Raw genomic sequence first — 144,179 nt, 5'->3', positions numbered from 1 at the left:
ACAGCAAGGCACGCCTGTTGCTTGGTTAGTTATGCATGTATTCATTTATGGAAGAAGGAATAGAAAAGAGAGAGAAGTAAAAAAATTAAAAGTGGGGCGCCTGGGTGGCTCAGTCGGTTAAGCGTCCGACTTCAGCTCAGGTCACGATCTCCCAGTCCGCAAGTTCGAGCCCCAGGTCTGGCTCTGGGCTGATGGCTCGGAGCCTGGAGCCTGCTTCCGATTCTGTGTCTCCCTCTCTCTCTGCCCCTCTCCCGTTCATGATCTGTCTCTCTCTGTCTCAAAAATAAATAAACGTTAAAAAAATAAAAAATAAATTAAAAAAAATAAAAAGCTAACTTTGATTAAGTGTTTACTGTCTCCCGGGTCCTTACTCTTCATGCTACCATTTGTAAATTATATCGTTTAATCCTCTCAGTATCTCAGGTTATCCTATACCTTTAACTGTCTTCATTTTACAAAAGGAGTCATGTTCTCTAAGGAAAATCTGCTTCTCTGCACCACTGAGCTCTCCCCTATCCCATTCACCCCCAGGGTTGACTTCAGCCTTGCCCAGGGTTTCTGTTGAATTCTAACAGTTCTGTCCTACCTGAAAATCTGGTTCAACTGAAAATAGTCTTATCAGCCTTGTTTCTAAGCCATGGGGCAAACACAAGTAGCTTGTCCTACCTGTTCCCACTGAAAGATCTGTGGCCAGGAACCATAAAAAATATCAATGTTAATAGGAAGGCAAACAAATTCTACTTTTAAGAGAAAAAAATGTCAGAGCATATATCATATTTTGCATTAGGCAAAATACTTTGACTTAACTAAAACCAATTTTCAGGATAACCTCAACTAAAAAAAAAAAAAAAAAGCAAGCATTTATTTGATGGACAAATATTTGATGGACAAAGCATTTATTTGTGTATGTCAGAAACTCCAATGCAATCGCAAGTTCTGCAAGGAACTTAAACTGTCCTAATCAGCATAATAATAATCATTAACTATTTCCATCTTTTTTTTTAAATTTTTTTTTAACGTTTATTTATTTTTGAGACAGAGAGAGACAGAGCATGAACGGGAGAGGGGCAGAGAGAGAGGGAGACACAGAATCAGAAGCAGGCTCCAGGCTCTGAGCCCTCAGCCCAGAGCCCGACGCGGGGCTCCAACTCACGGACCGCGAGATGGTGACCTGAGCCAAAGTCGGACGCCCAACCGACTGACCCACCCAGGCGCCCCATCTATTTCCATCTTAAAACAAAGCTAGTCTAAGCTCTAGAAAGCCACGCGAGAAAGCAAAAACTCAACTGTAGTCATAAATACCCGGCTACGAGAAGAGCCTGTACAAAACTAAGCCGAATTAAATGAATTGCTCTCTCCAGCTCTCCTTTAGGGGATATCCTAGGACATTCATAATTTATAAGAAAATTAATTACGAAACCAATGCATCCAGGAGTTGCCCAATATTCACATAAAAATTAACATTAATAATGATACTGTTCCCTTCTACGGCACCTGCCCCTGGCTGTCCCAGTTAATTAAGGCTTACACAGTGGCTTTAGCCTTGGGCAATACTTTGAATCACATACCCTGCCCATGTCCTCCGTGCCCAGAGAGCTGTGCTGACAGTTTTATTTCCCTGATGAACTGAAGTGATGAACCAAAGAATGCAAAGCAAGCAGTCCTCACCCGGTCCTTTCCCCTATGGTTTGTCCTCCGGTGAAGATGTAACTACTATCTCTTGCTGCCGCAAAAGAAATTCAGAACCAGTAAGAGGATGGTGGCTGACAGGAATATTTGTTGAAGTGACGACTCAAAGAGAAGTTTTGAGAAGAATATCTGAGCCCAAGTTTGTTTACGCTTAAATTATGCATTATGTTGTTCCAATGTCAGAGATGGCTTAACTGATTGCAAAGCTGTATAAGAAAGGAAGGCAGGAGGAAGGGAAGGGAAGGGAAGGGAAGGGAAGGGAAGGGAAGGGAAGGGAAGGGAAGGGAAGAAGGGCCACAGAGCAGAAATTGCTGATGACCCAGATTCTCAGACTTTGTTCTTTCATGGTTGTAGACAGCACATCCGGGCAGCAGGCCTCTGAAGCCAAGTCTATCTTTAAAATATAAGAGAAAGGCAGAAAAGATCACGTCTGCAACAGAACCTAAAAATAAAAAAGGGAGTTAAGGGGGAGAGACGGATCAACCACATACCTAAGAGGAACCAAGTTAGACATGCTGTGTAGACAGGGCGCCAACGAGGCCAGCATGATTTCCAATTCTATTCAAGAGGATCAAATGATAACCCAGGTAAACTGATCCATAACGGCCTCAGCTAGGTTATTGCCAAGTACTGTGAACTGACTTAAATCAGTCTGACCGCCCAGCTGTTACCAGGCTCTTTCAGCTAAAGCCAGGTAGTACTCGCGATAATCGTTAGTGCTATTTTACCAACATTCAAATATCCCCCTCTGGGGCACAAGGTAGAGTTATGCTTCATGGTACTCACTTGGGGAGTCATGGGACCAACTCTAGATGGTGAGTTACTGGCAGCCTTTTAATAACCAGCATGACGCCTGCCAGGACTCTTACACGAATGTGCCACAAGCGGTCATGTGCCATCGGCCTGGGTTCACTTGCTTTGAAAACAACTCACGGCACCACTGCAAAGTTATTTCCTGCATCCAGGTTTTCAGAGATTTGAACTAGCAAATAAAGAAAGGGTCGGTTCAGGGCCCCTGGTGGGCTCAGTCGGGTAAACGTCCAACTTCAGCTCCGGTCATGATCTCACCGGTTGTGAGTTCGAGTGCTGCGTCTGACAGCTCAGAGCCCGGAGCCTGCTTCAGGTTCTGTGTGTCCCCGCCACCCACCCCCCGGTCTGCCCCTCCCCCACTCGCGCACACTCTCTCTCTCTCTCTCTCTCTCTCTCTCTCTCTCAAAAATAAACAGTAAAAAAAAAAAAATCTTTAAAGAAAGTGTTGGTTCCCCGTTATGATATTTCAAAAGCTAACTATTCACCCTAAAATGTAAATTCTGACGAAGGTCTTTCAACTGCCTCTAGGGTATAGATTAAGATTAACGTTAACACAGATTCATCACATTTTTTTGTACACTAGAAAACATCACAAGTTACAGATCTCGTGAGATCTAGTGAAAGAACCAGTGAGGATGAGTTTGTCAGGATATCAAACTCCAGAACTATTCCAAAAACAAACAAACAAAAATCCTAGCAGCCCGTACAGCCTAGCTGGGTAGAAAAAGTCGTGGAGGACAAAGGACGATTTTTCAAGCTACTGTGGTTGCTTGGCAATGTCCACGTGTGATTCTAGTTCACCAAGCAAGCTCCTATCATTTGGGCTCCTCACTTACCAATGCGTGGCAGAAGAGAGCGTCCAGAGAACTAAGTGATGCCAGTTATCCTACTAGATAAATATTAAAATTCTAAATTCTAAATTGCCGTCCTAGATTTTAAATCCGTATATCGTGAGGTTAGTACTAGTGTGGTAGGCTCATTAATGCGCCCTTCCTCTCACCAAAGACACCCTGGTCCTAATCCCAGAACCTGTGAATATACACCCTTACATGGCAAAAGAGATTTTGCAGATGTGGCTAAAGACCTTGAGATGGAGAGATGATCTTGGATTATCTGGTGGGTGAGGGTAATCCCAATGGCCCTGACAAGAGGGAGCCAAGCCAGGGGGACAAGGGTCAGAGTATGAGCTGTGATGATGAAAGCAGAGGTCAGATGGTCAGAGAGGATTAGAGGTTCTGCAAGGCTGGATTTAGAGATGGAGGGAGGGGTCATGAGCCAAGGAATGTAGACGGCCTCTGGAAGTTGAAAAAGACTAGGGAAGAAATGGTCCCCAAGAGGCTCTCGCAAGACCTACTAGCCCTGCAGACAGCTTGGCTTTAGCCCAGGGAGACTGATTTTGGACTTTTGACATCCAGACTGTAAGTTAATAAAGTTGTACATTTTTCAGCAGCTAAGTTGGTGATGATTTGTTACGGCAGCCGTAAGAAACTAATACAGTCACTATGATTTATCTTACAGTCTGATCACCTCTAGATGAACGAAAAAATTAGATTTCTGAAAGATGAAAACTGATTTGTGGGGCCGTGATGTTTATCTTTCCTCTCTCTCTCACCCATCATGATCATCTTCATTGCCTGAAAACAACAGAATATGGGATTCATTCTAGAATCGTATTCGTTCCTTTGAGCGCTCAGATCTAATGAAAGCACACATCATTTCCATGGAGAAATTACCGATAACAGAAAAGAAGCCTAGAATTTTAAACACTAACCAACTCAGGTTACAGGTTACAACACATTCCATTCAGTAAACTTCCTCAACGTCACCCCTAGGATAGTATTTCTGTGCCTAATCACTCTGACGTGAGATTCAACCAGCTCAGTGGTCTACTTGCCCAGCCCATTATAAGGGGTGAAGGCACAGATTTGAAAGGGGTAGGAAGGATGGATGGTAAAAGAGTTCTAATATTAGCAGAAAGAAGAGAGAGGGAGGTCACAACCTGACAACATGTCTGAGACGTAAAAACTCCTTTGAAAGAAAAAGGAAAGAAAAAAGGAAAAACCAGAACCCAGGATTTGGGAATTAAAAAAAAAAAAAAAAAGCAGCTGCCCGGAGCCATTTCATGAAGGATCGACTGTATCTAGACACCTCAGCAGAAGCCCTGGGCACATAAAATGTATTAAGTCACAGTGCATATCTGGAGTTTCTTGCGATTAGCCTGAGTAATCAGTAGAACATTCCATTGTGGTTTTTACAAAATGCTTAATAAGGCAAAGAAGTATGTTCTATAGTTGTAAAGATAATTAAGTGTATGTTTTAATGCTTATCTGGGTAAGACCCCTTACTAATTCACTTAATAGGAAGCCTCCCATTTCACAACAATGGCAAAGAAAAGAAGTGTTAACATATTAGTAAATTAAGCCCATGCTAATTAGTAATAACGAGGAATCAGAAGCCCTTTTACTCACGCTGCCTTTTTTTTTTTTTTTTTTCTCTCTCTCTGGGTTTACAGAGATTGAGGAAATCCTAACAGCAAAGACAAGAACCTCCTCGATTTATCATGTCCTTTGTGGTTTTGCCAATACCCCACAGGAGATGATTTGAGAGAGCAACTTCGCAGGCAGTGTTTCACTCGTCCTACAATTTGGAGACTCTCCCTGGCAAGCTCCATAAAAGAGGTCCAATCGGATCCCGCCCAAGAAAGAGGCAAGAAGGGTGCAACGAAAGGCGTTTCTCTCATCAGCTCTCATTTCCCGGGGCTCTCAGAAGCCTGGAGCCTCGAAGCAAGTCCTGAAGGCAGCATGCAAATGGCAGGCGTCATCAACAGTCACGTTTTAAAAAGTCACTTTAAAACGTTCAGCCCTACGCATAACTCCCTTTTCCAAAAGAAGGCGGAGCCAATTTCTATGGCCCTCCCGGTTAGCAGATGACCCAAGCTCTCTAAAATGAGAAGATGGGAGTCATATTCTTGGCACAGATGGGTCTCCACCACCCGCAGCCCTGAGTTCCCTTGGGTGAGGATTAAGTCCACGAATTAGATAGGTAACCGTCACTTTGCATATCAGAGAAATGGGTGCATTAGGCGAGTGCCTTATACCCGGCCCTCCACTCCCAGGTCTCCAAGAAGGCACTGGGTCACAGAGGGTATAGTCATAAGCTAGAGTGAAAAGACCTGTCAGATCACCTGCGGCCGGCGCCAAGCTTGGACCCTCACCATCCAGCTTCTCATCTTCAGGCTTCAGACACTATCTCGAGGTAAACACGAAGCGAGAAAGAATGCTACGTGCCCCCCAAGCTGCAGACTCAGAGAAGAACAGGAGGGAAAATCAGGTATCAACTTTGTGGGCAGGTTTACGGGGATTTTATGACCTCCCTTCTACGCAGGCTTAGCGACTCTTCACCTGCAGGTCGTTCTCCAAGGTGATGCCGTAGGGCCCCTTCTTCGTCGGTTCATTTGGCCCGCTATCCAATCTGGGAGGGTTCTTCTGATCACGGGAGAAGACGCCAGTGGATACGCTCCACATAGCCCTTGACCTCAAGTAGCAGAGAAATTGAAGAGGAAGGAGGAAATTACAATAAAATGTGGAATGTGCCCTGACATGAGTAGTATGGGGTCCCATGGAAGGTTTTGGAGGGTGTGCATCAAAGTGAGCTGAGAAGGGTAGGTGGGAGTTATCAGCTGAAGGTGGACGTGGGGGATGGGAAATCTTACTGGACGAGGAAATGCTGGGAGCAAAGAGCTAGTGATGAGAAGGTGAGCTGGGCGTTGGCACAAGGGGAAAAAGCTCCCATCAGTTCCCCTCACAGGTCATCCTCGAACATTCCAAGCTGACTCAAAAAGGGATGAGGGGTGGGGCGCCGGGGTGGCTCAGTCAGTTAAGCGTCCGACTTTCGCTCAGGTCATGATCTCGCGGTTCGTGAGCTCGAGCCCCCAGCCAGGGACCGTGCTGACAGCTCAGAGCCTGGAGACTGCTTCGGATTCTGGGTCTCCCTCTCTCTCTGCCCCTCCTCTGCTCATTCTCCGTCTCAAAAATAGATAAAAGACATTAAAAATAATTTTTTTTAAAAAGAGCGACGGGTCTATAAAGGGCTCTAGGTATGCCAGCCTCATCAGCATGGTTTCATGCAGAAAGAAACCTTTGGCTGCAGTACTATGGATGTAGCAAACCAGAGAAAAGAAGACTTCATGGAAGGTTCTGGAATCTCTCAGAGAAGATCCTCATGACACCAGAGAGGGATACACACCCTGGGGAGCATGATGACCTCTCCAGAATTAGGCTCAGTGGTGGAAGGTCTGGTGCCTGACATCCCTGCCGAATCTAGTGATAAATGAATTTCCTTGGCCTGCACCGTGATCATTTTTAATGAACATACAGTCTTTTTTTTTTAATGTTTTATTTATTGTTGAGATAGAAAGAGACAGAGCATGAGCAGGGGAGGGGCAGAGAGAAAGGGAGACACAGAATCCGAAGCGGGCCCCAGGCTCCGAGCTGTCAGCGGGGCTCGAACTCATGGACTGCGAGATCGTGACCCGAGCCGAAGTCGGAAGCCCAACCGACTGAGCCATCCAGGTGCCCCGTATACGTGTCTTTTTAAAGGAGAGCTTGCCCTCTCCACCGCTCCCTATTTTCCTAAAGTCGACCCAAGTTACACATTTAGGTTAACCATAGGCTTGTGAGCCACTGAGAAAAATATGAAACTTTTTTTTACATTTAATATACAACATTATCATCACCCTTTTGGGCATTTGGGACACCAAGATGCAAACGACTGTATCATGTACCAGGCAAGCATTTGGGGTTCCACGAAGCACAAAATAGTATTCCTATTCCCATGGAGGATCCCTTTTTTGGAGAAGGTATAAAAAGGTAATCAGCAAACAATTTGGAGAGACATTTCACCAGTGAAGGTGTACGTAGTAAAGAGGCTCGTTCTTAGTCATTAGGGAAAACCAAATCAAAACCCACTAGAAAAGCTATCGTCAAAAAGACCACAACAAGAGGCGGATGCGGGAAAACTGGAATCTCACACATTGCTGGTAGGTTGTAACACGACGCAGCCACTTTGGGAAACAGTTCGGCTGCTTCTGAAAAAATTAAGCTTGAAGTGACCAGAGGACCCAGCGATTCACCCTCCGGAAATTTTATTCCAGAGACATAAAAGCCTACATCCGCGTGAATGTCCACAGCAGCATCATTCATAATAACGAACATCATGGAAATAATCCAAAGGACCATCAACTGGTAAATGGATAAACAAAATGAGACATCCACATGGTGGGACTCCATTCCACAACGTGAAGGAAGAATTAATACATACCACGACACGCATGAACCTCAGAAGCCTACGAAGTGAACGGCGCCAGTCACAAAAGACCACATATTGTGTGATTCCATTTACATGCAAAGTCCAGAAAAAACAAATCTATGGAGAAAGAAAGCTCTCTGGTGCCTGGGGTTGGAGATAGGACAAGAGAGGGACGCCAGAGAGCCACACAAGATCTTTCTGGCATACTAAAAACGTTCCAAACTTGGATTGTGCTGATGGTCACACAACTCTGCAAATTTACTAAAAATCATTTAATTGTATGTAATGAGTGAATTTTATGGAATATGAATTATAATCCCCATCAAGCTGCTTTTGAAAAGAAAGTCACATATTATGAAATACGGTAAATGTCAACTTGATGGTTTAAAAAATTGGCCTCCAGGGGCGCCTGGGTGGCTCAGTCGGCTAAGTGTCTAACTTCGGCTCAGGTCATGATCTCACGGCTGGTGGGTTTGAGCCCCGCGTCGGGCTGTGTGCTGACAGCTCGGAGCCTGGAGCCTGCTTCACATTCTGTATCTTCCTCTCTCTCTCTCTGCCCCTCCCCTGCTCACACTCTGTGTCTGTCTCTCTCAAAAATAAATAAACATTAAAAAAAAATTTTTTTAATTGGCCTCCAAACTTAAGGTCATATCTGTACCCCTCTCATCAAAACTATGTGTTCATCTTCAATATATACGCATTTATTTCTTTACAAATAATAAAATGAATATATTAACATATTATGTGGAACATACAATACACCCCAAAAGTAAAACTAAAAGGAGATTTAAAACACATAAACAGGTAATATTTTAATACAAAATTATTGACTTCATCACAAGGTCCTTATGAATAAAGGGATCTAGGGGTTAAAATTACTGAACAAAAGGAATTCTAGAGTAATAGACATCTGAATGTGGAAGGCTGCCAAAATCGACTAGGGATTCTGTCATGGACAAGACCACCCACGCATAATAAACCCTCCGAATATTCATCGATTTGAAAATCACGTCCAGCGTAAGGCTGTGTTTGCGCGGTGAACAATGGAACATCCATCAAAATAAACCCAGCTGTTCTGAGGCCGGCAAACATTCAGGGACATGGCACTGCAGACGTTGTTGATAATAAATGTCAAAGAGGAGAGTTCAAAAGAAGAGGACAGGGTAAGAAAGTTGGAGAAAGAATTTCTCTGAAGACGAAGCTTCCTACACGATGCGACCTTTTGCTTCCGGGTAAGAAGGATTTTGTCGCGTCACTCGACTGTGGCCAAAGAGTTACTAAGAAAGACAGTGCCAGGTACATGTGGACCTACAACAGCTATTGCATCTTTAGACGGGTTTGTTACATCTGTTGGTGTTTACCCTTAACCTTGTTCTCTGTGATTTCACATTGCAAAAATAATGATTTCTGTTGATTTGGATGTTTGCAATCTGACACTTGCAGGGAGCTACAAAAAATAAGTGTATATAACCAAGACAGAGGATTCTTACCAGTTGTAAGAGACAAAGTTGGACAAGGAATGTAGAGCCGGATCCTAAAGGACCTTAAAGCAGACTTTTGGAGTTTGGACTGTTTCTTTGTCGCCACCATAGAGGCCACTGTTTTGGAGCACGGGCGAATCTGAACAGCGTGGCTTTTGCAAGAATTCACAGACTGCCACACACAGGATGGGGAGAGATGGGAGGTAGGGTTCTAACTGGTTAGGATTCTAACAATCCAAAGCCCAGGGCAGGATGGGATTGAGGGTCTAGACCAAGATGGTGGCAGTGAGAAGAGAGAAAACAGTCAAACGAGAAGATTGTCTGATAGTTGATGGTGATATAGGGGTCTCTCAGTCTTGGGGCCAAAAACTCTCCAACACCAGGCCAGAGGGCAAGTTCAACTGAAGTGCACAAAAATAATCTATAAGCTAATCTCCACTGGGTTTCTTTGGGTTAGATGCATGGCCTGAGACGTTTGGAAACAGGTCCAAGACCAGGAGCTGCTCTACCATTTTTAGCCCAAAAAGTATCTGCGTCTCTTGTCCTGTTTCGTTGCTTCTCAGTGGAACTCTCAAAGAGGCAGAGGAAAGGACTGAGGACGTGTGATCGATTTTGTTTTTAAGTAGTAAATAAAAGCATCTCATTTTGGAAAGGGGGACTTCCTCTCCATCCAAATAAGAGGCATTTTGTAAGGAGGACTCCAGTGAGAATTAAAAGACCCACAAAATCCTCATCCAGTGATTTGAACTTGAATGTGTTGTCGTTTATGATGATGTTCAGCCACTCTGGGAGAAACAAGGCTGTGTTACTTCCAGGAGCCTGATGTCTACACGTTCTTTACATGCAAGGAGGCCATAGCCAAGTGACCAATTAAACACAATAACCCCCTGTTATTATTTTAGCTTCAAAACAAAAAAGCTATTTTCCCATTAGCTTTTGTGTCCTATTGTCGCTATGGAGTTACTCTGGAAGAAATGTAACAGGAAGTCTGTCCTAATAATCCGTTTTCTTTCTTGCCTACATAAAAACTCAAAAGTTTGAATTTTGTTGGTGAATCAAACTGAAAAATGAAACAAACAAACAAACAAACAAAGATAATGTTTTCTATACTACCTGATAATAAAATTCAGAATTTTAGGGGCACCTGGGTGGCTCAGTTGGTTAAGTGTCCGACTTCAGCTCAGGTCACGATCTCACAGTTCGTGGGTTCAAGCCCTGCGTCAGGCTCTGTGCCGACAGCGCAGGGCCTGGAGCCTGCTTCCGATTCTGTGTCTCCCTCTCTCTCTCTTTGCCGCTTCCCCACTTGCGCTCTGTCTCTGTCTCTCTCTCTCTCAAATAAATAAACATTAAAATAAATAAATAAATAATTCAAAATTTAATATAGAATTGTCTTCCAGACCTATTCTCTCACTTTCCAACATCTCTGTATTTCAAGATTGGTTAATGGCGATGGTCAGTCAGGCAAACTGTAGACCTTGGCTTCCTTCATGGAAGTAGTCATAGTTCCAGACATGTGGTTTCCTATACAGTCCCATCCTGAAGATTACAACTACAAAAGTCATCTTCTTCTTCCACTTCCCTTGTGGAATCTACTCTTTGTGGGTCTAAAACAGCAACATTTTTCTGCTCTAAAGATCAAAAGCAGAAATGTCATCTTCTGGTTATTAATCAGGTCATGATGTAGTTTCCCTGGTTTGGAATGAGCAAAGCATCCCTTTTCAGACAATCTATAACCTCTACTGCTGCAAGAAAATGGAAGCATTTGGTATACGGTCAGGTGAAGTCAATGTTTGTTCAATGTTTCTGATGACAACAAAATAGAAAATCTTGGCAGGCAAGTCTGTCTATCATCACTATTCTAGACTATTTCAAGACAGGAAATTAAACTCAAACCTTGAAACTGTCTTTCCCGACAGGAGAGTCAGCCATCTTCTTTCTTGAATATTCTCCCTTCTAATCTTAGTGAGGAGTTTATGGAATATCTCTTTCTGGCAATATGATAACCAAGGAGAAATCTGGAAACTCTGAAAAGCAAGCCAATCCCAAAGTGGCTGCATTCTTAGCGTTGTGTGTTAAACTCTGAGGATGCAATAAACTTTAGGGTTGTTCAGTCTGGAATCTAATAGGAGACACTTTACCTAAAGCCAGACCCCAAAGGGAACCAAGAAATACACCACACACAAAAGCAAACCAAAACCAAAATGAAACAAAACAAAAACTACATACCTATTCATGTTGGATGAATGAAACAGAGATCTCGTTTAAGATTTTGTAATTACAGTCTGGCCCTTACGTGGGTTTTCAGTCTAAATGTACGTTGCCCATGTGACCAGAAACATCTCAAAAGAAAACTAGATTACAGTAATCTCAATTTTATTGCAAGCAGAAGCAAGCTATATGCTCTCTGAAGGATCTCTAATTCAAACCAAATCTCAAATTTCCACTAATAAATCTCCAAGGAAAATGGGAAGTTTTCATTCAAATTTCAGGAAACACAAATGGAGCAGGTACCATAAGAGAATCAGTAAAAATAACAAATCGCTGAAATAGACATACAAACTTTTATATATTTGAGTTATTAGATACAATATAATAACTATACTTAATAGTTTGTAGAGGACATTTTTTTCAAGTGGTCTTCATGCCCAGCACGGAGCCAAACGTGGGGCCTGAACTCACAATCCTGAGATCAAGACGCTGAGCTCAAGGACTGAGACACCCAGGTGCCCCAAGAGGACATTTTTTAAAAGAAGCTTTCAAATGTGATCAAGGAAGACACAAAATTTAAAAAGAACACAACTTTTTAAAGCAAAAAGTGTGGTGATTGAAGTAAAAACTCAATAAACATGAATATTTGACAATATCAAGGAGTTACTGTTAATGACTTTAAGTAGAACAATGATATGCTGGGAAATGTCCTTATTTTGGAGAGAAGCATGCTAATTTCTGAATCGAGACTCATGGTATCTGCAACTTATTTTTAAGAGGTTTTAAAAAGAGGGACAAATGGAAAGACAGATCAGTGGATGGATGGATGGATGGACGGATGGCTGGATGGAGGCAGTGGGATGGCTAAAGAGATGGAGAGAGGGACACAGGCATGGGATGGCTGGATGGAAAAAGCAAATATAAGGAGAAGTTAACAATTTATTGACTCTGGTTGGGTGGATAGATAGGTATCTATCAAAGTATTCTTTCACCTCTTCAGTATCTTGGAGTTTTTCGTAATAAAAGTTGTAAGTAAAAGTAATCTGTCTGAATAGAACAAAGACCCCCTTCTCACTCCCAGAGTCTCTACTTCCGAAATTCCCCATGCTTTTCCTTCTTGTTTTTCCCTGATGCTGTCCTATTCTCTTCCCAGACAACTTTCCTACCTCCTCAGTGGGCACTTAGGGAAAGCTGCTCTTTGTGGAGAAACAGAACTCGATTGTCTAAGATAAAACTTGTCCTCGGGCGCCTGGGTGGCTCAGTGGGTTCAGCGTCCCACTTTAGCTCAGGTCGTGATCTCACGGTTCGTGGGTTCGAGCCCCGCGCCGGGCTCTGTGCTGACGGCTCGGAGCCTGGAGCCGGCTTCTGATTCTGTCTCTCCCTCTCTCTCTGCCCCTCCCCTGCTTGCAGTCGGCATCTCTCCCTCCCTCAAAAATAAGTTAACATTGAAATCACTTAAAAAAAAGTTTACTAATCATCAACCACGATTATTATTGAAATGCAGACTCCCTTTTGTATCTGTAGCCATCTGAAATTTCCACGATGCTCCTCCTTCACTCTTTAGTGTTGAGTCTCCAACTGAGCCACTCTTCCCCTCCTTTTGAGAAAGCATGTGTGTGGGGGGGGGCACCTGAGTGGCTCAGTCAGTTAAGCAGCTGACTGGCTCAGGTCATAATCTCAAGGTTTGTGAGTTCGAGCCCCACGTTAGGCCTGCTTCCATCAGCACAGAGCCTGCTTCGGATCCTCTGTCCCCATGTCTCTCTCTCTCTCAAAAAAAAACTTAAAAAAAAAAAAGAGACACAGAGAGAGAGAGAAGGCACGTGTTCACGTACACACACGCAAACACACACACTTCCCCTCTCTGCACCGAACCAAAACGCAGGCGGACCTACGAGAGTTGAACAGAGACGCGATGAAGCAGACCACCGAGGTACACAAAGACGGGATCCTTGGAAGGACCTGAGCATTTGCTGACCTCCCCCCCGGGAAAAGTAAAGGAAGATCGTGGCATTCTCAGACACTCGCGTCATTAAGTGGGTGTAAAATTGAAACCAAAGTGGAATATTCCTTTTCATGTTGAAAGCAGTTCGCGTAAGTAGTCTGTGTGCCTTGGCTGCTTCTGCTGCACATTATTAAGGGATTTAGAAGATTAATTTTCGGGGCACCTGGGTGGCTCAGTCGGTTAAGCGTCCGACTTCGGCTCGCGTCATGATCTTGCGGTCTGTGAGTTCGAGCCCCGCGTCGGGCTCTGTGCAGACAGCTCGGAGCCTGGAGCCTGTTTCAGATTCTGTGTCTCCCTCTCTCTCTGCCCCTCCCCTGCTCATGCTCTGTCTCTCTCTCTCTGTCTCAGAAATAAATACACGTTAAAAAAATATAAAAATAAAGATTAATTTTTGTTTCAGAGGCCACTATGCTAGCATGAAGCAAATAAGCCCAGTGCCTCAGAGAGAAGCCGATGGCTGCTGGGCAGGGGAAGGGAGCCCAATCATCCCGCTTTGCACGGACCCCGTGATGGCCCACATCCTCTTCGCTGCAGCGTGCGGCGTGCAGTGAGTCTCTTCAACTCACCAACTATGAGGAGAGAACCCTCAGCAGGAAGCAAAAGTCTCAACGTGGCGGACCCGTAATCTCATCTAGAGTGACAACTGCCGCGTTCCTAAACCACAAGTATTCATTTCCACAATTTGCGATCATCTGCCCTGTGCGTGCCAGAGCATTCTAGACACGAGCCCATGGTAGCAGGCTGGTCTCCTGCCCCACAGCCTGTTCCACTAAAACCAGACCCGTAATCAAATGCTAAGAAAATACATGCCCTCAACCCTGAAACAGAACTGTGAATGCAAAGTATCTGGAAGCCGTGTTCTCCCGAAGCGGCTACACACGGGTAAATCTAGTTTGCATATGGAAATGAAGGTAAATCTAGTTTGCACATGGAAATGAAGGTTGCGCTGCTTCCCTGCACAACATTATCCGGAAACAAAGGTTAGCATCCTCTGACTCTGCGTTCCACCTCTGGACAGAAGACTGTCAGTGACAGTGACTGACAGAAGCTCTGCTCAGGCACAGGGAGGGAGAGGGTGGGGGAGACGGAGGTCTGGGGGTTTAGGAACAAAGGGTTTAGAGCAGGCGCAAGCAGACCTTTTGTGTAAAGAGCCAGATAGTAAAAGCACAGGCTCTGGGGACCACTGGTCTCTCTTGCATCTACTCAGCTCTGCCAGTGCGATGTGACAGCAGCCAGAGACAGTCTGTAAAGGAAGGGGCATGGCCGTGTTAGGATAAAACCGTATTTATCGACAGACACGGCGATGTGACCCTTAGAGCATTTTTTTACCTATCACAGAATAGCGATCACGTTTCTTCACCGTTCAAAAATATAAAAACCCTTCTTTGCTCACCAGCCATACAGTGCTGGGCAGAAGGCCGGACTTGGCCCACAGGCTGTGGTTTGTCGACTTCTGATTTAGAGCCCGGATTTTCAAACATGGGCACCATCAAAATCAGCTGGAGAATGAGATGAAACACGGATCCTTGGGCCCCCCTCCAGAGTTTCTGCTCCCAAAGGACAGGACCGAGGCTGACCATTGGCACTCACAAGTACCGGGGGATGCCGAGGCTGGCAAGATCTAAACAGAGACCTGTGGTCTAGAAACAAGGGGAGCGAGGAGAAGGGAAAAAAGAAATGTCCACGATGGCCAGGCTAGATCAGCAAGAGCCACTTTGAGGTCATACAGGGAAAGCCTATATAAATTTTACATACAAATTAGGAGACAGAAACGGACATAATTGAGTTTCAATCCTCTCTGCCTGGAAAGTTCTACTCTCCTATATCTATAGGAGCAACCCCTTCACTCCCTTCAAATCTGCTCAGATACCTTCTCTGCAAACGCTCTTCGCCCAGTCGCCCATTAGCATTGTGTATTAATCCTGGCCCACTCACCACGCCTACCCCCAGACCTCCTCCCTTATTTCTCAGCCAGTCACCGCTAATAAACCATATAACTGACCTCCATATTATTTATTATCTGTCTTGCCCTTACCACGCTCCCCCCCTCCCCATGCTCCTATATCCCTAGAATATAAGCTTCTTCAGGGCATGGAAAACAGATGAGTATGTGCCATGGGCTCAATGGTTGTCTCCACAAGACTCATATGGTGAAACCGAATCCCTAGTGTGATGGCATTATGAGGCGGGGCTGTTGGGAGGTGGTTAGGTCATGAGATGAAACACTCATGAATGGCATTAGGACCCCAGAGGGCTCCCCAGCTCCTTCTACCCTGTAAGGACATAGCAAGAAGTCAGTAACAGTGTCTATAAGCTGAAAGCAGTCTGCAAGCCAGGAGAGGACCTCATCAATCAGACCCCAACTACGCCAGCACCCTGATTCCAGATTTCCAGCCTCTGGAACTGGGAAAAATAAATTTTTATTTTTTATAAACCATCCAGTCTATGGCACTTAGTTACAGCTCATCAAACAGACTAAGATAGTCTATCGGCAACCCAAGTTTCAAGAAATATGCCTGGCGCTTTCATGAGCACTTAAATATTCTTGAATGAATGGATGTATAAGTGATACGACTCTCTTTGGGTCTAAGATAAGGAGGACGTGAAGATAGTCAGATACTTCCAGGAACTTTGATACAACTTTTAACTTGTTCGTGGTGCATCATAGAGATCATAAAAAGAACTTGAATATGCGTCACTCTGTAAACATTAATCTTGGAACCGCAAGTTCAGTCTCAAGCATTACAATTAAGGACGATGGGATGCCTGGGTGGCTCAGTCGGCTGAGCGTCCAACTTCAGCTCAGGTCATGATCTCACACTCCGTGAGTGCAAGCCCCGCGACGGGCTCTGTGCTGACAGCTAGGAGCCTGGAGCTCACTTCAGATTCTGTGTCTCCCCCTCTCTCTGCCCCTCCCCTGCTCATGCTCTGTCTCTCTCTGTCTCAAAAATAAATAAAAACATTAAAAAATTAAAAAAAAAAAAAAAAAGGATTAAAGAGACCCTAGGCAGCCCTCTCATTCAACCACTCCCGCGTGCAGAAGTTAAAGGACCTTATCATTGTCCTTAACTCCAATCCAACCAAAAATCCCAGTTCCAAGGGTCTCACTCATGAGCACCACCGCCTTAGTCTGCTAAGGCTACCGTAACAAAATACCATAGACTGGGGCTCACACAGCAGAAATTTACTTCTCACAGTTCTGGAGGCTGGAGGTCCAACATCAGGCACCAGCACGGCCGGGTTCTGGGGAGAGCTCTCTTCCCGCCTTGCAGACAGCTGCCTTCTTGCCATGTCCTCACAGGTGTCTCTTCATAGAAAAACACTAATCCTATCATGAGATCCCCACCCTCAGGCCCTCCCCTCGCCCTAATTATATCTCCCGGGAGTACTAACTCAGTTAACACTAGTGAAGTTTACACTCCATCGATCCTACCACTTTTCAATGCCCTCCTCCTCCCTGTTGTCCTCATTTCCCTACCTACACTGTTCAAACTCTGTAGTCTTACATTTAAAGCATCCCCTTACATATGCTAGTCAACCACGAGAAGCTCCCTCCACCACCCTGTGAGGTCAAGGCTATTATTACGAGCCCCATCTTATAGGTAAGAACATCGAGGCACAAGGGAAAGGGCCTAGCCAAGATTCTAGGCCAGACTCCAGAACCCCCACTGCTGCTTGTTTCGTTAAAGTTTACTCACCTAGTGTTTTCCTGCAGGTAGTTTATTAGTATTTACACTAAAGAGGTGGTTTAACCAACGCTGCCTCATGGTAGCGGCCTGCAGAAATAGTTGCCCGTCGTGAACTGTTACCAGTCCGTAACGAGGTCAGTTCAGAAAGCGAGAGTCAGCGTTTGGAAAGATCACTTGCTAGAGTCATTCAGTGTCTGTTGACTCCAGCCATAAAATCTGGTGCTTGCCCTCTGAGCTTCATTTTTAATCTCATTTTTCTGGTAGGTTATTTTAAGTTTATATTACAGAAGTGAAAGTCCAGGAGGGATTTGGAAATTAAAAACAAACAGACAAAAACAAAATATTCTTTCCCCCCCGCCCCCGACGGGTCATTCTGAAGCACCGGTTTGAGCGACTAAAAGTGCAAGTTTATTTATTCCAGTGTGTTCCAGATTCCGATCTTATTAAAAGAGAAAATCTCTCCTATGCGATTATTGGTTATGAGCCGACTGTTCGAATGAAATGGCACAGATAACCTTAATTAACATAGAACCTCAACCCAAAGCCTTCTTATGTAAAAAGGTATTAAATGTGACTCCCAATTTTTTCCCAACCCTTCACATCCCCCTTCACGTCACCTGACTATGTGAATGATTATCATACGGCAATATTTTCAATGTCACGAAAAATAAAATTTTGGCCTTTTTTGCCCATTCTGCCGTACACACTATGCTTTTTTCTCATTATTGAAATTTCAGACTACTAATTAGAACAAATCAATAGTACATGGTCTCGTGATTTCACTTAGATCAGGGCTTCTCAGGATTACCTGGAGGGCTCATTGAAACACAAATTTCTTCCTCCACCCTGTGTAAAGAATCTGATTCAGTAGGGCTGGGATGGGGCCTATGAATTTGCATTTCCAACAAGCTCCCACGTGGTGCTGAGCCTGGGTATGCCGACCATATTTTCAGGAAGCACCAAAAACCCCAGATCGCTTTGGGAATTCAGCCAAAATACTACTTTGCTCAATTATTTGTGTATGGGAAATATTTTCAAATCTAATTCACCAACGTAAAGACATTTTTAAACAGATTCAGACTAAAATCCAAGATATCTGAGAAATGCCGGCTCTTAAAAATGACTTACGCAAATGATAAACTTGACATACTTCTCAGCACGTAGCATTTTACACATTGTAGGTGTTTCACAAATGTTTGCAGAAAAGAAAGGAAACCAGGAGTGACGGAAAGTAAGGGGCCTGACTCGGTTCAGCAAAATGATTGTGAATGGAAGTGCTGGGACTTGGGATCGTGCGTGCTTTAATCTGTTCTAGAATAATAACCATGTTTCAGTAAAACTAAACTGTACTTGGCCAGATACTGTATTCCCTTAATTTGATCCCTCCCTCAATTCAAAAATATTACCAAGGAATCTCAATTGTTGTTTTTTTGTTTTTTTTTTTAATGTTTATTTATTTTTGAGAGAGAGACAGAGCACCAGCAGGGGAGGAGCAGAGAGAGAGGGAGACACAGATTCTGAAACAGGTTCCAGGCTTTGAGCTGTCAGCACAGAGCCAGACGCAGGGCTTGAACTCACAAACAGCGAGATCATGACCTGAGCCGAAGCCGAAACTCAATCGACTGAGCCGCCCAGGCGCCCCTCGATTGTTTAAAATGTCACAGAACGGGGGGCACCTGGGTGGCTCAGTCAGGTAAGCATCCGACTCAGGTCAGATCTCATAGTCCACGAGTTTGAGCCCCACGTCGGGCTCTGTGCTGACCGCTCAGAGCCTGGAGCCTGCTTCAGATTCTGTGCCTCCCTCTCTCTCTCTGCCCCTCTCCTGCTCTCTCTCTTTCTCTCTCAAAAATAAATAAACAAAAAAAAAAAGAAAACAAAAAGAAATGTAATAACAAACTGCCATCCTCTGATCTTTCCATTCCTTGGTGTCCTGTTCATTCTGGTTGGCAGTGAATGTGTTTTATAGACTGATAAAGAGTTTCATTCACTCAGCCATTTTTCTATCAGCTCCCATAAAAATTAATGGAAACTCTTAAAAAGACAAAAACAGCTCAAAGCTCAAGACACCAACTTTTTATTTTATTTTATTTTATGTTATTTTATGTGAGAGAGAGACAGTGAGTGGTGGAGTGGCAGAGAGAGAGGGAGAGAGAGTTGCAAGCAGACTCTGTGATGCCAGTAAAGAGCCCGATGTGGGGCTTGAACTCACAAAACCGTGAGATCATGACCTGAGCCGAAACCAAGAGTCGGACACTCAACTGACTGAGCCACCCAGGCGCCCCAAGACATTAATTTATTCTAAAGGGACTTTTGGCTGCTGGTTGCCTTATATATGGTGGTGACCCTGGATTCAAACGCCTGGAATATTGGGGGAAAAGTAATCGCACCTTCCAGTACCTCGTATTGTTTGCAGCAGGTAGATCTGTTCCCTCAGTCCAAGGAAAGATTTCATTAAAAACAGCTTGCATTGTATAAACGTAAATGAATAGCACTTCCTTCAGAGTTGATTTGCGTTAGCACGGAAGCATGAAATAAAATATTCATGGTGCCTTTTGTGCAGGCAACATGCATAGCTTTTAATCAAACACGCTGTAGGACAGGGAACCCATGAGTTCAAACACAGATCATGGGGCCCTACTCCAGAATTTCTGAGCCCAAAGGACTGGGATGAATCTGACCACACGCGTTTCTCACTTGGGGAATTTCAAGTTTAGATAATTTTTACATGTCACAAAATAGTATTCACATTTTTTAACCATCTAAAAATATAAAAACCATTCTTTGCCCACCAGCCATGCAATATTAGGCAACAGACCAAACTTGGCCCACGCAAGGACCATAGTTTGCAGACTTTTGACTTAGAGCATTGATTTTCAGACTTGAATACTATCAAAATCACTGTGATCAAAATCACAAAATACTTCATCTAATAGGAGAATTGGCACAAACCCAGTAGGTAAAAACTACACAAGCAACCAAGTCTTCCACGTTAATTGATTTAAAGTCCTCCTGGGAACTGGTTTCTCTCAGAGGTAACCTGACGCCTTTCCTAAGGAACTACCCCAATTCTGACTGTTTCACACCAGTATGTGCACCGCCTTCAAATGGCAACGTCAACCTCGAGTGCTGCTGGTCGCCAGTTGGCTTCTCATTCTTCACCTCAACTCAACTGCCACAGCTGTTTGCTAGGAATTCTCCTGCCTTTCCATCTACAAGGTTCTTAAAAAACACAATTAGAACAAACACGACTCCTTGAAGGTGGGTTTGTTTTGCTTTGGTGAGGTTTGGGGCGGGTTGTCTTACAGTCTCCTGTTTTCCTGAGCCATCCTGATTTCTGCTCGGTGTCATTCAGGTGACAATATTTACTACTCTAGGATCTTTCAGTGGTGCTTCTGGCAGTTTGGTTTCGGAAGTCACACAGGTGACAAAACACTGGATCCCTACCCCGTCCTTATATGTGCAGTTCAGTCTCTGACTCAGTTTCTAGGGGTAGGCATCGTCTTGTCAACCTCCCAAATAGATGTGGTGAAGTCTTCTGGATCAGTCCAATTCATCAGTTCATTGTTAGGGTATATTCAACCCAGCCAGCTGGTATCCTTATTGCCTTTACGACTCGGTGATATGCAAAATGCTTCTTAGTTAAATATTTTACCTTAGACTATTTCAGATTTATCACTAGTCCAAGGCCTCTGTTACAATCCGCCAGCAACATCTTGCATGTCTGTGCAACTAAATAAACACGTACTTTATGCTAATACAGGGTCAACTTAATGGACTGCCTCCCATCAGCCATCTGTGCTGGATTGCCATCATTCTTCCTGACATCTATGAGTTACAACTCAGCCAAGGGTTCTAGCAATAAATCCAAGAGGTGATTTTTCCATATTTTATTGCCTATAAATTTTATGAAAAAGAAAATTGAGGCCTGGAGAATTTAATTAGCACAATGGAACCATAGTTGCAAGAATTACAACCCAGTTCTGCTTATTTGATTAAAGCAAAGATCCAGATCAAATATTCAGCCAGAGTCCCCCCCCCCCACCCCGAACAGGGAGGAGTGGAAATATATTATAGACTTGGAAAGAGGGGGAAAAATTATACATATATGCATATATCTGTATACACATGTATATAGATATACATATTTATGTATATGTATAATGTAGTATAATATATTTCATATTTAATTATAAATAGTATGAACCAAAATATAAGAAAAGAAAAAATTGAAATGTGGTAAAAAATAATCATGCATATTTCAAGGAATACAGGAAAAGGAAAGAAATTACATTCTATATGAGAATGCGGCAGAAATGTTCCCTAAAAGGAGGAAAAACTAAGAGTAAGAAATTAGCCATATATTGGTCACATTTATACAATGACCTTTAGACTTTTAAAAATTCAACCCCATTTTTTGTTTTCACCGCAAGACGGTATGTGTCCCAGAGTACGTACTCAATAAATGTTTGTTGAATTGAATTTAAATTAGTTTGGCAACATAATTTCTTTTTCATAGTGCTCCGAAGGAAAAATCATTAAATGGATTTTTTTTTTTAATCCTGCCTTTCATAAACGTCTCTATAGTGCTGTCCCAGTTGAGGATTTTTCTGTTTTGCTTCTTGTCCGCGCTAACTCCCTTCTCTGCTCTCGTATTAAAATTCCAAGGTAGAGAGACCTGTCAAGTCCCTACTATCAAATCTCAAAGAATTCAGCAAACAGGCTAAGTGTCGAAGCTAACTGGTTTCTTTAAGGAGTCAGCTGAACCCCAACTTTGGCTGGCCTTGTTCCGTGTTAACTACCCCAGGCAGAGAGAACAGAATTTTTGTGTGGGTTTCAATTCTCTGTTTGTGTTTGTCTAGAGTTTGCAAATACCTTTCACGTTATTATAAACAAGAGAAGTTTGGGGAGGACTTTAGAACTCCAGTTGGAAATCAATGTAATCAGATCTTTCGCTGCTAGTAGGCTTCAAGATTCATTTAAGATCCTATCAACCTTTAGAATTGTTTCTAATGCAGTCTTCAATTTCCATGAAGAGTTTACATCAGTAAAGTCCAACTGCATAAACTCGCCACTTTTCCAAATAAAGGTTGTGGTCTCAAAAGGCTTAGAATATATCTTAGAATTCATACTCGCCTACAATTCATAAAATTATACTGAGCAACAGAATTTCACATTTGCAAAAGATTTCCTTTATCCTTCTTATTCTTTAGACGTGTCACATGATCAGGTTAGGGGAGGGTAGCTAACCAGATAACTTTCCCATCTAGGGTGATTTCCCATTTATTTAAATGCGTAGCACTCTTTTCCTTTGCTACACATATGTGCATTATAATTAAAGCTTAGGATGGGTCGGAAAGGCCATCTGGTCCCACCTTCTAAATTTTCTGATGAGAAAACTGAGGCCTAGAGAGATTGAAATCCTCTCCTGAGGGAAGGAAAATTCGAGCCAGAATTAGAAACAAAATCTAATGACCCCCAGATGATTCTTCCCTCCACTATAACGTCATATCATTTTTCTGCACCGTCTTTTAACTTCTTGTTTACCTGTGTCTCATCTTGCCAACTGGACTGTCTTTAGTTTAGTTCCTACACTATTCAGTCAGCATCATCTCTGTTCAAGGCATTGTCCTAGATGTGGAAGCAGAAGATAAATTACACCTGCCCTTCCCCTCCCCGCCCCCCCAACTGTTAGTCTCCTATGGTGATTAACAATGAAGAAAATCAGGACTGGATACTGATGTTTGTTCATTCACCAAAAGGGTATTGAACACCGGTCCTTACCAGGCACCGTTTTAGGTACAACGGTGAATTGAAATAATCAATTTCCTGCTCTCTTAGCGATTATATTTATTTGGGAGGAGAGGCAGAAAAATGAACAAATAAATATATCATTGGTGAAAAGTGCTATAAAGACAAACACGGGAAGAGGAACAAAAATAACGGGGGCACCGTTACAGATGGGCCGGAAAGGTCTTGCTCATAAAGTGACCTTTGAACCAAGACCTGAACTAAGTGAGACCAGCTCAGCTGCTGGGCCATTTCCACCGGGCCCATCAGACGTGCTGCAAGTTGGGAATGAAAAAGTGTGAGTATAGGATTCTAGAAAATGAGACCCCTTTGGTTTGGTGCTAGGTTCGGTCTTTTTAAATTACTGTTACTGAGATGAAATTCACATAACACAGAATGAGCTATGAAACGTGTACGCTTGGTATTTAGTACACTTGATGGGTGTGCATTTGGCCGGGGTTTAGTACATTCACGATGTTGTGCCACCACGCCCCCCATCTCTAAAACACTGTCATCTCCCCGGAAGGAAACCCCGTACCTGGTAGCCGTCACTCTCCATTTCTACCAGCCCCCGGTAACCACCGATCTGCTTTGTGTTTCTATAAATGTGACCTATGCTGGGTATTTCATACAAATGAAATCATGCAGCATGTGAAACCTTGTATTTTGGGCTTCTTTCAGTTAACATGCTATCAAAGTTCATCCGCATTGTGACTGTGTTCGTCCCTAGCACGTCATTTGTTTCACGGCTGAATAATATTCCGCTGTTTGTCTAAAGCCCTTTTGGTGGATTCATCCCTAGGTCACCATTGGGCTGTTGCCACCTTTGACAGTTGTGAGTAATGCTTCTGTGAAAATTGGTGTAAACAGGTGTTTGAGGACCTGTTTTCAAATTTCTTTTTAATCTCCCTTCTTCATCCATTCCTGAATCCATTCCTGAATCCATTCTTAATCCATTCCTGAGCAAAGTCATGCTCAGAACTTTGAAAAATGTGTACAATGACTCCGCAGTGATAAAAGGCTAAATATATTTTGACCCCTTCAGTGAGGGCCTGGCACAGAAGAAACCCTCTCAATAAATAGCAGTTGTGGGGCGCCTGGGTGGCTCAGTCGGTTGAGCTTCCGACATCGGGTCAGGTCATGATCTCGAGGTCCGTGAGTTCGAGCCCCGCGTCGGGCTCTGTGCTGACAGCTCAGAGCCTGGAGCCCGCTTCCAATTCTGTGTCTCCCTCCCTCTGCCCCTTCCCCACTCAGGCTTGGTCTCTCTCTGTCAAAAATAAATAAAAACCTCAGAAAAAAATAAATAGCAGTAGTTATTATTATTATTCATAAAAACAACACAGTGCTAAATAGCACAGGGTTGAATGTAAACTCCGTAGAGAATTATTCCAATCTGGGCAGGGGTGAGTTGGGGAGGAGATCTAGCCTGCCCCTACAACTCTTCATCCACCTCAGACACTTCCCAGTGATTGGAGAAATCGGCTGGAATTTTTCTCAGCATTCACGTAGTTTATCTGCCATCCTGTGAAATATTCCCAAGTCGCCAGGGGACTTGCTCTGGGTTTTGCCCTGAAGTTACACACACTCTGTGGTGAAAAGCAAATGGAATGAGATGGTTGTGTTTCTCCTTGTGTAACTTGGCTTCCACTGACTCTCTGATTTGTTTACTTAACACACAACTGCTGACATCATTGCCTGAAACAATATCAAGCAGGTCTGATCCCAACTCGTTTGCACCCAAAGTCAACGCTATTTACATGAATTGTGACAACAAAAATTCCATTTTTATCCAGAGCCAAACACCTGCTCAAATAATCACTCGAAGATCATTTGAAGTCTTTGGATTTGCAAGACGTGCTGAGCTGGAATTTAGGAGACCTTGAGATATCCCTAGTCTTTCGAGACTTGTTTTGTGACTTCAAAGGGTACACCACTGGCAAAACTCTGCTGCCCCATCACATTAAGGTTATTTTCTCTGACCCTGTGTATCTCATTAAAAGTTGCAAGACTTACCCTGTATTTGCGTTTACTGAATCTGGTCACTTCGGTCAAAATGGTTATGCGTTGTACAAGTGACCGCTTAACTAAGACCATATTTCAATTTCTGATATCAGTTCTGCCTTCTTGTTTTAAATCTCAGCTAAAGGATCCCCTTCAGGTGTTACAACATTAATCAGGTGAGTGAAAGGGTTTCCATAACCAGGCTAACTGCCATTTGCAGTTCGCAGCCAATGCTAATTTAACGTCCTCGTGAAAGTGACAGTTTTAAGAAAGACGTGTCTTCCTTCAGCAAACAAAACAGTTCTCTTCACAATAAACGAGATCCTGTTCACATATTTGCACTTAGGGCTCCTTCACTGACAGAATCAAATTCTGGTTTTCGTCGCTGTGTCGTTGTCCCCCTTCTCAATGCATCAGATTACAAAGGGAAGCTTTCTGAAAATTCTCCACAAGTGTTGAAAAAGAAGGACAGCGACAAGAGGCCTCCGCTCGCTCGGAGCCGAGGGGCCCCAGTGAGTTAGCATCACAGCTTAGGCCAAACTCCAAACAAAATAAATACCATTATAAGCGAAATTTACCTACAGGAAACACATTTCCCAACCTTGAGAATTTGTTGCCATTGACTCAGTAAACTATACCCTGCAGACCAGCACAAGGTCTCCGAGACCCGGGGTCTCTGATGCTACCATTTTCACCTTCCAACTAGAAGGTCTTCAGGAGCCAGGATTTGTACCTCTGGTGCCCGGCGATTGTTGTTGTGTTTCTGAATAAATATGGAAACGAGTAGGGGCTCGCTTCACGCTGGCTGCTGAGCAAATAACGTTCAATAAATTTCCCTTCCTGGAACTTGAAAACTCAAGGAACGAGCAGTGACGGTATTGTCGACACCATCAGAAGTATTTTAATCCTTTGTTTGCAATTATTGAAAAGGTTATTCTGGAAAACAAACGAACAAACAAACAATAATTTTGTACAAAAGCGCCATTTTCATTTAGGCTCCGGAAGCGGTGTCTATGGTCAAAAAGGTTGGCGGTGCCTCAAGAGGGGAACGAGTAAATAAATGATACCCGGTGTTCTCTAAAAACAGTTTGACATGGGGGGTGCCTGGGTGGCTCAGTCAGTTGAGCGTCTGACTTCGGCTCAGGTCATGATCTTGCCGTTTGTGAGTTCGAGCCCCGCATCGGGCTCTGTGCTGATGGCTCAGAGCCTGCTTCCGATTCTGTGTCTCCCTCTCTCTCTGCCCCTTCCCTGCTCATGCTCTGTCTCTCTCTGTCTCAAAAATAAATAAAAACATTAAGAAAAAAAAATTTTTTTTAAATAAAAAAAAAAAAAAAAACCAGTTCGACATGCCCTGAGAAGGCATGACTTCCAGAACATACTGTTAAGTGTAAAATAAGTGTAATGAGCATCAGCCTGCACAGTATTAAGCCGTGTCCCCCGGGGTGTGGACATCTCAAGCAAGGGAGGAAGGTTTGTATTGTCTCAGATGTCTCCAGGGGTGAGGACATCTCAACCAAGGGAGGAAAGTTTATATTGTCACAGCTACGCCTCACTGGAATCCACGGTGGATTGTCTGCCCCACCCTCCAGCCCAGCGAGGGAACAGGGCTGTGAACATCTTGCAGGAGTCCCCCGGGAGCAGTTATCTGCGAGATTCTGGGCCTCGTCCCCGTGATGACAACTTCTACATGGGAGGATCCCCCAAAGAGTATGTTCTTCCAGGGAACAGTTTACTCCAGGTAGATCCCTAGAGTCATAACAAAAGAGGACTCCTCTGCGACAAGACCTAGCTGCAGACAAACAGCTCAGAGTTTTCAGACTCGGGTACAAGGGCGCCCGGGGGGCTCAGTCGGTTAAGCGACAGACTGTTGATTTCGGCTCTGGTCATGATGTCACAGTTCGTGAGCTTGAGGCCCTGCATCGGGCTTTGTACTGACAGCGTGGAGCCTGCTTGGGATTCTCTTTCTCTCCCTCTCTCTCTCTCTCTCTCTCTCAAAGTAAATAAATAAATTTGATTTGTTAAGAAAAAAAAAAAGAAAAAAATAAGTGTGCAACAGACTTCGGAGAAACCCGGGAGCAGTGGCAGAAGTGAGGGCCACAGAAGTGGGGGGGGGTCTCAGAAGCCGGATCTTAGTATTAAAGAAGCAGCAGTGCCAGTGGGGACGTCAGCGCAGTGGCTCAAGCCACCAACTGGCTGCTCAGCTAAGATCTCAGCAAATTTGCCACAGGGCAATGGTGGGTTCTTTGAAATACCCGGAGCTGCAAGGCTGGTGTAGATGTGGAGATTGAGCCTGAGAGGAGTCCAAGGAGATGTCACGAGGCTTTGTCTGCAGTGAGCCAGGGCCTCCCTGGGGACGACCAGGGACTGGCCAGGTGCCAGGCAATGGGACTCTTTGCTGCCCACAGTCACGGAGGTGACGGGAGTCTTCAGGATCACCCCGGGGGTGGATATCTAAGGAATGAGGTGTTTGGGTTTCCTCCTCTTCCCTCAACTAGATTTGGCACAAAGCAACATGAAGGTGATGAAGGCTTCCAGAATAAAATCAGCCTGAGAACGGCATTGCCCAAGGCTACATTGGGGGAACTCGAAGGATGTATCAGAGAGGATAAAGGGCATTATTAACAACAAGCTGACTATGTGACCATCCCAGTGTTTATCTAAGGCAAGAACTTGGCAAGGGGATTCATGTGAGAGACCGAGAGATTCATGTTTACTGACAGAAACTGTTGCTAGAACAAATAAACATATCGAGAAATTTCTCATGACTGATACAATCCATTCTTTCCCATTTCCATGATTTGATGAAAGTGTATGATGGTTGTCCGATACATGTGACCATAATTACATTTTATTTCATCTGAATCCTATTCCTACCATCCTAAATGTCCCCCAGGCCACCCCTTAGTAGTTTAGAGAGGTTTAGGACCACTCAAGAATATTCACTAGAGCTTTCTTTTGTTCTGTGATGAATTCAAGCTTTTAAGAATAAATTATATATAAGTTTTCTTTCCCTTAATATGCCATTTATAACTAAAGAGTATATATAATCCATTTGGGAAATATATTGCTATCCAGGCTTATATTATTTTAATATACTAGTATTATATAATCTATTATATTATATTATTATATATTATATATATTTATATGTTATATTATACTGTATAGTATACTATACTATAGTATAATAGTATAGTATAGTATAATAGTATACTAGTATAGTATAATACTATAGTATAATACTATAGTATTATATTATATTATATACTAGTATACTATTATACTATATAATATATAGTATATATATAGTATATATACTATATATATAGTATATATAGTATATATATACAGTATATATATACACTATATATATACTATATATATAATATATTATATATTATATATATTATATATATATTATATATTATATAATATATAATATATAATATATATTATATATTATATATATATTAGTATATATATTATAGTATACTATATATACTATAGTATATATATATACTATAATATATATATAGTATAGTATAATATAATATAGTATATTATTTCTATATAATATATAGAAATATATTGATGTCAATATAGAAATATATTGTTTTAATATACTATTCTAATATATAATATAATATAATAACAAACTATTTTAATATGCAATACTATTATATTAATAATATAGTATATTACATATACTGTGTAATATTATGCTATATTATATTATGTATATTATTATAACATATTACATTACATTATATTATATTATACTATATTATATTATGTATATTATTATAACATATTATGTTATATTATATTATATTATATTATATTATATTATATTATATTATAATGTTAAAATTGTACTCTAGTTTGAAGTCGTGTCTTAATACGCATCTTCTTCCTTAATACATATCTTACTAGATGCAGTTCGAGCATGGGGGAGACCCAGAGATAGAGTGGACTTCAAAAATCAATAAGGTTGACATGATACACTCAAATCTATGGGTGAGATCAGTCCCACAAACTGTTACATTTATCCCACGCATTTCTCAATATTACATTAAGTGACACACAACATTTCAGAAAGCTCCCATAAAAACCCAAAATGAGAGCTTCTTTTGAGAAAAATTCTGGAAACTCTGAGCCCGCGTTCTCTCACGGCAACCATCTACTTGAGCTGAGGAGTAGACAACCCTCGAACAATTTGCCAGTCTCCACTTGGCCCTACACGGCTCGACAGACCCCTGAGTTTGCAACCTCCAGGTTCCCCATTCCTGAGTTTGGCATCTCTGGGCTAGAGGACAAAGCAGCCTTAGGGAGCAAGGAAAGGTGAGGGACAGGGCAGCAGCCATGTTGGGGGGGGGGCATTGAGAATGAGAGTCAAAAGTTCTGTATACCATACACAAACGTTGTGTGAGCACATGATTGCACAGCTTAGTAGGACACCAGAATGTTCTGCCCAGTGTAAAAGACTGGGTGGGGCTTTGCCCTGACATCTGTAGACGTAAAGAACAAAAAAAGAGGGGAGGTAGGCACTCCTCATAACAACATAACCAAGGAAAACATCAAGTGTCTTGTGTGTAAAAGGAAAAGAAACTGACCCATGAATGACCTTGAGCATAATTTAAGCTTTTCTTTATGATCTGGCCATCTTTATGCGCCTCGGACGCTGAGTACCGTAGTGTAGGATGCTTTCACATGTTCTTGAGAAACATTGGCAAAGATGTTTTAGATTCACTTTTAATTCTTCTGGTTTTATCACTTCAATATACTTCTTTTACTTTTTTTATGGAGGTACAATCGACAGGCAACATTATGTTAGCTTCAGGCGGACAACATAATGACTCAACATTTGTCTATGTTGTGAAGTGATCACCACAAGATGACTAGTTAACATCTGTCACCAGACATAACTACAGAATTTTTTTCTTGTGATGATAACCTGCATATTTTTTTAATTTTTTTTACATTGTTTTTGAGAGAGAGAGCACGCATGTGAGTGGGGGAGGGGAAGAGAGAGAGAAAGGGAGAGAGAAAGAGAATCTCAAGCAGGCTCCACACTCAGCACAAAGCCCTACACAGGGCTCAATCCCACGAACCCTGAGATCATGACCTCAGCCAAAATCAAGAGTCAGATGCTTTACCGACTGGGCCACCCAGGTGCCCCATACCTATATTCAATTGGGGAAAGAAAAGGAGTTCCCAACACCCATGGTGCCAAGGGGGCACCAAAACAAACCAAAACAAAAAGCGAACTGTCACTGCTGGTAATGTGCATAAGCGTGGCCACCGAAGTGCATCACTTTGTCACTGTGGATGATTTTAGCTCCAAATATCTACTCACACGGGATGTTTCCCCCAGTTTACGAGTGATCCAAGATACACGTATTTTTCTCAATAGCTAGAGAATTTATAATAAAAGCAACTTCGGAAGGTCCAATCTTATCTCCATTCTTAGTTCTATCCTGGTGTTACGGAAAAAATGTAAGTTGGTTCTTCCAGAAACGACCATTAATATAGCAATAATTCTCACACTCTGTGATCTCAGGAGAACAGAAAGCGATGGTAACGATGTCACTCTTCTTACACTGCACTGATGTCAACCGCCCCTTTCATACGGTCACTGATGCTACATGATTACTCCCCATTTCTTTAGCGTGTCCACCTACCTCTCTACACCTATACACCTGTAACATACATACACAGACATGCTCACCACTGTCAGTCACGTGTTTGTCCACATGTAAACTGAATCTAAATTCGAAGTCAGAATCTGCAATGTCTCAGCCCAATTTTTCTTTTCTTTTTCTATCCCTAATAGATGAGACGTATCAACTTCACCCTGATCTGAACTCATTATCTATAAACAACAGCCCCTCCCAAACCACATTCATACTTCTCTAGGAACGCTGCCCTTTTAGAGGTCTGATTAACTAGACAAACAGGAACTCCGGCCATATTTCCAACATGAAAAATAGCCGTTTGTTTGAAATTATGTGTTTTTTCCTTCCTAGTGAAAACTGGATATAACTTATGACGACCAAGGCATAATCCCTCAAGGCAATAATTGAGAAACGTTTTTCTTATTCTGAAAAACCTCACTCTGAAATTTCTTCTTTTGAAAAATCTAGCCATCTTGAACACAGATATGCATGCAGAAGTAAGCCAGGCATTATTGTGGAAAAATCCGGATTATTAAATCAGAAAGTATTCCCGACTTTGTATTCAGGGAGCCAGCTGCTTGCTGAGGACTCACCACGCGTGTTTCTGCCCAGTAGTCATTGCTTCGCCCTTGCAATAATGCACACAAGAGAAAAAATCACTCTCGAATAAAATGGCAATCAGTCAAGAACAAGTAAGGCTTTGAGACAGATTTGAACTAAAGACACTAGACATAAATCCACAAAAAGCCAACAATATCGAAATATGTGGATGCTGTCAAACCCCCGTTTGAGACTGAGATTTCTCTTCAGTAAAAATAATAATAATAATAATAATAATAATAATAATAATACATAGCGGGTATGGAAGCAGCAATTACGAAGGACCTGGCACTATTAACCCCATTAATCCCCACAGGAACCTCCCAGGGCAGATGCTATTACCATCCCCATTTTACAGATGAGGTCAAGGTCAAGGGTAAGTAACTCAACCAGGATTATCAACAGTCAGCGTCAGAACCGCACCTCGAACCCGACAAGTGAGACCCCGGGGTCTGTCATCCGCCCCCTGCACATCTGCTTTCACAAGCAAGAGAAATGAATCTTGTCTTTTCACCCGATGGCATGGCTTTTTGGAAGGACTTGGCAATATTAAACTATGGGAGGCATGTAGTACCTTTCTTAAAAACGCTTCCGGTCTTATGTCCATGGCTTTATATTTTGTGTTCAGGCAAGCTTTCCTCCTCTGGTATATAAGCACGTGAGCTGAGTATCTAGGACAGGCCTTACCATCAGGCAAAAAGGACAGTCTTCCCTTCAGTGGGATGCGAGGAGGTCCACTTTCCAAAAATATCTCTCCCGGCTACTGATCACACTGCCTAAAATTGCATCCCCAGAAAACGTGTGGAAATGGCCACACAGTGACAGTGTAATGTGAGCGTGTCTTCAACGAATTTTCTTCCATCCCAGGGATTCCGTAGCCAAGGGCATCGGGGGGATGATGGGACGCAGTTGCGGCAATGACAGGTCATGGGTGGTGTTTCAATCGCCACCCCCTCCCCCCCTGGGAAGGGGGGAATTTGCATCCCAGAGTGATGCAGGGGGCCAAGCGCATGACGCACAGCACTGAACAGATGACATCCACGGTATTAGTCGCGCATGCGCGCAGCCCCGGGGAAGGAGGGCATCGCCCACGCAGGGCACACAGGAGTTGCTCCCGGGAGCAGAGTGAACGCGCAGACGCTGTGGGAGGCTGGTTTTGTAGTAACAAGGGGGTGAGGTGGCTCTCCCTCCTCCCCCTGTAACAGGATGTGATGGGCTTATTTGAATATATCCGTGGACTGGCGGGGAACAGAAGCCTGCCACGCGGAGACAAGCGGGGCCACGATAATGGCACTGACTGGCCTGTGCGCCTTGTCCACGGGAACGGAGAGGGGAGGGAAACACGTTGTCGGGCCCTTCCAGACACTCCCAATTTCCCCTAGATGTGGAGGCAACACATAATACTGACCTTGAGTTTAAACCTTACACCCCAGATGGACGAGTATGGGGGGCGATGGAAGAAGGAGGAGAAAAAGTGGAGAGTTTAGGGCCTTGAAATGGCAAGACCAGGTGATTGGAAGAGTGGGCTGGAGGCAAACCTTAGGCAAGACATCTCAACGGCTTTCCATTTGGACAGTGAAATAAAGTTTCCGTTTTAAACAAATATTTCCCGGTAGAAATACATGAATCAGTGAGCAAATTTGAAGAAAACACGGAGTCAACAAGTCCACGTGTCCTATGAACGCAGCAAAATTATGACGTTTATATGTGAGTGGCTGAAAGAACACTTTGAATCAGAGAAGGTTTTAATCCATGTGTGTATGCAAACATATAAATTTATTGCATCCGTGTATATCCTGATCGATCTCAAATCTCCTGAAGTCCGACAGAATAGCCTTTTTTTAAAAAAAACTGAAGATACCTTAAAATGTCTGTTCTTTATTTTTTGTGGGCTACACTGTTAATTCACAAAGATAGTACCAAGATTAAATCTCTGTTTCACAAAAGAATGCTTTTCCCTGAGAATTAGCATCGTAGATGATCAAACATGTTCACTCTACGGTCACGTCTAGAAATGCAACAGTGTGGGAAAATAATAGGCTTTATTCCTCACGGTAAGGAGAAGTCTGTGGCTCAGGAGTCTGAGGCCCCGTCCAGAGATTAAAGAGCTCTTCCCCCAAAACTTTCTGTAACCCCTTCCTCTCGAGATTTCGGCCCCTCGCTCTTCTATCGGGTGACACCATCATCACACGATTAGAAACATCCAGATAATCCCGCTTTGGCGCCCACATTTCATCTCAGGACTTTGTCAGGTAAAGCCAGATGTACGGTGGTGAAAAGATTAGTCTGGATCAAGGGGGCCCAGCAACAGGCTTGCCCCTTACTGTGAGGAACGCCCAGACTCTTGCCAAAGATAGAGCCGAGACTGGCGACAAAACCCAGCGTTCAGAGAATTTGGCAAATTTCAACCAGTCTAGACAAGTAGGCAGTGTTAAGATGTATAGGATGGAATAAAAATAACAGGGACGTCTGTATAGGTACGAGGGGCAGGGGAATCTAGATAACCAGCAAAATTCAGAAATTCTACAGACAGCCTCTGCGGAGATTTTAGGAGGCTGGTATAGGCTGCTGGCTGAGATCGTGCCCCTGGCACTGGCCTCAACCACAGGACTCCCAGTCTGCGAGAGGACCGCCAAGATCTAGGTAGAGTCTCAATTCTGGAGGAGCACGGTTTAAGAGGGCATAGGTTCTGGAATATGCTGCTGATCCTCTACCCCAGTGGGTCCATGGGGGAACTCGGCCTCAGGACCAAGGCCACAGAGCAATTATTAACCTCAGTGTTGAGCTAAGGCTTCCTAAGCCCCCAGAGGGGACTGAGGTCAGGAAATAGCCCTCTATCCTGGAGGCAAATACAAATCTTAGCGTGGAAGTGAAGCAACACTGTTGAATATTTTGCAATTTAAGCCTAGAAATCATTCAGATATAGACAACAAAGCACAAAGCCTAGGAATTTTTTTTTTTTAAGTATCAGACTGGAAGAAATCAGATACATGCCTATGACATATTTTCAGAGATAGACACTCTCTAACTGCAGAGAATAATGCTAATTATTTGAAGTCCTGTAAGACCTCGCTACTCAATGTGTGGAACAAAGGCCAGCAGCATGGACGTCTCTTGGAATCTTTTTAGAAAATGCAGTGCCTTTGCCCCGGTCCAGACCTACTGAATCAGAATCTGCAATTTAACAAGAGCTCCAGGCAAATCATTCGCATATGAGGTTTGGGAAATATTCTGAGATATATACTAGTGTGTTTCTCTTTTCAGCATCTGATAACGAAAATTTAGGAGCACCTGGATGGCTCGGTCAGTTGAGTGTCTGACTCTTGATTTCAGCTCAGGTCATGATACCAGGGTTGTGGGATCAAGCCCCCAGTTGGGCTCTGCACTGAGCCTGAAGCCTGCTTAAGATTTCTCTCTCTCCCTCTACCCCTCCCTTGCTTTCACGCATGCACATGCCCTCTCTCCCTCTAAAATGAACTAAATACAAATAATAATAATGAACATTTAGAAAATTACATTTCTTAGGCAGAAAATTCTCCATCAGAGTTACTGCAAGTTATCCTTAAATATACTTGTTAATTGGTGAAGTTAAATATGCTAAGAAACCACATCCTATCTCCACCCTCCACCTCTACCATTTCAAAAAGGCAAAAAGTGTTTTATACTCAGCAAACCTATTATCAGAGACCCAAGGAATGGTACATGTTGCAAGAGTGCACGTGTTCCCACATGTTCAGGAACCCCCCAGAAGGTCTGGGCGGAAGTTGAAAGCTTGAGCATCTACGGCAAATGCATATATGGCCGCGTGTTTTGCTACATAAGTCACAAAGTTTATTTATTATTTATTATTTATTTATTGTGAGAGAGAGAGAGAGAGAGAGAGAGAAAGCACGAGCAGGGGAGGGGCAGAGAGGGATGGAGAGAGAGAATCCCAAGCAGACTCTGTGCTGTCAGTGCAGAGCCTGACACAGGGCTCAATCTCATGAACCGTGAGCTTGTGACCTGAGTCGAAATCAAGTGTCAGACGCTTAACCAACTGAACCACCCAGGCACCCCAAAGATCTTTGATTTCTGACCTTGTCTACTGACTGAGAGCTCAGGTGGGTTATCAGCTTCTTCCTCATTTGATCTGCTAGTTCTCAGTTGGGATGCTCTTTTCTGGCCCCTGTCAGTTTTCGGGCATCTGCCCTATCTACAACTGTGGCCTCAGGACCTTGGCCTTCCCACATCCTCAGCGATAATGCAAGACTCTCTTCTAACACTTCCATAAATTCACATTGTCTCCAGGAACAAGGCACATATAAAAAAGGAGCTCAATTTCAAATTACCGTTAGGCTCCACTCATCAAAACTGTGACTCATAAGCAACATTTTGGCCTCCTCTTGCCTTTGAAAGTGGTGATGGGTTAAAGCTGGCATGAAATCTCTCATGAGCATGCACTTTCTCTTGCTTTAGAGAATCAGGAGATGGAAAAAATTGGAAGAATTTGATTCGAGTACCAGGAGGCCCTTGTATGAGTGAACCTGAGCTACGGAGTATGGATGGTTAGGCAGCCAACAAAGTGGTGACCTTTAAAAAAAAGTAACCAAGATTTCATCTAGCACCTGAAAGTTATAGACCACTGATCTAGATGTTTCCTTGAAGACCGCTATTATAAGACAATATCAATCAAGCTAAGTAACATGACCAGCCAGAATTTTTCCTTAAAACCAGATGCCAGGTTAAATGAAGAAACTACCAACATGAGTGTTTTGTTCCATGAAATAATCTATGTACTTTACAACCGTATACAGGTTGTTTTCACTGTATTAAAAAATTTGATCATTAAACACACTGGAGTAGAATAGCAGGATTTTTTAGAATGCAACATAAGTGAAGCATCTTTTGGTATGACTTAGGTAAATGAAGAATAGTAAGGATTTTTTTTCTAATTATGTCTAAGTATGTCTCATTATTGGCATATAATGGAGACATAGGTATTTGTTCAGGTATAGAATGCTAGTGCCTGCTAAAACTGATGGCAATTATGAACACATTTTTTTCCATTAAGGAAAAAAAGGTAACATGGTTCATGAAAAGAAGATCTATAAGAGAATCATGTGTGTTTCCACTGGAAGTTTACTAAATCACTATGCACATCATATAAAAAAAAAAAGATAATATTTATGTTACTTTACTGTAGGGGCTTTGCCAGAATAAGCTTACTCTCTACTTAATAACTTTAAGGTATTAACTTTAACTTAATAACGTTAATGGACTGATTATAGACTTGGTGTGTAAACTCCTAGTGCCTTGTTTTAACAAATGATAAAGCTCTCCAATAATTATTAGTTGTCTTTAGAGAGACCTAGAGAATTAGGTAAGAAAACACCAGCTCCTCTAACCAGCCTGTAGCAGCTCACTCAACAACCTCCTATGGGACCTTCAGAAAAAGGCTGAAACTCAGATTCTGAAACAGATGTCAAATTTCCAGAACTCACGAAGAAACCAACAATCAATTACTTGGTCCAAAGAATATTAAGCAAATAAAGGTCTTTCTTTTTGCTTTTGTTTTCTCCAAATTTAAATTGAAAACCAGTATTTTTGGCGAGATCATAGAGTGATCTTGGACATCGGTTCAATTACTACCCAATCCCATTTGAAGACTATTGGGGATCCACTGGAATCTGTTCAGAGATAGGAAGCTTAGTGATTCAATTCCACTGAACATCTCCATAAAATAATAATGCTTGGCTTGAATCTGTGATTTGCAGATGTTTTTCATTTACAATATTTGAATTAAGACAAGCATTTACATCCTTCCTTTTCCAAATGCGATTTACATTTTAAATTCGTTAATAAGATAATAAATGGCGTTGCTACCAAATACAGGGTTGGCCATATTAATTGAGAGAGTCAAAACTGGCCAGGCATGACACCGTTTCAGTGGTTCCAGGACGATCTTCCCTAATAATACTATCCTGCCCACCCAAAGTCACCTGACTCTCCCCCTAATAACTATTTCTCCTCTGCCTGACCATTTATCTGAAATGGGACAATTGAGAGTCATTTTTACTTAAAAACTTCGTCTCATTTTAAAAGGCAAATAGGTCTGAGAGAGGACGTTCGAACTCATATTATGTAAATCATTTACATCTCGACAAATATTCTTAAGATGCTTACTAAGTGTGAGGCAACATTCAAAGCACTAGAGACAAGGAAAGGGGAAGGAATGTCCCTGCCCTCAAGTTACTCAGTCTAGTGGGGAAGAATCACATGCCCGTGAGTCAATGTAATGTAAGTTTGTGTTGGCTATGAAGGAGCTGTCTGCCAGAAACAAAGGGACCTCATGAGTTGTTACACTCCAGTCTTCTTGAGTCAGAAATGCTTCAGAATGACTGACAGCTGGAGAATAAGTAGAAACCTACAGACACTGAGTGATAGGGGGTGGTGAAGGCAAGAAACACACGGAGGCAGGGACTGTGAAGGCACAGAAATCTACGCACATTTAAGGACAGAGCGGTGAAAACAGGTGAATTTAAAGAAGTCCAGTAAACCTGGAGTTTGGGGAACATTTTGAGAAATAGGAAGAGACATAATGGCACATTTTCTTTGATCCCTTACTAGGTTCCAGGTCCTGTGCTTTAGATCCGTTATGTCACTTGATCTCGGTGACAACCCCATGAGTTAGGTGATGTTATTATTCCCATTTTACAGATAAGGAGGATACAGCACTGAGAAGTTAAGTAGCTTGCCCAAGGTCGCTGTGCTCATAAAGTCTCAGAGGTCGCTGAGCTCATAAAGTCTCAGAGACAAGCTTCAAACCTGGGGGTCTGCCAGCATCTTCTAAATGTAGGTTGCAAGAGAGGGAGGGTCGAGAAGCATAAAGTCATTGGAGGTCTTCAGAGAGATTGCAGGTGATCAGAACAGTGTGCCGAGCCCAGGTGCAAAGAAGTTCACCCACCTGTGCTTTATTTAAAGTCTAACCTACAAGGTCGAGTCAAAATGAGGGATAACTTAGAGAAAATGAAACGCTTCTTTCTTTCTGCTCATTTGGGCAGCATCTACTTCCAAAAAGGCACCACCCAGAGCTATCCAGGAGCAGAGTTAATCGCCTCCCTACCCATGGCTTGGAAGGACTTCGCCCCACGTCTTATGAAACAAAACCTATGGCCATTAGGGCCAGAACTCACTGTCCTCAAAGGGAATGGTAGAGCCTAATCACTATCTCACATCTCCGGTCATCAGTCAACACCCAACTGTCAGCTATCATGGGCCTTCTCTTGCTTCAACACCATCACTCTCAGAATGCATTCTGCTTCCTTGCCCCAGACTTTGCTTGCCTTCCCCCCCACCTCCCAAACTCTGCCGTTACATGCCCTGGAATCACAGCATCATAGCAAGAAAATTCCTTTTTACTCTCACCCCTCGTCTTGGGGCACCCCTTCCATGTCCTTGCCTTAACTGAAGCATCTGAGCACATGATATGGTATATCCACAGAATGAATGTGAAGACCAAAGCAGACTTAATCCATAACAGATGCTTCTGCTTCCAAAGATAAATTGATCATAAAAATCAGGGGAAGGGGAAGGATGAAATTGCCCCAATCTTGACTGTCCCTTGTTCCAGAGGGAAATGCCAATCCTCGTGGTACATCCATTTAATGAGCACTTATGCACTAGGCACGGCACTAAACATGACCTTCAACTCTCACCACAAGCCCCTGAGACAGGAATATTCTCTGGGTCTCAGATGACCATGCCGAGACTCCAAAAAGTTAAATTTGTCCCCAGGTCACAGAGCCACCTGAGTATAGGGTTGGGACTCCAATGGCTTCACCTGCCATGTCTTCCTGTTACATTTTGCTGCATCATTTAGGTAGGACCGCCAGGCCAGAGCTTAAGACCCTAGCCTTTTTAAGGAATAGAACTATATCATGTATGTTCATGGAGTACATCACGAGCCAGTTTTTTCTAGGTCTTATTGAAAATAGTCACAGCAACTCCATTGTTGTTATTATTTCCTTTTTTTTTTTTTTTTTCCCAAGGAGGTAAGTAAGCCTCACGATGTCAAGGGCATTACTCAAGATGAGAGTATATCCACAAACCCCAGATTTTAACCCAGTGTCTTTGCAATCATGTGACAATTACAGTATCAAAGCGAAGCCCCAAAGAAAGGCTTTGCAAAACTCTCCCCATCCTTCCACCTTCCATCAGAACTGCTGAATCAAAGTCATGGCTGGCGGCCTGGGATGTTTGTATTTCAACATCCAAGAAGATATTACGTAGCCAGGTTGTATGGCATTTAGGAGCCACAGCCCTGCCCTCCGGGTCGGAGTTTCTGATGGAGAGACATTCAAGATGCTCTTTTAATAAGCATTCTACATCAAAAACTATTTCGAATTATCTTGGATCCTGAACATAGCCTCCTATCCTTCCCGGATCCAGATAAATGGAGGCGGGGAGGAGACGAGTAAAAGACAGGTAAGTTCAAGTAAACTATCTGTCTTCCTGAACACATGGATAAGAAGGGTTATGCAGAGTCAGAAGGAAGTGTATTTAAGAACTACACACTTAAAGGAAGGTGGAGGGGGACAAAATGGGTGAAGGGAAGTAAAAGGCACAGGCTTCCCGTCTGGGAATGAATGAAGCACAAAAGAGAACTACACATTTAAGATGTACGTAATTTTTATAGTTCTGGTCCAGTATGAGCATTTACGTCAAGGGAAGGAAATAAGGAGGGAAAGAGGCAGGCAAGGAGTGAGGGAGGGAAGACGGGGACATTATCACTTTAGAATTTAATTAGCTGGGCAAAAAAAAAAAAAAAAAAAAAGGGTAGAAAACTTGACGGGAAAGACAAAATGCGGAGGAAACAGAATAAGGAAGAGAGGAAACAAAAGAGACAAAGTTATAATGAGGTTCGGACTAGCATCTGAAATGTAACCAGCTCTTTTTCTGATGTACTCTAATTAGCTTGTCTTCGAATTGTGTTATTTGGGGTTTTGTTGCTTTTACGGGTGTGTGTTTTATTTTGAAGACATAGGCTTTGCTCTGAATGTCAAGGCAATTTCAGCTCCTGCAGGAGAAGGCAGCTGAATAGGTAGCAAGCAAAATATAGTCTCCATTATACTCAGCTAAAAAAAAAAAAAAAAGAAAGAAAGAAAAAGAACCCTCCGGGGAATTTGCATACTAGTCAGACTTTGGTGGCTACAGTGGGTGGTTCCGGCTGAGAGGCAGCTCTATTCTTAGATGTCTGAGCAGGAGGATGGAACTCGGTCACTGCTGCTATAGGACCTTTAGTTAGTTCTTTTAATGGGGTACACCTGTCAGGTCAAATTTCCCCAAATTGCGTAAAAGACGATTGTAATCAGATATGTCATCCTGTTTTTTTACGGTGAATCTCAAAACAGGGCTGTTTCTGTCGGTAAAGTACTAAAGCTGTGGCCTTTCCCTTTCCTTAATGAGTGTTGTTTTTTTTGTTTTTTTTTTTAAGGAGGAAGAATTTTTTTTTTTTTTTATTTTCCTCCCCATTCTTTTTGCCAATGAAAGTTTATTACAAGTGAATATATTTTCCTCAAGGTAAAAAAATAAATAAATAAATAAGATGCCTTTTTCCTTTCAGTAACAACATGATGGGGCTGGCTTTCCGGTTGTGTGACCCTTAAATACAATCTAAGCAACATGAAGGATTAATTTATTCTGTCCTAAGGCAAGTCTTTGGTGCCTATTCCAACATATTTTGTACTTCGATACATTTGTAGCTTAAAAGCCCCAAAGAGGGGCGCCTGGGTGGCCCAGTCGGTTGAGCATCCGACTTCGGCTCAGGTCATGATCTCACAGTTTGGGGGTTCGAGCCCCGCATCGGGCTCTGTGCTGACAGCTTGCTCGGAGCCTGCAGCCTGCTTCAGATTCTGTGTCTCCTTCTCGCTCTCTGCCCCTCCCCCGCTCATGCTCTGTCTGTCTCTCAAAAATAAATAAATGTTAAAAAAATTAAAAAAAAAAAAAAAGCCCAAAAGACAGTGAGGCTTCCAATAATAAGACTTTCCTACCAGGGATGGGAGCTCAGTCTTTAAAAAAAATTTTTAAATTTATCAGAATATTTATGTAAGTGTTATAAAATAGATTTCTTTAGTTTTAAATTCTTTTAATGTTTATTTATTTATTTTTGAGAGAGACAGAGCACAAGTGGGGGAGGGACAGAGAGAGAGGGGGACAGAATCCAAAGCAGGCTCCAGGCTCTGAGCTGGCAGCACAGAGCCCAACACAGGGTTCGAGCCCACGAACTGTGAGATCATGACTTGAGCCGAAGTCGGATGCTTAACTGACTGAGCCACCCAGGCTCCCCCAAAATAGATTGCTTTTTTATGTTTTCATTTACGTTTCTACACCCACGGCTTCAGGAAAGCCTGCAGCCTAACAGGCTTTGCTTTCATTATCTGGAACTCTGACTCAGAATTAGGAAAAGATGAGAAGTTCCCCAAACAGCACTTTTATTGAGGCCCCTTTACCCACACTCTCTTAAATCCTGGGCCACCTAAGCAAAAACATATGTGAAGAGAGCAAATGAGCACATTCTCTAAATGATTCTAAATGGGTGCCCAACGCTTCATCGTTTTGTCATTTGACCATCGAACACGTTGAATTAGCTCCTGGGGGAGCTAAAACAAAAGGCTTGGATCCATTTTATATGAGGCCCAATTAATTTATAAATGAGTGATATTACAAGCGAACTTTCTGGACTCAGAGAGCAGCTCAGGAGAAACATAAAACCGCCCTTTACCGGGAGAAAAATGAGTAACACGTGTGATATTTGGACCTTAAAAAATATGAAGGTCAAGTGTCCATGAGATGGAGATAGATGATATTGGTGTTTGATGGATTGTTTCGGTGTGCACAGTCACACTGAGTGTTCTTTTTAAAGATTCTAGTTGTTTTTCAAAAAGATACTCTGGGAATTTACTTAAGTATGTATATGAATAGAAGAATACAGATGGAGAAAGAAAATTGCTCTTCATAAAATGAAGACTGAGAAAGACTCAGAAATGTATGAAAACAATGGTTTCGGAAGGTGGCTCAGTTGGTTGAAGGTCAGACTCGGGCTCAGGTCTTGATCTCCGGGTCTGTGAGTTCGAGCCCCGCGTCGGGCTCTGTGCTGACGGCTCAGAGCCTGGAGCCCGCTTCGGATTCTGTGTCTCCCTCTCTCTCTGCCCCTCCCCAACTCGTGCTCTGTCTCTCTCTGTCTCTCAAAAATAAAGGTTAAAAAAATTTAAAAACACATAAAAAATAAAACAATGGTTTCTGGGACTTTGAGATTTCATACATTAATAAGAAAAATCTCTATCATTAAGAGGGCATGAAACATACAGGCTCAGGGTAAGGAATAGTTTTTGTTGTTATCGTTGTTTTTAAACCAAAGGCATGTGTCTTCACGAAAAACTCCCTGCGTGGCCCTTTTCACTTTTCCATTAGCAGAGAGGGTAAAAGATAAAAATAAATCAATAATAATAATAATAACAATAACACCCTGGCTAAATAGCAGCCCCTGAACTAAATGCTTAAAATATTAACTACTTGGCAGGCCAAAAACAGTGTCAGCTATAAATGAAGCAAATCTTGTCTCCTTTTATGAGGATGCATATAAGAGCTCATGTGACTAATATCACAACTGGTTAGCGATAGCATTTTTTGGTATATTCTTAAAATTATCTTCTGAGCATTCAGCTTTCCATATGGAGGAAATTAGTTACAAAGTAACGATCAAAATTACCCCACGGTTACTCTCAAAAAGCAGACTAGAAATCAAAAGAATGAAGATTAACCTCATCAATTTTGAGACAAGTTCGTCACCAAAATAGTAAATTTCACAAACAGCAAATTTTTCCCCATAAAATCTGAGTCCCCACTTGACTCAAATCGGCTGTGTGTCACAGCCTTCTGTCTGTAAAGGAGTGTCCCAAAGCCAACTCTGACAGTGGACATTAAGTGGTACGTTGGGTGAAGCCTTCAATGAAGATAGGGTGTTTCATTATGCCTTGATGTTTCATGTGATGAAGATTAAGGATTTCGGATGCCCTATGAAAACAAACTGTGCGTAGCTGCTGGCACTTCCCAACTTACCCAATTCAGGCAGCTGAATGTCTAGATCTTGCCAGCACCCAAGTTGATCACCAATCCCCTGTTGTACGCTAGACCCTGGGTCTTGACCCCACTGAAAGATAGGGGACTGTCCAAGAATGGGGAATGGTGTTCCTGTATCATGACCATGTGTGACCTCTGCCTCAATGGGAAGTCCCAGGCTGAAGACGGTCTTCTAGGGCTGAGGCCAGGTAGGGCCACTCCGGGATGCCTGGTGCTCCCCAGTTCTTGGGATTTGGCTCCGTTCCCATCATGCAGAGTCAGTGTCAGCTACTAGATAGGACCTTCAGGGTGGAGGGACATAGCTGGTAACCTCGGACTAGTTCATTTTGGTTCCTGTGTTTCCTCTTTGCAGTATGCACATAGGTCCCCAACAGGTATTAGACCCTGGAACCCTTCGTTCTTCAGAGGAGACGCTGTACTCATGGGAGCTAGCGGGCCAAGTAGGTGGTGAGGCCCGAACAGTGCTGACTTGACTGCAAAGCACAGCCTGGGTATTGCATTCCCTTCATTTTATATTTTTCACGAGGAGGGAACAATCTAGGTTAATCCAAATTTAACATGGATTGCCCAATTGTTCCCTTCCTGGCTGGGCCAAATACTCCCACACATACGACACTTTCTGCTGAATATCTGATTTCAGACTACATCTTAGGTTTTCTTAAGAATGGTAAAATTTGATGTCATGAGCCATAGTTAGGTTAAAAGTCGGATTTAAATATTTTGGTGAGCACATTCATGATGGTCTTTAATTGCTTGCACACAGTTTGAGTAGAGTCAGAAAAGAGAAAAAAAAAATGCATACTTGGTTCAGATTTTAATTCTTCTATACGTTACCCAACACATCTAAGTGTAAGAAAACTGAGAAAAAATGTCTCCTTAGTTTCACTTATCCCTGAACAGTGATTTATTGTAATAAACACTAATTCAGGAGGCTGATTTGATTATTCTAATCACCAAAAAACCTAGCGAATTTTTTAATTAAAAAAGGGGATGAAAAGACAGTGACTATATAACATATTGCTTCCACCGATGACATTTATCTGTAAGAAATGCACAGTATTTAATATTAGTAACCGTATAAATGTCCCCCAAGGTTCACTGAATCTGTGATCTCCCCACCACCCCTTACCAACCTGCCCCCAAGCTATTTTATATATGCCCGGACACCTTGTAACAACCTGGGCATTCCTCTGCTTTTTTTCCTACCTAAAACAGTTGCTTGGTGGTTAAGGTGTTTACGTCTTTCTTGTATGCTGTGCTCTCAAGCATTAAGAATTCAAATTCATTTCACTATAGAAACAAGAACCAAAAGTCCCCAAAGGCGATCATAGGCATGAATTGAACCCAAGAGGTATAATATTTGCCCAGTATTCGGTTTCACCATTTCTTCTTCCAGAATTATCCTCTGACAACATCTTAGGTGTGGTACACACGACAGATCACTCAGAAGTTAACTGGGGCCAATTTCTTTAACCCACAGGGACAGCACCAGGTTCGTCTGTATCTGCTGTATCACTTAAGTCTCTTTGAGAATTAATAATCCCCGTGTACTAGCCCTTCACAAGTTCCATAGAAATTTTTCTATGGTAGGGTGTGAAATCGTATTTGTTACTCTGATTAATTACCACCCAATGCCACTCCTTGCCAAAACCTGTTGTTTAACTGATTCAATCATGAGAAAGCTTTCTGTGACTAGGGTTAAGTTCATTTTTAAGGGGTTTACATCTGAGATTTAGCTTCTAGAATCCAGTTGGAAAAGACCCAAATTACTACCAAGAGATTCAAGAGACAATTCCTTATTTTCTTGTGTTACAGATGGATGAGCACACTCTAAAAGTCACTGCTTCTGCCAGTTCTCCAAGCCTTTCCCCATGTACAGAATATATGGAATCAGAACAAGCTTTGGGGGAGAAATCAAGGATGAAGTTGAAGTCACATACACATACGTTGGTGGCTATCTATCCATCCTATAACATTATTACCAGGCATATATACAAATTACTAAATATTTCCGAAGTGACAAGGGTCTTTCCTTAGAGATCATAAAGCCTTCACCCTCTTGTAGGTAACACAGGGAGACCTGGAGGTTAAGAGACTGAAAAGTCATACAAGACATTAGTGGCAAAACCAACAGAGGAATCCGGTCACCATGAACTCCTGTTCCACACTTGGATTTCACAGAGCTGCTATCTCACTGCCTCCTCACAGCCCTTGGGTCCTCTGTCCAGGCTTTGTCATGAATATGATAAGGAAAGGGCTAAAATAATATGATCATCAGTGTTTTCACAACGTACATAATATATGATATTTTTCCATAGGATCTTCTAATTCTCTTTCCCAGCCTTCAAGATCAACTCTGCTTACGGCTTCTTGTTTTATTCAAAAATACTTGTTCCGGGGGCACTTGGGTGGCTCTGTCAGTTGACTGTCCATCCCTTGATTTGGGCTCAGGTCACGATCTCATGGTTTGTGGGATGGAGCCCCAAGTCGTGCTCTGCACTGACAGCGTGGAGTCTGCTTGGGATTCTGTCTCTCCCTCCCTCTCCGCCCCTCCCCTGCTCATGCTCTGTCTCTCAAAGTAAATAAACTTAATATATATATATTGATAAATAAACTTAATAAACTTCATATATATATATATAGATAGATAAATAAACTTAATAAACTTTATATATATATATATATATATACACACACACACATTTGTTCTAAGAAAATTAATAACATCCATGTTATAAGGTATATATCCAGAGTCACTTTTTAGTTTAGCCTCTCCAAGATAATTTAGTGACACTGATCCACCAGCTAATTTTTTAAACAGATAATGTTCACCAAAGTGAGAACATACCGCTTTATACTTCTATCCAAATACCTCCGGGAAAATGCCCAAGAGCGCGCTCTATTCTCTACTGAGGTAATAACCAAGGAGGAAGGGGCCATAAAAGAAAACCAATAGTCCTCATTACTTCTTTTTAATTGTTTAACTTTATTACTGTTGCACCATTTATACAATTACATATAATTCCAATGCATCCATTGTACATTTTTTTTGTTTTTTTTTTATTTTTATTTTTTTTTCCATTTTCCAATGAGCGGTGTGTTGGTGCCTGTGACACAGAATGGAAGAGAAACCAGAACTGCAATGAAGGCAGACTTTTTTTTTTTTTTTTTTTCATTTCCACTGACCAATAAACAGAACTACAGGTGCACCCAACCACGGACATGCATTAACTCGTCATGAGAAATCTAGGGAGGCTAAGTAGGATGAGAGAATGTTTGTTACTCCCAAAAATACCTGGGGAGGAAGAATGGAGTCTTGGCATCGAGATACGTGTGGACAGGCTAAGAGGGCTGTCTGAAAGTTGGCATTCATCCACAACATTAAAAAAATATCAAAATAAGAAAAGCTGTAAATTAAAAAGAAACACACAGAAAATACTGCTTTCCGAAAGATCTGATTGCCTTGGCCTAGGCCCTGTGGGCAGAATCAAACGCATCACTCCCGACCCCCTTGCAGAAGACAAGATATTCGGATCTTAGCGGCGGAGTGCCTGTGACAGCAGTTCAGGTACAAAAATTGTACTGTACTTTCAGACATTGATCTTTAAAATCCAGGACTGATTGGTAAAGTTGACTGAAGGTATATTAGATATTTCCCCACAAAAATACTATTTGGATTCTCCCCACCCCCTCCCTCCCTCGATGGGACAACATCCTTTTTTTTTTTTCTTTAATCTTGGGCAATACATATCATTACTTCGGATTTGAAACGAGTTAGTATAGGAGAGAGAGAGAGAGAGACAGAGAGAGAGAGACACAGAGAGAGAGAGACAGGCGGTGGAAGCAGACTCGGTTTCCATAGGCTGTCCTTGTTACTCCTTGACTGCTACGGTTTGCTCGGAGCTGGCGGGCGCCTCGGCCGCCTTGACCTCGTCCGCGGGGGCTGCGGGGGCCTGGGCCTTGGCCGTGGAACTGGGTGCTTCCGTGGCTGCGGGGCTCTCCTTGGACGACGGCGCAGCCTCGGTGCTGCTGGGTTTTGAGTCTGAAGCCGGGGCCCCGTCACTTTTCGTCTCCTGCGCGGCAGGAGCTGCGGGAGCCTCAGTCTTGGTGGGTTCCCCGGCCTCCTTGCCCTTGTCGTCGGCCTTGGCCTCCGCGGGCGCCTCGGGCTCCGCGGCCTTGGGGGCGTCGCCGGCCGCGGCCGCGGGCTCAGGCTCGGGCTCGGCGGCCTTCGGGGGCTCGGGCTTGCCCTCGGCCGCCGCCTCCGTCTGCTCGGGCTCCGCCTTCGGGGCGTCTTCCTTGGCCGCGGCCGTGTCTTTGTCGCCTTCCTTGTCTTCGGGCTTGCCGGCCGCGTCCTGGCCATCCTTGTCCGGCTTCTCCTCCTTGCCCTCCTTCACCTCTGTGGTCTCGGCGGCCGCCTGGGCCTCGTTCTCCTTCGGGGTTCCCTCCTCTTCGGTGCCTGCACCCTCGGCCTTCTTGTCTTTGTCCTTGGCCTTCTCATCATTCACATTGTACCCCTTCTTCTTCTTGCTCAGCTTGCCTCCCATCTTGGAGTTCTGTAACACAGCACAACACGACACAACACAGAAGCGTTACTGGTGGCTCCTGAGGGAATGGCTTTGCGCACCTCCCCACCCCTGACCTGGCGGGCTGAAATCCTAACCCCGCGCCCTGAGACGATGGCACCAGGAGGTGGGGCTTCTGCGAGGCGATTAGGACCCGAAGGTGGGGCCCTCGCGGGCGGGACTGCAGACGGGACCCCCACGTGGCTCCCCAGCCTTTTCCCCACGTGAGGAGCAGCCAGTGGACCAATCACGACCAGTCAGAAGCGGGCTTTCCCTTCACCACACCTGCCTGCACCCCCACCTGGGACTTCCCAGCCTGCACAACTCTGAGAAGGAACCTTCTATTTACGAGCCACCGGGTCTGACTGTTTAGCAGCCAGCATGGACCAAGATGCTTCTCAGTAGGAAAAGTAAAAGAAGCTTCCGTTTACAAAGGAAACAGCTCCGGACGCTACTGAACTGTGCACTTTATTCCTTAAGTTTATTTATTTATTTTGAGAGAGACAGTGAAAGCGTGAGCAGTGGAGGGGCAGAGAGAGAGGGAGAGGGAAAATCCCTCCCCGTCAGGGCAGAGCCCAGCCCCGTCTGGAGGTTACGCACAAACCATGAGATCGTGACCTGAGCCAGATGAAGAGTCCCACACTTAACCGCCTGAGCCCTCCCCCCCCAAGAGCCCCAGAACTGTACCCTTTAAGACAGGTTACTGCAGTCAATTTCATATTTTGCCACAGTTAAAAATGACAAAAAAGTGAATCTGAAAAAGAGCCCAGTTAGAGAGTGTCTGGTTGCAGCAAGTAGAGGAAATAATAAACCGAGATCAAAGAATCCGTGATGAAACGCTAAGCGTGTCCATCGAAAAGAGAAGGGGCGCAGTATTTGTTTCTTGTCTGCTTTCCGACGTCCAACGCAAACACTAGTGAACGCTTGTGTACAAAATGGCAGAGGCAGCCAATTTATCTTATTTTAATTTGTTTCTAACGTGTATTTATCATTGAGAGACAGACACAGAATCGGAAGCAGGCTCCAGGCTCTGAGCTGGCAGCACAGAGCCGGACCTGGGGCTCGAACTCCAGCTCACAAACCGGGAGATCGTGACCTGAGCCGAAGTCTGACCCTTAACCGACTGAACCCCCCCCCCCCCCCCCCGGGCGCCCCCAGAGGCAGCCATTTTAGATCCATAGTGCAGCCCGGAAGAGGCTCCATAATCTTAAAATACTTGCCAGAGAAATGGCACAGCTGTAATCAAGCACAAATGACAAATTCCTAGAAAAGAATCTCAAACTACCAACTCTTCTCCAACGAAGCTATTCAGCTACATGCTCATATCGGCACACACATCTCCAAAGACAAGCAGCATGTGGCCTTTCTGATTATCGAGCGGGACCGGTTAAAGGAAAACTACCACCCAAGAAATGAAAAGCTTACGTAGTGTCTCTAATTATATTTGCTTTGTCAGTTGTTCCAGACTTGTATTCATTGCTTTTCCAGGTATTTTTGGCTTACATACTTCCATAGCAATATGAAAATGGCCTTCATTATCAATTATCATAATCAATAACCTGATTAGAATTCCAACTAACTCAATGGTCATTAACAGGCTTTTTCACTCCGAGTGAAGTCCCCAACTTCCTAGGGGCTTTTGATTCTGGCCTCAGACTCTGTGATTGTATTTGAACCCTCAATTTTTCTTCCGTAGTATGAAAGCAAATCCAAATAAATAATAAATTATAAATGTATAAATAAATTCAGTCTAGAACCATTGCCAGAAATAAGCGGGCATGCTATTTTTTTTTCAAGTGCATGTTTATGCCATCATATATCAGTGGGAACCCACTGACCTGTTGCTCTTTAGAGGAAATTTGGTTGCTTTTCCTTGATGAAGCATGGAAAAGATTGAATGTACATGTATTCTTCAGTCCTCACCATTAAGAAAAGTCCAGGAGAGAGAAGGCCTTGCCCTGGGCACCAGCGGAGGCAGAATTAGAACATTCTTGTTGCCCAGTCACCTTTTTTTTTTTTTTTTTTTGTCACTAATGTCATCCATTTAGAACAGAAAATTTTATTCCTTACACTTCTTGGAATCGTAATTCATGACCGTGAAATAATCTACATTTATCTTATTTCAAAGCAGGGTGTTGGGTAGGAGAGTGCTATGCTTTGGTCAAAATTCGTCTCTGTCTGCTCATTTCCACTCTATATGTGAATTTCCTGTCTGGAATGCATTTAATGGTTGAAGGAGGGAAAAAGCAATAAGCTGAAAGATGACTAAAATAATGTTCCTAGTCTGAAGGAAGGCCTTTATTATGTTATGAAAGAAAGAATTTATCTTATGTAGCTTTAAAAAAAAAAAGAATGGCTTTTGGTCATGATCCACTTCGGATATCCAATGGGATCTATTTGACTTAATTTTTGGTTATTTCTCCCTCAGAAGTGGGGGCAAACATATAGGGTAAAAATACAATTAAACCCACTCTAATCTCCTAAACAACCACAAAGCAATAAGTGAAAACATAAAGAGATAAGTTGGACTAGTGTCTTAAGTTGTCGTTTACAACTCTTTCATTGAGTTCTCAATTAGCCAGTATGCAGGAATGTCAAAATAATTTCAGCTCTGATATTTCAAGATCTATTCTGGTTCATTAGGTTAGAGCTAAGAAACGGAAAACCTGACAGGCCTGCCTTTTCTATATATTCTCCAATTCTATCATAGAAACCTATACGCCAATTTAGAAGTCACGGAATAGAAGACAGAGTGGAAATGTGGTGTGCATTCTGCACATAACATAGGGGTGCCTCTTTTTGACATACACAGCATGAAATTCTATATAGCTATCCCCAGAGGCTTAAAGCTATGTTGGTCTACAAACCTAAAATCTGTGTTACTAAAATTGGTTTTCTGAAACACAGGGCCACTTTCTATTCTTTAAACCCAGCTGTGATTCATTTCTGGGCAGGAAATGAATGTACATAATCAAGTTGTAAGAAAGTCTCCAACCCTATTTGTTTTTCAAACACAAAGTTAATAAATGCCCCTACATTTTGCTAATTTTCTTACATTAGTTATAGTGGGGTATCAGAGGGAGGCTTATAGAATCCACCAGAACCCTGGAAAAGCAGGGAAGTCTGGTTATTTCCCAAGACCACAGGGGTGAAAACCTTGCATATGCCGAGGGGTAAATTAAAATTACAGTTTAAAATCTAACCGTTTCCTGCGTGTCGAGCACAATCCTAATCCTAAACACATTACGAGATTATTTTATTTAACCTTCTCAATAGTACCACAATGTAGTAAGTATACCATTAGTATCCTCTTACCCATATGGAAATTCTAACTAACGGAGGTCATGGGGCAGGACTAGAAGCAAAAGCCAAATCCAGCATGTAAGGTGAGAAGGCACCATCCAAGAGGTCAGAGGGAAGTTCATGAGCAAGCTTCTCACAGGACAGAGCTCATCTCAGGAATGTTACCCACCCTGGGTCACAAGGTTGGTGCCGACGTGGGGTGACTCAGAACTCAAGATGTTGTCAAGATAATGATGAAATTCTGAACTTCAGATACTCTCTGCCCATAAACTTTTCATCACCCCATTTGTCAGTGGAGCTTTGTATCAGTATCCTTAAAAAAATAAGGAGAGCAGTGGGTATGCGTTTTAATTACTTCTCTCATAGTTTTCATTCTAATTTTGAGAGAAATCAGTTGCTGTAGCAAGTTGTGAGTTGAAACATCTAAGCTATAAAAAAAAAAAAAAGCAGTTAAAATAAAAAATCAGCAGCAAATAATCCCCCTTGGAAATGATTTAAACCTCAATCTGAGCTACGGTGAAGGCTAAGCCTACCTTTGCATTTCTCCACATCTGGAACATTCACTAGCCATTAAAAACTCAGACCAATGCTGATGCACTGAACTGACCTCATAGTGTGGATACAATAACCAGACACTTAAGTTGATCTCTTACCAGAGTTGTCCTTTAAAATTACAAGACAATTCGATGTCACCGGGGCCAAAACTACACGCTAACGGCTTCAACGTGGCATAGAAAATAACTAGCGGCCAACAACAACCGAAGAGACTGCACTGTGTTAAATCTGGAAAATCCTGTACAAGAATTATTTCACGGAGTGCCCGCATGTTGCGTCATGGGTGACTCCTAAGATGTTGCTAATGAATCCCAACTCCTCAGCACACCTGCCCTGAATCCTTGCAAGTCACTTAACCTCATTGTCCTTCCATTTCCTCTACAGAAAAAAATAAAAAAAAAATGTCAACCTTCGGGGAATTTCGTGTGAAGCATCGGTATAACGTTTGACATTTCATGGGCCTGCAAGAAACGTTAAATTCCCTTCCCCGTCATTTAATTTTGCGATTCCTAGCTAGGTCTGTGCTTGTAAACCCCACGAGAATAGTAGAACATGGGCCCCACACACACAGGCACAGTAATCAAAAGACGATTTAACAATATTTTGAAACGTCACCAAGAAGATTTTTGGGACGTGCGTTTCAAGCTTGCTCTTGCCGACCGGGTGGATGCGGAAAAGAAGTTGGTGCACCTATCTGTTGTCATCATGTTGCTGAGAGTAAATTTGTCTACTCTTTGGATGTGAATGTTCTATGCACTTAAGATTCTCAAGGGGTTACAAGTCTTTTTAAAAACATCAACAGTCTGTGATAGCAAGAAACTATTTTCTAGACAGAAGTAAAAATTATAGACCGGTCACCAAATCTAATGACTCGTAATTTGAGCTGGGTACCAGAGCGACCACGGAAGAAATATTATTTCATCCTCCTACCATCTATTCATCATTTGTTCCAAGGAAACAAGGGAAAATTCCGTTTCAGTCATCGGGATGAAGGCAGACCCCAAATTCTGCAGTTAAAATTCATTTATTGCCTATAATACACGTGGAAGGCCAAAAACCTGATCGACGCCTTAGCGCAGCTAATAAGCTAAACAAATTGCTTAGGAGGGAAGGTCACACTGTCAAATGCCCCCTTTTTTCCCAGCTTTCTGTGGAGGACTTTTTTTCTTTTACCAAGTACCAACACTTTCATACTTTTAAGGTCCTAACATGGTGTTTGAAATCTCCCACAGCTGTCCTGTGACTTACTCCCCAATAAAAGCAAACCTCTCTCTAGTTAATTAATCCCACGTGGCTATAAACAAATATTCCAGAGAATTCAAGTTCTGCTTGTTGGTGAAAAGAGGAGAGAAAGGGTCACTCTAGCACAGTTCGCTGATCAAAGCAACTGACACGTTTCTTTGTTGGCAGCTAATGACTTTTCCTAATAAACGACCGTGTATACTCATGAACTTCCATGAAAATTCCAAAGGTGTGTTTCTCTAACGTCTTCAAGCGGATGAAGGCACGTGAAAGAACAACTCCCTAGCTAGGCAGGCAAGGTAAGATGATGGGTTCAGGCCTCAGAAATAGGTACATGAAGTAAAGTAATAAATGGCCTAAAAATTAGATTGTAATTCTTTCTCCAAACATCCTGTTGAATCTTGAAGCTGACAAGCCCTTTTTTTATATAAAACAAAATCCTGCTTACAAGCTCATGTTCAACTATGAAGTTGAAGACTATACATATCTATAAAGAAAAGAAATGTGACCCCATATATCGCCACTATAGCAAACCTTAAAAAAATGATTCTGACTCTTGACAGCTTAAATTTTACATAAAAAAAAAAAAAATTTTTTGTTTGGGGGATTAAGGGCAAGAAATAATTTGAAAGGTTATGTTGTAGTCAACATACTCTAATAGAGATGATCTCCCCTACAAGGTTCTCCCAAGTCTTTGTTCCTTTCACTCCAGAGAGCCTATCAGGGAACGTGGAAGATGCTTCTTAGCCATTCAAATCACCTAAGTCATGTTTATTTTGTACACACAACCCTCAGGGCACACCGGGTCAAAATCACCTCTGTACAGAGCTGAATTATCACTTAATTTCATTAAGTAACAATTCTTACAAACGCTAATATGATCAGCGCATCCAGAACTTTCCTGATGGCCACCTACATTTTTTTCTTACCTTAAAACAAACCAATCTACCATCAGCATAGCCTCCTAGCCTCCTGAATTAAAATCTGGTCTTTCATTTTGAGACAATGAAGGCAGAAGGGCTGAGGACAAAATGTCACTTAGAAAAAGGTTAAGTAAGTTATAAATCTTTTAAGACGCGTCAAAAACAAGCCCCCTCGCACTCAGTATGAAAGTTTGCTAAAAATGGCAAGCACGCAGAGTGCTGGTCCCAGCTGTCAATAATTTGCTTAAGAGTCTGAGCAAATCACCTTCCCCTCTGGGTCTCAAATTTCCTATTCAGTAAAATGAAGATATTTAAAGCTCGTGCTCTTGGTGGGGAAGGTGGAAATGTGTGCATATATTTTATGAAGGCTTGTGACACTAACAAAATGCTATGTGTGTGAAAAATGGGTTATGATCAGTGCTATGGTCGGAATGCTTGTGTCCTCCCCCAAATTCGTAAGGTGAAAGCTCATCTCTGAGGTGACAGTATTAGGAAGCAGGACCTTTGGGAGGTCCTGGGCATGGAGCCTTCATGAATGGGATAGGTGCCCTTATAAGAGACCCCACAGAGCGCTTCAGCCCCTCCCACCGCGTGAGGACAGAGGAAGAAGTCGGCACTAGGCCCCAGAGCCCAATTATGCTACACCCTGACCTTGGAATTTTATTGCCTCCAGGGCCGTGAGAAATAAATTCCTGTTGTTTATAAGTCAGCCAGTCTATGATACTTTCTTATAGCAGCTTGAACAGATGAAAGCCATCAGTAAAGCTCTATATTCCTGCTAATTATTATCATAAAAACTTACACACCACCTTGCACCCTGAAGACTGACATCCAGTTGGTTTCCTGCTATACTTCGATTTCTTTGTAGATATAATTAATGTACGTACCTTCAACACACGTGAAACTTGTTAAAAGTTAGAAATAAAAACTTACAAAACAACATCCAAGTATTGACCAAAAAACATTTTCTGATGTTTTCAATTACACTTAGGATATGTTTTCACAATAATGCGTCAGCTCCTTAAGTAATGGGTGGGGGCAGAACTGAACCCTGAAAACACTTCGGATGAAGACGTAACTGTCAGAAAAATTACGCTTCGTTAGTTTTGCTCATGCAGAACTATTTCATCGCGTTGTGTTTATAGAAGACGCTCAGTTGTTTCCCTTGACCTACTTTTGATGGGTCATCTACCAACCCTTGGTGGTTCTGCTGGCCAAGACGTCCCCTATGCCAAACTCTAAGAAGAAGCACTTTCTAGAAACAATCAAACGCTAACCATCTCCCCTTTTATGCAATGCTAAAAATATTTTAAAACTATCTTTTCAATAGAATTTAAGTCAATCTATGGAAGATCCATCACAGGCCCCTGAAGCTAACATGACTTGCAGTTGAGTGTTGGTTGAGGAAAACCATGTGGGAAGACTTCTTAGGTTCAATTTGCTACAACAATATATCCACCTAAAACTCAAAAGCAAAAGTCAGTGACTTAAATAGAACAATAGTGACATAGAAGGATTACTAAGCCTCAGAAGCCAAATTAAAACAATTTCCTTGTCCCATCCTATATCCTGTGAGAATCATTTAAATATATAAGTTAAGGGCTCCTGGCTGGCTCAGTTGGTAGAGCATGGGACTCTTGATCTCAGGGTCTTGAGTTCAAGTCCCATGATGGGTATAGAGTTTACTTAAATAAATTATATATATATATTATATAATATATGTATATTATATATATATATTATATATGTGATAATAATATATTATGTATATTAAATTTATATAAATATACATATATATTAAAATTCAGTTAGTTATGGAAGACTATTTAAGTAACCAGTTTCCTGCATATAAAAAAAAGCATTTATAAAACAGAAACTTGCACCAGGTGGAAATTATTCTCTTGCCACCACCATGGGGAAAAAAAGTAACTTGAATTTTATGGAAAAGGGTAGAATTCTTGAGACAGAATAAATATTAAGATAGTCCAGTACCACAAAAGTGGTCTGAATATTGCTAAAGTTGAAGGTTGTAGCTGAGGACTCATTCTCTTTTCCTTCAGACTTGAGAAGTCTGAAGAGCTTAACACACAAACACTTACAATCACTTACACCACTTACTTTGGGTAAAACCATTTTTGTTTTGTGTTTGAGCACAGAAATATGGGATATTTCTTTCAAGGAAAAAAAATTCCATTTGTTTATAAAGGTCTGTATTTTTTCTGAATTTTCTTATGTGTTCAGAACCTCATTAAACAGTTTTATCTAAGAAATCTCTCATGAATTGTTTTTTTTAATTTTTTTAATGTTTTTATTATTATTTTTTTTTTATTTTATTTTTTTTGAGACAGAGAGAGACAGAGCATGCGCAGGGGAGGGGCAGAGCGAGAGGGAGACAGAATCAGAAGCAGGCTCCAGGCTCTGAGCTGTCAGCACGGAGCCCGACACGGGGCTCGAACTCACGGACTGTGAGATCATGACCTGAGCCGAAGTCGGACGCTTAACCGACTGAGCGCCCCAGGCGCCCCAGGTGTTGTTTTGTTTTGTTTTACTTTTTTAGTCAAGCAGGAATTCATTTCTACATTTATTGTCAGGGACAAATGACACAAAACAAAATTAGGACGGACGCATCAACTTTTTACAAAGCTACAGAAAGCAACATTTTACAAGACTTTGTTGGGAGTTTGTAAGTTGAGAAAGAGTTCAGGCCAGTTACAGGTTTTAAATGCCAACTTTGCTTTGGGAGGTCATGGTCGGCACGAGGTCATGGTGACTTGAAAACAGTAAGGGCAAAGATTGACTATGTTCACATAAAAGAGAGAGCAAGGGCAAGAGTGAGGAGAATGAGATCAGAGAGGAAGTTTCTTATTTTGAATCAAGTCTCTCCGCCCTCGCTCTACCACTTCTGAAAATCTACTCCTCCAGCGGATCCAATCTTTATCTGCATCTTTTTTACTCATGGAAACCGCAGCCAGCTTTTCTAGCAAGATACCTTCCGGGCACCCAAGAATGAGAGTATCTAGCTGTGTAAGGTTTCTACCTGGACTCCACGGTGAGTGGCATTTTGAATCAGGGAGCCCATGAAAATAGTTTCTCTGTTCTCCAATGCTCAGAAAGGGGCTCAGTTTGGGTGCGTGGAGCCCTTGAGCTGACTTGCTGCTCAGTCCTCCCCATAGACAGAAGACATTCTCCCTCTTCTAGAACTGAGGCTCTCAAATCCTCTGGCTCCTACCACGCGAAAACACAGGCCCTGACCCCCTGCCTTTGGTTTTAGTAAAAAAAAAAAACAACAAAAAACTAGCAATGTTTTAAAACATAGGAAGGCACAGCCCTAGTTACCTGGATAGAATCTAATCGATATTTTCACCATTATGGAAGTTGTTCCTATAGTCACCGTAGGGTTTCTGGGAGCTCTCATTTACTCTTTCCTTTCTTCAGACCCTGAACTAAAACACTTACTAAAGAGTCTGGTTGGGTGCAGATGAGAGAGGAAAGGAGAAATGTTGGGTCAAAAGGGGTTCTGAGTAAGAGAAGCAAAGAAGCACTGTCACGACCGACTTTGAGATTTCAGTCCTTTGAGGCCACCGATTGTCGCTCGTCCCCCACTCCCTCCAAATAGCTTTCAAGAACCCGTCTGCATCTTGGTAGCGAGCAAAATTACTGGCCATTAAGTATTAGTATTTATCTTAGCCCACGTATTGAATTTTCGATGTCTCGATTTGCACAGGGCCGCCCCTTACAATTGTCGAATCTTCGTTTCAGTAATCCTCGGTTGGTCAGTATCCATTAGCGTCGCCCCAGTCTTTGGAACAAAACTGCAAGCCCCAGTTACAGCAGTGTCGCTCTTCAGAAAATGCAGCCTTGCATAATGACATAGTTTCCGGGCATTCGCTACCCCCAAACCCCGGGGGATTACATGCACTGTGTTCTCTCTCCAACCACTACATACTCCACAATGTCACCCACTTGCATTTCTTACTAATATGTTCGCGTTTGTGTCACTACGTCAGTGAACACCATCACAAGTCTGTGACAGGGAAAATCACTGGTATACTTAACTGGTATATACAACCAGACCACACCAAACCAAAAAAAAAAAAAGACTAATATAGAATTTCTCCCATATGATCTAAAAGTGACTATATTTACAACTTCACATGCTATTCCTATTTATGTCTTCTTTCTCTGTGCTAATAATATCTAGGCACCTCCTATACAAGACGTACAAAGGTCCCATCCATTGCCGAGATTTTTATTCTGAAAATGCAAATCTGGATTAATTAACCATTTCATCTCCAACCAGGAGAACCGAGTTTTTTTTTGTTGTTGTTTTGTTTTTTTTTAATTTTTTTTTTTTTAACGTTTATTTATTTTTGAGACAGAGAGAGACAGAGCATGAATGGGGGAGGGTCAGAGAGAGGGAGACACAGAATCTGAAACAGGCTCCGGGCTCTGAGCTGTCAGCACAGGGGCCCGATGCGGGGCTCGAACTCAGGGACCGCGAGATCGTGACCTGAGCCGAAGTCGGCGCTCAACCGACTGAGCCACCCAGGCACTCCGAGAACCGAGTTTTTAAGGATGACATCAACCAGATTACAATGAGGATGACTCCACGCAGGTAGCAAAACGCAACACAAATGAATATGCCACGGCAGGTGTCACAGGCTGGGGTGTTATTCCCGGTTTGATTGCTGCTTCATGATATGATCAAGACCAAGTAGAGTCTCCTTTTGATTCCGTTTCCATTTCAGAATCAGAAGAAAATACATCTGCTTCACACAAATGCTGAGAACGAATCAGTGCTTCCTGCCACGGTTAAATGTGTGGCCAGAATATATTAACGGTACTCTTGAACAAGTAATTATCACTCTGAATTCAGGGCTGCAAAGCTCCCACAGGTTTATAAGCAACGCAATCCATGATTGATTTTAAGGTAACCTGCAAAGTTAGAACTCATGAATTGTATCTGCAGACAAACTCTTCACCAGACCAACTGGGTTTATAATTACTGTGTCCTAAAAAAATATCCAAGTTACTGGTTAGCTGAAGCAAATATTAGGGTAAGAGAAAAGGGGGCGAAATTACCTTTAAGAAAGAATTTACAAGAGCACCGGGGTGGCTTAGTCGGTTAAGCATCAAGATTCCATGATTTCAGCTCAGGTCATGATCTCCCTGTTCCAGAAGGGGCCTCACACTGGGGCAGAGCCTGCTTGGGATTCTCTCTCCCTCCCTCCCTCCCCACTGCTCAAGTGTGTGTGTGCTCTCTCTCTCTCTCAAAATAAATAAACAAACATTAAAGAAAAAGAATTTATAAAGAATGAAGAAACACGACATATTCAAAAACTATATTCGATAAGAACAGATATGCCCCAATATGCAGTGGGGCGCCTGGGTGGCTCAGTTGGTTGAGCATCCGACTTTGGCTCAGGTCATGATCTCCCAGTTCATGGGTTCAAGCCTCGCATGGGGCTCTCTGCTGTCAGCACAGGGCCCGCTTCAGATCTTCTGTCCCCGCCTCTCTCTGCCCCTCCCCTGCTCACACTTTCTCTCTCAAAAATAAATAAAACATTAACAAAAAAAAAAAACTTAAAAAAGAATCCAACATGCAGAGTGGCCTCGAGAACTTCAAATGTTCAGAAATTATTCTAGAAGAGACAATCTTAATAAGAAAAGAACTGTTTTGAGGTGGGTTCAAGTAGGAGCCATGCACAGAGATAAGTGAACCAAAAAACCTCCTCTCGTCTAGCAGGAGAGAGACGACATACAGAGACAATTAAAATGAGAGTAAGCTAAGTGTTACAAGAGGGTGAAAAACCATACTTTTCCCAGAAGAGATAACCTTTAGTTGGAGTAAGGGCATCAGGAAAGTTTGATAGAGGAGATGGGGTCTGAGATGGTAGAAATATCAAAAGTATTTATACACATAGTACTTACTCTTACTGTATATTGACTCATTAACGGTCTCATCCATCCTATGGAGAAAGAATTCTTATTACTACCCCCACTTTTCCCTGAGGAAACCAAGGCGTGTTGTGGGTCAATAGCTCACCTAAGATCGTACAACCATTCCTCTGGAGGTGTTGGTGTGAACCCAAGCACGCTGGCACTTACATGAGGTCTCGACCGTCATGATAACCTCCCCGGACAGATAGCTACACTATCTATAGATGAAGACAAGAAAGCAGAAAGTCCAGTTAAGATTGTAAGAAAACCCTCTTGACATTGAGGAGACAGGTGAGGATGTATTTACCTGGAGAGAGGGATGATGGAATATAAATCTATAAGGCTGTCTAATAGAATGTTTGTACTCAAATGGCAGAAAGTAGGAAAGCAGCTCTTAGAGGAGTCGCAAAGGGGAAAAAAGTATACGTCTCAGAAGGCGAAGGAAGAGAGGGTTTCAGGAAGCAGTTTGGCGGGTCTGCATGCTGCTGCAAAAAGGCCAAGAGGGAAATTGTGTGACTCGATCTGGGGATAAGTTGCCCACTACTGACTCTGGAGTGACTCGGGTGGAGGAATGAAGATACAGGTCTCTCAGGAAGGGCTCACAGAGCGTAAGAGGAGCCAGGAGAGATATCCACAACGGTCAACAGAAAAGAGCGTTGCTACAGTAAAGGCAAAAGCCAAGACGAGAACTTGGAATGTTGTCAAGACAGAGTTTGTAAGGGTTTGGAAGAAGAGAAAATAGATATGGGAAGAGAAGAAGAGACAAAGAAGGAAGAAAGAAATGAAAGGAGAAACAGGAAGGAGAAATCACTGATTATTCAAGGTTCCGGAAGACTCGCTCAGAAAGTAAGTCAAAATTGGGCTTGGTAAAGCTTACTTACTATACAGATGGGGAGGGAGAGAAAGGAGTGAGGGCAAGTCCAAGGCCAGTGGCGTGCCCAGACTCAGCATCCACATCCCTCTCTTTCAAGTGAATACGGTCAACTCCGACTTATTCCGGAACAAAGATTCACTACGATCTCAACAGGATCTCTCTGAAGGGCATGTTAACTCATGAGCATTTGAAATAGTTGTTTACCTTTTAGTATTCTAGGTATTTATTTTTCTAGTTATTTACCGTATCACTTAGCTTCTTTCATATTACAACACTTAGGATTTCTCAAGCACACAGAGAAAAAAGGACAACCATTTCATCAATTAAAGTGTTAAAGGATGAACACAGTGACCAATAAACCTGGAGAGGTCTTATCGGAAAACAATTTGATGTGCACAAGTTAAAGCAAATAGGTTCATCACATTATATATAAAAGGCTTGGAAATAAGGGAAGGCACATTTGGTCTCTAGACCCTTATTCTCAATGTAAATATAAAAAGGGCATTCAGTCTTAAGAACTACTTTGCTACACTTATTCTTTCCTGATCATGCAATCTGGTCTTGGTCTTTAATAAGCCATCCATCTGTATGATCCTTGCTTAGCCCTTGTATATTCTGTTGTATTGTGCAGGGAGCTTTAACAGTAACACAGCTCTAGTCTTACTGGAGCATTGACCTAAAGCCCTTCTTCAAATTTCTTCAACACGTATCTGAAAACTCAAGAACAAAGGTTTTGTTTCACGGTTGTGAATCCACGATGGGTGTTCCATAAACAAGGCAGACTTACTCCACACTGAGAAATGCAATTTTCAAATTATAAACTTATAAAATGAAAGAACCAGGAGTATAAATTTGGCTACATAAGCTCAGCTTTTCCACAGCGGTAGAAATAAGTATGCTAAATTACAACTGAAATCCCCATTCCATTAAATGAGACATGGCCAAGTTCCAGAGATCATCCACGGTGGTGAATTCTACAGCATTAGGGCCCATCACGTAATTAAGAGGAGGACGCACAAATCACTGCGAGACTTTTGAAGTTACTAAATGCATATTGTGGAAACCAATTTTTCAAAGTATATCTCCAGTTGACTCTACAACTTTTAACCATACAACTGAATTTATGTGCTGCTATAAATATGACAGAGGACATTAAGCATGGCTTTGAATAGGAGGTTGACCGAATGCAGACCTTATGCAGAGGGTTTTTTTTTTTTTTCCCCTCCCGTTTAAAACATCCTGGCACACACAGCAGACCATCAGAAAACATGTATTATTCATTCTCGTCAATAGCCTAATATGCTTTCCTTCAGAGTCTGCTGTGCATTTGCATCATTATTTATGTGCACTTAAGAAGTGGTCCTTTCAAGAGTCTTGGCTGCGACATTCTAACATTTGACTCCATACGAATCACCTGTTCTTTTCGCCAATAAAGCTAGTAAGTGAACCACAACCAACCCACGAAATGCAAGCTAAGATCACTCCTGAACCACTCCTCCCGTCCACTACCGACCTGGGAAACTAATATGTCCTATGACTGCCACTAACTGAAAGCTCTCGAGACAGAATTAAACAAAGCCCAGGGAAAAACAAAACAGAACAGAACAAAACAAAACAACAACTTCCAGAAGCTGAGATATTCTGGGGGCTTACTGGTCAACTAGACAGATCATCCTAGGCTTGGGGCCGTAACAGATGCGCTCAATGTAGTCCCCTGGACAAAGTCTGACTAGTAGCCAGGGAGAAGGGAGGAGACCCGGCGGTGCAGGGAAAAACCCCAGTTTTATTTCCAGTATTTTCTATATCTAATCACGAAGGGCTGGTTCACACGTTTTATGACCACTTAAAATTGCCACATATTGACATTTTAATGTACCTTGTTGTTCTGGCACCAATAGCAAATGTAGTGGTATTTCCAGTCCTGCTGCTATCTCATAGTTTAATCATTTTCAAAGAAAACCGTTATATATATTTTGAGAGAGTGTGTGTGTGCCCGCACGTGAGCGGGGCAGAGAGGGAGACACAGAATCTGAAGCAGGCTTCAGGCTCCCAGCTGTCAGCACCGAGCCCGACATGGGGCTTGAACTCACGCACCACGAGATCACGACCTGAGCCAAAACGCGATGCTCAACCAACTAAGCCAGGCAGGCGCCCCTACAGGTCCTTGATTTTTTAAGCAAAGCATTTGACCTTTTCTCCCCCCTTGGTGCTATGCTTAGCGCAAAACAAAGAAGAGTTTCGGAAACATGGGCTGAATGAAGGAAGAACACGTTGAATCCACAGGCAAACAGTAAAAGCTGTCTCTTTTCAAGAGGCTACCGCAATGGTGAGCTTAAATAACACAAGGTCACCTTTATTTTTTTTTTTCAACTTTTTTTTTTTTTTTTTTTTTTTTTTTATTTATTTTTGGGACAGAGAGAGACAGAGCATGAACCGGGGAGGGGCAGAGAGAGAGGGAGACACAGAATCGGAAACAGGCTCCAGGCTCCGAGCCATCAGCCCAGAGCCTGACGCGGGGCTCGAACTCACGGACCGCGAGATCGTGACCTGGCTGAAGTCGGACGCTTAACCGACTGCGCCACCCAGGCGCCCCACAAGGTCACCTTTAATGTCACTCGTAACGCGGCCCCCCACTCTTACAGGTGGAGTAGATCTCTCAATATTTCTCATCCAAGCATTCCCTCTCCACACTTGCCTTCTTCAAGTTTGAGTCTCTTGGCCACTTAATGAGGCACTGAATAATAAGAAAACATTGAAGGTCTGAGTCCCGGAGTGCTGTGGGATTGAAAAACATAACTGAGGGGTATTTGTTCCCAACCAGGAACTCCTAAAGCAAGACTACGCCTTTTATCTCCACGCCCGCTATGGTAAAAATTCAATCCGTATCTCCTCACGGAATGAATGAATAGGAACGATTTCTAACTGAAACAACTGGAATTCAGGACCAACTTGCCCCTCGTGTCGACGTCATTCAAAATCTTTTTATTTGGTGAAATTGAAAAACAACGTGTCCAATAGTGGTGAAATTTGAGAACAGCGGAATCCCGCGAGGACCTTGTTAATGAGGCAGACCAAGGGGTCTTTTTCCAGATTAACTCATGGCTCTAGCGTGGGTCCTAAGCATCGTATTTCTTAAGAAGCTAACGTGGTACAACTGAAGCCGGTGGCTCAGAGGACACTCACTGAGGAGTTTGCAGCCACACGGGAGTCGGCGAATGGTTTTGCCTCATCGATAAAAACTGAAACGTGAAAATTCCAAAGACCAGTATGATTATTAGGAGCCATGAAGCAGAAAACAGGCATAGAAGAACACCTAGCTGGGTCTAACCCCGAGGTAAGGGGGGACAGAACAGGGTGGCGTCAGCCCCAATAAAATCTCGTCACCTACGGGGCCATCTTTGAGTTCTCTTTGCTGTCAGAATCACAAATACATTAGCATTATCGCGACCTCTCTCCCTCCCAGAACCTCTCCAGCAGCCATATCCCCCCCCCACCTCCCTACCCCCCCTGCTCTCCCCCCCAGCCCCATCATTAGTGCCACTGTTTAGCCACAGAAGGGGCACCACGCGAGCAGTCTGCAGAGAAGAGGAAGGTTCCAGACCGAAGAGCAGTGTTATCAGCTGCAGAGAAGCCCCCCCCCCCCCCCCCACCGCACCTACATCAGGCCTTAGGTGGTCCTTTGTTACTGCAGCAACTTTTCACACTGGGGGGACACACAGTAGGGCTCTGTAAACTCCCTTCTTACAGAACCAAAGCTTCAATTGTTGCTTTGGGTTTATAACTCTCCCTGAGACAATATGCTTTTCCGGGAGCATCCATTTTATAGAATTAGACAACAGATTTTCCTCTTCTACTTCAAATGGAGCTTTGACGGCTGGCCAGTGAGTTTTGAGCCCCCATCCAATATACCCTGTGGGGAGAAAGCACTTGGGCAATGGGGTCAGCAGGCCAAGTTCGGCTGTGTGAACTTGGGCGGGGAAGTTCACCTCAGCAAACTCGGTCTCACCTACAAAAGAAAAAAAAAGGCGGGGGGGGGGGGTAGGAGCGAGGTTGTTAATAGCATTAACTGCAGTACTTGCACAAGAGAGAAAAGTTCAGCTCATGACACAGAGTAGGTATTCAGGAAATTTTCATTCACCTTTCTTTAGCTCGTGAAAGAGAACACCGCAGGCCCAAAATGGAGTCATGTATGCTAGGCCAAGTCACCAAACCAGGGCTCAAGACCTAACCTACCTGCAGCTTCAACCTCCCCTTAGAAATGGAGGCTTACCCGGGCCAGTAAGGAACATTTTCATCCGTGCTAATGAAGTAATCTGTCACATGGGCCCCCTCTATGCCCCTGAGGAAGATGAAGTCATCCACAAAACAGGAGCCCTTCCCTGAGCACTAAAGGAAGAGGACCTTGCCCGAAACAATCCTTTCTTTTCTTTTGCTGGTAACATCCTTGCCCTACCGGCCTTCCTACAAAAACCTTCCATTTTGTACAATTCCTGGGATCTCCCCTCTACTGGCTAGATGGGACGCTGCCTGATTCACAAATGGGTTGATAAAGCCAATTAGATCTCTAAACTTTACTCGATTAGATTTGTGTTTAGCAACCTGAAACCTTTTCTCAGCCCTGTTAGTAGGTAACTGGTGGTGACCTTGAATTTCAAGATTAGGTAAAATAGAGGGCGAATAAGTTACTGTATTCAAAACAGGCAAACAAATGGAAATTGATTCAATTATGATCAAAAATAATCATTTTCCTTCACATTTAAATCCTAAAGCCTGCAATACTCATCATATAATGAGTAGGTTTTAAGAGCAAGTGAATGTTACTAAATGTGCAAAATCTTACAATGATAAGAACAGACGCCTCGTGTTGACAAAAGATGAATGCCAACAGGGAACACCAAATGACTGAGGGAGCCCAGTACGTATGGGAGAAAGTGCCAGAAAAAAAAAAAATCAAACGGGAGAATGTGTCTTAAAATGTGCCTGAAAGCAACTTTGGGAAAGAGTATTTTCCAACTACATATCCACCTCCCTTGTTTTAGGTAGATCGGGAGGTTGTGGCAAAGGGCCATGCACAATACTCAGTTTTGCCCATCTTACCTGTTTGGAGTTCAGTAAAAGTTTTAAAATGGAAATATCAATAGTCCCTTTTCCTAGGAATATTTTATTGTCCATGTATAAAATAATACACTCAAACACAGAGTACAAGAAAGAGTTACCAGAAATCTTTCCTGGCTGTTAGTATAAAACTCAGGCAAGAAGTCGGCCATTTCTCTATTTTTTTTTTTTCCTATAGGCTTAGAAAAAGCAAGTTAAGAAAATAGATTACCCAAATCCGTGAGCAGTTTTCTTGGAATCAGGGAGCCACCAGGGAACGAGACATTGGATTCCAGGCCACACGAGTATCATCACAGTTGGGACTCGCCTGCTGACCAAGTGCTAAATATCATCCCAGCACGTGAACTTAAAACCGAGCACCTATTTAATGCATCAGCAGTGTCCCTCTTGAGGGGTTCAAGCCATGCAAAACTCACCCCACTCTCCTTAGAAAAGGAACTAACATCATTAATTGCACATGATCGCATGAACTGGAATCAACAACGTTCTGTTCAACTTGGGTTTCAATCTCATTATGGCTGACGTGGAGAACAAAGGTAAAAGAAATGTAGAACAATTAAACTTCCTTACAACTTGCAACAATGACAAGGACTTGGGACGGCAGAGTGACCTTCCTGCAGGAACTCAGGTGCCTGGAGGTTAACACTTGGTAAGGGCAAAGGGCAACCTTAGCTTGACATGAGCCTGACCTCCAGGATCCTGTACGGTTTCTTTAACATAATCCCATTTGGAAGCTTCCTTTATCTCTATCCCCTCAAGATATATGTTAGCAACTGGCCCACTGATACACATCTGAAGTGTCTCATGACTAAGGTTTTACTAGGCAATAGTAAATGACTCCTCAAGGTCCTGGAACAGATTCCCTAGAGACTTAAACTATCCCTAACCCCTTCCTTCCCAGCTTGAAAGTATATAATCAGTCACTCCTCACAACTTTTTCCGCCCACGGGTCCTGTCCCCATGCTTTAACATCACCTTCGTGGCACTGAAGACATCTCAAGAATTCTTTCCTGTTTGCTCCCAGACCCCCAACATTTCACATCAATGGTCACTACTAGAGATTTATGTTAAACAAGCCGCTTTTTAATTCCCCAAGGCTTGGTCATTTCGTTTGTGCTCTTAAGTGACTACCACTGTATCCCTTAGGTCTATAACTTTTGGTCTTTGCACAGATGTACAATAATCATGTGTGGATTGGATTAGATTGTATTGAGGACTCAAATCCACTTCCACGTTTCTTTCGGAAACGCCACAAATGTCCAGGCACTGTCCCTGGTTGCCTCGGAACTCCCATCCATAGGTCCGTCAAAGTCTAGACCCCAGGAAGATTACACCTTGTCAGTTGGTCAAAGGTAGCAAGCAGATAAATAGTAGCTGGGGGGGGGGGGGGGGGGGCTGGATTCTGACAGTGTGGCTTAGGCAATTTTAACAAGTATACTACGATAAAAAGTCAATTATTTGGCAAGAGTTAGAGGAGAAAATACACAGTCAGTGGCCCACATCTTTCCTAATGAGGCTTTCTAGGCTCTCCTAGGGATGTCTTTCAAAGTTCTGGTGCACCATCTGAGATGCAGAACAGGGCGGGTTGTTAAGGCAAGGGTGGGAAGTCAGGCTGCTATCAGACAACCGATGATTCACTCAGTCTGACACAAATTCCTTCTGATGAACAGACCAAGGATCCTGTCTACACTCAACCCAAGTCTCCTATGTGGGTGTCTGGAGTTCCCCGTCTATAAGCCTACTCTGGTCTGGAGGACGGTGCTAAACAGAATGCACCATTGGCGGTGTGCGTCTTAAGCAATCTTTAGTTTTGACAGACGTGTTCGAGGAGAGGGGTACTGTCTTAATGAGAAAGTCAAAGGCACACATATTGTCCGCCTCAAACAGAAGGTGGGGACGATAGAGAAGACGTATTTGACGTGACAAAATCGACCCGATTTCACAAGCTGGCAAAACTCAGCCTCGGTCAAGATTCTGAGAGTTCCGCTACTCCTTCCTGTCACCAACCTTGCAGCCCCACAACTTCTGAACCTGTAACACGGAGAGCAGCGGGTTACAAGTCACATTTCCTGACTGACACTAGGCATGGGCGTGGGGTGAGGGATTAGAAAACACAGAGCAGCCTTGCACCGCCACGGTAACAGTCACCAGGTTCCAGGTGACTGTTAGGTATAAGGAGAATACAGAAGAAACGCTGGGAAGGGAATATTCACCTCTGACTCACGAGTCGGTTTCAATGGAGAAAATCCCAGCAGACTTACGACAGTATTAAGTGGGCAGATTAGTTTACTATGTCAAGAACGCGAGACCCAAAATTGATTCAGTTGAATCCAAGGGAAAGAGAATCTTTGTTAGGATGGCTTCCCCTAGCCCTGGTGACCGGACACTTGTCCCTCACATCTCTGGACCTGCAACGTTTTTCTGTAAAACAAAGGGACTGAGCCAGTTCGTCTCGAAAACGTGAGACGTCTAAGACACTAATTCGATAAATACCAAGAGAGAAAAAATTTTCGTGTCCGGAATTACCGACGTGTTCGGAGCAACGGGTCCAAATAAATAAACATGTAAGCAGGAGCACTGCAGGTTAGAATAAATTACCGTGTACAACTTAAAAAAAAAAAAAATCAAAGCTATGCCGTCAGTCAGTTGGAAGACAGTGAATTAAAATTTCCTAAGACCACCCATAAAAGAGGGGGCACCCATTAAAATAAAGACCAGTCGTCAGAACACCGTTACTTTATTTTATATGTGAAACAAAGACGTCCGGCATAGATGGTGTGTTAAGCTTTATCCACTCCACTTTTATATTGGAACCCTCATCTAATTTAAGCCTCAAATGTCTTAGGAATCAGTACCAGGCACGACATATAGGAGAAAGTCATGATTCTGGATCACGTGACTCGCACTCTGCGACAACTCGGATGTGGGATTTGCGATTCTTCATCGAATGAAACTCTGAGAAATAATTGTCGTTCTTCAAAACTGTCACTGAGCTCTTCACTATTCACTGAAGATTCGTGGCAATGAACTCCCATTGAATTGAATGTTTTTATCAAACTACTTCATTTAACTGAGTCACACAGATTTATTCCACTTGTAACGTAGCTCTGAAAAGTAGACTATGCTGAGATCCAAACCATCCTCTATGGCAGGCACAACGGACTCTTTATTTAGAATTAGCGGAATTTGACTGTGATGTGTGATTACAGCAGACTCTCGGGATTCCCCAAACCCAGCCTTTCCGCTCCTCCAGTCACCGGAACTTTAAGAGAACTTTCGCACCAGGAGAAAATATTTTCTTTCCTATAAGTCATGAAGAGAGCCAAAGGTCAAACAGATACATGATAGCACTCAAAGGCAATGAGCGTGCAGGTGCTCAAGGTATATCCTGAACCATGCAATGCCTGCGATGAAAAGGAACACACAAAAGGTGAATTACAATTATTTTAGCAAACATTTGCTCTGTCTCTTACAAATCAATGAGAACCAACAGCTAGAAAGAACAGAGAATCTGCTTATGATTCTCCTACAAATTAATTACGCTCACTGGTCATAATCGGCACTTATTTGCACACAAGATACTAAAGTCCTCTTGGTGTGTTCTTCTAGAAGAGATTGCCCTTAAAGTCATCTAGTTGAAATTACTAAAAACTCTCCACTGCAGGACGAATACAGATTTGAACAGATTGTAAAACTACCAACAAGCCAACTCCACCTTACAAAGCTTTTCCATGATAGCTGTGTACGTCGGCATTATACAAAGAAAAAAACACTAGACGAAGTAACTAAGTTGAAGGATTTTTCTGTTCCTTGAAGACTCCTGAGGTGGTCTTCTTACCGCCCGGGAGTAAAATGCATGCAAATCTGCCAACAGTGTGAGGACCCACGACTCCTCTCATCCACAGATTCCAGTCTATACCAGTGTGGCTATCAGGATACACCCTGATGGTGATCTGAGCAACTCAGAAGTCTGTTTGGTGGTCAAGGTCCTCTGTGACTTAGGGGTTGACGTGGAAGCGACAGATGTCGTTGAGACATTTGGAAGGACCTTGGTAACTCAGAATCCCATCAAGACTACACACAGGAAAATAAAATAGAGAAAAAAACGGGGACTCCAATTTCACCCTTTTCATTTGTCCTCTCAGAACGGTCATCACACTTATAAAAGATCGTTCTAGAGATAAGGTCAAGTTTAAGAACAAAATCAGCTACGTATTTTTCGAGGTCTGGAAACAAAGGGGAATAATTCACTACTTTCACAATTTTGTCAGATGATTTTACTTGTGGGCTTAAAAGCAGAAATTCTAGGGGCGCCTGGGTGGCTCAGTCGGTTAAGCGTCCGACTTCGGTCATGATCTCACGGCTCATGAGTTCGAGCCCCCCGTCAGGCTCTGTGCTGACAGCTCAGAGCCTGGAGCCTGTTTCAGATTCTGTATCTCTTTCTCTCTCTCTGACCCTCCCCCGTTCATGCTCTGTCTCTCTCTGTCTCAAAAGTAAATAAACGTTAAAAAAAATTTTTTTTTAAAAAGCAGAAATTCTAAAATTCACCTTTCTTCTAGAGCAGGGGCCAGCAAATGGGGCCACCCGCTTGCTTTTTCAAATAAAGTTTCATTAGAACACAGCCATGCCCATGGAGGAGGGCACTTGTTGGGATGAGCACTGGGTGTTGTATAGAAGTCAATTTGGCAATAAATTATATTAAAGAAAGAAAGATAAAAATAAAGAGACCTTCCATTTCTCACACATGACAAAAAGAAGAGTAGGAAATAAGGTGTTGGAAGCCGATGGTGTCAGATCTAAAGAGGATCCTTTAATGCTCATGCTATCGCCATGCTGGACGGGTTAGGGACTTCTGACTAGTCGCTTAGTCTTGAAGGGCCAAAGTCTTCTAATTTTCAAAATAAAGACAGTATATCCTCGTCTGGCGGCCGCATCCGGCGGTTTTTTGTTTGGTTATTTTTGTTCATTCATTTAAAAAATGCCAATGAGCTACTTCGCATGGATAACATTAAGACAAACTATAAAGTTATAAAGAATAAAGTTATATATATATGTATACATAAATGGCTATTTTCAAAACAAAAAACAAACACAGCCATGTCCATTCATTGTCACACCCCCTCTGTTCTCAGGCTGCAAAAGCAGACTTGAGTAGTCGTGACAGAAATCACACGGCCGGCAGAGCCTAAAATGTTTGCTCTCTGGTCCCTTGAGGAAAAGTTGGCAGACTCCGGTCTAATCTAGTCTTAGATGAACATATTTAGCCAGTGCGAACAAGATAGTCCTTTTTTTTTTTTTTTTTTAATTTTTGAATTTTGTTTTTAATTTTTCAGAAATTAAAAAAAATTTTTTTTTTAATTCTTTGAGAGCAAAGGGACTTGGGTTGTTAGCAACAGCACAGCTCTTACCAAGTCAAAATCTCCTGACAAGTCAACTTCTCAGGAGTCATGGTACTGAGGCAAAAAATCCAGAGCAGAACCAATAAATGCGCTTGGTTTCCAAGCCAGGGATCTAATCCCTTTCTGCCCCATGGCAGGGAGTGAACTGCCGAACCTCGGCAAGGCTGCTTTTCATAAGCATAAAATGGGGATAATAACACCTTGATGTGAGAAAAGATTTATTCAGAGGATCTTTTAATGATGAAATGAGACAACGAGGACCTCAGTGCTTTTCTTGAGCTGGCGGCATAGTCTTGTGTGCCCTTCAGATTATATCACACCTAGCCTTTTCTGAAGTTAAAATGTTCATCTTTGTGATGCGTCCATTATATCAAACAACAGTCCAACGGTAAAAATGAAGCTAAAATAAAAACACACCTATTGCTTCCCTCTAATTTTCCACACACCTGTCTTTCTCACCTTTAAGCCTCAACCTAAGTTTCTCTCTTCTGTCCGTGACTTCCTTCAAATGCGCATGGAGGCATCACCTTTGGTCCTCGTCAACTCAGCTGTCTTGCTTTTCCTGAGAGATTCACCCACGTGCACAGTCTCAAGAGCCTTCTGGAATGCTAAGGTTCCTTTGTCTAGTGTCTACAGCTTACCGACTATTATTTCCTGAGCTACAGACTCGAGCACGCTGTGGTATACCCCTGACCCAACACGGACATCCCTTGAGTACGTCAAACTCAAGATGTCCCCAAGTGAGCTCCTTACCACCTTTCCCACCTACCTGAATCTACTCCTTTTCTGTGTTCCCATCCAAGAGACTAAAACCATCCACCCACCCCCCCACTGCCACGGCAGAAATATGGGGGGTTTTGTGGACCAACGCACACGACCACTATCACAACCGCTCTGGTATCCAATTACTTGTGTCCTTCTCCTATGTAAAATAAGTTCAACTCCTCTACTAAGTGCTGGCAAACAAAATATGATCTAAAAAGTGTTGTACGTGCTTCTGAAGAAAGAGAGTTTGGCATTCCAGCCGCCATTTTGAACCACGAGGGCAGAAATCAACACTGAGAATGGAAGCTGAAAGACAGGACCCTGGTATCTTGAAAACACCACCGAACTACCACATCAGCCCTGGAGCCCATCGTTGGAATTTTATGTAAAAGAAAATTAAACTTCTCTCTCATTTAAGCCATTATAATTTTAAATTTTCTGTTTTATCTATACAAAAAAAAAAAAATCTAATTCCAAGAGTAAATTTCTCAAACCCACTCCTTAAGTGCCAAAAATTCAGGTTAAAAATATCTCAACACATTTGGCAATAAATTATTCATAAGACTCCCTCCTCCCCATGACCATCTCTTAAACACATACATTTCTTAACAATTAGTGGTCAGAGTCTGGAATCACCCGAAAATAGCAAGCCTGCTCAATGAATTCACTCTGAAAAATAAATAGTAACAAAAATTAGGTTGATTCTTAATACTTACTGTAAAGTCAGTGCAGCTAAAAACAGACAAGTGAATCAAAAATACATCTCCTATAAAATACAAAGTTTCTATACAGAACAAAGTGACTTTTTATAGTCAAGTGGAACAAAAACCATCACATGGAAATTGGTGTATTTTAGTATGGATGGACCAAAGCACACCAGCAAGGGTCTTAGCAATAAGTAAAAGTAAAAGAGAACCCTTAAAAAACACATGCAAATGAGAAGCCTTAGGGATGGTCCAAAAAGAAAAAAGAAAAAAAAAAAAAAAAAGAGAGAGCTCAAGTTGTGGGTTTCAGAAAAATTAAGGAAATAGGAAGGCACAAAGCCGGCAAAGAGGCAGAAATGTTAGCATGGGGGAAAAAAAGAGCCATTTATAGAAAACATGAGAAAGTCTACACTGAAGGTTTAAAAAGGTGAAGCAGCTGTGTGTCAAGTGATTTTTAAGTAGGGGTTTAAAAAAATGCTGGTGGGGGATGGGGAGGTGGGGGACAGCTCGGGGCTCCTGGGTGGCTCAGTCAGTTAAGCGTCCGGACTCTTGATTTGGGCTCAGGTCGTGATCTCACGGTTGTGGGATTGAGCCCACATCTGACTCCCAGCTCATCTGGCTCCCAGCTCGGAGCCTGCTTAGGATTCCCTCTCTGGCCCTCCCCCCCAACTCTCATTCTCAAAAGAAAGAAAGAAACACAAAAGAAAATGCTGGCAACTGCCTTACCACTGACCGAACAGGACTGAAAAGGTCTCATGGATCTAGTGACTGAATTTGGCTCTTCAAATTCCAGGCCGATTAATCACATCTATCTAGACTTTGGCCAGTGCCGCAGCTCAGGGGGGAGCGACCATGCAAAAGACCCCCAACACCGCAACCCAAGGAGATTAAAACTCCGACTTGCAGCCAGGCACACAGTAAGGGAGGAGCTTCTTACCTTTGGATTTGCTTCCGGCTGGAAAACCAGGCTTTGCCAGAGGGACGGCCGTGCCTCACCCAGGTCAGACCCACCCACCAGGAGGTTAGGCAATGCTAGGCCAGCGACAAGGACAGGCCCTGCGGACGTGGGACAAAGGTGTCAGCTCTCAAAGGCCCTGTAAAGTCTGCAAGGTTGAGATCTCAAGGAAAGAAAAATAAAGCCTCCAAAATTCAAAAGAGAGAGTTTAACGAATAAGTACGTAACTACTGCTATAGACTGAATGCTGATGCGTCCCACCAAATTCCCATGTTGGAACCGAACCCTCAGTGTGACAGTATGCAGGGGCAGGGCCTTTGTGAGGTACGTGGGTGTTGGGTCATACGGGGGAAGCCTTGATGAAGGGAATCAGTGCTCTTTGCCAAAAGGCCCCAGAGAGTCCCCCCCCCGCCCCCCACCGTGGGAGACAATGGTAAGAACACAGTCCCCTACCAACCAGGAAGAGGGCTCTCACCAGACACCCCATCTGTTGGTACCTTGATCCTGGACTTCCCCAGCGTCAAAGCTGAGTGAAATTAATATTTAGTGTTTAAGCCACTCACTCTAGGGTATTTTGTTAGGGCTGCCTGAACAGGCAAAGACAAATGTTCACAGTAATAGTTACGCCATCAAACCTCCACAGATCGACACACACAGATTTATAGTTCATGCAAAGCGTATTTAATTTGAGGTGTGAACATGTTTAAAGTTTCACACGATGTGGTATAGGCCCTCCGTAATTAAGAGATGCTGGGACTTGTGCAATGGTGGTGTGTGATTAGAAAAAAAGGTAATCGAGGAGCCCTAACACCGTACATAAAAGCACTTTGAAAGCTATAAAAAAGGCACAATTGCAACGCGGCGTGTATTTTTATCAAGATGGGAGGGTGTTGAGCCGTCCAGTGCCCCCTTGTTTAATGGTAGGCAACCATAAACACGCTCGTTGTAGGAAGCCATGCCGTACTATGGGCTGGAAGCAGCTCACGTCCCACAGTGGAAAACACATTGCCTCCTTCCTTCTGAGTTTGAAAGGACACCTCAGTGACAGAGCTTGGTCGACGTCTCAGCTTGGTTTTATTCATCCTCAAGTGTACGCAATGAGAATGTTCAGCCAGAGAATAAACATCGCACTGTCCGTGCGGTAACGATCACCCAAACACCGCCATATCCCACGGTCACATTCAACTGCCTCCGGAGCAGATATTGTTTAACGATTCCGCTTACGTGACCCTTCCCCCCATGTAGATTCACACCGCGGGAGGCCACTATAGAATTAATGCCACAGATGCACCGGAAGTTCAACAAATAAATAATAATAATAATAATAATAATAAGCTTTTAATTTAAGTATGGTATGGCTGGGGTGCCTGGGTGATTCAGGCGGCTGGGCATCCAATTTTGGCTCAGGTCATGACCTCACAGTCATGAGATCGAGCCCCCAAGTTGGGCTCTGCACTGAGTGTGGACCCTGCTTGGGATTTTATCTCTCTCTCTCCCTCTGCCCTCCCCCCATCCCCACTTGCACACACAAGTGGAAGTCTCTCTCTCGAAAGAAATAGGTAAATAAAATATGGCATCATTGTTTTCACTTCAACGGATTCAGTTCACAACAGAGGCTGCTCTCATAGGCACAATTATCGGTCATTGTCTCCAGGTAACAAACACGAGATACGAACGTGGTCTTTTCATCCCACGAGTTTACAAACAGTGGCTAAATTTGTGTGTGTGTCAGAGAGACTGTTGCGTTTATAGCTGAGGTGAGAATTCTAGCCCTAGGAGTGCACACAACCATCTAAAAAATATTTACCAGAATATTATTTTCATTTATTTTTAGTGAGTTCAACATCCAAGGTGGCGTTTAAACTCATGACCCCAAGATCAAGGCTCATGTGCTCTACTGACTGAGCCAGCCAGGCGCCCCATATTTACCAGAATATTAACCAGCATGAAACCATCCGTTCACTCCCCCAGGTCTGGAATATCTCAGATCGGTTTGAACAAAAATAATCACAAGCAACTGAGAACAAGACACAGGCAGACCCATGACCCCGGGGTACTAGCCAGCCCATGCCTAAGAAAGCTCCACGGTGGCCCAGATGCAGAGATTCACAATTTCTCTGATCACTAATGCCCTTGCCCCAGGAAACAGTGGGGCACTGTTAAAGAGACCACAAAAATGCTAAATATTTTCCAAATCCTCTGCAGCACATTTATCCCTTGATTCTTTTAACACAAAGTCTACCAATTCTTTTAAGTTAAATCTGGGACATATGACGTGCCAGAGGATTTAGACAGCCATTCTCACATACTCCGTCCCTGCCGCTGTCTTATACGGAAAGAGATACAATTTCTTAAAGTTGACTGAGGAGTTATTCCACCAAAGGCCAGCTTAAGTGCTGGGCCAGGAACTTTAGAGGCCACGTCAAAGTTGATTCCCAACCACAGGTACCTTTTGAAGAAGGAACACTCCAGATAAGAGTTACAACTGACAAACCAAAGCATATGGAACACACATCCAGTGGGCAGTCCGGTATTCAACGGACTTCTTCCATCGTTGAATTGAAGACACAGTAACATTTAGGTTTTTTAATCCTCTGCACCAAATAAAAACATTATCATCACTCAGCCATACGTACGAAGTCAGGATCCACATCTTTCAGAGTGCCAATGGACTCTATTCAGTCCGAGGGGCTCTGGGTCAAAGCCTCTCAGATTCGTGTTCAGAACTTTAATCCGAGGAAGAACCCAACACTCACTGAAATGACTTTCATAAGGTGATACAAGATGACTGATAGAAGATTAGGTGCTTCTCCTCAACGGTCACAGCCAGAGTTCAGATCTCCAGAGATCCAGAGGGAGCAAGAATGCAATGTTGAAAAAGATCTCTCATGGAAGGGTTTGTAAAGCAAATTGGGGAAATGGCCAATTGGGGAATGAGGCCCCTCTTTCTCACTGGCCCCCTACTGCCATCACGGGGGCTCAGTTTTCAACCTAGTTTTCAGGGTTGTCGTGGCCCCTGTGATCTAGAATTTCCAGCTTCCCAAAGGTCTTTCATGGGGAGGGCTCTATTCTTGTCAACACAATGGAGAACGTCCTCTGAAGAGTTGAAGCCAATTCTCAAAGCTGGGACAAGTTGTGGCCATCATTTCTGGCTGAAAGACCCTCTCCAAATACCTTTGAGTACAATGGGACTCTACTATGAAGCCCTCTCCAAGAATTCTAGAAAGATTTTAGAAAACTTGTATCCCCTTCCTTAGACTCTTCCTGACATTTATTTCTCTATCCACACATTTCACTGATACAATTCAACCTATCCTAATTCACTACACTTCCCAGTTTTACGTTTTGACTCTACGAAAGCAAATACACAAGCTTGAGCATCATACGCCCATCACTCTGAATCCTGCCGCTTCCAAATAATCCATCCTGATGCTGGCTGAGCTACCCTACACAATTAATTTCTCTCCTTTTTTTTCCTTCCCTCACCCTTTTCTTTATTTTTGTCTTTCCCACCCCAGCAAGTTTTCTCTGTGTTTTTCTAATAGTAAAGACTGAGGAGATTCTCTACCTAGAGAGAGAAAGAAAGAGAAAAAAGTGATGTAACTTTCTGTGCAGTGCCTAGTAATTTCTAAAAGCCTATAAAATTACAGTTTTTTTATCATCAATCTCAGAATTCCATACATTAAATCGCTGAGGTGAGAATGTTTACCAAAACAATGGAATTACTCATAGAGGCAAAGTGGTATTTATAGATTTGTATAGATGTATACACAAAACATCATATATCTAACATTTAAATGTAGCACTTATGCAATGTCTCTTAACAATGAGAATAGAATAGGGAGGCCAGACGGTATTAATGGAAAAACTCCAGGGAGAAGAAATAGCACCAACAATGACAAAAGACACTTTATCTTCAAAGTGAGAGCAAAACACAATGTTTTGAAAACTAAAGTTTAACTGTAAAATAACTTTAGCATTTTTTAAATATTAAATGTGAAAAAAACTTAACAAAATGTAGCTGATAGCCACCACAGGGGAAAATGTCTTATTTCAACATTGGCACTTAAGTATGTTTGAAAAAAACTGTAATTAAGGTACCTTCAATGTACTTCGGCGCAAAAATATATCCAATGACGTATTTCCACTAAGCTGTACTTAGGTTAAAATCTCACTTTAGGATCTGACGGTGCATTCGATCGTAGTGTCTGTGCGGGTAACTCGGAGTCCTTCTACCTTGACTTCCCACCTCCCTAAAATAGGGGTTGAAGAGGCAAGTCCCAGGATTCGATGTCAGACCCCCGCGTGGCAAGAGTTACTAACTACAACACAGGTCCCCAGGTATCCGTGGATAATGTACTCCCAAGCCAGAATGTGTTCTCCCAACATGAAGACCCTCTTCCATTTTATTCACATTGAAAGCTCAGTACAATTTTCACCTATACACACAAAGCAAACAGTCGCGACAGCTCTACCAAATGTGCTCTGAAGTTAAAGCAGATGACTCATAAGCATAAATCCAATTATATATTATCACGAATTAAATTACTAGTTAAACACACACACACACACACACACACACACACACACGATGATGGACCAACCTTCCACCTAATTATTCTGTCCTGCAGACCCTGGGAATGTGTAATGTACATATTCTCAATCTTTTTTAATGTTGATTTATTTTTGAGAGAGAGAGAGAGAGAGAGAGAGACAGAGTGTGAGTGGGGGAGGGGCAGAAAGAGAGGGAGACACAGAACCGCAAGCAGGCTCCAGGCTCCGAGCTGTCAGCACAGAGACTGACACGGGGCTCGAACCCACAAGCTGTGAGATCATGACCTGAGCCGAAGTCGGACGCCCAGGTGCGCCCCAATAATGTACATATTCTTATCAAGAAGGCATATATTGGCAATATTTAACATGTAGATTCCCACAGAATAGGAACCGATATTCTACTATTTGAGAACCTAAAATTTCAATTAGAAATCTTGAACCCTGTTTTTACAGTTTATGGTGTCAATATATATTTGCAAAGAACGAACTCTAGCTGATTTCACATCGTCCCCAGCACATACTGCACTGGAGAATAGGTGCCTGATGAACGTTCTGGCAAGAGCTCTACTGCTCGGTTTTCGGTTGGCAGTAGATGAATATTCCTTGAAGAGATACAAGGTGCAGGACGCTGGAAACAGAGCCAGGCAGAGAACGCCTGGGGGCTGGTAGCACAAAGCTGCCATAAGCCAATAAGGGAGATAGTTAAGAGTTACAGAGTCACACACCAAATAATTACAATTTGTCAAAAATGCTCTAAGGAAATGAAGATCTAGATAAGACAGGGAAGGGAATGATGGAAAAGACCACCCCTTCCTTCTTTTTTCTTTTTTTTTAGTTTTTTAAAATATAATTTATTGTCAAATTGGCCTCCATACCACACCAGGGCTCATCCCAACAAGTGCCCTCCTCCCTGCCCACACTCACTTTCCCCTCTCCCTCACCCCCATCTGCCCTTACTTAGTTTGTTCTCAGTCCTTAGGAGTCTCTTAGGGTTTGCCTCCCTCCTTCTCTGTAACTTTTTATTTTATTTTTTATTTTTTAAAATTTACAGCCAAATTAGTTAGCATCTAGTGCAACAATGATTTCAAGAGCAGATTCCTTAGTGCCCCTCACCCATTTAGCCCATCCCCCCTCCCCCAACCCCTCCAGCAACCCTCAGTTTGTTCTCCATATTTAAGAGTCTCTTCTGTTTTGTCCCCCTCCCTGGTTTTATGTTATTTTTGTTTCCCTTCCCTTATGTTCATCTGTTTTGTCTCTCAAAGTCCTCATAGGAGTGAAGTCATATGATTTTTGTCTTTCTCTGACTGACGAATTTTGCGTAGCATCATACCCTCCCAGTTCCATCCACGTAGTTGCAAATGGCAAGATTCCATTCTTTTTGATTGCCGAGTAATACTCCGTTGTGTATATATACCACATCTTCTTTATCCATTCATCCATCCATGGACATTTGGGCTCTTTCCATACTTTGGCTACTGTTGATCGTGCCGCCATAAACATGGGGGTGCGTGTGCCCCTTCGAAACAGCACACCTGTATCCTGTGGATAAATGCCTAGTGGTGCAATTGCTGGGTCGTAGGGTAGTTCTAGTTTTAGTTTTTTGAGGCACCTCCATCTTGTTTTCCAGAGTGGCTGCACCACCTTGCATTCCCACCACCCCTTCCTTCTTCAGGTGTGTTCCCTGCCTGGCTGATCCTTACAATAACGAGAAGCAGACCTCCTTCATGTCAAATTAGACACAAAAGGAATGGAAGCTAAGAAGGTTGGAGGAACTGGATCCAGCCAATGTGGACATAAATAAGGTGTGAAATGAGGATTTAAGTCCAGGTGCATCTATCATGACACCCTCTCATGATGCAGTCACAGGGACCAGGGGAGGGGGTGCCTGGGACACCAGTGGCCCTCAGGGGGTTCACAGGCACAGCGATGGCTGCCCCACTTCCGGGATAAACCTATGAGAGCCTCGGAATCTAGCTCATTGCCAACGACGGCAGCTAATGTACGGCACTTACTTAAAGAAGTCAAATTAAAGTTACCCAAATCGGAAGCAGCAAAGTTTTTCTACCGACTAGGAAAGCACGGAATATAGACCAAGAAGGGTGAAGTCACACTGGCCGCATGATCTCTTACTTATTTCTCTGTGTCAAAATTCCATCATTTGTACAATGGGATGACAACAGTACCTCCCTCGTTAGGCTGCTCTACATTAGAATGTCAGTCTTTGTAAGGCTTGGCACATGCTACCTCCTGTGTTCCGTAGACCAAAAGGCTTCATTTTATTATACTGTAATCAAAAGAGATTATAAAATGTTGCAAAATAACCGCTGAAAAAATGAATCGTGGGGCGCCTGGCTGGCTCAGTTGGTTAAGCATCCGACTTTGGCTCAGGTCAGATCTCACAGGTCGTGGGTTCGAGCCCTGCCTCAGAGCCTGGAGCCTGCGTCGGATTCCGTGTCTCCCGCTCTCTCCGCCCCTCGCCCGCTCTGGTTACCAGTAAAACGGATTCTGAACAAGTACCAATTCACAGATTCAGGGGGAACCCAGACTAAAACAGTTTTGTCTCCCTGATTGAAGGTTGTATTTTCAACCATAAAAGGACATTATAAGATGCAAATATGCCACACATATCTGCAATCCGAACAGGGCCTTAATGAGGATCAGCCTTGCGTCGCAAGGCCTTGGAAGGGAGACAAATGAAGCTATAATTTAGATGGATAGCCTGGGCTGTCTGAACATGCCCTTCGGGGCACCAACGCCCATCCCAAGAGGCGTGTGGGGTCAACAGCTATCACCAAATATACGGCCTTCTGTTACATGTACCAACACTGACCTATCTATGTGGACCCTGAATTTGGTGGCTTCAAAAATCGTTTATCAAGAGAAAATGAGAGGACTTATCATGCATGCCATACCTTCTTCCGGAAAGAGCTAAAGGCAATGTGTGATATTCAGACAAGTATCGATGGGTTACCCGGGTAAGGGGTTGCATGGTTTTATCCACCAACACATTTGTATATTCTGTTGGATGAAGACAACTTCACTGGCTTCTTTTAAAAAAAAAAATTTTTTTTAAGTTTATTTTTGAAGAGAGAATGGGCACAAGTGGGGTAAGGGCAGAGAGAGAGAGGGAGAGAGAGAGAATCCCAAGCAGGCTCCACAACGTCAGTTACGGCACCCGACGCAGGGCTCAAATGGACAAACCGTGCGATCATGACCTGAGCTGAAACCAAGAGTCAGACACGTAACTGTCTGAGCCACCCAGGTTCCCCTTCCTCGGCTTCTTCTGTGGCTAAGAGAGCAAGCACCAAACCCAGTCCTCCTTTCCTAGGCATTTATCAGAACTGGACAGTCCTCATTTCAGGGGACACATACTTAAAAGTTTACCAAAGATAACCGAAGTCCAACAGAAAGCTGGTGATGAAGAGTTTACGCTCCAACAGAAATTTCCACATACTCTTCGAGAAGTCACTGTCACAGCAATATTTGAATGCAGTTCATAATGAGTCACGTTTCCATCGCAATATCGTGTATGCCACACTTCAGATATTCATCAGAAATGGCCAACAGTTCCTGGTGCTAGAAAAGAGGATGACAAACTGGAGACAGTGTGAGGCAGGCAGAGAGATGGCAGGGGCGAAGAGGAAAAGGTGAGCCGAGGTCGGATAGGAAATGGCTGTGACTCCCCTCCGGCACATTCCGAGGAGACCACGTGGGGCCCAGGCAGGCATTTTCAACTCCTCGCTTTCAAGGGTGCCATAGAAAACCCCTGACCACAGAGCATCAAATGCTCAACACAGAATCTTAAAAGGTTTCTGCGCACCGTTCTGAAGCCTGACATTCATGTCCATTAACACCTAACCACACGTTTCATCAAATAAACATCAAATTATTCCCAAGATAAACATCGGTAGGTGTTAGTTGAAAGGGAAAGATGGGAGGCTCCAGCGTCTTCAGTTGCTTTGAAGTTTTATTTTGGCTTCCATAAAAACCTGGAGAGCCAGCTAGGTAAATCACGTTGGTTGAAAACAGTGATCACTTTTCCTGTATAAGAAAGTTGGAACATGGAGAAGAACCAAATGAATGTTAAGATTTTATGGAGAAGGAAAAGTCCAGTGCTGTTATTTAAAAAAAAAAAAAAAAAAGATTTCAATAAAGAGAAAAAAGAAAGGCACCTAGACCATAGAATACGTATAATCACAAAAAAAATTTTAAGTCAAAAACCAAATAAAGTGTCAACGGAAACACCCAACTGCAAAGACAAGGACCCCCCCACAAATAAGCATTTACGTAACTAAACAGTCTCTTCTCACACACACATCGTGTTGTGCATGGGTTTGGAGACACGCATGCTGACTTTAGAAAGTAACACCAGGGGACACCTCGCAAGAGTTAAGTGACAGAATCCTCACTGAAATACTTCCTTCCCCCAGGTCCACACCTGTGACGTCCGCAAGTTCAACCACAGGCTTCGGCAGTTTTCCTTCTCCATAACGAAAGCTATCCAAGCCACCAATGTTAAGACCTTTAGTTTTAATTCAGAAAACCCTTCCAGATGAGCTCACGGAAGGTTCTTCGTGTCCGTAATCAGACAGCCTTATCAGTCTTTTGGGTGTTTACTGCAGTGTGGGCTGGGAGATTCCACGAACAAACTTTCAAGGTACACAGAAAAATTTCAGCTTTTGAAGATTTCAGGGGAACTACATGTAACACAGCAGTTTTTCTGATTCACAGAATTGTGATTTATTTATATCAAGACGGGGTGTTACGGATTTTTCTTAAAATATGATCTAATTAAAAGTATGCATTATTCACCACATTTGAACTACTACTCAACTTTTACATATCAGAGTCTGTGAAGACTTAATATAAATCTTTAATTCCTATTATTTTTTTTTTAATAATGACATGAAAATTAAACTTGTAAGACAGAATCTATTTCAGAGTATATTCAGGAGTCATAAGAAGTCATTTTTGCTTTTCTTCCCCAAGGCAGAATAATCCCAAGGATTAATACATTGATTCACATGGAGGAAATACTCTGGACCACCTACTGTCTGAAGCTCTAGGAAAACCACAAGTAAGCAGACAGGGCTCCCACGTCCTGTGAAGTTGAGAAATAATCATTTGTCAATCAGCCATTAGAGATTACAAGGTAGTAAAAATCAGACTGGAAACTAAAGGCTCGAGGAATGAGAAAATAATTGGTTACCAACCTTGCCCTACGTTTGTTAAGATATAAAAAAAAAAAAAAAAAAAAAAATCACGTTCAAGAGTCTCAGCTACTTCTGTAAACTATTGGCAACTTAGGAGTCAAGAGAAAGCAACACATTAGGGCAAAAGGGCCTAGATATGGAGGGAAATATCATTCTTATAACAAAACATTAACAGAAAAATGATCTGATATGAACGGCACTGCAAACTTACCCAATCCACGAAGAAACTCTGGAAATTAACATTTTCCAAAGTAGATGTTATCAAAACAAAAGGTTTTCTTTTTGTAGAGATACCCCTTTTCATCATATGCCACATGTAATTTCAGAGTCATTTTCGATGCGGTCCCCCCCCCCCCCCCAACTTGTGTTCCTAGAGATCACATCTCTCTCTGGAACGAAGGACAAACAGCACTTATACTCTGGATTCAAGAAGTTAGCATCGCCAGAATACAGATTTGCTGGGTCCTACGAACCAGCGTGAGTTTTTCTTAGAATCTTGAACGTGGGTGGGGCGCCTGGGTGGCTCAGTCGGTTGAGCGTCCGACTTCGGCTCAGGTCATGATCTCACAGCTTGTGGGTTCGAGCCCCGCGTCGGGCTCTGTGCTGACTGCTCAGAGCCTGGAGCCTGTTTCAGATTCTGTGTCTCCCTCTCTCTCTGACCCTCCCCCGTTCATGCTCTGTCTCAAAAATAAATAAACGTTAAAAAAAAAAAAAATTAAAAAAAAAAAAAAAAAAAAAAAGAATCTTGAACGTGGGAGCAACAGTAGTCCTTCCCTCATTCTCTCAAGAGGACTATCCTGTCCCTGCTGCAAGGCTGGCAGGAGAGGGCACCTGCTGGGGACATTTCCCCAAGAGGTCCTTCAGTGACCGTATGCTAGAGATATAAAGTATATTCTTCCTGTGTTTTAAGAACTATTTTTGGAAGGCTTTTCCTTCCATTTTTAATCCTTAAAGTACTTGGTTTTTGATGGGAATGTAAGATATCTGAACGTCTTCTCTATCTGGTAATTAAGACCTTTAAATGAAACAAAATCAATCCCGAAATTCATATTCTCAAAAGTGATAGTCACATAACTCGTTAAATGGTAACCAATTGAGCCCAGAATATCTCACGTGGTGTGGTCAGGTGAAGGAGGTGGGTCAAGTGACATACAGTAGGACAGAGAAAGGACAGAAGTAATGACCGAGGGGTGCCTGGGTGGCTCAGTCAAGTTAAGCGTCCGACTTTTGATTTTGGCTCAAGTCATGATCCCAGGGTTCATGGGTTCAAGGCCCACATTGGGCTGTGCTGACAGCACATTCTCATTCTCTCTCTCTCTCTCTCTCTCTCATAAATAAATAAATAAATAAATAAATAAATAAATAAATAAATATTTTTTAAAAAAGTAATGATTCATCCGTGTAGTTAATTTAATGGCTATCTTCTGGCCAGTGTCTCTAGCCCCCACATCTACAGACCAACACTTGTCTCATTCTAATTACTGGTGCACCTCTTTGCCTTCATCAACTGTGAGCTCCTTAAAGGAAGGAAACCGGTCTTTGCATCTCCCAGCTCATCCAATAAACAAACATTAATCCTGCAAGAGTTTAATGTGGTTTTGCCTTTTCCCACGTTGCATTTGACAGAGCTGAAAAATCCCACACGGGCTGCTCATCTGGACTGCCGTTAAAAAGCTTGGTCTTGGGGCGCCTGGGTGGCTCAGTCGGTTGAGTGTCCGGCCTCCACTCAGGTCACGGTCTCACGGTTTGGGAGTTCGAGCCCCACGTTGGGCTCTGTGTCCGTAGCCTGCTTCGGATTCTGTGTGTCTCTCTCTCCTTCTGCCCCTCCCCCACTCCTGCTGTCTCCCTCTCTCTCTCTCTCTCTCTCTCTCTCTCTCTCTCCTTCAAAAATAAACAGCCATTAAAAAAAAATTAAATAAAGGATAAATTCATCGCAAAAGCATTAGCTATATCTTTTAGCTGCATTGTTTTCTTCTTTTTTTTTACTTCTGGCTGCAAATATGTGAGGGTACATCATGTGCATCTGCCCCAGTAACATATTTATAAAACAGAAATAGGACAATCTTCACAACTGAAGAGGGGGAGGCGAGGCCCATACCCACAACAGCAGAAGACTGAGGGCCACATGCATGTTCCCTGGAGTTCAAAGACTTGATGGAATCCAAACATCTACAGCAATACTGCTGACTTCCTTCACGCGAGTCACATCAGAGGGTTTAAGAAAAAATACAGGATGAAAAATATCATCTAGTAAACTGCTTGGAAATACACATCAAAAGGCGTATCGATCATCCAGTCTGTGTCGTAAATTCCTGCCCCACCATCCCTACGCTGTCATTCCAGCTACTTACATATTCCAAGGACAGAACCTGCAACCTGGCCTGGGCTTCCCAAGAGAACGTGAAGTTAGGGAGACTTAACAGTGTGCATCAGATAAAAAAGTACCCGCAAAGAGTTGGCCCTGCTCTTTCTGGTCTGCTAACCGATTTAAATCAAACTGGCTCGACCCTATGAGCTAGAGCTGTCCTCTCCCTGTCCCTGATGGCTGGCTCCTTTAGATGGATAAGGAGTGCCGTTCTTGTACGCAGGGGTGAGGGGCGTTACGGGGAGGAGCTCACAGCTGCAGACAATGCTGCTGGCTGATCCATAACCTGAATTTATTTAAAATGAGACCATTTTCGGGGCGCCTGGGTGGCTCAGTGGGTTAAGCGTCCGACTCTGGATTTCAGCTCAGGTCATGATCTCAGGGTCATGGGATCCAGCCCTGCGATGGGCTCCACACTGAGCTTGGAACTTGCTTCTGATTCTTTTTCTCTCTCTCTCTCTCTCTCTCTCTCTCCCTCCCTCCCCCTCTCTCTGCCCCTCCCCTGCATGCATATGAGCTTGCGCGCTCTCTCTCTCTCTCTCAAAAACAGAAGTTTAAAATGAGATAATTTCAAGATGAAATATTGATCTCATAGTATAAGTAGCAAGTGTTTAGGGTGTAAATCATGTAGGTGATACGTCTCCTCTCCCAGCTCAGCTCACAAATGTAGGCAACAAAGACAGTCATCAACTCAACGGTAACTACACTTTTAATATGTTAGAAAAAAACCTATTACAATAAAAATTTTGCAAGTAAAATATCAATATCTGGGAACATTTTTAGAATGAGCAAAGTGTATTGTCAGATAGTTGCCTGAAACCCTGCATCATTGTTCCCTAAATACAGTTTGCTTTGGAAATCCATTTTGCGTCGTTATAAAAAACTACAAACGTTGTCTTTTAATTTAGTGAGAGTCCCATGAAGAAGAGTCAGTTTTAGGAAACTAGACACAGATCCGTGAGAGATCTCAGACTTGACAGGAGGGTTTTTAACTCTCTAACCATCTCAGTTCAAAGTAAAGCATGACGCTCAGGGAGGAGACAGTGACAGTTGAACGCTGGCCATCGAGGAGTGTATGAAATGAGGAGAGAGGGGGAGTAAATCACAAATGCTGTCTTAATTGTGTACCCCCAACCCCTAAAGGAAACACCATGATGTTGGCTAAAGGTTCTTTGCCAGCTGGTTCCTGGACGTGAAGGTAAAATAAATTAACATTCTGGCATATGCCTTATGGCCCTGAAACATGCCCGTCTGTGCATCCGGCCCTTTACTGGACCACAGGTTCTGAGCTAGAAACTGACATCCAATGATGAATGAAGCAAGTTCCTGGCTTGGCGGAATGCACGCGTTAGAATGAGTGGTTACAGCACAGAACCAGGGCTAAACTCATTTTTATTTGTTATCATCAACTAATGTGTAAAGATTTAAAACTGCACGCTCCTCTGGGGGCCTAACACATGACACTTCCCAAAGGCGGTTATGAAAATGGATTAGTCAAGCTGTTCAATAATGATGGATCCACTGCAAACCCTCGATATTCAGTGACTTGGAGGAAGGGATGAGAAATGTACCTGTAATGAGCCCCAGCTTCCACTCACTGTGGTTTATTTCTGAAAAGATTCCATAACAGAATACTATTTGTTTCCCACAAATAACACAGTTTCATTCTTCCTCGGAGGCTCTACCTAGGGAGGAAGCTTAGATGCATAAGCCATTAGGACTAATTATTCGTAATGTCTCAGGGCTTTAGAACAATTACTACTAAAGTTACTGCCTGGAAACAGAATAATTACACTAATTGGAGTTCATCAGATATTCATCTTCATAGTAAGCACAACAGATGAGGGGAAATTTACAGTGTCCATAAATGGAAGTCATTTCAACTACCAAAGGTGATTTTCAGAAGACACGGGCCCTCCATATAATGTACGGTAAGCAACCTCGTCCACTGCACAAATGCGGAGGGCTAGGTTATGTATCAGAACTGTCACAGAGCACTGGTGTGGGTCAACAAAACCAGTACACTCCTGCCTTCTGGTCTTTTCATCGAGAGGGGTGGAAGCATGAAATAATGCCCTCAGTTTTGATAAATGCAAAAATACAAAAATGCTAAGGGCTGCAAGAGGTGTGGGGACAGACAGGAAAGGCATCTCTGTGCAAGTGGTAACTGAAGACTACTTGGGCGGTGGGAGAAAGTATATTCCAGGCAGAAGGAACAGCAGGCCAGGGCTTGCACACAGCACTAAGAGAACAGAAAGGCGGGCCATGTGGCTGGAGAACAGAGGGTAGATGAGAGAGGACGAAGGAGTTTAAACGGGAAACTAGGGCAGGAACTTGCAGATCAGTAGGATTTTCATATTTTATTGTCGGTGGACCAGAAAATCATGATATAAAGTCTTAGGCAGAGGGATGTCATGCTCAGATATACAAGAGTATCAGGGCGGTAATCAAGGAGAGGGACAGAAGCTTCTATGAGGTTCATGGCTTAGAGTAGAGGGCGATGAACATAGTGAGATAACGACAAGGTACACCGGTCACCAGAAAGAGCCCAGTTTTCCAGAATGAGTGGAAAAAGGTGATGCTGACCAAGAAAGTGAGCCACTAAATGCGAACCATGGACATTAGCTTGAAAATAAATGTTGCATAGGGACGCCTGAGTGGCTCAGTTGGTTAAGTGGCCAACTTCGGCTCAGGTCATGATCTCTCACTCTGTGAGTTCGAGCCCTGCATCGGGCTCTGTGCTGACAGCTCAAAATCTGGAGCCTGCTTCTGTTTCTGTGTCTCCCTCTCTCTCTGCCCCTCCCCCATTCGCACTCTGTCTCTCTCTCTGCCTTTCAAAAATGAATACATGTTAAAAAAAAATTTAAAAAAAAGAAAATAGATGTTGCATATTAAAATTAAAAATTCTATTACTTACAGCAATTTTATGCAGAAAGTAATTTACCACTTATAATCCTTTATAAAAATATTAAATAGTACCAACTCTCAATTATTTTAGGACCTGTGGTTTATCTGGTGTAGTAAAACTGAACTGTTATACTCAATTTAGTGGTGGATCAACGAGGTAATATTTTATTGCTGCCGTTAACACAACATGACGTGACCTGAAAGTTGAAACAGAAAAGGCGGTAGTTGAACTACTTGATGGGACACCCTCAAAAGTTGCAAAATTGGTTTTTTAGAAAGAGTCTCTCAAAAGCGTTAAGCATAGGCATATACCCACAGGCACATGTGTTGAAAATGCCCCTCAAGAAAATCCCTTAAGTATCACTACTTGTTTTATTGCTTGGAGAGACCCCGAAATGTATTAGGCTTGATGTCTGCAGTCATCAAAGACGTCATATGATTCCTGACACTTGCTACTTTCCATTCCCCAGCGTCCCACTATAAGGCAAACTTTCCAGCAAAACTCTAATGGCCCCGCCCACACTTGCCTTTGTTAAAACTCCCATCTCCTAAGGTCTCCATCCATCAAAACCTGCCCCTTGGTGACACTGTGTGTGGTGAATTCCTATCAATAAGCCTTGATGCTAGTGGGGGATTTTCAACTAGCCTAGGCATCCCGTCTACTCTTTCGTCTAGAACAAGGTCTCTGCCATTGCCACTGTTGGTAGATTTTATAAAGTGTGTGTGTGGGGGGGGGGGGGGGGAGATATCATGGGAGGGGCAGAGGGAGAGAGAGTCCCAACCAGGCTCCGTGCTCAGCCTGGAGCCTGATGAGGAGCTTGATCCCACAATGCTGGGCTCAGGACCTGAGCCAAAATCGAGAGTTGGATGCTCAACTGACAGAGCCACCCAGGCGCCCTCAGGATTGGCAGATTTTAAAGAGGCCCTTCGGAAAATAACTCTGTCTTCACCTACTCGACACTAGCTAGTTCTTCACACCGTACTCACTAAGTAAATCTTTCTCTCACTCCCTTTGTTCACGGTCTTGTAATATTTGGGCATGTGGCTACCCAAATGGGAAAGCCTTCGGGCAGAGGGAAAGAAACAGAATATAATGCTAGAATGAAAACCGGGCTTCACCACGTATTGATGCTTACTGGTGGACGGCAACTGCCTAGAGACTGTGTTGAGAGGGATTCCAAGGCCTCTCGTACCCGTGTCCGTCATGAGTACAACAGAGGGAAGAGTACCTGCACGCACTCTTGGCCATCCCCCGTACAAGGGAGCCACAGAAACCTGACTCTGAATCTCATACCAGGCTTGATCGTTTCCAGTGATGTGAATCCTGGGGAAATTAACTTCTCTGCATCTCATATCAAATGGAGGCACTTATGTTTGCCCCACGTGGATTGGTGGGGACCAAGCCAGGGGCTCAAGTACCATTGATTCTCTCTACTCTCTTCTTGGGGGCAGGGACAAGTGAAAAACCTTTTCGCCCAGGACTTTCCAAAGTTCCTCACTATAAACCACCTTTCCTAACATCAAGCATGAGTTGTTAGGGGACGAATTGTGTTCCCACAAAATGCACACGTTGAAGCCCTGACCTCCAGTACCTGAAAACGTGACTATGTTCAGAGACGGGGCCCTTAAAGGGGTCATTATATGAAAATGAGGCCATTAGGGTGGGCCTTGTGCTTACAGATCAGGAAGAGACGTCAGGGATGGCTGTGTGCACAGATACGAGACCACATGAGGACACAGCAAGAAGGTGGCTGGCTATCTGCAAGCCAAGGAGAGACTTCAGAAGTAACCAAACATGCCTTCGAGCCTCCATAGTTGGTCTTATCCTTCGAGCCTCCATAGTCGGTCTTATCCTTCGAGCCTCCATAGTTACGAGAAAATCAATTTCTGGTGTTAAAGCCATGCAGTCCGCGGTATTGTGTAATGGCAGCCCGAGCAGACCAAGACGGGAACAAGGCATTGGTGTCTTCCACCGCTTCTATTACTACACATTTGTTTCCCCACCTGTCCTGTCCCTTCTCTTCCTCCTCTCATGCACTATTGCCCTCCCCCCAACACTAGGAGGAAGCAGCGGGGCTCAAGGACAAGAGGTCACTGACCGTTGACCTACAAGACAGTTTCGCGTACTTTTTGTACAAGGGGAATCCAGACACTCCCAGAAACAGAAAGGAGCGGTGTTCCCCTCTCTCCAACCGGAAACATGGCTGCCAAACGACCGTACAGAAACTCCAAGTACAGTCACGGCCTCCTTTTCGGAAGCACTTTACAAACTGCAAGATTTAACAAGTTAACGCCACTGCCCACAAGTGCCACCCCCACGCCCTCAAGATTGGACTGTTTAATTAGGTAGGGAGATAGTTCAATATGTTCTCAGCATCAGATTTAGATGCAAATGCCAATTAAACCTCGCACTAACCACTGTGCCTTCCGGTGTTCTAAAACATTTGTGTCAGCAGTTGGGTCATTTCTCTGCCAGGTAAACTATGCAAACAGTGGCTAACATGCCAGGGCCTGCTGGGTTTGCCACGCTCCGTGCAGCTGATGCGAACACTGTCTAAATGCCCTAAGGGTTTGGGTTGGGTTTTACAGATCTATCTCCCCCAGGTTACACCCTCTTCCAATAGGAATCATGCCCTGCTCAAAACTGGCTTGAGCTTTTTTGACTCCCCTTAGAAACAGCAGCAACATTTTTTTGCAATATTACATCATTCTGGACTCCTCTGCCCTTTATCTGAGATTCTTGGCTACCTCACTAGGCCGAAAGCCCAGCCAATGGGGATCAATACAGGCAAGGGGACTGCAAATAGTAGCTCCTGGACTGAAGAAGGCAAGTTAAAGGGGAGGCACGAGTCCCTTTGTCCTGATTTGCCAACCGCTCCCTTGAACGATTACCTGTTCTCCTTAACCCTGTTGTAGTATTTGTTGCTGGAAGCAAGGATACAGTCAGAGACTGTGTTACTATTCGCTGCACTAAAGTTCAAAGTGCACCAGAGTGATAGCTTGTAAGCAGGAAGGGCTCATCAACAGGGTTGTTTCGGTGACTGGGGGGGGGGGGGGGGGGGGGGGGGGGGGGTGGGGGCAACGTGAAGCCTACTGACATTTAGATACACTTTTTTTTAAAAAAATCACCTTTTGTTACATCCCCTGCACCCAGAATTAGTAGAAAGTTGAATGTAAGATCTTAGCAATATTCAAGAGAACTCTTTTCCCACTGAGTTTATTCCACTTAAAACTACCACTCTTACCTTAGTGAAATCATGGGTTATAATTCCACTGTATAGTTACTTCTCTCTTCGTGGTGGCCAGTTGGGGTCTCCTAAGATGACCACCCACCCAGGAGACTTTAGGACAGATGAAATCAAACCTAAGCTCTCTGCCTGATAGAAACAAAACTAGTTAGAATCAAAAGGGTGAAAGGGAATGGAGCAAGCCAAGTTTTTGACTCTTGCACCCATGAGACCTTCAGTGAGACTTTCCGTTCATTAGTCAGCCATTGGATTGGATGAGGGAGAAGAGGAACATTCAGATGTGAGTCACATGAAGAAACACACACCTGGGAAACCATTCCTAATCACGTATTAACAACCCGGTGGGGAATATTGCTACAAACACCTGTTACTATTTGTCCGAAAACCAAACACTGGAAATTCTAGAACGAGGTTTCCAAAGTCCAGTTGGGTGAGCCCTGGGAATTCACGTCTTGAGGTCTCAACAAAAGATCACCAGGGTTACTGAGGAAACCCTGGGTGCTACAGTAAACCTCCAGTCAACAGGGTGTTATTCACTGAGGTTAGGAGATCACGAGAAGCCCCAGGAGCTATTGTCACCACCAACTGCTGAGATTCTTTCTTTTTTTCCTTAGGAAAATGGGTCATTCAGAGATTCCAGACCACCTTACTTAACCATATTATGTCTTCAGTAAATTCCCAAGTGGTCCCATCACCTTATCCTACCTTCCTGATGAGATAAATGCAGGATAAAGGAGGAAAGAAAGCGATCTCCCCCCTTCCCACCTACAGATCACGGATTTCTCTAGATTGTTCTTTCCCATAATCATCTCAAATATGCCTGAGACAAATACAGACGCTGTTAATCTGTACTGACACAGCTGAGAACATAGGTAAAGGTCAAAGACAGCAAACATTCCTCCAGCCCCTACTGTTTTCAGGACAAGCTCAGAGAAGCTTATGACAGTACAAAGACACAAGACCTTTCTTCTAAACATCCTTAAGAAATAGTGATGTTCTTACAGTTGCTACCTGGTTGCTGTTGCTTTCCTTTTTGATACATTATTTCCCCCAATTAGATTTGTTACTGCTTAACTTGGCTGTTGAATTAGTCTCTGTGGTAATGGTGGTTTAAAGACCTGTCAACAGGTAATCAAAATCACTTTGCCAAGCAACCCAGGAAACTTGTAATTTAGAAAGCTCAACCAGGAAAGGCTGTTCTCTACCATCTATCTCTTCATAACCTTCAAGAAGAAATTTTAATTTGGATTTATTTGAGGACCAGGTTTCTGACCTACAGAACTGTAAGAATTAAAAGCCGTCTAAAAACTGTGAAGTCACTTATTTACTGCAGGCTTCCCTGGAGAAATATAAACTCATCAGGCTCATTCTCCACTTACGGAAATGTCCAAACAGATCATTTTAAATATGAAATGAAAACCGTATCTCACCAAAACTAAGCTTACTGGTTTCTCCGCGTGCAAACGCACATACACCATTTACACTGCTCAAATAAGTTTTCAAGTCTGGCCAAAGTGTTTTCACAACCTCAGTACTTAATTACATTCCACTTTCAATGACTGCTGCAGAAACTTGCCGCGCTTTGAAATCCTCTAAATCGGCCCAAACACTGTTAATGGTGATTCTAAAGAAAAAAGATGAAACCTCCTGCTTTATGCAGCTCTCAAACCAATAAGCCAGATAACACTAGTAATCAGCATGAAGGCTGCTGTCCATCCGATCTCCACAGCACTGCTCCCTGGAGCTTCCAAGAGACTCCTGAGTGAGTCTTCCTAGCGCACAATGCTTGACTGTTCCACTCGCTCTGCAGCCCCCAAATTAGTGCAGAGCCAACTGGCTTTCTCCTCAAAGGAAACAAAATACCCCCAACCCTGCACCACTGCTCATTTCAGGAGGAAAACGCAGATACGACACCAACATTTCATTTTATGAGTAAAGTTATTTTAATGCATGCCATAAATGCTTTGGCATGTGAAGGAAGTCACGTCCCATAATGCAAGAAGAGAGAGAAGTTGAGGGGGAAAGATGGCACGTGGAGAAAGCAGGGGGTACCTGAAGACAAGGGGCTCACGTGGTCTGTCGAAGGCGGAAGAGGTTCCTTCTGCAGAGGAGGGGAGAGAGGGCAGCAGCGAGAGACATACAGGATGCAGAGCACATTTTCACAAAATGGTACCAGGTTAAAAGCATGGCAGGAATTTAAGTTGCAGACATTGAGTAAGAGTTTGACTCAATTCCACATAAGGGAGAGGCGGCAGGAGTGAGGCTTTATTGGGAAATAACCTGGTTTTCCACTCGGCCACTAACCAGCTCATGAGACCTTGAGTAAGCCACTGACTTTTCTAAGATCCTCTCGAGTTCCAAAATAAGTGTGTTTGGTCATGAGCTTTCAAACCTTCTGTTGGAATGACACAAGTTATTTACAGAAGACTGAGGTTGTGGTCAGGATGGTATTTAAAAGCAGCCACCAATTTTCTGTAAATGAATCCTGCCTGGAGGCAGAATGAAAATGGGTTGGCAACGTTAGGACTTGAGTTTGTCTCTAATCGGGCAACCGATAACACAGCAGGAAGGGGGTCGAGTGGCATCGCTGATTAGCACCACGAAGGTAGGATTACAGGTAAGGCATCTGAGTGATTACTTTCACTTGTGAAGGGCAATGAGGAAAGTGAAGGGGCCAACCAAAGCCACATTCATTTAGAGCCCTCATTAGGGCCAGTTGCCATCCCCCTCCCCCTCCTCCCCCTTCCCCACCCCCTCGAAAAGGATGGCTTGAGGATATCAGTCCATATTCACTAGGATAAGAAGCACTTCTAATCTACAGATCGCTTAAGGCATTACTGATTAAAACATTTATTCCACATTGTATCTCTATGATAAACAACTTTTCATTGAAGAACTTAGTACAACTCTCTCTATATGAACACTGAAGATATTAATATGTTGGAAGGCTACCCATGTTATCCCATGTCCATTGGACATAAGATAAAATGGCCAAGGCTTATGGGAAATACAGTGTAGTGCTGGACAGCAGAACAGGGTCATCAGATGTGGATTTGGAATATAGGACTTCCTATTAGCTCTATAATCTTTTTTCTTTTTTAATGTTTATTTATTTTTGAGAGAGGGCATGAGTGGGAGAGAGGGGAGAGAGGGGGACAGAGGATCCGAAGCGGGCCCCGCACTGACAGCAGAGAGCCCCATTCAGGGCTCGAACTCATGAACTGTGACATAGGACCGGCACCAAAAATCGGCTGTTCAACCAACTGAGCCACCCAGGTGTCCCTAGCTCTGCAATCATATGTGTATTATTCAACCCTCCATTTTTCGTTTATTCATAGGCAAAATGCATCCTACAATTTGTCTGAGGGGATAAAATTCAGTTAGAGTATAGGATGTACAAGAAATATTCACAAATGTCCAATCTCATCCTGTAGCGTCTCTAAATTAAACCAAAACAAATCAAAACAAGCCTTCACAGAGGCAAGTTTTCAAAAGCTACAACACCCATATCCAAAACCTCTTGGTAAAGTAAAATATAATTTCCCTCCTAAATCCGTAAGATTCAAAAAGCTGTTAAAAAAAAAAAAAAAAAAAAAAAAAAAAAAGCTATTTAGAAAAGGATTTAACCAAAATGGAAATGACTTTACCTTCACCCAACAGCAAAACTCAGTCTCCAGAAGGTAAAACACAAATCACCTTGGGCAGATCTCTGAATTAAATGCCTAAAAGGTTCAAACTGAATCTAGGACCGACCCATCAAACCCAATTATCTGAAACTCCAAAGAACTTCCTTGTTTGTTTTTAAGAAGCCAGGCTGACTAAGGTGTCTACGGGGATAATTACATAATTTGGTCAACAGGTAACAATACCTTTACAGTCCCGCATAATTGAAGCTTCGGTTTTACTCCTGGCAACGGGGTGGTGGGGATGTGGTTAAGTGTATACCTTAGAATTTTAAATATCGAGATTGGTTTATACTAATCTTAGTACCAATGATTAAGACGCTCCTTTCAACTGCAAACGAAGGCGTCTTGATTCAGGACACAACAAAACCGCGTGCCTTCAGGAATCTGAATGAATTATGTCTATTCCCCAGGTGATAGTTTTGCCCTGATCTGAACATATCAAAAGAGTAAGCCTTTCTCTGAAGGTCTCTGAAATCCCAAGGACTTTCTTTCCCCTCCCCCCCCCCCCATTTTAATACCAGTTGTGGAGGCTGGGGTTGTGTTGATTTACCCACTCTGGGCTTTTGAAACCAGTTAAGTGTCCTGGCAACATGTTCAAGGTATCATAGCTATACCTGGAGGATGTTTCTTTTTTTTTTTTTTTTTTTTAACGTTTATTTATTTTTGAGACAGAGAGAGACACAGCATGAACGGGGGAGGGGCAGAGAGAGAGGGAAACACAGAATCGGAAGGAGGCTCCAGGCTCTGAGCCATCAGCCCAGAGCCCGACGCGGGGCTCAAACTCATGGACCACGAGATCGTGACCTGAGCCGAAGTCAGACGCTTAACCGACTGAGCCACCCAGGCGCCCCAACCTGGAGGATGTTTCTAAACCACGTATTTCTGTGTTCTACCAACTCCTGTCCAAGGCGCCACCTTCAGCTTGTTTTGTGATGATGGCCTCTTTGAAACAAGCGTGTAAGTCACTAACACAGGGCATGAAGTAAAGAAACCTGGTTCTTTCACCACTTTATGGTGAATGTGCTTTACAAAGACTTGCAGAAGCGCCTCGGTGGCTGAGTTGGTTAAGTGCCCTACTCTTGATTTCAGCTCAGGTCATGACCTCACAGTTCCTGAGTTCGAGCCACGCTGGGGCTGTGCAATGACAGTGTGGAGCCTGCTTGAGATTCTCTCTCTCTCTCTCTCTCTCTCTCTCTCTCTCTCTCTCTCTCACTGCCTTCCTCCCCCACTCGTGCTATCTAAATAAATAAATAAAACGGATTTTAAAAAAAGACATGCAGAATGTGAGGCCGTGTTGTAAGTGTCTGACAATTTCACTTAATCCTTACAAAAACTCTAGATTGTAATCCCCACTTTAGAGATTGAGGCACAGAAGCGAAGCAATTTGCCAAAGGCCACACAGCTCGTAAAACGGTTGAGGCAAGATTCTTCAGCCAGGGAATCTGGCCCCGAAGTCCAAATCTACCACACCTAGCCCTCCAAATCATGCTTTTCTAAATACCATAGTCCCTACACAAGGTACAAACAATGGCTGAAATCTACTTATTTCAAAGAGAAGTTTAAAAAAAACACCAGTGAAACCCAGTCCTTTCTAAAATGAAGGGGAAAAGTCAATCCAGAAACAAGTTCACAAAATGTTTAAGTGATAAGAAGGAAATACTGTGTAAATGCTCTGCCTGCCCCACTAAACACCATTTTTCTCTATTATCTTGAGAGGTTTCCTTATGCCCTGGGCCCCTGTTTGTGCTTGCAGATGGTTTCTATTTCTAAATCTCTAAAGCTTTCAGGAATTTATTCCTAGACTTTGAAACCTGCCCACTTGCAAACCTCCCCTCACCAACGGCCTTGGCAAGTCAAAAAACTCTCTACTGCCTTTGGAAAGCCTGATTTTTAAAGCTATTTAAGTTCTCAGGTTGCAGAAGAAGGAAAAGGCACTATGAGTCTCTGTGTCCATGCCACCCCATTCCCGACTTCCAGAGGGAAAGACAGAATGCGGTTTAATCAATGTCAAGGCTTGTGTCTTCTCATATTTACACTTTAACTGTATCCTGGTAAGAATTTGATTCTATGTGGTCACCTCTTACTCTTGATAAGGTTCGCTGGACAATTTTCTCATAGGACACTTACCTAGATGTCTGTCTTTAATAGTGGTGTAGGGAATGGTATTTAGGAAAAACCTTCCTTTGGCTGGCTGGGAGCTTCTGTGGTTTTAGAACTACCCCTGTATTTTCTCAAAAGAATTTAAATGCCACCTCTTGAGTTATATAAGCAGCCATGGGAAATTCAATGAGCGTGGCTACCCTGGCTTAATTCAATCCACTTTGGGGCAAATTCCCAGGGTCTCATTAAATCTCAAATATGTACATGTATGAAGACAGTAGCTGGGAATTATGATATTTGAGCAACTTTGAAATTGAAATATCCAATTTCTAACTGAATACACTGAACCCCTCAGGTCTTGATTAATCAGCATGGAACAAAAATACAGCTCAATATACAGAAATTAATTAGGGATGTCAATCACATGGACTGTGTTGAAATTGCAGACTGAGAGGTCAAGAAGCCACAAAGAGCCAGCCACCGTGCCTGTGCGCTTTTTAGACTTACGTGTGGCCCTTATTATGGCAAGAAAAATAAGAATTATTATCCCAATTTTACAATTGAAGAAAGTGAAATTCAGAGAGGCTTGAATAATTTGCCCACAGTGGTTTAACCAGTGTCTAGAGATTTTTCAAACCCAGTTACTTTCCGCTGTGTCTTAGGAAGCCTCCCCAAAATGCACTATTTTCTCTTAATAAATAAATAAATAAATAAATAAATAAATAAATAAATAAACAATTCTGACTATTCACAACCTCAAAGCTATCTCCTGATTATGTATCTACCATAATTAAGCCAAAGAGTAAAGTTCATGTTGTATGGGGTTATCTACAGAACTGGGATAAATGGAAAGGATCCAGTTGAGTCGAGAAAACTTGATGAGATGAGAGATTCTGCACCCAATTTCCCAAGAACTTCAACTTGTCTATATACTCAGTTTTCCCTTAGCAGTTACCTGGCTTCCAGTTCACCAGCTAAAACGATCATGAAGAAGATGTTAACCTTTTGATAAAGAAAGTGTAAAATGAGCAGGTCAACTACATGGAAGAAAGAGGAAGGCCCAAGCGAATCAGAGCATTTCTTTCAACAGAATCAGACACCAAAAGCAATTACTTCTGACACACAAGAGTTGACAGGCCTTTGGGGGATATTTTTCAAAACCAAATTGTACAAGAGATCAGAAAAAGAAGACAGAACAAGTTTACAAATCCTTTATTTAGTAAGCATTGTTTATTACAACTTTTAATGTTCACTAATGCTCCTTGTGAGTTCTTAAGCCTGTAAATGAACATCTTAACTTAAGATGTTCAATGCAATCCATTAGTTTTACCCTGCTAGGCACTGGGAATGGGCTTCTTCGGACACTAGCTAGGCTCCCCCTTTTACCTACGTATTTAGAAAGACCAAAAATGGATCATTTTCCAAACGTCAGTATGAAGCACTGTACAATAACTAAACTAGTTTAGTTTCATATCATTAATAAGATTTTATTTTATAGCACGTGTACATATATATACATATGTGTATATGTGTATGTGTGTGTATATGCGTATACACATGTGCATATACCGGACACCTCAACTGCTTTAAAAATTAGGTTTGGATTTTGCAAGTTTTTGCAAAACGACAGTGAATAACACAGGCATCCATTTTACAGTGACCAAATCTCCCCCAAACGTAGTAAGTTTTTCATACTCTCCTTATCGTGACCGTGGAATAAAAACGGTTTTTAAATTGTTCTTAATGTGAATTTGTTTTCAAAAACACAAAAGCCAAAGAGAACAAACACATCACATCTTAGACTATAACATGGTTTGTTCTGGTAAATCCAGTAAGATTAGAAAGACGCCTCCAAGGACAGAGTGGAAGCCCTCAGGGCTCTCGCAGTGGACATTCAAATTAGGGTGACCCAGCAGGAGAGAAGGTTCTCCCCAGCATGCATAATGAGAGGATGAGCAAAGTTAAAGACAAAAATGCCACTGTCTGATATGGTTATTGTTGGCGCATTTTGTCCAAAGGCCCATTAGCTCCTTTTCTCCACCTGCTAAGGACTGCCAAAAAAACTAGCCGGATAAAAGAATAAGGTAACTGATTATTTTTTCAAATTCAGCTTAAAAATGATCTCGCTGAAAAACCCATGACTCACTGAATTGGGGGCATACTGGAATACACTTGCTATCAAATCCCATCTATATTCTAACTCACCTCTCCCTCAAAAACATAACCTTAAGGAAAAAAGAAAAGGAAAAAAAAAAAAGATAGCCCTCTAAACCATAATAAGCCGCTCAATACTAAAGACTAGAGACAGAGTACCAGGCCTATCAAGCACACACCCTCATCTATTAAACGTGGTCAATATCAATATCCTTTTATTAAAAGGAACAAAAGAGAAGACTTCCATTTTCCTGCCACGTGCTGTCCTATCAGGGTGTACTAAGAATACTTAAACATAAATTCTTTTAAGTATAACGGGCTATTGCAAAAATACAGTATTTAGCTATTTTATATCCATAAGCCACCTTTTGGATGGTAGAATAAAGAAGCCCAAAAAGAAATCTAAATGACCATAATCTGGTTATTACATCATCGTTAAGAAAATCAGCACCTAAGGTATATGTATCATGGCTTCTGCTGGAAATTGACCAAAAAAAAAAAAAAAAAAAAGGAAGCGTTATGAATTCAATCGACCATCTTCACCCCTGCAGCCCCAGTAGCCTTCTTCCTTCTTCCTGCCCTATCAGTGATCTGCATCTCTGTGGGGTTGGCCTTTTGGGGTCCCTAGTAAAACAATGAGGCAGGAATCAAGAGAAAACACAGGGTTAGGATTCTGACAAGGTAACCATTTTCTCTGCCTTGGGTTTTGTAGGCCATCTTGTTCCTATAAACGCCAGAATGTCTTAATTTCTCCCAAGTAGTGACACTAGGGGCAGATAGCCACTGTTAGTTTTGAGGCCAATGTCCCTTAATGAAAGGACCAGCAGCAAAAATCTGTCAAATGGTTAATTGATGCAAATCGAGGGCCACCATCACTGCGGTGCAATATGTTGCAGAAAAGAGAACAATGGACAGTACTAGAAAGGAAAAGAGCAGTATTCGGTCATTAAAACATTTAATCCACAGTTTGCTCTCATCACCAAGGATAATCTTTACTTTTCGTCAACTGAGATCGCTAAGAAAGCAAAAGATGAAAGATAACCTGGAAAAGAAGAAACATACACACAGAGGGGATAAAAGAAAAACTGTCATTTGGGTCCAAGGATTTCACGCAACATTTAGGGCAAACGCCTTTGTTCCTCGGCTTCGGAAGGGAGTGGGTGGGTGGGTGATGGAGAGATCAGATGGGGCTGCCGGGGCCCTCCACACCCTGCTCTCCGGCGCATGCGCGAGGCCAAGACAAAGGAATAGGTAATTACAGTCCCGATTCATTCATTTTGCCCGCAGTACCAAGGATCTGCTAGCCCTGGCTGGAATCCCGGGGAGGCCGATCCACACCCCTACAGCAAAACGACCACCTCGATGCTACTGTTGGATTTTAACCCGCGAGGTAGTGGCCTCGAGGGAGATCGAGGTGTGTCAACCCCGTTCAAAGGCACTAAAATTGCACCCCCGAGCGCTGTGCTGATTTCAGCAGGGTGAAAATTACACAGGCACAGGCTGTCCAAGGAGTTCGTTTCAAGGCGGAAATGTCTCTGGGGAAGCAGATAAGGAGCTCAGCCGAGCATTCGATGAATATTCATGAAAGAATGCGGTTTGTAGCCGCGAGCCGCGCGCTGTGTGTGCGGTCGCATCCAGGGACTCCGCAATTTTTTTTTTATTTGTCGGGGGAGGGGGAGGGGGGGCGTGGGGACGGAGACAGGAACCGGGCGTCGGATTTCAGCGTTAGCGCTTTCGGCAAGACCTGCTGAACCCCAAACCTCGGCTCACAGCGCAGCCGGGCCGTGGGGGGACCGCGCGCTGTCAGGTCCGCGCTCACACTCTCCCGGCCCGGGCCGCGAGGGTGGAGGCGAGGCGCCCCGGGCATCTCTGCACCGAAGCCTCGCAAAAATATAAAATGCTCCGAGATGGCCCACAGGTTAGCGGGAAGGCAGTTCGGCCACGTCCGAGGCGGGGGAGGGGGGCTTTGATCCGCTCAGAGGTGCTTCGGCGGGCACGTTGTCGTGTGAACCTCGCATTCCTTGGCCACCGCAGGCCAGGATTCAGGAGTCCCCCGGGGTCAAGGAAACCCATTTGCTGAACCAAAGAGCCACCTCCTTCCTTGGGAGCACACCAGATCCCCGTGTTCTTTCTCCCCCTACTCCCGCCCCACCCCACCCCCACCCTCCATCTTTCGCTGCTGCGCCCCTCTCTCCCAGCGCTCCCTCCCGGGCTGCGACTGGTTCCGATGACAGATACGCTCCCTTCCGCCCCACAAAACCGTCTCCTCGGGACTCGGTGCGTTTAGAGGGTTTCCCATTAGGCAATTTCCTCCTTCACGAGCAGCTGGCTCCCGCTCGCTACCCACCCCGCATCTCCCGTCTACCAGACTCGCCACCCCCGCACCTTCCCACCCCGCGAGAGGCTGAAGCCACCCACTTCGGGGGGCCCCCCCATCACCCCACAGCCCCGAAGTGCGACGGGAACCTCGCGGAGGGTCCCCCCGCGTTGGGCGCCGTCTAACGAGGCCCGCGGCGCCCCACGCCCCCGGCCGCGGCGCCGAGAGAACAAAGGGCCTCGAGGTGGGGCGGGGGCGAACGGAGGCCCCCGGGCTGCCGGCGCCCCGGGTCCGCGGGGGCGGCGGGGCCGCCGGGGCGCGCCTCCTTACCGGCTCTGGGTGCCTGTGCCGGCCCTGGGTGAGCGCGGTGCCGCCGAGGGGCCCGGGTCGCAGGCGTCGTCCGGCCGGTGCCTGGCCGCTGGCGGAGGCTCTCTCCCCGGCTCGACGGCGGAGCCCGGAGCGAGGAGCGAGTTGGAGCGCTGCCGCCGCCGCCGTCGCCGCTGCCGCTACTGCCGCCGCCGCCGCCGCTGCAGCCTCTGCATTTCTCGCGCTCGCGCTCCCCCTCCCCTTCCTGCCCAGCGCCCTCCCCCGGCGCGTCCGCCCGCCCAGCCTCCCTCCTCCCGCGTACCCCGCCCGCCTCCCTCCCCTCCCTTCCCCTCCATCCCGGGCCCCGCCCGCCTCCCCTCACCTCCCCTCCACCCCGTCCCCTCCCCGCGTCCCGGTGGTCCCCTTTCCCCTTCTCCTCCCCTCCATCCCGCTGTCCCTCCCGCCAGTCTCCATCTGCCCTGCACGCGGGCTTCCCACTCCCTCCCCACCTCCCTCACCCTACCCTACCCTCCTCTCCTTTGCCGCGCCCCCCCCCCCCCAACTACCACACCCCGCGCCGCCTCCCCTCCCCCGCCGCGCCGGGGCTGTCTGCGGGCACCTCTCTCTCTCTTCTCCTCTTTTCTCTCTCTCTGTCTCTCTCAGTCCTTTGGAATGGGTGGATAGGAAGTGCTCGGGCTCTCGCTCAGACTTCAGGGGCTGCGTGGCGGTGGTGAATGACGCCCCCTGCCACCTGCTACCCTTCTCAGCACCCCAATCCCGCTCGCGCGCGACGTCCGCCTGGGATTCCGATACCTGGACGGGCAGTGAGGTTGGGGGTGACCTGCCGAACCCCCTCAGCCCATCGAGACAGAGGTCCTCGGGGTTGAGGGAGGCTGCCAACGGCAGGCAAGTCCGGGCGGCGCCCCCCCGAGGACCGGGCGCGCTGGGCGAGGCGGCTCCTTCGCACGCTGGGCTGAGCCCGGAGCTCCGCGGCTGGGGACTAGCGACGCCGCCGAGGTCCGCCTTGGGGGGGGTTGGGCAGCGTCGTCCCTGCGACCGTGCTCTCGGGACTTGGGAGAGGAAGGAGAAAGGACAAGAGCCCGAGGGAAGGAACCGTCGGTGTTTCATGTCTGTTCTTTAAAAGAGGCAACCAGTTCTCGGGAAGACTGGGTTAGCCGAGGCAACCGGTGCAGTGCTGCCTAGAAGCGCACAGGTCAAAGCCACGGCCAAGCCGTGTCGGGGTGCCCTGAGGCACCGCCACTTTCACACCGGGACATAAAATAACCACCAGCGTGGGGAGGTATGCCCACCTTGCTTATCTGTTGGCCAGAAGCAAATGCAAAACATAACGGGACAACGCTTGCAACCGCAGCTCTTTCATTAGACAAAAGCCAATTTTACCTTCCCGCAACCATCCGAACCTTTGGAACTTTTATTTGCGGCATTTTGGCGCCCTCTGGCTGTGCTCGGATTGCTTTCACGTTTGCCCGCCTCCCGGTAGAGCGAAGGATGGAGCTGGGAGTTGTCCTTGAAGGTGGATCTGCCCTCCTGACCCGCGCCTGGATTTGGGGGTTGGGTTGTCCTCCAAAATCGAGGCGACAAAATGCAACCATATCTTCAAAGGGAGGACGCCAAAGGCAAGTGCATCTGCATTCAACTGGGGAAAGGTAAGTCCGGGTAACAAGGAAAAAACTTGTTAGAACTTAACTATATTTAAATTAAGCAGGGTGTCAATATCAACCCAATTCTATAGGTCGCTGGAGGCTATGCAGGTAACCGCTAGACAACCGTACTGCACAGGTAGTTACGGTTCATACGCGGCCACAACAGATAAAACGCGTGCAAGCTGGAAATGTTCGCATTTTAACCAAAGGGCGGTAAGAAAAAGTGGCGATTTTGTTTCTAAGTGGTTTTTTTTCCTTGCTTTCCTTTTTTTTCTTTTTCTTTTTTTTTTTTTTCTTGCCATTGAAGTGAAATAGCAAAGAAGTAACTATAGTTCAAGAACGGGGTGGAGCGGATTACAACTAGGGTTGCCTCCAAAGCATTTTATATATTTGAACATCTATGTTCAATAATTGAGTGTGTTCAACCTATGCCCCTTATTCCAGAACATCATCCAGAACATCCAGAACATCGTATGCAGGGTTTCTCAACCTCCTGTTTGAGATGGGTAATTTTTTGTTTTGGATGGGGGACAGGGCTGTCCTGTGCTCTATTGGATGTTTAGCATTATTGCTCGCCTCTACCCACTAGTTACCAGTAGTGAGTGCACACACACACACACACACACACACACACACACCCTCTACCACCACCACCACCATACCATCAGTTGTGACAACCAAAAATGTCTCCAGATGTCTCCAAACGTCCCCTGGGAGGCAAAAGTCACTCCAGGTTGAAAACTGTGTGGCCATCGAATTTCAAGTCCTCTTAAGCAAGCCTCTAAGTTTTCACTTTATCGAATCCGATGAGCACTTGCAGTTTACACTCAAGGCATTTGCTGAATGTATTTGTTAAGACATCTGAATAGTTATTTCAGTAACATTCAGTTTTAACTCTGTGATCTTTCAGACATGTAAATAAGTCATCTGAAAATTAGTAAATATATGTTCCTATTGTGTTTGCATGAGAGGCCTCTGAATGTTACCTTCTTTCTGTTTTCCGTTTTTCCAATTTTTCCCAAAATAGACAACGCAGAAAATAACATTTGTTACCGTCAGTGCTTCTAGCTAAATTTTCATGATGGGAAAAAACAAGCCTTTTAAAGTTGCAATTCGAGAAAAGATCACAGGTTGCCATAGAAATAGGAGGCAAAGGGGCACCTGGGTGGCTCAGTGGGTTAAGCATCTGACTCTTGAATTAAGCTCAGGTCATGATCTCACTGTACGTGGGATGGAGCCCCGAGTCGGGCTCTGTGCTGACGAGTAGAGCCTGCTTGGGATTCTCTCTCCCTCTCCCTCTGTCCCTCGTCCCCTTGTGCATGCTGTCTCTCAAAATAAATAAATGAACATTAAAAGAAAAAAAAAAGAAACAGGAGGCAAAAACGTACGCCAATGAGACTTTGGGTCTCCTCAATTTTGTCTTCCATTAAATCCAATTTGTTGATGTTTTTAGTTTGATTTTTAGTTGTTCATCTCCCATCTTAACATTTTTAGGGTGCGTGCACTTGAAAACGTTTTCAAAACACACGCTTCAGGAAGCTCTGGAGTTTAGAAAACTCTTGTGGATGTCACTCGCTGCTTCGATTATAAATGAATGGATTTGGAGGCATATGTTAAAAGCACATTTTATGACAAATGTAATTACCTGCCAGCATTACACTCGTGAAAACCAGCTTTACTCTCCAAATGGAGTGAATATCTTTTTAATAAACAAAGCTGAACTTCCTGGGGTTGTAAAATGAATCCTAGTGTCGTTTTCAATTGCCTGCATAATTTGCTTCAGTGAAGCATCGCCTGCATCATGAAATTACTCATCCAAAAGATAAATTATTCAGCGACAACTGATTTTTCCTACAAGACTTACCAAAGAATTGCTTGCAGTGTAATGGACACATTGCCACCGAAATTACTAGTCCGTTTCCAAGAGCCTCAATGCGAGCTCAGCTTTTTCAACTGTATCTAGTGTGTCAATGGAGGCATCTCCGATTGATTAGTATACAGACCTCATCTCACCTCCAAACCTCACCCACAGCTCCTCGCCCTGGACCCCCAAATCTCCACCTCCCCAGACCTGACATCGTCCTCGCTTCCCCTTCCTTTTCTCTGGAATAGTAAAAAGGATTAAGGTCCCAAATACGATGTGAACCCAGATGAGTGAAGCAAAAGCATGCTGACAGCCAGGCCTGTCACACCAGCCGCCTTTGCTTGACATCTTTTTGGCTAGCTCCTGTCCAAGGCCACGTGTTAACCCAGAGCCTTGGAGGAGAACCACGCGGAGAATTTGATAAATTCAGCTCTACTCATTAAGCTATTGAACAGATAACCGAATTGCGGCAGGTGTTCACAAGGCCTGATCTACAAATTCCAGGCCAAAGGCCAGACAGAGCCAGATCCCATATGACATATGAAAGTGTTACAGCTTCCCCCCACCCTGAAGTATATTTGTGACTTAAAAAAAAAAAATGAATGCTTATTTATTTTTGGGAGAGAGACAGAGAGAGAGCACAAGCCGGGGAGGGCAGAGAGAGAGGGAGACACAGAATCCGAAGCAGGCTCCAGGCTCCGAGCTGTCAGCACCGAGCCCGAAGGCGGAGCTCGAACTCACGAACTGTGAGATCGTGACCCGAGCTGGAGTCGGACGCTTAACCGACCGAGCCACCCAGGCGCCCCAGTGTCGTTATGATTTTCGATCAAAGGAAAATATTGAAATCGGTACATTTATTTCGTCTTTCTCCCTGCCTCACTTCCCCCAGCCTGCGATTATCACCACCTCAGCATTCACAGATCCAAGTGAAAAGACTTCCTTTGTTCCAATCGGTGGCTCTCAGGCAGGTGCTCTTTGACTTCCCAGAGCACAGCCTGCAACACCTAGAAGCATTTGGGGAAAGAAGATAGAAGTGGGGTGGGGGGGGGGGGGAGTGCTACTGGCATCTAATGGGTAAAAATGAGCATTGCTGCTAAGCATCCTTCAGCACACGCAGAACAGCCCTGCAGTCAGCAATTATCCAGTCTAAAATGCCCATAATAATGAGGTTGAGAAACCTTGGTGTAAAAGCGCATGAAGTCGGGAAAGATTTGTTTTGAGAGCACGTGCTGCCAGGGGAAGTGCCTCTTGCCCATGTGTGTGGTTCAGGGTGTCTCGCAGGCAGTGGGTCTGGAGCTGTAAAATTCTGCTCTTAGCAGGGGCCCTGAGCCCTTCACCGACCCCCTTCCTTGACTATGACATGAGTCTGAGCGGTGACTTCAAGAGCGGAGCCAAAGATTGACATCAGGGATTTTTGAATTCCACCCTCTGTTACTACCTGCCGAGTAACTGGAAGAGAAACAGCTTAGCCTCACTTCCCAATTTCAGTTTCCTCTTTGTGTCCTGTAAAACGATAGCCAGGAAACCTGAGCAACCCTGGATGTGCTAACAAAGCATGGGACTCCAAGTGGAAGGAGCAAGCCGGCCTCGGCAAGACGCTAGGAACATGTTTGCCCAGGAGAAAAAGCAGGGCAAAACAACAACAACAAAAAACAATCTCATACTCTGCCCGAACAGTTCCCCTTTTCAACTCCCTTCTCCCTTTCTTTCACTGTAATTTCCGCACCTCCCCGTCCCCCGCCACATTGGCCCCCAAATACTTTTCTACTCACCAGCATTTTCTATTAAGGAAATACATCAAACCAACGATAAAGGGTGTGTGCCTCACTCACCAGCGAGGGCTTTTTCTAGCCGGTGCCTACCCGTTCCTATAGCCTTGAGGCCTGGGATTAAACACAGGGACCTCGAGTCTTAGAAAAACAGCCCTTAATTCTTTGGCTGCCCTTCCGCCCAAATCGCCTGTTAAACCCTTCAAAGAACAAGTTGCTTTTAAATGACATAAAGAATGTCGTGGAACAATTATTCGCATGGCTCCACTTTTGAATAAATGAGACTGAAGAGGTTCTGGTGTTAAATAACACGAGCTTGAAGTCTCGCCCATTCCTTGTTGCTACCTGCCTTTACTCTCAGATCAGCCCCTACCGGTAATTAAAATATTTTTGCTTTAACTTCGAAGCCAGGAATGGTGCCCAAAATAAATTGCTAAGTGCAACAGTAAATTGCCAAACAGAATGCAGAGGACGAACATTTTTTTGTTATAAATTAATTAAGGGATGCTGCCTCCCCTGCCTCTCCAAGCACAAATGCTGCCCAAATTCCAATATCTAGCCAACTCTGCTCTTTGGATACACACCCTAAGACCCCCAAATAGACGCCATGACCCTCCCGTGTCTGAAGCCCAGGAATCTCCTACTCAGATAAGGTCAGCTCCATGTCAGAAAGAATGATTTCAGAGCCAGAGTATTTGGCACAAAGCATCATGGTCCCCATCTGAAAGCATCCAAAAGGACTTGGAACAAAAAAGGAAATTTCATTGTAATCGAAATATTCATTTGATCAAAACCGAACACAAGGAAGGGTGTGAAAGATGCCAAGAACTACTTCTCAGGTGCCAAAGCAAGTTGCTGACTAGCACCTGTGGGGTTGTGCATTATGGTAGAAATAAATACATGGGGAAATGTCCACGGGGTTTTAGCCCAGACTGTTACCAGTGGCTGTCCTCAGGAATTGGTGTCATTCCAGAGGTGGGGTGGGGGGCTGCTTGGCTCTCTGACACCATATTATCAAGTTCTATGTTGAATGAATATTTTTGCAATGACCGCTCATTATTTTGGGACTCAGAATATATAATTTTGACCAGTGCTCGAGAGACCTGTTCTGGGCTAAGAAATCACCACTTGGAGACTGCCTTCCCATCAGCTTTCCTGCTGTATGCTTTCTAACCCCATACTGCTGCTGCTTGAATCTTCCTGTTTCTTACCTTTACATTGGTGGCCTAACTGACATGAAGCATGTGCCCTGGCACATTCTTAATAGCCCTGGCACTCCACTTTCAGCTGCTGGACCAGGTGTCTGGGCGACCTCACCCCAGCCCACCTCTAGGGCAAAAAACCCCTCTCCCCAGCTTTTGAGGTGATTTTAGAAAGATGTTCGCCTGTAGTTTGCCTCCACTATGCCATCCACATATTAACTTACTTTGGGAGTTGATGGACCGATGATCACACGCAAAGCTCTGTTTTCTATATAATGTGTTTTCCTAAATGTCTTTCTTGGTATATCTGAGTGATTTTCTACTCAACAGCATTGCTGCGGATTCAAAAATCACCTTAGGCATCATATCTTCTACTGGAGACCAGTTCTCTTCCTTTCTGTTTTTTATTCCCAATAATGCTGCGGTGACAGCTTTCAACACATGGTTCTCATATTTTGAAGTATTTTCCCAATTTACATTTCTAGAAATGGGATCCATTAATCACTGCTATGCTGATGTTTATGGTTTTGCCCTCCACATCCACGAGATTAAACAAAATCAGTGCAAACAAAATAAACTAAGAGAACTCATTTCCCCAGAGATCTGACCCCAACACATTCTACAACTTCTCCGAGGTGCCAATGTCTTTAAGTTGCATATATTTAATTACAGACCGGATCAGACTTTTTTTTTTTTTTTTTCCCAGTGCTGATTCACTGTATGGGTTTCACTTGATGTCATAGTCTGTCTCCTATGAAAAAGGGTTAATATCAATTCTACTGACAAAAGTCTTCTGTTCATCCCTTTGTCACTTTTTAATGGGAAAGTGGGTTCCATTCGTCGACGTTCTCTTCGAACCTGTTGAACTCTGCGGGACTAGCGCGGGCAGCACATCTTAGTGGCTCTGCAGACAAGCTTGATTTTTAGATACTAATGGTTTCAAGTCCCAACTGCCTCTGCTTTCTGGGTTTTAGCACAGATCTTCATCTCTTTTAGCCTTAGTCTTTTCATCTGGGAAATGGAAATATTTCCAGTTGCACCGGGTTGTGCTGAAGTTTATACAAGAGACTTTATTTTTTAATGTTTATTTATTTATTATTATTTTTAATATGAAATTTCTTGTCAAATTGGTTTCCAGACAACACCCAGTGCTCATCCCAACAGGTGCCCTCCTCAATGCCCATCACCCACTTTCCCCTCCCTCTCATCCCCCCCCACCCCCCCATCAATCCTCGGTTTATTCTCAGTGTTTAAGAGTCTTTTATGGTTTGCCTCCCTTCCTTTCTAACTTTTTGTTTTCCCCTTCCCCTCCACTGTGGACTTCCGTTAAGTTTCTCAGGATCCACATAAGAGTGAAAACATATGGTATCTGTCTTTCTCTGGCTGACTTACTTCACTTAGCATAACACTCTCCAGTTCCATCCCCATGGTGACAAAAGGCCAGATTGCATTCTTTCTCATCGCCAAGTAGTATTCCGTTGCATATACAAACCACAACTTCTTTATACAAGAGACTTTAAATCCCTCAGGCAGTTCATAAAACACACTCAGAAAAATGTGTTCTAAAGGGGCTGATTTTACAGCGCCACCAAGAGGGCCATCAAGGAAGGGATAAAAAACAGGAGTCAACAGGATGGGAGGGCACACGTCCCTGGAATGGGAAAACCTGTGGCACACGGTCTGTTGCTTTGTTTGCTCGAGAAACTTAGCTCGAAGCTTCCTGGCAGCCAAGAAAAGAAGGTCAAGACGCCATGAACTATTAACTCTCCTCTAATAAAGGAAAGGTTTCCAGGGTGTGCGGAGCGACAGATGTTCCCAGCAAACGTTTCAGAGGAATGGATCGACGTATCCCGCGACGGAAAGGCTCGTGGATTGTGTAAAGGACAATTTTGCAATAACGACGTTTACTGGAAACACAGACATTTTCTCATGAGGTCATTTATGACGTCAACCAGCAAACGCCACGAGCCATCGAATCCTAACTCTGGAAAGGAAGCTCGTGAGTTTTACAATTCATATCATACTTCTGGATCTGGAAAGCTATTATAATTATACAGCAATTTTGCGAGAAGGGAAAAATAAGGTGGTGCAGGCAGACCATTTGGGCTGGAGCCTAGAGTGAGATTTTTCCGCGCGGGCGGCGCCAGGAGGGAAGCAGCGGGACGCCTTTCCGTGGTCCGCGTAGACTGTGCCCCGGGAGAGAAGGCCTACTGAAAACACACGGCCACCCCTCCCCCAGACTCTGCGGCAACCTCTCCCCGGGAGTCTGAAGCAGAGGTTTTGAACACGGAGACCCTAGAGTCCCAGGGGATTGGGGGACAGCCATCACGCAATTCTTCACCCCTCTCGCTAGCTGCTTCTGCATTTTGGTATGAACTTTAAACACACACTGTGGCGCCAAAATTGACTTCTCCCGAATTGCATTGCCAGAAAAGTAATAAATATTTATATTCCGGGGCGCCTGGGTGGCTCAGTCAGCTAAGCGTCATACTCTTGGTTTGGGCTCAGGTCATGATCTCGCGGTCTGTTGGTTCGAGCCCCGCATCGGGCTCTGTGCTGACCACTCAGAGCCTGGAGCCTGTTTCGGATTGTGTGTCTCCCTCTCTCTCTGCCCCTCCCCTGCTCATGCTCTGCCTCTCTCTGTCTCAAAAATAAATAAATGGTAAAAAAATAAAAATAAAAATAAATAAATACAACCAAGAAATATTTATATTCTAAGGTTTCATCTTCCTTTTTTAGACTTAGCTTGCATTTTGACCCAGGCAAAGGGGTCTCCCATGTCCGCCAAAGGGGGCGCCTTGGGATTCTGGCAGAGGACATGCCACATCTTGTTGGCAGCTGCTTAGAATGTGCTCAGGGGCCTGCAAAGTGTCAACCAGAAGCCCCCGAGGCCAAAAGTGCTGAGGGTGAGAGGCGCAACCAAGAGATTTTTGAGAGCAACTGTTCCCCATCAACCAGCTGGATGGACTCTAAGCTTTAAAAAACGGCCCCGGGGAAATAGTGGGAGATGCAGGTTGGAAGGGGGTGGGCCCGATGTCCCGCTGTGCAGGCCCCCCTTCCGGGATGGGACCAGCGGCAGAACCCAGCGGAGGGCGGAGAAACAGCCAACACAACCGTCCTCGGATTGGCCTAAACACATATAACTAGCGATGTAAAAAATTTTAAATATGCCCCACAGCATCAAGCTGCGTTTCATACTGTATTTCTTCAAGTTGTTATTAACTAATCATCTCAAAGTTATGGAGACTTTTCTAAGAGAAATTAAAGAGGAAGCTTAAACAAAGAGTTCCTGCCTTCAGAAACACACACTACAATGGAGAAACTTACGAGGTAAGGCAGGAATCTGCAAACTTTACTTCTGAAAGGGCCAAATAGTAACCATTTCAGGTGTCGCAAGCGGGGAGGCTTCCGTTGCCACCGCAGACCCCTGCCCTGGTCTCGGACAGCAGCCATAATTTGAAAACAAACGGACATGGCTGTGTTCCAATAAAGCTTTATTTGTAAAACCACGTGGCAGGTCAGCTTTGACGAAGGGTGGGGGGGGGGGGGGCTGCAGTTCACCCACCCCTGCTAAATTCAAACCCTTAGGCTGTAGTAAAGTAAGTTTGAAGCTTCCTTTCGAAAATTTAAAAATTTCACATGCATTCTTTTATTTGCCTTGAAATATTATTCGGGAGCAACGAATAAATAAATGCAAGCAACAAAAAGGCGAGCTGAATTTTTTTCTTCACACGCTGTATGCAGAGTTTCATGTGAATATTCGATATTCTCAAATCATTTATCTTTCTTTTTCACTATGATAAACTACATTCTTGAAATCCATTCGGATGTTTTTTTCATCGACTCAAAACATTTATGACCGACACATAAGGGGATGAAAATTTGCATTTAATCCTGATTTCCATTAAAAGGGGCTTACAGTCTCTTCGGAGGTTTATTGTATTTAATCTCATTAACTTCACATTGATTGTCCCAGAAATTGAAATATAGCTTGACATATTTGCCAGTCTGGTCTGGAATTACCTCCTTGTGGGGAAGCAAAATGGGGGAAAGAAAGCGAATGCAGTCAGCCATCCAGCAGAGAAGGGAAATAATACATTTAAGTGAAAATAAAATATTAAGCATAAAAATACTGACTTAGTGCAGGACATTTTTCTGAAAGCAACGTTTTAAAATATTATACAATAAAAAATAACTTTTCCTTCATGATATGAGATATCAGATGAACTCCAGTTAAATAAAATAGATGTAGGGGTGCCTGGGTGGCTCAGTCGGTTAAGCGTCCAACTTCGGCTCAGGTCATGATCTCTGGTTCATGAGTTCAAGCCCCACGTGGGGCTCTGTGCTGACAGCTCAGAGCCTGGAGCCTGTTTCGGATTCTATGTTTTCCTCTCTCTCTGCCCCTCCCCTGCTCATGCTCTGTCTCTCTCTCTCTCTCTCTTTCCCAAAAAATAAATAGACATTTAAAAACAAGTAAAAAATAAAATAATAAAATAAAATAAAAGACAGATCCACTTTCAGTTATCTGAGAATCACTCCTAGAGACTACAGTTTGCCATTTTGAGCCTGAGTTTAATTTTTACTTTATAATTAAATGTTGAGAACTGTTCAAAGTCTAGTTTAAATCTACCATGCAGCAACGTGTTGAGGTTCTGTCTTTTTAAATCATCCTTCACATTTAGAGCTGGAGGGAACCAAGTTGCCCAAGGATGTACAGTCAATGCCACGTCCTGCCTCCAGGATGGACATCACTAATAAGTCAATATCAACCAATCACAGAATTGTTTCCAGGGCCAAAACATTATTCGTAGTACTATACCCAGATACCACTGCCAATTAGATCTCACCCCAAGGCTGACATGTAACTTTCACTTCCAAGATAGTCCAATCCTGATTTTACAAATTTGGAGACCATAAGGTTAACAAATCTTCCCACGTTCTAAACAGGATTCTCTTCAATGTAACGCCCTTTCTGCTTCTGTTTTACAAATCCCCTATCACCCAGGGACAAGGGCGGGGTGGGCGTTGCCATGATGACAATATGAATTCATACGCAAATTAATCATATTTATCAAGCACCTACTAAATAAACTATCCTTAGTGCTGGGAATTCAGCCATAAACAAGGTAGACAAGGTTCTCCTGGGCACCAGAGATAGAAACCAAACTTTTGAGAGCGTTACTGTGATGGGAAGCAGAGAAACGCAGCCTTAGCAGGAGAGAATTGGGGCTAAGAAAAGCCTTCTATTGGAAGCCATTGAACTTGGGTATATATACAGAAGGAGACATACAAGGGGAAGGCAGACTTTGAGAATGTAGGAGAAAGATGGGGTAATGATAGATGCCAAGTCCCTGAGTCCTTCAGAAGCAAGGAAGAGCTGACCTTTATAGCAGCAGGGATGCGGGGCTCGCAGATTAACATATAGGAAAGATGAGCTTTACACGTAGGTAGGATATTCTGTTAACACGTAATAAAGGTTGACCACAGGGGCGCCTGGGTGGCTCAGTCAATTAAGCATCTGACTCTTGATCTCAGCTCAGGTCATGATCTCATCGTTTGTGAGTTCGATCTCTCGCAAAATTAAAAAAAGAAAAGAAAAGAAAAAGAAAAAAAAAACCACCACCGCCAACAGCAACAAAAAAATACATTTAAAAAAAAAGGCATCTAAAAATGAATAAATAAATAAAGGTTGACCACGTTTCCAAAGTTTAACTTATATACAATCCTTTGTATATAAGGATTATATATACAATCCGTCTGCTCTAACACATAAAGTCCGGGAGGGCGGGGATTCTTTTCCATCTCGTTCGCGGTTGTAAGCTCAGTACCCAGAACAGGGTTTGGTACACGTTAGGGGCTCAAAAATACTAAGGGAAAAGTACTGCAGAGGGCTAGCGCAGCCGAGCCTGGTTTTCCAAATGACCACAAGGTGGCAGGCTCGTTCAAGAAAACAGTGTCACCTAGCTGGCTAACTTTTAGAGCAAAATCAATGCTAACACCAGAGAAGTGGTGACTTTTTGAAGAACTTTCTAATAAACTGGAAAACAAATTATAGTGCTGGGATGTGTATGTACTAACTTCTCTTGTGACAGACAAGACTCGATGCAACCATAAGAAGGGAAATAAAATGTAAAGATTGGTTAAGTACCCAAGAGTCTAAGACATGCTTCTGGTGGGGTGAAATTATTTCCCCTTCAAACAATAACACTTACTGCCTCTCCGCTATTTCTTGCCTTTGGCAAGTCTGAGTCACACAATGAAAGTAAAACACTAGAGGATCCCCAAGGTGAACCAGAAGACTCTTTGAGACCACCTAAGCTGTCTGAAATCTGAATTTTAGAACCTGAATATTTGTGCAAATAACATTAGATCGGCCCTTATGGAAAGAAATCTCTTGGTGTTACTCTTTGTGGTAATATCTTAACATGTTATTTTTCTTTCCCAACTACCCCCTGGAATGATATCATTCAAGTAAAATTTAATTCTTTTTCTGTTTATTTATTTATTTTTTTTTAGAAACAACATCTTTTTTTTTTTTTTTAATTTTTTTCAATGTTTATTTATTTTTGAGAGGTAGAGAGAGACAGAGCATGAGCAGGGGAGGAGCAGAGAGAGAGGGAGACACAGAACCCGAACCAGGCTCCAGGCTCCGAGATGTCACCACAGAGCCCGATGTAGGGCTCGAACTCACGAATGGTGAGATCATGACCTGAGCTGAAGTCGGACGCTTAACCAACTGAGCCACCCAGGTGCCCCCTTTCTCTGTTTAAAAAGTGGGATACGGGGTTCGATTCTGACATGTCTGCACAATTAAATCCTTGACATTGTGGGGGGTTTTCCGGTTTTGCTGATTTTGTTTTGTCTGTAGTAGATGGTATTATTCAAAATATTTGCTGGCCTCCCTGGTAAAGGATTGTATTTCCTCACCCACTGATATCAGACAAGCCACATGATTTGAGACACCCCTCCATGAAATACAGTAAAATCTCCCTGACTCATGAAGGCCAGGCGTAATCACGTTTCTTGCTTTGGCCCCTGAATTGAGGAGAGAAGTAACAAGCATTGCTTCTAACCGGAAGTTTTAAGAACCAGCTCACGGTTCACCATCTCACCTGCCCCTTCACCTGAGACCCCCCACTTTTCACCCAACTGTTGCTGCACCGTTTGGACCCCTGTTGTGCAGCCTCATCATGGACCTGCTGTGTGGGTGAGGAATAAATGTGTGTTGTCATAGGTCGTTGAGATCTGGGGGCTGTGTTTCCCTGCGGCACAACTTATGCAGCCTGAGTTGACTGACACGGTATCTTATATGGAGGTTGTAAGAATAAATGAACTAATACTTCTGTAATACTTAGTCCCATGGATGGCATATGTTAAGCAATGGAAAATATTAAGTTATTAATATAATTGATCTTCATTCATTCATTCATTTTACCTGCCAGGTTCACGATAAAACACATTCGGGCTTCATCTAATCTGCATTATAAGATGTTGGCATCATTGAGAAGTTTAAGATGATATTTAGAGTCCAGCAGAGAGGCTAAGATCTCTCCTACATGGAAAGCAATGGAACGTATGGATGATTAAGTGCCATGCATGGGATGGCATCCAAACTCAAGAATATTTATTGAACAATTAGTGTTAATTTCCCTGACACCCTGCTCTGTCTTTTAACCTCTATTACACCGCAGGTACACGTTTCCTCGACTGCTAAATACAACCAATGAAAGAAATTACTTAACCTAAACAATTCTAATTTTTGAGTTCCATTCCATTAAATAACTTTGGGCTCTCCACTTATGACAGTGAGCTCCTGGCGTCAAGGGAAGAAAAGTGCTGGGGTGCCTGGGTGGCTCAATCCGACTTCAACTTAGGTCACAATCTCACAAGTTCGTGAGTTTGAGCTCTCCACAGGGCTCTCGCTGCTGTCAGCGTAGAGCCCACTTCAGATCCTCTGTCCCTCTGTCTCCCCCTTCCCCACTTGCGCTCTCTCTCTCTTTCTCAAAAGTAAAACAAAAACAAAAACAAAACAAAAAAAATCATTAAAAAAAAAAAAGGAAACGGCACACTTCCCCACATGTCTTGGGTCAGAGGAACAAAGCAAAGCCTCTTTAGTGCCGAATTAAGGTTATTTTTATATCCCCTTTATATCCCCTGAAAGAATACATTCTCATATCCCAAACAATGCGAACTTCCGTTCATAATGGTGACAACTTAGCGGTCTTAATACAGTTTGGAATGGTTGCCAGGTAACAGCCAACTTCCTGAGTGATGTAGCTTCTGACCTGTAGTTCCTGCCGAGTCTCTCAACCCAGATCAAGCATCACAGACCCCACTTCATCAGACAATTCACAGCAAAACTTCTATTATTGGTCTCTTTAATTGAAAAGAAAATGGTTTAAAAAGTGTTTTTATTGTTTATTTGTTTTTGAGAGAGAGAGAGGGAGACACAGAATCCGAAGCAGGCTCCAGGCTCTGAGCTGTCAGCACAGAGCCCAGCGTGGGGCTCAAACTCATGAACCATGAGATCATGACCTGAGCCTACGTCAGACACTTAACCGACTGAGCACCCAGGTGCCCCAAAAACGAAAATGGTTTTAAACTGTAATTCTTTCATGGGAAGTTTAGAAGCCAGTTTTCCCTATAGAACCTTCAAAACTCCAACACTTGGAGGTGGGATCCACTCAAAACTGAGGACAGGGTGGGAGATTGGTTTAACATTCTTATGTAGATGAATGTACTCCCAGATTCCCTCCCAATCATGCAATAGAGGCAGCTACCTCTATGCTTCCTGGTCCCTCCTCCCCCTTAACTAGAAATGTGCCCTAAAGAAACTGATTTCAAGAGGTGCCAGTGTAGTTGCTACTGATAAGTCCAGAGAGAGGGTGAGGGGCAGGCCTGAAAATAGAGGAATTATTACTGAAAGCTGGCCTTCAATAGAGATGATAGATGGCCTTTGGATGGTAGATTACCCAGCCCCTTTCCAAGACCCTAATGACCAAAGGTCACAGCCAGGAAAATCCTGTCCCCCAAATAAGAGATTGGAAACTTCTATGGGGAGCAGTGTCCCTCATGAAAAGTCAGTGGGCCCCTGGCCAAACTTTTGGTTTGACACCTATTATAAAGCCCACTTTTCCACAGTTCTGTCCATATACACACAGCTTGCAAATCACTATTTGGTCTTAGTGATAACAGGATAACCTAGGATAATCAGGTATTTAAGAAAACTTGCAACATGATTTGGAGACTGGTAGGAAGGACTCCAGAGAACATAGAGATGATGGAGGAATAGATATGTGCGTGTGCTGCGTGTACACTCAGAGCTATCAGGGAAGAAAGCTGAGTCATGAAATAAGAACAGAAAGGTAGATATGAAACAAGCATCAGAAAGCAAGAGAGATTTCTTGGGAATTCAAAATACGATAACCAAGATATAATTTCAACAGGTTAAAATATAATGGGAAAAATTCTAGAAAGTAAAATAAAAATGTCAAGAAATAGAAAATAGGGAAGAAAAGGAAAGACAGAGGTTCAAAATAAGAAGTCCAACATTTCTGAAATTCCAGAAACAAATCAGAAAGGAAGAAATTATCAGTGACATTATACAACACTTTCCCCAGAACTGAGGATCACAAGCCTCCAAATTAAAAGGGTACACTGAATTCCTAGCAGAGTGAATGATAAGATCACAACAAACACACCATCTTGAAATACAGGAACCCCGGAGATAAAGAGAAGATGCTAGGACCTTCCAGAGGGGAAACCAACAAATGGAATCAGGAATCAGAATGAAAATCCTAGAAGTAAAAGGATAAAACTTTCAAAGTTCTAAAGGAAAATTAATGTCAATCTATGATTTCATACCCAGCCAATCTATCCACCAAAGTAAGGGTACAATAAAAGTTTTCACACTTTTTTTATGATGCAAATTTTTATTACTTTGTTTATTTTTAATAGATAATCTGTATAATATGATACATTTAAAATATATAAAAAATGGTACAGTGAGAAGTCATTCTGCTTCCAACCTGTACATTTCAGTGCTCTAGCCCCTGCAACCCCTAGAGGTAACCACTATTCTTCTCTGTGTGTGTTTTTTAAAGATTTTATTTTTAAGAAATCTCTACGCCCAACGTGGGACTCGAACCTACAACCCCCAGATCAAGAGTTGCATTGCATGCTATACCAACTGAGTCAGCCAGGGGTCCCCTTCTTCTGTGTGTTTTTTTTTTCTTTAATTTTATTTTTTAATTTGTATCCAAATTAGTTAGCATATAGTGCAACAATGATTTCAGGAGTAGAGTCCTTAATGCCCCCGACCCATTTAGCCCATCCCCCTTCCCACAACCCCTCCAGTAACCCTCTGTTTCTTCTCCATATTTAAGAGTCTCTTATGTTTTGTCCCCTTCCCTGTTTTCATATTATTTTTGCTTCCCTTCCCTTGTGTTCATCTGTTCTGTGTCTTAAAGTCCTCATATGAGTGAAGTCATATGATATTTGTCTTTGACTAATTTCACTTAGCATAATACCCTCCAGTTCCATCCACGTAGTTGCAAATGGCAAGATTTCATTCTTTTTGACTGCTGAGTAATACTCCATTTTGTGTGTGTGTGTGTGTGTGTGTGTGTGTGTGTGTGTGTATCACATCTTCTTTATCCATTCATCCATCGATGGACATTTGGGCTCTTTCCATACTTTGGCTGTTGTTGATAGTGCTGCTATAAACATGGGGGTGCATGTGTCCCTTTGAAACAGCACACCTGTATCCCTTGGATAAATACCTAGTAATGCAATTGCTGGGTCATAGGGTAGTTCTATTTTTAATTTTTTGAGGAACCTCCACACTGTTTTCCAGAGTGGCTGCACCAGCTAGGATTTCCACCAGCAATGCAAAAGAGATCCTCTTTCTCCACATCCTCACCAACATCTGTTGTTGCCTGAGTTGTTAACGTGAGCCATTCTGACAGGTGTAAGGTGGTATCTCATTGTGGCTTTGATTTGTATTTCCCTGATGATGAGTGATGTGGAGCATTTTTTCATGTGTTGGTTGGCCATCTGGATGTCTTCTTTGGAGAAGTGTCTATTCATGTCTTTTGCCCATTTCTTCACTGGATTATTTGTTTTTTGGGTGTTGAGTTTGATAAGTGCTTTATAGATTTTGGATACTAACCCTTTATCTGTTATGTCGTTTGCAAATATCTTCTCCCATTCTGTCGATTGCCTTTTAATTTTGCTGATTGTTTCCTTTGCTGTGCAGAAGGTTTTTATTTTGATGAGGTCCCAATAGTTCATTTTTGCTTTTGTTTCTCTTGCCTCTGGACACGTATTGAGTAAGAAGTTGCTGAGGCCAAGATCAAAGAGCTTTTTGCTTGCTTTCTCCTCGAGGATTTTGATGGCTTCCTGTCTTACATTTAGGTCTTTAATCCATTTTGAGTTTATTTTTGTGTATGGTGTAAGAAAGTGATGCAGGTTTATTCTTCTACATGTCGCTGTCCAGTTTTCCCAGCACCACTTGCTGAAGAGATTGTCTTTATTCCATTGGATATTCTTTCCTGCTTTGTCAAAGATTAGTTGGTCATACATTTGTGGGTCTATTTCTGGGTTATCTATTCTGTTCTATTGATCTGAGTGTCTGTTTCTGTGCCAAAAATTTTCAGACTTTTAAGGACCCCTTCAGAATGAGAGTTAAAACTCTCATTCTGGAGTGGGACATGGAATCCAAAAAGGAGGGTGTCTAACACAAGACAGTGTCAAAGGGAAGTCACAGAATAACAGCACTGCTGGATTCAGCTATCCACTGACCCAGATTAGAGCAAGTGAACAAAATCTTTGGGAGGAAAGTCTCCCAGCAAAACTCGAAATGGAAAGATTATAAGATACATTTGAGAATTTGGAAGACAATACTGACAGACACTTGGTTATGCTGTGAGAGCATTTAGAAATAAAACAAGTACAATTTCAGAGACAATAAAACAAATGAGAAAATGTGGCAACTTCAGGAAAAACAAGTTTGTAAAAAGAAATGAACTCATCTACTTAGTTGGCTCAGTGATAAACCATATTTAGATGGCCATACTAATGTAAACGATGGCCAACAACAAATTGTGACATATTAGGAAAACACAAAGATGAAGAGGGCGAGGGGAAGATAGGAGAAGAGCTATCAGAATGCCTTATTATATCCCAGAGCCGGAATTTACTAGATAATGTCTATAAGTGACAACTCAAGAACTGGAGAATGACCAATAAAATTTGGAGAAAATTTCCACAAGAACCAACTAAGAATTGAAAAGGAATGTCTGTAAACAAAATGAAAATAGGGGCGCCTGGGTGGCTCCGTCGGTTAAGTGTCCGACTTCAGCTCAGGTCATGATCTTAGGGTCGGTGAGTTCGAGCCCCGCGTCGGGCTCTGTGCTGACAGCTCAGAGCCTGGAGCCTGCTTCGGATTCTGTGTCTCCCTCTCTCTCTGACCCTCTCCGATTCATGCTGTGTCTCTCTCTGTCTCAAAAATAAATAAACATTAAAAAAAAAAAAGAAAATGAAAATAAAGATGGGAAGGAGTGAGTGGGAGAATGGTGTATTTCACGCTAAGTCTTTTTGTACTGATAACATTTTAAATTATGTGCATTTATTTTTTTTAATTAAAAAAAAGAAAGACTGATACAACACAGGTTCATCTTCAAGGAATTACCAATCCAGAGGCGGCAATAAGACCCAAGCATATAAAAATAAAACAATAATAATGAGCATTTCAATAATAAAGTCAATGATAGACGATACCCTCAACAAGGCAATTGTCTAATTGCCAAAACACGATTTCTGGAGTCAGAGACAGGAATACTCACTGAAGCCTTGATATCGGAAGGGCAGACATTGTAGAAAGGTGAGGTCCGTCCTAGTTTTCTTGGAAAAGTAGAATTGTCTACTTGAACATGGAGAGGGCAGTCCAAGGACTCGTGAGAGGTAAAAAGTATGTGTGCTCATAGAGAATAGTGAACACTCTGTTGAGACCAAAGCCTGAGTGCATATACCCAGTTCGGGTCCCCTAGGAGCCATCCACCCATGAGACCAGGAAAGGCCAATGGAGACCAGGCTCTGGAGGGTATAGGAAAGCTGGCTAAAATATTTGGACTTTCTCTAAAGACACTGGTCCCCCATGGGATACCATCCACTCTGAAGGAGCACAAAATGAGAGGCGACAGAACACATGAAGTCTTCTCTTTGGTCAGTATTAACTATGCAAGTTGACACTGATGTTCTCACTCAGCCCGGATGTGTGTCAGATGGCCCGTGGGCGTGTCAGTTTATCCCAAAGTGATGCGGGTGACAGAGGGGGGGTTCCTCCCCATTGCTTCGCTGCCTGTTTGTTGTGTTTTGCAGCACAGATGGCTCATGTTTTTGAACTTAATTAACCCTCAATAAAAGGACAAGCAGCTTAACAAGATTCCTGGAAAGAAACGGCATGTTGAACACCGTATTGATAAAGCAACACACACAAGCAGCCGACCCTGACAGCAGACACACCCACCCTTGAGCACACAGTAAAAGCAACAATAATCCAATCGCCTGTGACAATAAGCTGGACAAAAAGTTTTAAACGATCCGGGTCACACAGGGTTATGACCCTAGGAACACTTTGTTCGTGCTCTTACCCTGAGGGAATAATTTAAGGTTATTAACTTATTAATAACCTCCCTACTTAGTCCATCCCTATTTTTAAGGTGCTTTCCCACTAATTAGATGTTTAAAGCATAAACATATGGACAATAATTAACACTTCCAAGGTGCTCAAAATGCTCCTGGTGTTGTTCTAAGAAATTGACACATATTCCCTCACTTCATGCTCATCAAAAATTGGTACGACTACTAGACCCATTTCACAGATGGGGAGATTGAGGCCCAGAGAAGATATATAACTTTCTCACAATTAATTGCTAAAGCTGGCTTCCAACCCAGGGAGTCTAGCTCCAAACCCCATATTAGCTGCTACTAGAGTCTAATTAGTGTAATTGCTCTAAAACACCTTCACATGATTCATATTTTCTTTTGAGATGTCAAACCATTCAGTTCTGTAGGTTTTCCATGCTTTTGCTCCCGAACTAATTTATTTTCTGTTTACTAGTTGAGAAATAGACGCCTCCAATTCTAGACACAACCCATAAATTGACAAGTAAAATGCAGTGATTAGAATACACAAAATGCCTGGGATCCATGACCTAAGAGGGGTAGTAAAACATTGACAGTTAGGAAATTACATTAAATGTAGGAATAATGGCTGGCTAGCACCATATAGGAAATGTGTCAAGTATATTCTTAGAATATTGGAGGCTATATGAGTTTTCTGTGGCTACCTTAACAGATGACCACAAGTTTGGTGCTTAAAACAACAAATATTTATTCTTCCCCAGTTCTAGACGCCAGAGGGTTTTTTTTGTTTTGTTTTGTTTTGTTTTGTTTTTAAAAATTTTTTTTAATGTTTATTTTATTTTTGAGACAGAGAGAGACAGAGCATGAGTGGGGGCGGGTCAGAGAGAGAGGGAGACACAGAATCTGAAACAAGCTCCAGGCTCTGAGCTGTCAGCACAGAGCCCGACGCAGGGCTCGAACCCACGAACCGTGAGATCATGACCTGAGCCCAAGTAGGAAGCTCAACCGACTGAGCCACCCAGGTGCCACGACGCCAGAGGTTCAAAACCAAGGCATCATTGTGGCCACAGTCTCTGGAGGCTCTGAGGGAGAATTCATTCATCGCCTCTTCCAGTTTGGGGCAGCTGTCACTTCTTTTTGGCATCTCTCCTGTTTGTGTCTCTTATAAGGACACTTGTCATTGGATTTAGAACCCATTGGATTGGGGCGCCTGGGTGGCTCAGTCGGTTGGGCGTCCGACTTCGGCTCAGGTCATGATCTCACAGTCCGTGGGTTCGAGCCCCGCGTCGGGCTCTGTGCTGACAGCTCAGAGCCTGGAGCCTGCTTCGGATTCTGTGTCTCCCTCTCTCTCTGCCCCTCCCCTGCTCATGATCTGTCTCTCTCTGTCTCAAAAGTAAATAGAAACAATAAAAAAAAATTTTTTTTTAAATGAACCCATTGGATTAATTCAAGATGAGCTCCCCATCTCAAAAATCCTTACCTTAATGTATATACAGCGTCCCCTTTTCCAAATAAGGTAACATTCACGTGTTCCAGGGGTTAGAATGTGAACAAACCTTTTTCAAGAACCGTCATATGGCTCACCACAGAGATACCACCCAAAACCAACAAACTAAGTTAAATAGTCAAAAGATATAACTAATTCAAAGGTTGGGAAGACAAGACAAGGCCAACTGAAAGACACACAGCAAATAAAAATATGAACAAGAACGTGTGGGGTCTAGACTCTCAAAATGCACAAAATAGGAGAACACAAATCGTGGAAACATGCAATGTCCATTTTGTATAGGATATTGTAGCCCCTTTGCAATAATACCTGCGAGAAAGGAACCGAATATGAAAAAAAAAATCAAACAATTAAATATTTGTAAAATAAATCCTGGAAAGAAGGGATAAAAAGTTGGAACGTGGACAGGACAAAGCCTAGAAGATAAAATCATCTGGCCCAGCAGCCAAAGGCTCTCAACAGAGTCTCTGGTGTTGGCTTTCCTTTGGCTCACAGGGTTCTAGCAAAGTTAAGGGTGTATCTCAGGGGGTTGGGATTATCACTGGTGTGAGATCATGTGTCTGGAGACCCCAGCCCAGTCCCCCCACCGATCCACGTTCAAGGCTACAGTGTTGGGCTGTGTGGAGCATACAGGGCAGTGTCGGCCTCTCCAAAGACAATTGGAGCAAATCTCTGCTTGTCTTTTGCCTCCTTCAGGTGACTTACTGACTTTGTAATAGGGAAGCAATCCACCTACATGATTTTCGGCCTCTTCTGCCTCTGAACTGCTGAGTCGAAAGTTCCGTGAACTCCCTTCTCGCGAGTGAGCGTTGGAAGGCAGTGTCCCGGGATGTTTTGGAATCCTTCCTCCGAGGGCCTGAACGTGAGCACATTCCCATCTGTCTGGAAGGATTCACGCTGGTTCTGCACCAGGCAATGCGTTTAGGTCCTGTGGTCCCCAAGACTCTCTGAGGTCTGACATTCCCCCGTGCCCTCCACAGCAAGCAGAGGCCAGCAGGCAGCGAGTTCTGTGAGCCTCGAGGGCAGACTGTCCCTCGGAGTTAGTCTCTCCTCACTGCGACAATGGGTCCAGCGTCCCAATTTCAAAGAAATGTCAGTGTCATGCCAACGGTGGCAACTTTCAGGGGCGAAGTATGCACGTCATCCTCAACTTACGTCTCGTCTTTTGTATTAAATTATTTTTTCTTTTATGAACTGATGGAGACGGTCGTTAATTTTTAATGAATTTATTGTTGACGCCATTATCTGGAAGCTTCTTTTGTAATCAGCAGTCTCTTTTCAGCCTCCGTTTCACTCTGTGGCTTGTTTGTAAGATCTAAAGGTCTGGGAATCTCTGCAATAGCTTTACCATCGCTTTGGAGAAGCCTTGAGAACTCTCCAAATCTGTGTCTCGTACACAACAATCCTTACTGGAATCACCTGACTTTGCCACCCTGCAGTCTTCCTGGAAGCTACAAAGCAAGGAAGTGAAGCCAGGGCCTTCATCCCTAGCCCACGTGTGTACCGGGATGACAAACGATGTACAGGGCAGTTGGACAGATAAAGTCACAGGCAGGACATCTTTAGGCAGAGCGGTAAGAAAGTGGCCTTTACCTGGGGACCTGCTCTTTCCTCTCCCCTCCCCACTCCCCACGTGTCAGACTCTTGCTGAGTGAATTCATATTCTTATCCTGCTTTAAAAATTGTTTAGTCATGGGGCACCCGGTGGCTAAGTCGGTTGGGCCTCCGACTTTGCTCAGGTCACGATCTCACGGTTCGTAAGTTCAAGCCCCGCATCAGGCAGTCTGCTGTCAGCACAGAGCCCACTTTGGATCCTCTGTCCCCCTCTCTCTCTGTCCCTTCCCCACTCATGCTCTCTCTCTCTCTCTCTCTCTCTCTCTCTCAAAATAAATAAACGTTAACAAATAAATAAAAATAACACCTTTCACGAGAATCTCAGTTTTAAAGCTTCACTATAGTTGCATTTTCAGCATTTTAGTTTTCTAGACGTATATCATGCTACCAACCACAGTTCAAAATCCCTGCTGTGTGGTAATTTCCTTCTGTGCCTATTTTATTACATCTTTCTTCTCTCTTCTCCCTTCCTTCCTGAAACGACAAAGAGGGAATGTGTAGAAAATGTCATGTGAACAATCTGAAGATTATGCATATACACAATTTGGTCATGTATTGCAGCGAGCTTTAGTTGGAGAAAAGAAACAAAAAAACAAACAAAACAAAACAAAATATGGACCCACTTGAGAGAACAATGAATTTGTTAAAATACATTCCTGGATTTCTGGGAAGTGATCAAACAGGAGAACCTTGTATGACATGGAAAATCCACTAGGGGGCACTGCAGTCAAAGCACACCGGGAATGACCGCAAACCTTCAATCCACTTGGGGTAAACTCAGGTCCTTTCATTAATATTGCCCAAAGTGAATTGTTTTCACAAGATGAGAGGCCACTCTTTTTACTTTTGCTCGAAGGAAGAAAAAAAATCATTTTCTGGCAGCAGAAGTCAAAAGTAGCTGACTGGGCGTCCAGAATTGGCCCTATACTGAGGTCAACATACACGTGTTCAGGAAACCTGAACCCGCATGAGAACGTGAACCAAGAAGGTCAGGCCAGAGATAACATTCGGGTCCAGGAGATGGCCTGCTGGCTCGTTCTGCTTGCTAAAATGTCCTCTGCCCTCCCCCCCTACTCTCCCTTCACCCTACCCCTGCTGATTGTCATAGGCAAGAACATTTAGGTGTCTCAGAAGCTTTAAAATAAGATTCAGGAGGGGAAGGCATTTAATTTCATGATACATCTGATGTCACCAGCTGACTCCAGCTGAGCGAGGGATCTCCAGAGGGTAGTGGTCGCTGTGCCAGGAAGGTCAAAAGGGGGCCTTCTTTGTGGCTGTATCACATGGACAGAAAGAAGCATGGAGTAGAGGATAAGAAGCCAGCAATGCATGTTCTTAGCCATTTTTTAAAAAAAAACACTGATGGGGCACCCGGGTGGCTCAGTCGGTTAAGCGGCTGAGTCTTGATTTTGGCTCAAGTCGTTACCTCACTATTGTGAGATCGAGCCCCACAGTGGGGCTCCGTGCTAGGCATGTAGCTTGATCAAGATTCTCTCTCTCTCCCTCTCCCTCTGCTCCCCCCCCAGCTTGTACTGCCCCTCAAAAAAATTAATTGAAAAAAGAAATAAACATTTGAATTTTTCATTAAACTAACTCCATTTCTAAAAAGCATTTGGTTGATTTGCTAAACATACATTTCTCAGACTAAGAGTTGGAGGGCTGAGGACAGTGGCGGCGGGTGGAGAGGGTACAAAGGGGGCCCCCAGGAATGAAAACTCAGCAAAGGCACCTTAAGGATACTTACAGCACAGTTCAGGCCCCCACAGCGCTGTCCTGACTGAGCTCCCTGCCTGCCCTACAAGGCTACGAGTAAGAGACCTTACCCACACAAAGAAGTTGCCAGGGGCCAGGTCACCGAGGGAAAATTATTATTATTATTATTTTTTTACTTGGTCAGTGTTGCAGTTTGAATTGCGTTCCCCCCCAAATAGGCTGACGTCCAATCCCCCTACGTGTGAATGCGCCCTTGTTTGGAAAGGTCTTTGCAGGGGTGTTCAAGTGAAAATGAGATTCTGAGGGTGGGCCCTAATCCAGTATGTCTGTTGTCCTTAAAAGAAGAGGTGATTTCAACCCCTGGACACACCCGGGATGCCAGAGACTTTGATCAGGGTGATAGGTCAGCACGCCAAGGAACCCCCAGCTTTGCCGACCGCCAACAGGAGAGAAGGATGGACCAGATTCCCCCACAGAGCCCTGTTCACACCCTGACTTCGGATTTCCAGTGTCCAGAATTGTGAGAAGATACAATACTGTTGTTTTAAACCACCCAGTCCGTGGCACTCTGTCACTGCATCTCTAGGAAATTATGTAATTATTTCTGGCCAAATTCAGAAACTGTAGGATAGGGGATTTCGGGAGTGGCAACGAGGAGATACTTAACTGACTAAGCATTAAGGTTTTAAAGAATTACTCATTTTCTCTGTTAATCCTTATAATGGAAAAATTACGAAAATATAACCATAGAATAAACATGACCTTCCTACAAGATGAATGACATATACACGTCATGGCCCTTGTAGTCTGCAGGGGAAATACGCCACGTGGCCAAGGCTGAGGGGTCCCCACTGGTGATCCAGAAAGACAAAGATATGATGGATAAGAAGGAAGTGACGGTGGCAGCAAAGAGCACAGGGAGAGCACACGGAGCACGAGGTTGTCAAAGAAAGTGCGACAGATACGCAGGGGACCTGTGTGTCCCAAATTGAGGCAGTCAGGGGTCTGGTGGGGAACAGTTGTGTGGTTCTGAAGAACAGTGGTTTCCTCAAATGATGGTGGGATTTGGGAAGGAGAACAAGCAAGTCAAATGCAATAATAGTTCACAGTTACCAACTTATGCTGGAAACATGCCAGTGCTGTTTATGGATCTGTTCATCTCCTTATGGCCCAATGCTATAAGAATTCCTTTACCCGCATCTTATAGAAGACCTAACGACCCTAGAAATATTCGAGAACTTGGCCAAAGTCACGCCAATGAGTGAGCATAAAGCCAAAACTGGAATCCATGTCATTGGCTATTACAGCCAAGGTCTTAACACTGTATAGGTACACATACACACACTCACATTCACATTCAAACACATACGCCCATGTCTTAACTGAATTGGAGAGGTGGGGGACAGCAGTCCCCAGATCACATAGGAGAGAGCAAAAATGTCCAGGACTCAACAGAGAGGGCATATTGTTCAAAAGGAAGATCAATGGATTGCAAGTGACCATGGACCACTGGCATACTGCCGAATCCCCAACCCACGGGGAAAGTGGAAAACCAGATTAATCTGGAGAAAGCCATTTTTTAGCGAGGGTTAGCATCCTTTGAAGACTCTTGAGGACACAGAAGGGATCGCCGACAATGGAACAAGGACCCTGCACAGCCCAGTGGAAGGAGTCGGCATTGGAACAGAAGAGGAGTCTGGAATCCATGGGAAAGACCCACAGAGCAATATGGTGCACGACTATAAAAAAGATACAGATTACCCGAGGGGCAGGGACTTGGGTGATCCCTGGAGACGACAGAATGACAGCCAGGATGGGACTCGCCAACCTCCTGGACCCACAGAGGCCGGGGTTGTTTCTGTCCTCTGAGCTGCCAGGGCTGTGGTCAGCTGGTCGACACCCTCGGTAGAACGGCGACCTTTGGGACCACAGAGATGGTGGAGGACGAAGGAGTTCAGCTTCACCCGGCTGACTGCCCAGCACTGCCAGTCTCGCAGGAGAAGAATTAGCTGGTCTAGGAGGCTTCCTCTGGCATGACGGAGGGAAGGTGAAATAATCTGCCTGATGGACATTCCTCTTTCCCACTGGAAAATCTGAAACAGAAAACAGTTTGCCCCGAGTGTGGCTGTACCTTCTGCTCATCTGGAAGGGGTGGGAGAGGGACTCACTCAAAAAAGCAAGCCTTATAGTGTTTATGATGATGAAGAACACCCAAAACTGAAGCGCCATATTCTGGCCCCCAGGTAAAGTCGAAGACACGTGGCAGTCACGTGATGGATCTCAGGATTCCTGGTTACAGGCTCTTTTTCTAATCTGCTGGGCATAATTCTATTTGGAAATGATCTCAACCAGCCACAAACTGGACGTCATAGGCTTTCTCAACCGTCTTGCACCTCTGCCATCTCTGACCCCCCGCCAGACCAGACCAGGGGGAAATAGCTTTTGAGTGTGTTTTTAAGATTCCAGGAAAACACTTCAAAAAAAAAATCTCCTTTGAAAATGCATTTGAACTAATGCTTTTCTGCAACTATTTAGCTCTCCTCGATGGCTCTTGTAAGCTGAGAACAGCCCAGAACTTCAGCCATGACAGTTGCCCCCACTCTTTCCTCTTCCTTCTCTCTCTCTCTCTCTCTCTCTCTGTTTTGGGTTTTTTGTTTGTTTGTTGGTTGGTTGGTTTGTTTGTTTTTATTAAGGAAAGTGTTAAATATGCACAACAGCATGGAGGGAAAAGCAATGAAGCCCCATGTGTCCATCACCCGGCTTCAACAAATATCAGCTTCTTTGGGCCACTCTATTCAATAGACATGTTCCCAAAAATAATAATAATAAGGCGAAAATGCATTAAATGTTGCACACAAAATTTGGAGCACATTCCGCACTTCCTTCGTATTCCCTCCTACACTGGAAGCCAGACTGAGATAGTTCTCAGCACGAATGACATACAATCTGTTTTTTGCAGACTCTCCCCAGATTCTGAATTTCAATTACATTTCAGGGATATCATTGGGTTATAGGAAGTACGAGCCTCCTTAAAAAGGAATTTATCTCATTTTCACCCACTCTTCCAAATGCAACTCTAAAACAAAAGTGATGATTTACGCCAAGCTCACAATTTACTTGTTGGGGATTTAGCCACATTGAGCAAATTCCAGTAAGAAGCTTAAGGACTTTCCCAGCGAAAGCAATGGTGGGGTGGCGGTGGGACCCAGGGAAGACACGTGGTACAAACAGCCCTGGATTTCCAAAAGCTGCAGTCAGGTCGTGCAAATTCAGTTTCAGACCTGCTGCAACACGGCCCACCCAAGATCATTCTCGTGTGAGTCAACGGAGACTATTCTAGAGGGAGTCAGAACTGTCCACCACTCTTGAGAAAGGAAGAGACGGGCGTCTGTAAAAAGTTTCTCAAAAGTAGCTTGTGATTCCTCTCCCTCCCCTCCCCTCCCATCTCTCCCTCCCTCCCTCCCTTCCTTTCTTTCCTCCCTCCCTGCTTTCCTCCATCCCTCCTTCTTTCTTTTTCTTTAATAAGAGCATATGCCTTATGAAGAAAAAGAGAACATGTCACTTGCCAAGATCTTCTGTTTTCTGTCAGCAGGGGAAAGGGAAAGGAAAAATATGAGCAGTGGGTACCAATAATGGCCCAAGGTCACGTTGCCTATCACCAGAGTCATCTGACACCTCCATTGTGGGATTTGATGAACTCAAATGATTGCCCCCCAAATACTGACAAAGTCTGTGAAAAAGCAAACAATACGTTTGGCATAAATAGATCAGGGCCCGATGTCTTGGCCAGAGGCATCTCCACATCTACAGGTATGACTCCCAGACACAAAATGCTTAAGGCAGATACGTGTCTACCATGAACACAGTCCCACAGAGGAGGGCAGAGCTATTACACACACACACACACACACACATACACACACACACATACATACATACACGATACACAACAGAAATGAGGAGACCCATTTTCTTGGGGCTTAAATGCCCCAGTAGGCCCCTTGCCAAGAGTCAAACATTCTGGAATGGAAGAGTTTCCTCAAGGACCCCAGAGATGGCCTTCATCCTCTTCAGACAACTTTCCCCATCCTTGACCCTTGCAAAAGAGATAGGGAAAAGAACACCCTCCAGAGTTGGTGGCCTGAGTTCCGTCTCTACTCCATCGGGGATGGGCAAGGACTTTAAGTTTTAGGACCTCACTTACTTCGGTTCTAACATGGGGAGGAAGGGGCCAGCTGGTTTCTGAAGGTCTAGAGGTCGCTCTTTAGTGAACTGTGAACTACGTGAACCACAAATACAGTTGGGCTCAGCACCCGCCAGTGTGGACTCAGACCTTAGCTCCACCCAAGCCGTATGGCCACGGAAATGTCTCTTGATTTCTTTGGTAACTTAGAGGATTGCTTATGTCACAGGTTCTTGCGAGGACTGAATTCCTTAAGCATATGTGAAGTTCGTGATTTGTGGACTATGTAAGGCTCGTACCCTGTCTCTAAAATGCTGTGACTTCAAACACCAAGGAATCTGGGACGTTTGCCTCTCTGGACCACAACTAGATAATTTAGTCCAAGATATTTCTCGCCCTAACTTATTACTCATTGGAGCATAAGAAATACACAAAGCTGGGTCAGTACTGCTGGAAAATATTCATGAGATAGACCATATTGCACACTTCATGTTTTACGTGAGTTATTTTACATATTTTTTTTTCCTTATTTGTTCCAAGTCACTTAGACATAAAAGAAATGGTATAGGTTAAACCAAGCTGGGAAAGTGAAGTCTTCACAAAGTTTATATTGCTAATGAAATTAAGGTTTCCAGCAGATCGAGAACAAATGACTGAGTTTAACAAAATATTTCCTTTGATCTTAAGATTTTTTTTTTTTTTAACTTCAAAGAATAACCCGCAGGATCATGCAGGCAATACCGACCCCTTTCCCTGCAATGAGGGGCTCTTGGTCAAAGAACTTGCAAGGGTCTGCTTCAGAACTGTGGGTGGCCCTGACCCGGCCAGGGGAAAATAAGTGAACAGAAGATGTGGGGTTGAGGCTTGGTCCGCCATTTACCCACATCCCACGAGAAAGTCATTTGACCTCAGTCCCCATGCTCTCTTCTGTGAAATGAGACAGTAACACCTAACTCATTAACTCACAAGTTTTGATACAAAGATAATGTTGGGTCTTTGGATTCACCAAATTCTAAAATAGGATTAAGAAACAAAACCCCAGAGGGATCCTACAGCAGTTTCCTTTCTTCCCCCAGGAGTACCTGTCCACCATTGTATGTCTCGTACTTAGTAGTGAGTAAACAGGTTCTCCATCATTCTTTGCTGGATGAGTGAAGGGCCAGATGAAGACAGTGGTGAGGGCTGGGCCCAGGGACTCTGGGGGACTTAGACTTGTTCTTCCCTCCTCTTGAATCAGCCCATTCATTCTGCCACTGCAGCCATGGTTCAACTTAATTCTAGGTGTGGTGACAACAGCACAGAAGTGCTTAATTCTAGGTGTGGTGAACTAGAGGAGAGGGAGGGAGCGATGGAAAAGGTGGGGGAGAGAGAGGGGGCCACCCAGCAGCAACCAAGGAAGGATAGCTTTGGGGGTGGAGGGAGATTTCCTGTGACACCTGGGGATGGGGGGCCACTCTGTCCGCTATTCAACGTGTCGCGTGCTGACATGGGCAAGTGATTTTCAGCATCATCCTCTTAAACCCGTGTTTACTTCTGACTGAGTAGATGAACCATTCATATATCTCCAAGTTTCCGTCAGCCTGGAAGGACGAACACCTACTTACCAGTGATACAGCTTCAAGTCAGCCTGAATTCTTAGTCACAAAAGAGGGTCTGCAAGATGGGGAAACCCAGATGTTGACTCCATGATGAGGACATAATGAATAATTAGAGTAAAACTTGAAGAATGTGCCTTGCAGCCTTTCATAGATGTTTTTCAAGTCTCCCTATTCTTGGAGCTTGTCATTCCCCTAATACCTTGGGACAAACTTTATCGATCAGAAACGGAAAATAAAGGGCAGAAGCCGAAAGACAGAACTTTGCTGTCAGCTCTAGGCTGGGGCAGGGACAGAGAGCCCTGTGGCGTCTCCTTCTAGGTATTTCAACATCGGCGCCCCCATGGCTTAGACGGTGCTGGTTTCCTAATCCATGTCTGCTGTGACTCAGCCCTTGGTAGTGGAGTGACTCAGTAGGCTAGCATAGTCCGGTACTCTGGGTGGAGAAGACCCACTCAAAGATATGCCATTAGTTAAGATATGTGAGGCTGCAAATCACAGGACACCCAAGCTAATGTGGCTTTAAGCATAAGGACTTGTGTCCATCTCATGTAACAAGAAGTCCAAAGGTTCTGGAACTAGGCAGCCGTGTCTGCAATGCTCTCGGTTCTAGCGAGGCGCGGTGGTGCGGTGACGAGGGGCACAGCCTCCGTCCTCGGTTTCCCTGGGTTCAAGTCTCAGCTTTGGTGCTATCCGGTGGTGGAATTTCTGGCAAGTTACTGCACTTCTCTGAGTCTCGGTTCCCACCTTTGTAGAATTGGAGAGAACAACGGTACATCCCCTTCAGGGTTGTTGTTAGCATTAAGTTAGTTAGTATATGTAAACTGCGTAGCCAGGGCCTGGCTCATAATAAGCACTGTATACATGTTAGTTACCACTTTCTTTATAGTAACATCATCCTCACCTTTGCCGCCAACAGGCTTCCCAAGGCACCAAACTTCACGCTGCCCAAAACAACGTGCAGGATGGGAAGGAAAGTGTGGGGGCTGGACAGGGCAGGGCATGAAAAAGACATGAGCTTCCTACTAACTCTTTCCCTTTTAGCAGGAATAAAAGTCTTTCCCAAAAAGCTTTATCCTTTAACACCGGAGCCTGCGGGTCAGGATGGGGCCACATGGTGAGTGTGGCAATACCTGGCAAAGAGGACTGAATTGGCACGGGTTCGATTCTTTGCACTAACATGGTAGCCACTAGCCACGTGAAGGAATCTAGAGTTAAGTTAAAATTGATGAAAATTGGCAATTCAGTTGTTCAGCCACGCGGGCCACATTTCAAGTGCTCAATAGCCAAAGCCACTGGTCTCCGTAACAGATACAGACCGTTTCCACCCCCACAGAAAGTTCTTTTGGACAGTGCTGGACCAGAGTTTGTGTGTCGGGGACCAACTCTCCCTGGACAAAATCAAGGCTGTGTTCACAAGGAAGAAGTGGAGGTGGCTGTTGGGTTGATAATCAACAAGAAAGGAGGAACAGGAAGGAAGATCAGCACAGACGCTCGTGAGATCGGAACTATGGGTGTGAGCGCGATAGCTGGGGAGGTTCAGGAAGCCTCATTGGACTTGGAGTTTACCACGCTGGCCTTTCTGCTCCCTGGGATCTCTTACACACAGGAGGCCAGCCATTTGACTGTGGTAGAAATTGGAATTATCAGGAAGGATTTGTTAGACCCCCCCACCCCCATCACTGTAGTTTCAGTTGCTGAAAGACAAAAACGAACCTCCAGGCTGCATATATCCTGGACCCCAACCTAGCGTTACAACAGGGGTCTACAAATCACCATGCTAATCTTGGCTATTTTTGTGATTGTCACGTAGAATGGGGTAATACCAACCATTTTCCACTTTATAGAATCACTATGAGGCACAACAGATGACATGGCAAAGCCCCCAGGAAAATCCAACCACTCTACCTACAACAGGATCATTGCTGACTTACTCTGGGGACTGGAGGAGCAATAAAAGTCCTCGGACCTCCTCTAACTGTTGGAGACAGTGTCATTTGACTGTAGCAAGAATGCAGCAAGAGAAATAATAATAACTAATGTGCACTTATGCTTAACTATATGCCAGGCATTTGCCTAAGGTCAGGAAGTGGCAGAATGAGATTCGTGCCCAGATATTACACTACCAAAGCCCAGGAGCTCTGCCACACTTCCTTTCCAGAACTCCATATGACTAAGCTCTTGGGGGATCAGTTGGAGCAATGGTTCTCAAATTCCAACATGCAGCATTCAGAATCATTTGGAAAACTTGTTAAAACACAGATCTCCAGGTCAGCACTGGTTTGGAGCAGGTTCCTCCCATCAGCGCAAAAGAGCCAATTGCGGGCATCTTTTCCTAACTCCGTGTTCAATAACGTCACGTTGGTAGCCTCAAATCAGTCATAGTGGGAGAATTTAAATCACAAGAATCAGCAAACTCTGGAGCATTTTTCCCCCCACCGGATAGCTAGTTGTTGTACCTTTACCAGCACACCATTGGCTGGTCTCCATCCCCAGAGTCTCTAATACAGTAAATCTCGAATGGGGCCTGAGAATTTACATTTCTAACTAATTTCCAGGTGATACTGATTCTGTTGTCCAGGGACCACACTTTAAGAACTGCTTGGAAAAGCATTTCAGGGAGCCCTGAAATGGAGACCATATTCATATCCTAAGTCATCATTGGCAAGAAGAATGCTGATGGTCTCATCAAGGAACGTTGGCTGTAGATGATCCTGTATCAGATTGGTACTAATAAGAGCTGCTGGTTACAGAGTGTTGACTGTAGGCACCTATGTCTTAGTCATCTCATGCATGAATGCATTGGATCCTCCTAAAATGTTAGACAGCATGTTGTAGTATTACAGTTGAGGCCAAAGCACAGAATATTCAAATGACTGCTGAAGGTTGTACAGGGGGCTGGTAGAGTTGTTGAGGCAGTGACTTGGGCTTTGTGGCTCCAGAGCCCGTGACTTTAACCTCTAAACCACAAATCACAGAAGAGACCTGACTGTTGCTCTGCCAAATATAAATCTACTAACAGTTCCCTAAAAAGAAAGAAAGAAGAAAGAAGAAAGAAAGAAAGAAAGAAAGAAAGAAAGAAAGAAAGAAAAGAAAAAGAAAGAAAAAACAGCTTCAAAGAATAGACACACAAAGGGGAATTTGAATTTGTTTTTCCCAACTAGACTTTCCTGACTTAAAAGAAAATGGATAGACAGCAAAACTGAAAGGCAACTGACAGAATGGGAGAAGATATTTGCAAATAACATATCAGACAAAGGGTTAGTATCCAAAATCTATAACGCGCTTATCAAACTCAACACCCAAAAAACAAATAATCCAGTGAAGAAATGGGCAAAGGACATGAATAGACACTTCTCCAAAGAAGACATCCAGATGGCCAACCGACACATGAAAAAATGCTCCACATCATTCATCATCATGGAAATACAAATCAAAACCACACTGAGATACCACCTCACACCAATCAAAGTGGCTGACATTAACAACTCAGGCAACGACAGATGTTGGAGAGGATGCGGAAAAAGAGGATCTCTTTTGCATTCCTGGTGGGAATGAAAGCTGGTGCAGCCACTCTGGAAATCAGTGTGGAGGTTCCTCAAAAAATTAAAAATAGAACTACCCAACAATTGCACTACTAGGTATTTATCCAAGGGATACAGGTGTGCTGTTTCAAAGGGACACACGCACCCCAATGTTTATGGCAACTCTACAACAATAGCCAAAGTATGGAAAGAGCCCAAATGTCCATCGATGGATGAATGGATAAAGAAGATGTACACCCAATGGAGTGTTACTTGGCAATCAAAAAGAATGAAATCTTTCCGTTTGCAACTACGTGGCTGGAACTAGAGGGTATTATGGTAAGCGAAATTAGTCAGTCAGAGAAAGAAAAATATCATATAACTTCACTCATATGATGACTTTAAGACACAGAACAGATGAACACAAGGGAAGGGAAGCAAAAATAATATAAAAACAGGGAAGGAGACAAAACATAAGAGACTCTTAAATTTAGAAAACAAACAGAGGGTTGCTGGAGGGATTGTGGGAGGGGGATGGGCTAAAGGGGGATGGGCTAAATGGGTCAGGGGCATTAAGGAATCTACTCCTGAAATCATTGTTGCACTAGATGCTAATTTGATGTAAATTTAAACAATAAATTAAATTTTAAAAAAAGAAAGTGGATAGAGAAGTTTTCATTCCTCACATTGTCCTTCCACCAATATCATGTGCAGACTGTACCCCCAGGTAATGAGAAAGTCATTCTCCTAGTTCGGGGTCAAGAAAATTGTGTAAAGGACAGGAGAGTGAACACTTCAGGCTTGGCAGGCCATAGAGTCTCTGCTGCAGCTGCTCCAACTCTGCCCTTGTAGTTTGAAAACAGCCACAGGAAGGATGTAAGAATGAGCTGACTGTCCCAATAAAAGTTTGCTTATACAGGCGCCTGGGTGGCTCCGTTGGTTGGGCGGCCGACTTGAGCTCAGGTCACGATCTCACAGTCTGTGGGTTTGAGCCCCGCGTCAGGCTCTGTGCTCGCAGCTCAGAGCCTGGAGCCTGCTTCCAATTCTGTGTCTCCCTCTCTCTCTGCCCCTCCCCTGCTTGCTCTCTCTCTCTCTCTCTCTCTCTCACTCAAATAATAAACATTTAAAACAATTTAAAAAAAACCCTTTGCTTATTAAAAAAAATGGGCATTGGGTCCTATTCAGTTATGCGCTGGAATTTTATGACCTGTCTAAATTCATCTAGAAGTCACTCCTCGTTCCTAAACAAGTTGGAATTATACCTTCACTAAATTGAGCAGAATTTTACAAAAGCGAAACAAAACAAAAAACAAGCAAACAAAAAACCACCAGTATAATAACTTGATAGATACCAATGGAAATATCCTCAGAAGACAATCTATTTCTCTGGTTCTGATTTGATTATAGAAGCTCTTCCTTGCTTTTAGATTATCATCATTGGCTCAGTGGGCTGGAAAATCATGCTACAAAGATAAATGTCCACACATCCAAAGCTTAGCTTAGCTTTAGTCATCTTGGTCAAGAGGGAAATGAGACAAATGGAGGAATATGACCTCATTTGACCACTTCGTATACATTATGACTGGCTCGGAATCAATTTATGGTGTAGCTTATAAGTCAACAATATAGTCCTGCTTCTAGAAGATAGAATGTTGATTCCATTTTATAATCCAACACCACTGCCCAGGAGTGTGGTGATGGTCTGTAAGGGATTTGAAAATAAGGTGTCCTAGATTCATCTTCTTAACACTGAGATTACCACCATCTTGGTAAATGCTTCCAAGATAGATAGAGCTGAACTACTGGCAAATAACGTGCAGATGTGACATTCGACCAGAGTAACGGATTATCTTCGGAGGAGATTTTCCATTGGTATTTATCAAGTTATTATTCAGATATACTGGTGGCTTTTTGTTTGCTTGCTTGTTTTTTGTTGTTGTTGTTTTGTTTCGTTTTTGTTATTTGTAGCATTCTGCCTAAATTTAATGAAGGTATAGTTTCAACTGGTTATTTAGGAATAAGGAGTGACTTCCAGATGAATTTAGGACAGGTCATCAAATTACAGGATATAACTGAATAGGGCCCAATGCCTGTTTTTTTTGTAAGTAAATTTTTTTCCTAGTCCCTAACCTGTTCTTCTTGCCTCCAGGCTTCGTTGCTTCTGATTAGCTTTCACGATGCACATCCTTAGTCCTTTTGCACTCATGAGCAAGAACCTCTCTGGACAACCATTGCACACTGACTTAAGGTCAAACTCCTCAGTCTAACATCCAGGACCTGGGATGACCTAGGCTCATTTTTCTCTCTCCCAGTGTATCTTAACATATCCAGTTTCCATTCCCACATCATCATGTCTTAAGGAAGGAAGTTCCAAGGGCTTAGACAAGTGTTTCAACTAAAACAACAAAACCACATAGCCATGGGAGAACCACAGTCACGGCCAAGAGAAAGACAAAGCTGGAGGCAGCAAGAAAATCAAGAAATCAAAGACAGGAACAAGAACAAAGCTTCAGAAATAAAGCAAGAGAATATGACATTTCCCCTTGTCTACGGTATCTGATGCTTGGTGTCTGGACAGATCTGGGGCTGATGCCCTAGGTCCGTGCTTTCCAAACTTACTTTCCAGAATGTCCGAGTGCACATCTCAAGACCCAGGAAAAGGGCCAGGGAATCTTAATTTTAATAAATATTTAGGATACTTCTTATGATTGTTGGAGTTGGTCAAATGCTGCCTCACGTTAAAATCACCTGCAGGCCACGTAGAGAAAGCACATGGGGAGGCCACATGGAGGTGCGCTGGCCGACAGCCCGGCTAAGATTCCAGCCAACGGCCAGGCTCAACTGCCAGGCATGCGTGTGAAGATACATCCAGATGACCCCCAACCCCAGGCTCCAGGACACCCTGTTTGAGGCTCCAGACATTGTGGAACAGAGACAAGGCACCCCCGTCTTTCCCTGTCTGAATTCCTGACCAACAGAATCCAGAGTCTGATAAAAATGGTCTTTTTATTTTTTTCAAACGATCATCTGGAGAGCTTTTAAAAAATGTTGTAGCTTAGGTCCTGTCCCCAAGACATCCTGATTTTTTTTAGTCTGGAATAGGATCTGGTATTAATTTTCTCCCTACTTTTTGCCATAAAAATTTTGAATGTCAAGAAGAGTTGAATAAATAATAAATGGAAATCTGTGGATTCATCACAATTGTGAATATTTTGCAATATGGTAGATAGATAGATAGATAGATAGATAGATAAATACATAATAGATAGATTGATAGATTGATAGATAGAGCTGAACTATTGGAAAATAATGCACAGACATGACATTTGACCTCTAAGTACTTAAGCATGGAACTATCCAAAAATAAGAGCATTGTCTTACATAAACACAGTATCATTTTCATGTCTAAGACAATAACAATTCCTTAACAGCCAGTCCATATTTAAATCTCCTCAGTGGGCTCAAAAATCTCTTCCTTTGCTTTTTTTTTTTTTAATAAGAACCCAATCAATTTCATACATTTCATTTGCATATTAAGGTACCTTGGTCTACTGTTCTCCCTTTTAGTTATTTATTTCTTAAGTCAGACTGACTTTAAAACAACCAGGCCAGTGGTCTTGTGGAATCGTCTACAATATTCTGGTCTGAACGTCTCTTCTTGATGTCATTTCACTTATACGTGTCTATTCCCAGCAGGTTATAAACTGAAATCTGAGTCCACAGAAACTAGATTTGGACCAAACCTTTGGGACAAGTACAGTTCATGAGAGATGTACGCTTTATATCACACGAGGTGGTGCACAATGTCAGATTTTCATACTCTTAGTGATGCTGACTTTGAACCTTTGATTAAGGGCATGACCACCTTACCTCTCCATTAAAACACTTTTTACCACCTCTTTGCAATTAGCAATGAATCTGTGAGGTGATATCCAGGCACATGAATGACCTGTTCTCCCAACAAAATTTCATCTAGTACTTTTAGCGTGCATTGATGCCCCTGGCCTGGATGAACTCTTCAGTTGAGAGTTGCAAAATGGTATTTTTTCTCCCATTTTTGTATTAAGGCATAATTCACATTAGATAAAAATTCATCTTTTTGAGGGGTGCCTGGGTGGCTCAGTCAGTTGAGCGTCCGACTTCAGCTCAGGTCATGATCCCATGGTTCATGGTTTCCAGTCCCGTGTTGGGCTCTGTGCTGACATCTCAGAGCCTGGAGGCTGCTTCTGATTCTGTGTCTCCCTCTCTCTCTGCCCTCCCCCTGCTCAAGCTCTGTCTCTCTCTGTCTCTCAAAAATAAATAAATGTAAAAAAAAAAAAAACACTTAAAAAATTCATCTTTTTTTCTGTATAGTTTTGCAATTCTTGACAAGTGTATATACACTAATCTGTAACTACCACAATCATTAAGATAATAAATAGTTCCCCTGCCCCCCCCCACCACCACCAAATTCACCCACATCAAGGATTATGGTCAGCGCCTCCTCAACTGTATCTCTCGGTGCCCACTAATGTATGCTTTGTCCCTTTAGATTTCCTTTTTCCAGAGTGTCATATACAGGGGATCATACATTGTGTAGCTTTATTGGTGAGTGGGGGGAGGTGCAGAGAGAGACAGAATCCCAAGAAGGCCTTGCAGAGTCAGTGCAGAACCCAACGCAAGGCTCAAACTCAAGAAACTGTGAGATCGTGACCTGAGCCAAAACCAAGAGTCGGATGCTTAACTGACTGAACCACCCAGGTGCCCCAAGAGTAGGATTTCTGAGCTATTTTCTAACTGTATATGTAACTATATAAGAAACTGCCAAGTTCTTTTCCACAGTAGCCGGTACCCTCTTACATACCCCCCACAATGCAGGAGAGTCAAATGGTCACTGTTTAAGGACTGTCATTCTTTAAATTTCATGGGTGTTCTCCCATGGGGGGGGAAAAAGCATTGTCTCATCCACTTGAGATGGATTACAGTTCTTATTATTAAAACAGAGTAAATGCTAATTATTTTCATGTAATTATCAATTTTCAGGGTAGAGAGTTCTGATAGTCACTTCCAGGGATGGCAAGTGAGGGTTTTGTTTTTTTTTTCCTTCCTCTGTTTCTCTCCTCTCTTTCTTCTCCATACTACGGACTTACGAATTTTTATTTATTCCATAGTTTACATCAATACCACTTATCATTCTTTTTAATTCTCAAAGTGCCCCAAATTTGCCTAATGGGAATGCTGTCAAGTTGCTCTTAGGACCTTTTGATATGACTTCATTAATTTCAGATACTTCTTCACTTTCTGGAACGAGAAGATTCCCACTCTTACCTTGAACTTTCCTTGAACCAGGCCTGGAATCAGGCATTTCTCCAAGATGACTGGTTCCTTTAAGTGATCCTTAGAAACCACGTCTCGACAGCAGACATCTCATGGTTTTAAGTTCTTTCCATGGGAATACACACACACACACACACACACACTTTAAATCAAGAACTAAGATATATGCATGCATATAAATCATGAGTTCATACCAATATTTCCAATTAAAGTTTGATCTTCTTAACTTCTTTGACTTTTTAACTCGTGCCTTCTTTTTCTTACCCCAGAAATCTTGATTCTTAATAAAATAAAAACTAATGAAATAAAACTAATAAAATAAAAACCAATTTGGTTTATCTCCTACTACAAATAAGATCGTGTCAAAATCACAATGCCCATATTACTACCACTAATAATAAAACTGCTGAAGGAAGTCTAAGACTGTTTTGCAGTTTCCTTCTGTCCTTACATGTTTCCCATTAGGGATGTCCAACAGGAGTACTCAGTTCAAAAATCTCTTGAAATAATTCTTTCTCTGTGTGATTATGTTTCTAACTCGGTGTACATTTAAGTGCATTTGTTCCCATTTGTTTTGAAATTTAGGGTCTGGCCTTCATACATTTTACAAGCTCTCCAGAAGATTCCAGCCATGGTTTGAGAGGCACTGACCTGATTGCTCTCTCCCCTCCTTCCCTCCCCTTGAAATGGCTTCTCTTCCATTTCCTTTTATTGAAACTCCATCCTTTCTCTAAGGCTCACCTCCCCCATCCACAACCCTCCCCATGATCCCGTCAGTCAAGAGTAACATGTCCTTCCTCTGGACTCCAATACCCTCGGACCATTCCCCATAGAATTTTAAATGTTCTACTCTGGGGGCGCCTGGGTGGGCTCAGTCATTTCAGCATCTGACTTCGGCTCAGTTCATGATCTCATGGTTCATGGGATCGAGACCCAAGTCAGGCTCTGTGCTGACGGCTCAGAGCCTGGAGCCTGTTTCGGATTCTGTGTCTCCCTCGCTCTCTGTCCCTCCCCCACTCACGCTCTGTTCCTCTCTGTCTCAAAAATAAACAAACATAAAAAAAAATTTTAATGTTCTACTTTGTATTACAGTCCGTGTCAAAGATCTGCATACTTTTGCCGCAAGAGTCCAGATAGTAAATATTTTAGGCTCTGTAAGTCATTCACATCTCTGTCACGTACTGTTTTTCTTCTTTATAATTCGTCACATTCTGAGGAAGCACAGCTGACAAAAAGAGCAGTACCTTGAGACCTCGCCCTTCAATAGTTTGCCATCACCTTCCTATGTCATCTTGTCATTCGAGTGCCTTGGGGGCAGGAAAAGACGTACTTGTCCCTTACCGGCCCCACTTACAGCAGAGCACGTGGGAAAGGGTGCTCACCAAATATTTACTAAATTCATGAATATACGATATTGTGATATGGCTTACTTACAAGAACCCGTTATTAACCCAGAAAATTGAGGTATTCAGAATAAAAACACTATGTATAAACACAGAGCATCGGTCACAGACAGTCCTCTAGATGATAACACCCCACGTGTTCGGTCACTTGCCAAGCCTCCTTCGGTAGTACGTGGATGCTGACCATCATGGGTGTGAAAGTTCTTGGGACTACACACAAGGGTCAGAGAGAGAAAGAGAGAGAGTGAGAGAGAGAGACAGAGACAGAGCGTTAATGGTTAGAAATGCACAGGAACAAACAAGATAGCGGAGGTGAGGGTAGTTAAACTTCCCTCCTCGTGACCAGAAAGTGGGTCCCAGTGCCTGTGACAATACTACCCCCTGCCCGGGAGAAGATGCCAACAAGATTAAGATGGGAGCTCTGGTTTCTCGGAGTCTGATTCCGTTTTCATGTGTGTCTGGAGGGAGGGAAAAGACGCATTGTTCCCATCCATCTCGGAGGCGCTCTGAGTCTGTTAAGACTGAGGGAAACAGAGCAAGGCAGGATTACTGCTCTGGAAGTGTGAGCAAGGTGCTGATCTCCTCCTGGCCCACCTTCCTGTAACATCTCCCCGGTCTGCACCTT

At 43.6% G+C, this 144,179-nt stretch overlaps 1 protein-coding gene and 1 long non-coding RNA gene across 4 annotated transcripts; one reads left to right on the top strand and one right to left on the bottom strand.

Moving 5' to 3' along the window:
- Positions 1-46,409: 46,409 nt before the first annotated feature.
- Positions 46,410-103,461, bottom strand: BASP1 (brain abundant membrane attached signal protein 1). 3 transcript variants are annotated; one of them, XM_060634388.3, is made up of 2 exons: positions 103,367-103,461; positions 46,410-47,919 (listed from the first exon to the last, which is right to left on the bottom strand). In XM_060634388.3, exon 2 carries the CDS (start codon positions 47,908-47,910, stop codon positions 47,239-47,241), a length of 672 nt encoding a protein of 223 aa, XP_060490371.2. In that variant the 5' UTR covers positions 47,911-47,919; positions 103,367-103,461; the 3' UTR covers positions 46,410-47,238. The 3 variants fall into 3 exon arrangements, with proteins under 3 accessions (XP_060490371.2, XP_060490370.2, XP_078300657.1); XM_060634387.3 differs by lacking the exon at positions 103,367-103,461 and adding an exon at positions 102,578-102,857; XM_078444531.2 differs by lacking the exon at positions 103,367-103,461 and adding an exon at positions 73,686-74,067.
- Positions 103,462-103,499: 38 nt separating this feature from the next.
- On the top strand, positions 103,500-113,285 carry LOC144615929 (uncharacterized). The gene is made up of 3 exons (XR_013554658.2): positions 103,500-104,220; positions 104,307-104,440; positions 110,762-113,285. It is a non-coding gene; the product is annotated as an uncharacterized LOC144615929 (long non-coding RNA).
- The last annotated feature ends 30,894 nt before the right edge of the window (positions 113,286-144,179 follow it).

The sequence above is a fragment of the Panthera onca genome, chromosome A1 (genome assembly GCF_046562875.1).
Source record: "Panthera onca isolate mPanOnc1 chromosome A1, mPanOnc1 haplotype 2, whole genome shotgun sequence".
NCBI lineage: Eukaryota > Metazoa > Chordata > Mammalia > Carnivora > Felidae > Panthera > Panthera onca.
Note: the sequence above shows the minus strand (reverse complement) of the source record. Positions and strands in the feature narration are given on the sequence as shown.

Coding starts and splice junctions, on each gene's coding strand:
- BASP1 (XM_060634388.3), bottom strand. CDS start 47,910: ATGGGAGGCAAGCTGAGCAAGAAGAAGAAGGGGTACAATGTGAATGAT.